The sequence below is a fragment of the Dasypus novemcinctus genome, chromosome 16 (genome assembly GCF_030445035.2).
Source record: "Dasypus novemcinctus isolate mDasNov1 chromosome 16, mDasNov1.1.hap2, whole genome shotgun sequence".
Classification (NCBI taxonomy): Eukaryota; Metazoa; Chordata; class Mammalia; order Cingulata; family Dasypodidae; genus Dasypus; species Dasypus novemcinctus.
In genome coordinates, this window is record NC_080688.1 from 13,024,457 (window position 1) to 13,168,635 (window position 144,179).

The window sequence follows — 144,179 nt, forward strand, 5'->3', positions numbered from 1 at the left end:
AGTCTTTAACGTTAATAATGGGTGGAACTACCCAAATAAGGAAAGTTGTCCTGAAGAATCAGATGGCCTTACATCTTCTGACAGCCACACAGTGCAGAATGTGTGCTTTACTACATGCAGATTTTTGTGTCTATATTGCTCACCATCAGAATTCTGTTATTGAATTTGCAAGAAATGGATGGAGAAGTACAGGCTATTCAGGCTTTATCCAGAGACTCTTTACACCAATGGTGGACTTTTTAACCCCCACTTGGCAGTGGATGAGTGTTGTGTCAGCTGGAATAGTGAGCACACTGGTAGTTTGCTGCTGTTTCCTATATTGTTGTTGTAGTCTCTGGGCACAGGGAGACACATTAGGGCAAAGAAGAAATACCCTTTAATATGCAGGCTATTTAATTAGGAAAAAAAGAAAATAAAATGTTAAATGGCCCACATAATGGATGACTGGGGACTTCTGGCCATACATATCTGGTTGGGAGTGAATCAGCACTCTGATAAATGTAGGAGTCAGCACTGTCATATACTGTAGTAGTCAGCACTTTCATGCAAGTTATGTAAGCCTCACATGTATACCTATGTAACCAACTGGATGTAAAAAAGGTATGAAAATTGATGGTCTGGTTGCTGCACAAAACTGAATGGAAAGGAAGGTGGTATTGAGCACTCTACTGGCAGCTCCACGTGCTTTCTTTCAATTTGCTACTGGACCAAAGTGCCCCTCATGGCTGAGCAACTCAGACACAACAGCATTGTAGTTTACACTCTCTCCCATTCAATTCTGTAGGTTATGGCAGGATATATAATGAACTGTAGCTGTCATTGCAATGTCATTCAGGACAATTCCAAGTCCTGAAAATGCCCCCATATTACACTTCTTTTTCCCTCTCCCTGACTTCAGGACCTCCAGAGGCCTCTATTTCCAGATCAATGATATAATTTCTTACTTTGCTAGAATCACAGTAAATCTATAGTAGAATACCAGTAAGTCTATTTAGGTCCATACTTTATTCCCCAATCATGAGGATTCTGGGATGATGATGCCCACTCTCCTTCTAATTTAGAGGGAGCTTCAATCCCATATGGCTGATGAATGGGACTTATCATTTGCAGTTGTAGAGTCTCTCAGGTCCTTGGTGTGGTAGTTGTCCATCCTCACTTCTTTTTTAGTTGTCCTGGGTGAGTGCATCTGTCCTGCTATTACCATCTCAAATGGAACAGGGGCTGTAACCTGAGCAGCTCAACTTAACCAGTTTAAGGTTGCAGACAGTTTCTTAGTTCATGGTTAAAAAGATCTGTTGTTGCTTTTTATTTGCTCCTTTTCAAAGGCTATTCATTCTTTCTATAAGACCTACAATAGTACGGTTATAAGACAGATGGAAATTGCATAGCCCAAAAACTGCATGAAGTAACCAGTAAATGGAGTTTCTTTAATAGTAGCTTGCTGGTTGCAAGAGTTCCAGAGCAGTGCCTGTGGTAGTGAAAGCATACCTTGCCCATTCCAAGAGGGGGAAGGGACTGATGTAGTCCACTTGCCATCATGCTACTGGAATCTGTGTTTAGTCAATATGCTCTATTTGGTGAGGTAATTGTATCAGGTGATGGGGTGAACATGATGGACACTCATGGGTGATGTCCACAATCAGCTGGTGAGTAACAGGTAGCTGTAATTGCTGCCATGAAGTCTGGTAAGCATGCTATCTGTTTTTCCTGTGGAGCTACTCTGCTGCTTCTTGGGTTCCAACAGCACAGCTTTGTATCTTCAAGAGGGCGTCTGCAACAACATTCCTGAAAGGGATGTTAGAGGAGAGGGCAGGGATGTTATAGACAATTACATGACATTGATGGCATTGGTATCAGGTGTTCTTCCACAAATTTTTCCAGAGAGGACACCCTGTGACAGTTCATTGTTCCTATCTTGTTTCTAGTATTTCTATTTTACCCCTGGAGAGGGATGGTAGATTTCAGAGTGATCAGAGACTATTGGGTTAAGCCCTCTATTTGCTATGGCCCATGGCATGTACACAAGTGCTTTTTCAAGGGACTACATCATAAATTGACCCCCTTCCACAATTGGAACCAACACCCAAGGAGAATTTGCTTAGAATGTTTTCATTGCTACAAACTGCACCCAAAGTTATTATTGGTGGGTGCTACATCCAATTCACAGGGTAAGTTAGGGTCCAACCCACCTTTACTGCTTGAACCTGTGCTATTACTTTCTTACTTTTTAAAAGTTTGCTGGGGGCCCTCCATTCTCATGTATAACCTTTTCTGATTAACATAAATATATTTGAGCTAAATGAGTGATAAAGGGTTTCCATTAACCCCAACAACCCAAAAAGGCCATTAATTGTTTTGGAGTTTAAGTACATAATAAAGTTAAAGTACAAAAACTGCTTTGATAAAATAGACTCTCAGCTTTGAATATTAACATAAGCAGTTATTTAATTTTTGGTCACTTCACTAGAGCTCTTTAAGAATTTTTATTTGTTAATTTAATGTTACCATCTGGAGGTATGAAAGTATACACTGAACAAAGAGACAAACACAAAAGAGTTAAGATTCAACCATAGAAACAAAGTTTACGAATTTATCTTATAATTCTTATTCCTTTGGTATGGTTGTTTCCAAGCTTCCCATTATTTCACATCTTTGATTTTTCTGATTTAAGATTGTTGAAGGGGCCTGAAGGGGATTCACACAGTCTTAACTCACAAATTTTTTTTGTTTATCCTTCCACAACTCAAAGAAGATTTGAACCTATGGGAAACTTTTTGCCCATCTTTCTTGCTTTTAATAAAACAAGTGTAATTGCAGTATAGTGTTAAAATTCAAAGACCCATATTTTTGGCCAAATTTCTCTGTCATTTAATCTATACTTAGGTTAAGATTCATTACCAAAAAATAATTTATTTATGTTTCTATAACCCAGATACCCAAAATTTAGACCAATTTTTCAGGATGCATCCTAGTGGTGAGCACTCACTTGGGAACCTATGCCTCATTATTCAAGGTGACTAAAGAAAAAGGGAGGACAGAAGGGAGGGAGGGAGAAGGAGGGAGAGAGAAACAGTCAAAAGGCACAAAGGCAGTGGGTTTCCCCTTTAAGGGAGTGAGGAAGAGGGACTCAAACCCATGAAACCACTCCCACTACCACCAAACATTCACTGCCTTAGAGAAGATAAACCAAATGCTAACACAGAATTAGCCAAAGCCAAACAGTGAACTTCCCTTTAAGGGAGTGAAGGAGTGGGACTCAAATCCATGAAGCATCTCCCACCATAACCAAACCTTCACTATTTTAGTAAAGGTAAACCTAATGCTAACTTGCATTTAGCCAAAGCAAAAGAGAATGACAAAACTAAATGAAATGCTAATTCGAAGTCAGGCAGAAGAAAAAAAAAAAAACAGGTGTAATAAATAAAACAATGAATTCAACTGCCAGGGGAAGGAACAACTAGTTCCCTTTCCTAACCTCATGAGTCAATTCCATCTGGAAAGGGCTGGAAAGGGAATCCACCCTAGGTAACTACTGAGTCCTCAGGGAAATCTGCGTGTCCACTCATCTTGAAGTTGCTGTGGGCCATGGTGTAAATCGTTGACCATGGGGTGCGGGGGTGCCCAGAGATGTACTTGCCAAATGCAATGGCTGTGTCATGATGATGGGAGGGAGTGTTGCTGGGGGGGGGGAGAGGTGGGGTGGGGGTGGTAGGGTTCAACGGGACCTCATACACATATATTTTTAATGTAATATTATTACAAAGTCAATAAAAAAAAAAAAAAAGATGCCCTGGTATAGATAATCCCTTCCACAGTCCACCTTGAAAGCATTCTCTGGTTACCGTTTTTATTTATTTATTTTAGTCCCAGTGAAATTGCCAATTTGTTAAGTCCCAAATCTGGGCCTGTGGGATAACCAGAGATATAGAGGGAAAAAATAACACCACCTTTTACATGCGTGTTAGGCAGAACTTACATTTACTATGTTTGCAGACAGGAGTCAAGGTGAGTCTAAAGCAACTCATACCTGATGCCCCATGCTGTGGTTTTACACTTGTTTATATACCCAAGTTACTACTCAGGATATGCTTTGAATATGCATAGGCTATTATGCATATGGATGGACAAACATAACTACTTATAAAGTTGTATATTTAGTATGTTCATCAAATCATGCTAGCACATAGATTGCATGACCAAAAAAGGGGTGGATAACTTCACCCCTGGGTGAAAATTTTACTATGTTAATTAAACAAGTTAGAATAAAGGGTTTCTTCTGTGCAGGTCTGGCCAACTGGTTGAAGCTGGTTTTCATACTTCATTGCTTCAAAAGGATATTCTCATCCACAAGAAGTGGAATTTGTCAAAAAAAGCATGTTGAAATCTCATTACCTTCTAATTTAATATTTCCTTTGTATCCTAGCAACAGGGAAAGAAACAAGTTAATTGCAGACATTCCAGTCATTCTACATCTATCAAGAGCACTAAAGAAGTAAAATAAAAAGCTAGTTCTTTAAGAAGATTAATAAAATTGACAAATCCTTGGCTAGACTAATAAAAAAATGCAAATACATAAAATAAGAAATGAAAAAGGGGATATCACCATTGACTTCACAGTCATAAGAGGATACTTTGAAAAATTGTATGTAGAGAAAACATAAAGGGGTTCTTTTGGATTTCCTGTATTGAGACATAATATTTGAAATATTGAATTATTTGGAATTTGTCAGTTATATATGTATGGTTGTATTGGATAAGTTTATAAACAGCCAAAATATTCCATTCATATAAGGATGGGCACAAACTGATAAACTCTTCAATGTGTTCTCTTGCATCAACATGTTCTGTTTTACAGCTTAGAAAAAGTTTAGATTTTATTCATTATTCAAATTCCCTGTTAATTTGAAGTGTCATACCTCACAAATATTTCCGAAATATATGAATTGTTTTTCCATTAGGCCCACAGAACTATATATAAAAACATATCATTGATTATTATAAATATGCACTCTCACAAAAGTTTAACAAAACAATCCATTTTCCTCTTATGCAGAGAAGCATCTAGGAAACATACTGATTACTTGATTTCTCTTCTCTAGTTCTTGGAATATAGACAAGAATTTTTTTTTTCTTTTATATACATATACTTTTTAAATATATATATATATATATATATATATATATATACTTAGATTACATAAATGAATACATTAAAAAATATATAGGGGATTAACTTATGCCCCAAACCTGCTCCTTCCACAATTTCACACAAAAACAACATTCTTCATTAGTGTGGTAAATTTGTTACAATTGATGAGCACATGTTGGAGCATTGGCATTAAATATGGAATATAGTTTACATTGTAATTTACACTCTCTCCTGTCCAGCTATGTATGTTATGACAAGATATTCAATGGCCTGCATCCATCATTGCAGTGTCATTCAGGACAATTCCTAAGTCCTAAAAATTCCCCCATATTGCAACCATTTTTCTCTCTCTTTCCACTCAGAACCCCCAATGGACCCTACATCCACATCAGTGATAAACATTCTTCCATTGATAGAATCTCAAGAAGTCTATATTAGTGAAACAATAAATCAATCTAGTCCCTTCTTCATTACCCAAACTTGAGACTGGGATGGTGATGTGCACTCCACCTCTAATTTGGAGAGGGCTTAAATCCCATGAGGCAGATGGATGGGATTACCTTGCTTGCAGTTGCAGACTCTCTCTCTTCCTTGGGATGGTTGTTGCCCATCATCATCTCACTTTTAGTTGCCCTGGGTAAGAACAATGAACTGGAGAGTAGGTTTTACAACTCTGTTGAGATTCAGGGCCCAACTGGCATATGGAATGCCTAAAGGTTTAAATTTCTTGGACATAAACCTATCAATTCTAATATTAACTATAGGTTCAAATAGAAGAAGCAGAAGAACCAGGTGTGGGGAAACCACAATTGAGTCCAACTCTGTCACACTGGGGAACACATACTCCAAAATATGACCCTGTGGCAGGCCACCTAGCCCTTGAGCTGCCTGTACAGACTATAATGTCTGGAAGTCTCCAGAACCATCAAGAACTCTGCTGTTTGAACAATATTCACTTTTGTAGTCAATGAGAATCTACTGAGATGTGCATAAGTGTAGCATCTGGAATGACCTCTTGACTCACTTTGAAGTCCCTTAGCCATATAAACTTATTTGTCTTTACGATTTCCCCCTTTTGGTCAAGGTCTTTTTCCAGTTGTGTTACTAGTTGGTGCTTGGTAATAATCCCTTGGTGCCAGAGAGGCTCATCCCTGGGAATCATATTCCATGCCAGGGGGAAGGTAATGCATTCATATACCAGTTTGTCTTAGAGAGTGAACACATTTGAGCAACAAAGAGTGTCTCAAGGGGTGACTCTCAGGGACCCCATAATATTAGGCTAAGTTTAAATTTCAAAAGCAAAGTTTCACAAGTACATTCATCAATATCAAGAGCCCATCAATGTTCCATCCTCTTTCACTAGTCTCTGCACCTGTACACAGGGAACTTTGCTGTCCCATTAAAGAATGTGACAGAACTCCCCAGGATGGGAATTGTATATTCTTTCAGCTATTGTGTGGATCTCCATTCACTGTGACAGTTTTTAATACTATGTTGAAGAGGATCTTTAACTTTGTACCAATGGCTGATGAGAGGGTCAGCTGCAGGTTATAGTTTGAACTGGAAAACTCAAAACAAAAGGTTCATATTTAGACAAAATATTGAGCTGGAAGATGACACTACCAGCTCTTATCTTATGTTTACCCATTTTTTTTCTCTACTTTGAAGAAAGAGAAGAATGTTCATTGGAAGCTTTATTGTGAATCGAATCTCAAGTAAGTTTGGAAATGTGGGTAAATGGCCCTTTTTGCAAGGCACATTACTGCCTTCCAATTAGAAAGGTATAATTCTCAATAGTACATTTATGTCACCTCTGTTTAAATAAATACAGCTACTGCATGTTGTTCAGGATATTGTGCTAGCATTGAATGTTAGGAAAGGAAAGCTCAAGTTTTCTTAGAAAGAAATGGAATGAGGTTTTAAAGTCGTTAGCAATTGCTGAGTCCAGGAAATTTTCAGGGTTGTTAGATTTTCAAAAACATGCTTATCCCAACAAACAAGGTTGCTTTGCATGTTGATAGATATGTTACAAAAATGGGAAAGTGGTGTTGTATCTAGAAAAGATATCTTAATCTGGAATGACACATAAGGAATTTAGACTTTCAAATAAGGTAGGGTGAAAGACTAGAGATTGTCAAATGGGGTCAGGTGGTGACTGACCAAAAATATGTGATCATGTTGGATTGTAATCCTAAAAGCATTGTGCCCTTGCATTGTTATTAAAGTAGATATTCAAATATGCATTACAGCCTGATTTTGACAAATGCTCTGCTTTGCCACCTCTATTACCCACTTTTTGAACAAAAAGTCTTATAAAGAACATTCATGTCCAGTGCTGAAAACATTCGAGATGTCATGGGAAGTTGTATTTCCTCTTTGAACAAGAAATTCATTCCTTTAGGCAAATGATTTCCAGTTTCTTACCTTACTTACTTCATTGAACCTTGAGTTTCATAACCTTAAAGTATGTAAATAAGGTTGGCTGTTTAAAAATTCACATAAATGAAGAACCCATGTCAAGTATAATCATGGGACCTTTGCACACCCAGTGGAGTATATTCAGGGACTTTACTCCTTAGTCATCAATTACAGCATTTATTTTGTCAGTTTGAACTTCCTCAGGAATAATTTCTAATATATAATTGCTAGTTTCTTTTAATGAATCCATTTTATTGATACATATTAATAAAATACAATTCATTCAAAGTGTACAAGGTATTGGCTATAATAACATAGTAGTACATTCATCATTTCAGTCATTATTAGTGTGTTTTTATTTCAATAATAATTCTAATAAACAAAAACCAGACAAACAAGAAAATTCCTCACAGCTCAATCTCCCTGATTCCCCCACTGTACATAGCTGCTGTTTCTGGCTACTCTATCCAAACCTTATAGTCAATGGCTTTCCGTATAATCACAATGTTGTTTAATCATGATCTCAAAATTTTAAAACAATTTCATTACTTAAAAAAGAAGGACTCCACACCCCATACCATTCCGTCCTCAAACATACATAACCACTAATTTACATTCATCCTTATAAATTGATTTATATTAACACTATATATAAATGGAATTATACAATATATAGTACCCTGTGTCTGTTCTTATTCATGTAGTATAATGATTTTTTGTCTGATATTAATATTTTGTACTATTAACTTATAATTGTTCATCTTCAAAAAAATGGTCTTAAGCAAATTCTACCCATACTCATATTTCACATAATATATTTATATTTCACATAATATATTTAATTCAAAATAGGACAATCATAAAGTATTTGTCTTTTTGTGTCAGTCTTGATACATCCAACATAATGTCCTCCAGGTTCATCATATGTTTCACAACTCATATCTTCTTAGCACTGCATAATATTCCGTCATGTGTATACTCCACAATTAGTTTATCCCTTCAATAGTTAGTGGACACCTGGGCTGTTTCCAACCTTGGCTATCATGAACAAAACTGCTATGAACATCATTGTGCAAATATCTGTTCATGTTACTGCTCTCAATTCTTCTGGGTATATACCAGGTGCACCAGTTAATATTATTGATGAATTCCAAAAAGAAATACTGGATTATGTTTGTAAACTGATCTTTTACTCTATGCATATTAAATTATATTGGATTCATAGGTTTACTTGATTAAGTAATTATGTAAACCTCTTGTGCCAGTAGAGTTTTGGTTTTGGTGAGTGGGTAGTTGCAGATAAAAGACATGGCAAAGGACAGAGTTGAGTGTTCTTAATGTTGTTTTGATATTGGAGCTTGATGCTGAACTGGAACCCTGGGAAGAGAAGAACCCTAAGCCCAGAGAGAATATCTGGGATGAGAGAAACCCATGAAGCCTGAACCCTGTCAGTCATCGGCAGCCATCTTGCTCCAACATGTGGAAATAGAATTTGGTAAGGAAAGTAACATATGCTTTATGTCCTACCCCAAATAAATACCCTTTATAAAAACCAACTGATTTCTTATATTTTGCATCAGCATCCTTTTGGCTAATACACTTGGTAATGATATTGCTGCATCTCATGGCAAGTCTATATTCAGTTTTCTTAGGAACTGCCAAACAGTCCTCCACAATGGTTGCACCATTCTATATTCTCACTGGCAGTCAATAAGCATTTCTATCTCTCCACATCCTCTCCAACATTCACAGTTTTCTGACTTTTTAATAGCGTCCAGCCTCATAGATGTAAAGTGATATCTCATTGTATTAATAGTTTTGAATTGCATTTCCCTAATCACTAGTAATGTTGAGCAATTTTAATGCATTTTTTGCCATTTGTATTTCTTCTTTGGATGGTTGTCTTTTCATGTCTTTTTCCCATTTTTTAAAATTAAATACTTTGTTTTTTTATTGTTGAGTAGTAATTCCTCCTTATATATCATGGATATTAAACCCTTATCAGATATGTGACTTTAAACATTTTCTCCCATTTAGTTTGCTGCCTATTCACCCTTTTGACCAGGTCCCTTGAGGTACAAAAGTGTTAAAGTTTGAAGATGTACCATTTCCAGCTTCATTGCACTGTGGCCAGAGAAATTACTTTGTATTATTTTAATCTTTCTGAATTCATTGAGAGTTGTTCTGTGGCCTAGCATATGGCCTATCTTAGAGAATGATCCAGGTACCCTCAAGAAGAAAGTATATCCCAATGTATTTGGGTATAATGTTCTGTATGTGTCAATTAGACCCAGATCCTCTAATGTATTACTCAAAGTCCTTGTTTCTTTATTGATTTTCTGTTGAGATATTCTAGTGTTAATAATGTTGTATTAAAGTCACCCACTATAATTGTAGAGGCATCTATTTCTCCATTTAGGTTTTTTGAAGTGTTTGTCTCATGCATTTTGAGGTGCCTTAATTAGGTGCATAAAGGTTTATGATTGTTCTTTCTTCTTCAAAGATTACCCCCTTTAAAAATATATAGTGTCTGTCTTGGTCTCTTAAAATAATTTTGAATTTAAAGTCAATTTTTCCCAACAGTAGTATAGCTTCTCCCACCATGTTTTGGTGGTTTGCTTGTAAATATTTTTTTCAGCCATTCACTTTCAACTTCCTTGAATCCCAGGGTTTAAGGTGGGCTTTACATAGACAGCATATAGAAAGATCATATTTCCTTAATCATTCTGCCAATATGTGTCTCTTGACTGGTGAGTTTAATCCATTAACATTCAGTGTTATTACTGTCAGGAAATTACTTACATTAGAACATATTTTCTTTTGGTTTATGTATGTCATATATTATTTTTATTCTCTTTTTGTTTACTTTTTATTTTTTCTTCCACTTCCTTACACTTCTCTTTCTCTCCTGCTTTTTTTTCCCAACTGTAATTACTCCCTTTAGTATTTCTTGAAGGGCAAGTTTCTTATTGGATTATACTCTAAATATCCATGGATATTTTGAATTCTCCATTATTTTTGAATGTCAGTTTTGCTGAAAAGAAAATTCTTGGCTGAAATATTTTTCTTTTAGCAGCTTACCTATGTCATACCATTGCCTTCTTGATTCCATGGTTTCAGATGAGAGATCAGCACTTAATCTTATTGAGCTTCCCTTGTATGTGATGGTTCTCTTTTTTCTTGCTGCATTCAGTATTCTATCTTTGTCTTAAGCATTGGACAATATGACATGAATATGTCTTGAAGTAGGCCTGTTGAGATTTATTCTCTTTGTGATGCACTGCCCTTCCTGCACATGTACATACATCTCTCTCAATAGAGTTGGGAAATTTTCAGCTATTATTTACTCCAACACTCCTTCTGCCCCCTTTCCATTCTCTTTCTTACTCCAGGGTGCCTATAATATGTATGTTTGAGCATTTTGTGCTGTTGTTTAGATCCCTAATTCCCTACTGGATTTTTTCTATCTTTTTATGTATCTGTTGGTATATCTCTCTGATCTCAGATGTACTGTCTTCCACATTGCTAATTCTTTCCTCTGTTCAAATATGCTGTAATGTGCTTCCAACATATTTTTGATTTCTTGAATTATGCCTTTTTTCACCATCGTATCCCATACCTTTTTGCATGTTTACAATTTCTTCAGTATGTTCTTCCAGTATGATCTTAATATCCTTAATCTCTTCCTTCCCTTCATTATGTTGGTTCATGTTATTTGTTTGGAGAGCTCTGATTAGTTATTACATGTTCTGCATCTTCCCCTGGTTTTTAATTTGTTCATTGGACAGGGCCATGTCTTCCTGTTTCTTAGTATGGTTTATAATATTTTTTGGTGTTCAGGAATCTCTTCATCTTGATGGGTTTATTTAACTGAAAGTTTCTTCTACTGTAGGGTTTTATTTAGTTGCTGTTTTTAAGTGCATGGTAAATTTTCTCTTTGACACTCTTTTCCTCTTCTGCTATTTCCTTGCTATTCCCTTGGTAGAAAAAGATTGGAGTTAGAGAAAGGGAAAGAGGCAAGGAGAGAAAGGATAAAAGAAATAAGAATAGTAAAAGGTAGAAGAACCATATAAGACCTAGAAAAATGAATAACTCATGTAAGAAATACAGAGGAATAAGGTTAAAAAAGCACAGTACAAACAATAAAATGAAAAACCAAATAGAGAAAAATGTCTAGAATGAATTAATAGCAAGAATGATAAGAAGATAGTGAAGGAGAAATGAAAAGACAGTAAGACAAAAAGTAAAAAATAAAACAGAATAGAGGAGATAGAAATAAAAACAAGGAAAACTGAAGACATAACAAAGAGAGAAAAATGGAAAAACAAAAACAGAAAGCAGACTACAGGAAGATGAAGGAAGGAAAATAATTAGCACAGGAAAAAAGGGAGGGGAAAACACAGGAAACAAGAAACAAGACAGCAGCACCTAATTTAAAAATTTGGTGGGGTGCAGAAAGATGAAAAAATTAAAGATAAAAAAGAACAAACAATAAACACTCAAGCAAGCAATCAAACAAAAACATAGGAAAAACAGCTTTTTACCTTATGCCCCATGGATCTTCTCAGGATGCCGCTGTTCATCAGTTACCCTGCCACATGCCCTCTGCAGGTGTCAAATGAAGTTTTAGCAAGGAAACTAAGTTAAAATTTTTAAAAAAGAACATTGAAAAGGAACAATAATATCTGTTTCCCCTGTCCTTAAGTATTACCTGTGTACTTGATAACCTGGTGAATCACTACTCTAAGAGAGCCAGGATTTGAACCAGGGACTTTATATATATTCAAAGCAGAGACTCATCCAATAAACTAAACTTTCTCATTGGGTATGTTAGCTAGAGAGTTATCTATTGACTTTTGCTAGGGCAGGTTTGACTGCATGTGTGGAGATTCCTGCTGATTAAGAGCCTGTATGTCTCTGCCCCCATTCTATTCTTAATGCTTTCTCTCCCAGGGTAGCAGAAAGCAATAGCCTTTGTGATTGGATCCCCCCCTCATCTCTCCTTGCCAGGTTGAGTTCCCTTCAGAAATTCAAATGGGGCCCTGGTATGTGAACTCACCACAGATGACTCTCAACTCTCTTCCAGACTTTCTCCTCCTCCCAGGGATCCCTAAATAGTTACCTAGAAGGTTATTAAACATGTTTCAGTGCCTGCCTCCCTTAGGGGAGATGAAATATTGATAGGTTTCAATACGAGAATAGTGACTTGCCTAACTCCACCGTCTCCCAGTCCAAGTTCCACTCTCTAAGGTAAACTAGGTAAATCAGGCTGCCTAAGCAGATTCACCTTTCCTTTCTTCCCAGGGCTACCTCTTGCCAGCTGGTATGCTCCTTACAGTTCAAAGGGAATCCGGGTAACCAAACACACAGAAGGAAAACCTCTCTTCACCCTTTGCCAGAACGCTCTTACTCTCAGAGAATGATCCTGCCCACTTGGAAGCTGGAGGGAGTCTGGTGGTTAACAGGGGCTTTTCCTCTTGAGTGTGGGACTTAGCTTCCTGTCACTTTCAGTCACAGGGCAAGAAACTCATGGTTTTCCTTGGGGTTTTACCTCTTTGTCAATTTCCCTCCAGATCAGTGCCCTGAGCCTCCTTCTCTGTGTGATCCCAAAACATCTCAGTCAGGCAAGATATCGCCCCTTCTCAGCCATTTTTTGAGAGAGAGCTAGTGAGTGCCAAATTAAACCAATGTCATCTCACTAGATCTTCCCTCTTTAATTTCAATGGCGTATTTATGAAACGTTAAAGAAGCATCAAATTTGAGTTACAAAACTACTCCAATTTCAAGATACTTCTAGCTGTCTTATAATTATATGCAAATCATGGATTAATATAAATATCAATAAATGTAAAGATTTCAACTGCTTCCTATATCTAAAATCTACTATAAAATAAACATGTCTGCTGTTAGCACAAAAGTATCTAATGGTAGTATTTCATAACACATGTAGAAAATTTATAGAGAAGATATGTTGTAAAGACAGACTAGAATCCCATAAAACATGGAAGATTGTTGAGAAAACTAGAAAAAACTTTTCTCATGTTAAAATTGTGTCTACGGTAAAATGTGACAAGGAATTTGGAGTGATTGGGACTTTGCAAAAATTAACAGAAGTAGAATAAAAAATATAGAAATATTGTTTTCACTTTTGCAATTTCATAAATTTTGATTTCAAAAGAATAGGTGAAAATCCACTGAGAAACACTAAGAAACTCTTAGAATGATGGTTACACACTATTAGCTTTTTAGTAACCCAACCTTAATTCCTAATATATCACTGAGTTGGTGCATATGTTACTAAACTCTTCTCCTAATTTATTAAATTTGATTGTTGGAGATTTGGGCCTGAAGGGTTTCAGGAATGAAAGAAAGAGAAAAAGGAGAGTGAAAGAAAGAGAAAGAAAGAACGAGAGAGCTGGGATCAGAGGGTCTGCAAGTCTAGACTCATCAGACAACTTTATTGTTCACAAGGGGCTCTATATATACCCCAGTCCACGTGAGTACAAGCAGCAACACGCAGTTCACCATCAGCATTTCTCTTAGTCTAAGGAATTAAAAAAATCTTATCTCAAGGTACAAAGTCTAAGTGTTCTATTTACTACAAAATGTTATCTGCTCATCTTTTCTTTCAGCCTTTAACAGCTTCATCCTGTTTGCTGGGAACTCTTAATCACCTCATCCCTTAGGTTGCAAGCATAACTGTGGAAACAGCATGTCTCTCCTTGCAAGACCACTGTGCCTCAGTTTCCAACATTTGATAATTGCCAATCTTTCATTATTACTATTAATGATGCTATAATAAGCGTGGTCACATGTGGATAGCATATTTCTCTCTCTGTGTCATTCAGTTGCTGGCAGAAATCTTTTTACCACTCTGATAATTGCTGATATGTTTATGCCAAAAATCACACACCCCACACATACACATACACCTCTGGTTATTAGAATCCATGCAAAGGATATCATTTCCCTATTCTGTCAGGATTCTAACACTATTTTCCAAGGGATACAGGGACCTACAAGAGGATTTATTCTTGCTGACAATCCACAAAATAATGTTAAGTTGTGATGGCATTACCTTATGGCTTGGTGTCAAAAGAGGAGCACTGTGTGGGGCAGACAGCTGAAAAATAAGTTTGGGAAATTCTACAGGAATTGTAACTGATTTAATTGCTAGTTTCATTAGAAAGCAGATCACTGAGATCAACACCAGTTATCTCCGTTTTTATACATACCTGCATAGTTTCTATACATATGTCAGTACACACCTCAACCTGCCTTTAGTTCATTTTATGAAGTAGAAAGATAGGTTTACACACTTGTAAATAATAGGTAGATCTCACCTTCAGGTAAACCCTATGCATTGTGGCCCTGGCAGATGTGAGTGGAAAATCTTTAAATTGACAGAGCTTCCTAATGCCCTTGATCACTGACTTTTTATGTAGAGAAAAATAGCCTACTGACTTCACAATGGTGGGTGTTCATACAATTCTACAAATCCATGGGATGAAAAAATTGGATATACCAAAAAAAAAGAATTCTGGAAAAATACTTGAGTATATACTTACAGAAGTACAAATGCAGCTCATCTGTCCAAGCACTGATAATTATTCTAGATATGACTTTTCTTTCACTTCATACATTTTCACTATTAATGTCATCATCTATGGGTTTTAACAGAAAGTTTTACATGCCAAAACTGGATCCCAGTTAACATAGCTTTGTCTTAGGAATAGAAATATTAGTAAAGAGCAACACAACCTCATTACCATGGAATCCATCAGTCCTACTTGATACCACCTCAAACAGAAGCAACTAACTCAATGGGATGGTAGACTGTAATAGACTGCATGGAGGTCAACCAACATGCCTTGTCTAAGGCAATACCAAGATGGACCTAAGTGCTGTCTTCATGATACTACACTTATATTGAGTTAAAATCTCATTTATCAGGATTTATCTTCATTAGCTAGAATAAGGGAGATGGGGGAACAAGTGGAAGAAGTAGGAATGACTATTCATATTGCATTTTCAGTGAATGACTTGGGAAAAATTTCCTTCTTATCCCTACAGTTTTGAATTTCTGTGGCTATGATTACTCTTTTCTGTTTCTACAGTTTCCAGTAAATTTTCCAGTGGTTCTGAAGTTGTGATTGTTGCCTAGCCACTATTTTGGGCTTTCCTATGTTGATGGATAAGGAGACAGAAAATATGGTAATAATCCTGGACCAGCTGTAGTTTGACCAGTGGCGAGGGAAACTAATACAGGTATTTAATGATAAAGGTAATGAAGATCAATGAGGTTCATAGTATCAACTACACCAGTAAGAATGTTAATTCTTTTCTTAATTCCCATGTTAAGTCATTGGTAGAGATTGTCACTGGATAAACTCTGGAAGATAAGGTAACATATTAGTCTTTACTGGAGAAAGAGCACATTTAAGCAATGCATGAAGGACATTTACAGCAACTCTCATGATGTATCTAATACCCTCTAAGCCTATCAACTAAACTATTCATGGGTCAATCAGATCTTCTTTACAGGCTCCATACACTTAAGCCTAAATTTTTCATATTAAATATTTGCTTTTCTCTTTTCACCTTCTGCCCATAGGTTTCAACAGTTCCAATGCTGATTGTGGATTCTTAAGCAGCATGTGCATCAGCAGAGTTTGCCTATAGGGTCAGGTGTTAAATGCCTTACAAAGAACTTCATTTAAGGAGAGATAAGTCCCTATAAATAAATACTTTTCATATGATTAATGTGGATTTAGTAGAGGAATTTGATTTGTTCCTCATGAGTTCACCTGTGAGTTCATCACATAGACATGACCTAGAAAACACATTCCTATATTGAAAATTATTCTTTCCATATATCACTCATCCCACCCCTCCTTCCTACTCACTAGATTACATTCAATGTAAACAACCTGAGTATTTTTTGCTGGAACAAAGCCTTATTCTGTGAGAAACCAAACAACACTAACTGGCAATATAATGAACACTACTACTTGGTCATTAATTCTCACACATATTCCAATGATTTGGCACTTGAATCTCAAGTTTTATCCAAACTACTTAGGGTTATGGCATGCTTTGACTCACATATATTCATGCCAGATTCCACTAGAATTTTGGAATAAACTCAAATTTACCAAGACCTAAGATGTAGTAGAAAAAGAGAGTACAAATGGGAATTGTCATTGCAGCAGTTTGATATTATTGATGAATTCCAAATAGAAATACTGGATTATGTTTGCACACTGGTCTTATCCTCTGGGCATATGAGATTATATTGGATTCAGAGGTTAACTTGATTACATAATTGAGTAAACCCCTTGTGTCAGTAGGGAATTGAGTCCCCACTCTTTGGTAGGTGTGGACTCACAGATAAAAAACATGGCAAAGGACAGAGTTGTGTACATTATGGCCTGGTATCTGTAAGCTCCTACCCCAAATAAATACCCTTTATAAAAACCAACCAATTTCTGGTATTTTGCATTAGTACCACTTTGGCTGACTAATACAGAATTTGATACCAAAGACTGGGGAAGTGCTTTAGCAATTACCAAAATGCTGGAACAGTTTTTAAAATGGGTAAGGGGTAATTTTTGGAGAAATTGTGAGATGCTTGGAAGAAAAGACCTACAGTGCTTTGAAAAGACTGCTGATAGCAAAATGGATGCTAAAGAGACTTTTTATGATGTCTTAGAAGTAAATGATGGAACTATTACTGGAAACTGGAGGGAAGGTGACCCATGTTTTAAAGTTGCAGAAAATGTAGAAAGATTAACTTTTGGTGTTTTATGGAAGACAAAATTTGAAAATGTTGAACCTGGGCCTTTAGCTGAAGAACTTCCCAAAGTAAACCTAGAGAATGTGGCTTGGCCTCTGCTTGACGCTTATTGCAAAATGCTAGATGAGAGAGATATACTGAGGACTGAACTGTCAGGCACAAAGAAAACAGAAACTAATTTTGGAAATTCCAAGACTCTGGAAATCAAGCTCCCAGAAGAGAGTAGCCCATTGGAAGACTTAACAAAATTTGGAAATTGTAAATCAGAATTGAAGATAAAGTTATCTTGGAAAGACTTGAGGAAAGTTTACTTTCTGATGGTTTGGACCCCTGCTTCCTGCACACTAAACCAACAGACTTTACAACAGAACTGTATGAACAAAACCACTGTCAGCTTGAACTAAAAGGGATGGAAATGAAAGACTGAAAGAGAAACAGCTTTAAGAGGAAAATCATGGAAGCTGCGATCAGGAATTAAGACATCACTTTGGACTAAGAGAGGAACCCCACCCATGTGTACAGAGAGGGTGAGTTTGCCCTGGGCGTTAAAGAGGGTGGATGCTCTTGCCTGAAGTTCTGTGAGAGTTTTGCTGCCCCAAGGTACAGAGAGGGTGGAGCACATTCCCCAAGGATTAGGGTGGTTAAGGTCAGCATCCCACATGTATGAGGAGGGTGACCTGTCCCCCAAAGGTTAGGGAAAGCCAGGTGGTCAACTCTAGGCTCTGAGAGGGTTGAGCCTGTATGCCAAAGGTTAGGGAAGGCCAGGTTGTCAACTCATTCCTCTGAGAGTGTTGACCCTCTACACCAAATGTTAGGGGGAATGTTGTCTTCACATCACTGTCCTAGGGGTTTAAGACTCTAACCTAAAGTTTGGGTAGGGTGTGGCAATCACCCCAACACTCTTGGAGGAAGAGGTCTGGAGCTTGGTGGACACCAAGATGCTTGATGATGGTGGAACCAAGAAAATGGTTTTCGAGCAAGCTGGTGGAAAGGGTGGTTCCCCATAAGGCCCCAAGTTGAAAAACCATCCTTTTAAGAATGACTCCCAGTCTTTGAAATTGAACGGAGTATTCCCTGCAGATCTACTGAACTATAGAGGACCCGTGGCTCATGTTTCTCCACCAATTTCTCCTTATTGTAATGAAAATGTTTATCCTTTGTCCATTTGTGTATTGGAAGTAGGTGAATTGTTTTATAATTTTCAGAGGTCTATAGCGGACAGGAATTTACCCCATCACACACTGAGTTTCTTTAAATTGATTTTGATATGATTTAGTATTTGCACTGTTACTGATTTAAAGTTTTTTAAATTTAATATTGTAATGTCTTTTTGAAATTCAGAGGATGGAGTGTAGCAGTTTGATATTATTGATGAATTATAAAAAGAAATATTGGATTATGTTTGTAAACTGATCTTTTCCTCTGGGCATATTAGATCATCTTCTGTTAGTAGGGCATTGAGTACCTGCCACTGGTGGGTTGAGACTAACAGATAAATGCATGGCAAATGACAGAGTTGACGGTTTTTTATGTTGGAGTTTTGCTGTTAGAGTTTGAAGCCTTAAGCTGGAGCCCAAGGAAGTAAGTCCACAGAGGAAAGAGAAGCAAGCGCCAGGAAGGGAGGAACCCAGGAAGCCTGAACTCTCACAGACGTTGACATCCATCTTGCTCCAACACATAAAAATAGACTTTAGTGAGAGAAGTAAATTATGCTTTGTGGCCTGGTATCTGTAAGCTCCTACCATGAATAAATACTCTTTATAACAACCAATCAATTTCTGGTATTTTGCATCAGCACCACTGTGACTAATACAAATGTTAAAGAAAAAGAAAAATGTCAGAATAAGGTTAAAAGAGGAGATGGTTAAGATGGACACAGCTAAAATCACACAAAATATTTACTCATGAGTTGATGTGTCCTCGCGTGGCAGCTTCAGGACTGCCTCTAGCTCACAGAAGAAATGTTGGACTTCTCTTGAGCTGCATCTGAGAAAATGCATGGTATGTGTGGTTTGGATTAGGGAATTGAGTGCACCCCCAAAACCACAGCACAATGGTTATCTGCAGGCAAACGTCAGAATTTATAATGACCACATGCCACAATGGATTACAAATAGTTGCATATTATAGTCCAACAGGGTGAGAAAAATGTATAAACTACATCTAAGCATATTAGATAAACAGACCTGAATCACACAGCCAATGTAGAAAATATTCGATATCCCTGGGAGGAATTTGGTTAACGTATTTGTCACAGTTGTAGAGATAAGGGAAATGTTCACAAGGGAGAGCTGGCTGAGGAAGAAGTACATGAGCTGTGGAGTGGGGGACCCAGAGAGAGAGAGGAGAGGCAATACAGTATTTACTGTGATGATAACAACAGAAAAGGGAGATGGTGGAGATAAAAAACCTAATGTGTCTCATTCATGGAAAGATTCCAAGGACAGTGAAACACACCACAGATGTTTTATTTTCTCATGTTTTGCATGCAACCAGCAGAAGAAAGCTAGAAATGTGTCTTTGTTTCTCAGAGTCAAACATTTGTCTATTAATTGTCTCTGCAATACAATCAGCTGCCACAATTCTGTGCAACATCTATCTAGTAACTGGGAGGGAAAGGGACTTTAATTAAAATTTGGCATTATTATTACACAAAATGACACAATCTAATAAGATAAAAATTAAAGGATTATTTTCTGCCTTCATGTATAGGGGCACAAAATTGAAATATTAAGTTGTTTGGAATTTAGTCATTAGATACATGAAGATATACTTAATGAATTTGTATTTTGGGGTACTTTCAAAAACAATGCTTAATCAGCCATTCACATGAAGATGAGCCAAAACTTGGTAAAATTCTCAATGTGTCTCTTATGTGAACATATTCTGCTCTCTATTAAATAAATAGGTACTTGAAACAATGCTGAGGGATGGACACACCTGTCTGTCCTCCCCCATTGGGAGCCTCCCATGTTCTCAAGAGACACCCAACCCTCAGGCTTCCCAGGATGGGAGTATAGCACCTTCCTACTCATTGCATGTGTCTCCACCCACTAATATAACACATTATATAACACTCCATAGAAGACTGCTCCAGATGAACCCTGTGCCAGATACTCCCCATTAAACAACTTAAGCCAGTAATCCTTCTTTATTATATTTTCTAAAAAGTTTTCTCAACATTATAGTTTCAACCACATACCTGACAATCTCCTGTGTTCACCTATTCTCCCTCCCCCTTCCCCCCAATTCGTTGGACCATCTGATCCATCCTCCCAACCCTATCCCCCCTCAAGCCTGTAAAGCCCAACCCAATAGTATCCATATGCCCCCATCTTATAGCTTCACTACAGAACTACTTACCTCCACTTTATCATAGATTGCCTGTGTGGGCATTGGATCACAGCCTTCCTCCCCTCCCCCCCCCCATATTTCCTGTAAACCTATATTCCAGTCTCTAGCTCTCTGAGACAGCTTGATTTGCTTAATTCATATTAGAGAGTTCATGTGGTATTTGTCTTTCAGTGCCTGCTTTGCTTCACTTAACATAGGACCTCAAGATTGATACATGTTATCCCATGCATTAGTATTGTATTCCTTCTTACAGATGGGTAGTATTTCAATGTAAGTATGTACTACATTGTGTTTATCCATTCATCTGTTGATGGGTATTTCGATTGATTCCAACTTTTGACAAACATTGCTATTCTGTCACTTTTAATGAACCTATTATTAGCACTGGGGTTGGTGTATGCTCAGGAGACTAGAATCTGTGGACTGTCCATGTGCCTAACGGGAGCTGGACCATGAGCCTCAGCAGACTTCCAAAACTTACTCTCCAGCAGATTGGACTTACCCAAGTCAGCCAACAGGGAGGTGAGGATAGTCAACCACCATGCCAGGGAACCGAGAGAGTCTAAAATTGCAAGCTGGAGAATCCCATCCATCAGCCTTGTGGGATCTAAGCCCCCTCTCAATTTGGAGGTGGAGTGGGCACCACCATCCCAGGCTCCTCAGGATGGAGGAATAAAATATGGATTAGAGTGGACTTACTGGTATTCTACTATAGAATTATTGTGACTCTAGCAATGGAAGAAGTTATCTTTGATATTGAGACAAAGGCCATGGGAGTTACTGAGGACAGGGAGAGGAAAGACAAAATGTGATATGGGGACATTTTTGGGACTTGGAGTTGTCCTGAATGATATTTCAGGGACAGATGCAGGACGTTATATATCCTGCCATAACCTACTGATTGGTCTGGGAGGGAGTGTAAACTGCAATGTAAAATACAATCCATGCAGTGTAGCAGTGCTCCAAACTATATTCATCAAATGCAATGAATGTGCCACACTGAGGAAAGAGGTTGTTGATGTGGGAGGAGTAGGAGGTGGGGAGTTGGGGTACATGGAGACCTCTTATATTTTTAATGTAGCATTTTGGGTGATGTATGTATTTTTTAAAAGAAAAAAAGAAACTATTCCTTGAAAAAAATACATTTTCTTGCTATACTAATTCCTTGTGAATTTGAAGATTTCTCCACACACATTTCACAAGCATTTGAATGTTTGCAATAACTGTAGTTTTTTAACTATTCAATTTTATTGATAGATACCAATAAATTATATCTATTCAAACTCTACAGTCAATGATATTCAGTGTAATCCCATATTTGTGCATTCATCACTGCAATCATTCTTACATGAATTTCATTATTCCAATAATAATAATAAACAAAAAACTCATTACCTCTCTCTCTTTGCTTCCCCTGTCATCCATAGCTACTATTCTTTTTCCTTCTTTCAAGAATATTTGTATTTTTATTTTGTAAAAACAATCATATATGCAATGTCACCCTTATTCATGATTTACATGAGGTTTTACTCTTATAAAGTCACATTTACAGTTTTTAGCTTTCCATCTAGTAATATATATAATCTTAGACTTTCCCTGTCAACCACTGTCATACCCATATGATAGATCTGCTAGTTACAAACACCACAATATGCTTTCACCATTTCTATTCATTTCCAAAGATTTGTAAACAAAGTTCTTACCAATTTTATTCAGATTAACCTTCCACTTTCCATTCTCTACCCTCCTTCTATTTCCTGGTGGCTTATATTCTAAATATTAACTACATGAGTTTACACCATGTATTTATTTCATAATAGCATCATCCTACATTATTTGTTGTGCTGTATCTGATGTGCTTCAACCAGCAGAATGTCCTTCAGTTCATCCATGTTGTCATATGTTTCATGACTTCATTTCTTCTTACTGATTCAAAATATTCCATTGGGTGTATACAGTGCAATTTATTTATCCATTCATGAGTTGACTGACACCTGAGATGTTTCCATCTTTTGGCAATCATAAATAATGCTGCTATGAACATTGATGTGAAGATTTCTGTTTGCCTCTGCTTTCAGTTCTTCTGTGTATATCTGTAGTAATGATATAGCCAGGTAACATGGTACATTTATGTTCAATTTCCTTATGACTGTCAAACAGTCATCCATCATGACTGTATATTGTACTGACCCACCAACAGCTAATAAATGTTCTCACTTCTCCACATCCTCTCCAGCATTCAGTTTTCCTTTTTAATAACAGAGAGTCTAATAGGTGTGAAATGATATCTTATTGTAGTTTTGATTTGCATTCCCCTAATCATTAGTGAAAAACATTTTTTCATGAGTTTCTTTGCCATTTATATTTCTTCTTTGAACAATTTTCTTTCCAAGTCTTTTGTCCATTTTATTGTTGGGTTTTATGATCTTTTTGTATATCATGCAAATTAAACTTTTATCAGATATGTGACAGGTAAAAAGGCTTCCTTTTTACCCTTTTGAAAAATTTCATTGAGGTGCAAAAATGTTTAATTTTTTAGGAGGTCCCATTTATATATTTTTTTCTTATTTTTAACCTATGTGAAATTTATTCTTCTATTTCCTATTCTATTTAAGTTTTTTGACATTTGATTTAACAACCAACCCAATGACTAAAAAAACAATGATCGTAGTTCAACCCAGGGTCCCTTTCTTAAACTTTACATAGATTTGAAGAATCTGACACAAACGACCCAACAGATGTTCATGATTTGATTCAATCACAGATTATTGAAACCAGACTTGTTTTAAACCAAAGATCTGTTTTAATAATTAGATACAGAAAAATGATATGGTACATCTTGAGCACACAGCTACTGGTGGCCAATTGATTTGTGGAGTAGTGGCATCAAGAAGTGGAATCAGAATGGTAGGACTTGGATAGATTAAGTTTGGCTCAAGTCCTGAATTTGAACTTCTCATGTGGTCAGAAGTAGGACACTTAACCAGTTCCTCATTGTCTTTACCTATAAATTTAAATAGAGTCCACAGTAAAAGTTGTCTAACCCCAAGTGTCTTGGGGACAATGAACAGAGTTTGAATGAAGATTGTATAACAAAGAGCTTTGCCAATTTCACAAGACCACACAAATACTGATTAATAACATGCCTTTGTGCTCTACTCTGTCCAAAATCTTAGTTTTTGTTTTGTTTTATTATAATTATATATTTTTTTTATTTTTTAAAAAGCCTTAGATTACATAAATATTACATTAAAAATATAGGGGAGTCCCATATGCTCCCAAACCCATCCCAAACTTGCCCAAATTAACAAAATTCTTCATTAGCATGGTACTTTTGTTACAATTGATGAACACATATTGAAGTATTGCTACTAATCCTGGACTACAGCCCTCATCATGGTTTATACTCTGCCACAAACAATTCTGTAAGTTATGATAAAATATAACATGGTCTGCATTAACAGTTGGAATATCAAGCAGGACAAATCCAACATCCCAGAAATGTCCCACATTACACCCATTCCTCCCTCTCCTATCCTCTAAAACCTCTAGGGACCACTCCTCCCAAGTCAATAATGAAAGTTCTTCCTTTGCTAGAACAACAATAATCTACAGTAGAACTATAATAATTTCATTACAATCCATTGCTCATTCCCCAATATTGAGGATTTGAGGATGATGATGCCCACTCTGGTTCTAATTGATAGGGGGCATAGAGCCCATGGGTCTTTCTGTGGAGTGTCTTTCTTGCTTTCTTTTGTTCCTTGTGCTTTAGGGGTAAGTTTTAATAAACTACAGTGTACCACAAGATTTGATGGTTTGCTACATTTTATTCTAAGAGTTTTATGTTGTTGTTTTTTTTTCTTATATTTGGGTCCTTGATCCATTTTGAGTTAATTTTTATATAATGTATGAGATAGGGGTCTTCTTTTTTTCTTTTGGCTATAGATATCTAGTTCTTCTTGTACCACTTCTTGAATAGGCTGGTGGGGCTCAGGTGGGAGGGCTTAAAATACCTTGTCAAAAATCTTTTGACTGTAGATGTGAGGGTATATTGCTGAGTCCTCATTTTGGTTCCGTTGGTGAATGTGCTGGTCTTTATACCTGTACCATAATGTTTTTACCAACGTACCTAAGTAATGTGCTTTAAGCCTTAAAGTGAGAGTCCTCCAACTTTCTTCTTCATTTTTAGGAGCTTTATGTCTATTCAGGGCCACTTACTATTCAAAATTAATTTTATAACTGATTTTACTATTGTGCAAAAAAGTATGTTGCCATTTTATTAGGATTGCATTAACACTGTAAATCAGTTTTGGTAGAATTGCCATCTAAACAATATTTAGTCTTTCAAACCATGAAAATGGAATATCCATCAATTTATTGATGTATTCTGCAGTTTTAGCAATGTTTTGTAGTTTTTGGAATACAAGTTCTTTATGTCCTAGGTTAAGTTTATTCCTAAATATTTGACTGTTTTGTTATTATAAATGTAATTTTTTTATTTCTTCATCAGATTGCACATCAGTAGTGTATAGAAATGTTATGATTATTTTCTATAAATCTTTTTTTAAATTTTGTTGATATTCTTTTTTAATTTTTTAAACACACTTTGATTATATAAATGTTACATAAAAAATATTGGGGGAAGCGGACTTGGCCCAATGGATAGGGCATCTGCCTACCACATGGGAAGTCCGTGGTTCAAACCCCGGGCCTCCTTGATCCATGTGGAGCTGGCCCATGCACAGTGCTGATGTGCACAAGGAGTGCCATGCCATGAAGGAGTGTCCCCTGCATAGGGGAGCCCCACGTGCAAGGAGTGTGCCCCTGTAAAGACAGCCACCCAGTGCAAAAGAAAGTGCAGCCTGCCCAAGAATGATGTCACACACACACAGAGCTGACACAACAAGATGATGCAACAAAAAGAAACACAGATTCCTGGTGCCGCTGATAAGGATAGAAGTGGTCACAGAAGAACACACAGTGAATGGACACAGAGAGCAGACAACTGGGGGGGGAGGGGAGAAATAAATAAAAAATAAATCTAAAAAATATATATTAGGGATTCCCATATGTTCCGCTTCCCACACCTTCCATATTTTCCCATATTAAGAACTTCTTTCATTGTGGTATATTCATTGCAATTGAGGAACACATTTTGAAGCATTGCCATTAATCATGGATTATAGTTTATATTGTAGTTTACATTCACTCCCATTCAATCTTGTAGGTTATGGCAACATATATAATGGCCTATATCTGTCTTTACAATGTCATTCAGGAAAATTCCCATATCCCCAAAATGCCCCCATATTACAATGGTTTTTCCCTCTCCCTGCCTCCAGAACTTACAGTGGCCACTTCCTCCAGCTCAATGATATAAGTTCTTCCATTGCTAGAATCAAAATGTCTATAGTAAAATAACAGTAAGATTACTTTAGTCCATACTTTATCCCCCAATCCTGAGGATTCTGGGGTGGTGATGCCCATTCCACCTCTAATTGAAAGGGGGCTTCAATCTCATAGGGCAGATGGATGAGGCTCCTTTGCTTGTAGTTGTAGACTCTCTTGGTTCATTGGTATGGTGTTCATCCATCATTACCTCCTTCTTTGTTGTCATTGGTGAGACAATTGAACTGGAGGGTATGTGTTGCAACTCCATTGAGATTCAGGCCCAGGTGGCACATGGATAGTGCAAAGATTTAAGTCTCTTGGAAATGCATCTACCAAATCTATTACTAATTGTAAGTTCCAATGCAAGGGCAGAAGAGCCGTGTATAGGGAATCCACAACTGGATCCAACTTTGTCACACTGGGAGCAAAAATTCCAAACTTGGCACAACTGAAAAACTCCTGAGCTTTCTGCCATGACCTCAGTGTCTGGATATCTCTGAAGCCCTCAGGAGCCCCACTATTTGTGATAGTATCTACTTTGGCAGTCAATAAGATTCTGCTGAGGTATGCATAAGTGTAACCTTTGGAATGATCTCTCAACTCACTTTGATGTCTGTTAGCCATATAAACTCATTTGTCTTTACCTTTTCTCCCTTTTGGTCAAGGTCTTTTTCCTGTTGCTTTGCTAGTTCATGCTTGGTACTAAGCCCTTGGTGCCAGGGAGGCTCATCCCTGGGAGTCATTTTCCAAACTTGGAGGGTGGAAGGTAATGTATACATATGCTTAATTTGCCTTAGAAAGAGACCACCTTTGCATAAAAAGGAGTCTCTCAAGAGGTAATGCTTAGGTACCCTATAATACTGGGCAAAGTTTCAATTTCAAGAGTATAAGTTCATAATCCCAGTCTTCAATATCAAGAGCCCATCAATGGACCATCCTCCTTCACTAGACATTGCCCCTGTACATGGGAGATTCTTCTCTCCCATTGGAGAATGTCTCAGTGCTCCTCAGGATGGAAATCTGATATTCTTTTTGTTATTGTGTGAATCTCCACCACTATGGAAATACTCTATGAATATTTGAACAAATTTACATGCCTTATGTGTATTCCCAAGTGAGCTCTTTCTCATGTATATTCCATCACTGACTCCCCACACCAGTGATCATCTCTTGTGAGAGTTGTAACAAGTCTGTGATCTAAAACTCCTTGAAAAATCAAGCCAATAAAATAGCAAGTAAAATTAATAAGAAAATGAAATAATAATGATAATTTTAGATATAATGAATAAAATATGAAAATATTTTAAAATAAAATAAAAAAGTTGGTATAATAAAAAAATCAAATATTTTTTTTTTTACTTTTTGCCTTTCATCACAGTAAGAACTGTTGTCCTATATTTACAGTGATATTTTCTTCTGTTTTTCATCCAGATAGGAAGAGAAAAGGAGTAATAATAATGATAATAGTAAAGGGTAAGAGAAGAACTACACAGGACCTAGGAAATTGATAAATTAACACAAGTAAGAAGTACTGATAAATAAGATTAGAAAAATGTAATAGAAACCATGACATAAACAGAATAGAGAAAAACATGTAGAATGAATTAAAAGATCAGAATGATGAGAACAGGGGAATAGAAAAAGGGAGAAAGGAATAAAGGGGAAAAAAAAGAGAACAGAGTAAAAGGAGAAAGAAAATGGAAAGAAGAAAAATTATAGGCCAAAAAAGAAAAGGTGGAATGAAAGTACATCAACAGAAAACAGAAGATATATTACTATATACTTGTTCTTTATGTATTTTTATGTATTTAAGTTATACTTCAATAGACTAAAAAAAAAAAAAGCAGAAGTAGCTAAAATCAATAAATGAAAGAAAAATGAAGAAAACATAAATAAAGGGGAAACACAACAAATAAGACACAAGAGAGCAGTGACTCATTTTTTAAAAAGGAGAAAGAAGAAAAAAAGATCAAAAAACAAAAATAATCACAGAAAAATGACTTTTTCACTTAGAACACTGAGGATCTTCTCAGACTGCTGGTGTTCATCAATTAATCACCCTGCTTGCCCTCTGCAGGTTTTTGACCCAGGTTTAGTGAGCAAAATTAGGAAAACTTAAAAAGGAATCTTTAAAACAAACAAACAGGAGATCCAAGAGAATCTCCTACAAAGAGAATGTCTGTATGTTCCCTCTCATACAGTTTCAACTGGATGCCTGATAACCCAGTAGATGACTTCTCAAGGAAGAGCCAGGAATCAAAGCAGTGACCTCAAATAAGCTAATAAAGAATTATTCCACTCAATTAACCTGTCCCCTTAGGATAGTTTAACCTTTCAGAAGGCTATCCACCCCTTTTCCCTCCAGCAAGTTATCTTCCCTGCAGTCTGCCTGAGTCGTACTGATGAGCTGCCTGTCTCTTCCTCCTCTCTGATGTAATTCCTCTCTTTACCTCGGCAGTAGGACATGATATGAGGAGATCTTCTTTCCTCTACCTGTTGAGTTGGGATCTCTTCTGATATTCAAGGGGGCACAGCTGGCTAATCTCACCATAAAGATAGACTATCTACCCTTTCTGACCCCTCTTCCTCCCAGGGAATCTGCCTTCATACTCAGTAAGTATGAGCCAGCAGCGACACAAAGGATATCTGACCAGAGGACAGGATATATGTGCCATTTCCAACTACAGAAGCAAGCAATCCATGATTTTTCCCTGTCTTCCCTATCTGTCCAGTACCCTCCTAGATGACTCAGAGCATCTTCCTGAGCTATATATATCCAAAGGAGCTGGCAGGAAGGAAAATGTTTGCTCTCCATTCCTTTGCTGGAGTTTTCCCCTTGCTTAATATATCCGAGGTGGAAAGGGGAACCCTTCCCAATGATGGGGAGGTTTGCTAACTCACAGCTTGTTGTCTTGGCTTCTTTGTCTCTCTCTTCCTCACTTCTTGGGAGTTGTGAAACAGTGTCCTCATTTGCTGTACCCCAAATCATGTCCCCAAGGCAACCTCTGGCTCTTTTCTTTGCTGTTTTAGTGAGGGTTGAACCTTATCTGCCTAAACTTGATGGCCATTTTCCCACAATCCCCTGTATTAATCTTGTATTCCACCACTTTGCTAACTTATCTATTAGTTCTAACAATTTTTTGTGTAGTTTTCAGGAGATTCTATATGTAGGATCATATCATTGGTGAATAGTGAAAGTTTTTCATCTTCCTTTCCTATTTCGGTGACTTTCATTTCTTTATCTAACCTAATAGTTTCAGCTAGAACCTCTAGTACAATATTGAGTGACATTGGTGACAGTGGGCATCCTTGTACTATTCCTGATCTCAGCAGGAAAGTTTTCAGTCTTTCACCATTGGCTACAATACTAGCTGTACGTTTTTCATATATGCACTTTTTAATATTGAGAAAGTTTCCTTCTATTCCTATCTTTTGGAGTGTTTTTAACAAGAAAGATGCTGTAATTTGTCAAATTCTTTTGACATCAATTGAGAAGATAATGTGATTTTTCTTACTCAGTTTATCAATGTTTATTACACAAACTTATTTTCTTGTGTTGACACCCTTGCATATCTGGGATAAAATTCTCTTCAATATGTTTTTCAATTATTTTCAAGTGCTTTTGGATGCTGTTTGCAAGTTTTTCATTGAATATTTATGTGTTTATATTTCTTAGATATATTTGACTATTTTTTTTCAAGGTATATTTATCTGGTTTTGGTATTAGGGTGATGATGTTTTCATAGGGTGATGTTGGTGACATTCTTTGCTTTTCAATATTTTGGAAGAGCTTGAGCAGTAATGGTATTAAATCATCTTCACATGATTGGTACAGTTCACCTGTGATGGCATCTAGTCCCAGGCTTTTTGTGTTTGAGAGTTTATATATGACTGTTTCAATCTCTTCTTTTGTGATTGATTTGTTTTAAGCATAGTATTTCTTCTAGGGTCAGTGTAGGTGGTTCGTATGTTTTTAGGAATTTGTCCATGTCCTCTATACTGTCAAGGTTTTTGGCAAATGTTTATTCATAATATCCTTTTAAAACTCTATTATTTTTGTGGGGTCGGCTGTAATGTTCCCCATCTCATTTCAGATTTTGTTTATTTGTGTCTTCTCTCTTTTTTTTTCTTTGTCAGTGTAGCTAAGGGTTTATTGATTCTTGCTCTTCTCCAAGAACAATTTTTTGTTCTGTTGATTCCCCCTATTGCATTTTTTTTCTTGGCTTTATTTATTTATGCTATGATCTCTACAATTTCTTTCTTTTGGCTTGCTTTGGGATTAATTCCCTGGTTGTTTTCTAATACTTCCAGATGTGCAGTTAGATCAGTAGTTATAGCTCCTTCTGTTTTTTGTTGTTGTTTTTTTTTAATTTAAGCATTTAGGACTATAAATTTCCTTTTCAGCACTGCCTTTGCAGTATTCCATAAGTTTTGGTATGTTGTGTTTTCATTTTCCTTTGTCTCAAGATATTTGCTGAATTATCTTGCAATTTATTCTTCTACCTGCTGATTGTTTAAGAATATGTTGTTTAATCTCTCTATTTTTTTGAGTTTTCCCTTTTTTCCCACCCATTATTGATTTCCAGCTTCATTCCATTATGAACAGAGTGTGTTACATAATTTCAATCTTTTTAAAATTTTGGACTTGTGATACAACAAATGTTCTGTCTTGGAGAAGGATCCATAAGCACTTGAAAAGAAAATATATCCTGCTGCTTTGGGGAGCAATGCTCTGTAGGTGTCAGGGCTAGTTCATTTTCCATATTATTCACGTTCTCTGTTTCTTATTTATCCTCTCTTAAGATGTTCTATCCAATACTGAGAGTGGTGTCTTAAAGTCTCCAACTCTTATTGTAGAGAAAATTATTTCTCCCTTCAGGTTTGTCATTGTGTATCTCTGGTATCTTGGGGCACTCAGGTTAGGTGCATAAATATTTTGTATAGTATTTTTATTTTTCTTGGTGAATTGTGCCTTTTATCAATTAATAATGACTTTCTTTAACCCTTATCAGAGTTTTGCATTTGAAATCTATTTTGTCCAATATTAGAATCACTATTCAAGCTCTTTTTGGTTACTATTTATATGGATTATCTTTTTCAAACCATTCACTTTTAACCTGGTTGTGTCCTTATGTTTGAGGTGGGTCTCTTGTAGACAACATATAGATGGCTTATATTTTATTTATCCATTCTATCAGTTTTTGTCTTTTAATTTGGAAATTCCAATCTTTAATATTCAATGCAATTACTGTAACAACATTGCTTACATCTTCCTTTTTGTCTTTCAGCTCTCCTGTTGTCATTTCATTCTGTTGTTTGTTTTCTGACACTTAGTTAACCATTCCTAATAATTTTCACTTCTATGTGTTTCTCCAAATCTGTTGCCCTTGTTTTGTCCTTCCAGGATGCAACACTCCTTTTAGTGTCTCTTGTAATTCTGTTCTTTTGGTAATATTCTATCAGTTTTTGTTCATGTGAAGACTTTGAACTCACTCTGTTTTGAAGGACAATTTTGCCAGATAGAGATTTCTTGGCTGGCAGTTGTTCTTTTCCTTACATTAAATTTATCATATCATTTTCTTCTCACATCTATGATTTCTCATGAGATGTAGGCATGAAATCTTATAAAGTTTCCCTTGTATATTATGCTTTGCTTTTCTCCTGTGGCTTTCCAAGTCCTCTCTTTTTTTTTTTTTTAATTTTTTTATTTTTTATTGACTTTGTAATAATATTACATTAAAAATATATATGTGAGGTCCCATTCAACCCCACCCCCCCACCCCCCCTCTCCCCCCCCCCCAACAACACTCGTTCCCATCATCATGACACATCCATTGGATTTGGTAAGTACATCTTTGGGCACCTCTGCACCTCATATACATTGGTTCACATCATGGCCCATACTCTCCTCTATTCCATCAAGTGGGCCCTGTGAGGATTTACAGTGTCCGGTGATTACCTCTGAAGCACCATCCAGGGCAGCTCCATGTCCCGAAGACGCCTCCACCTCTCATCTCTTCCTGCCTTTCCCCATACCCTTTGTCCATTATGTCCACTTTTCCCAATCCAATGCCACCTCTTCTATGTGGACATTGGATTGGTTGTGTCCATTGCACCTCTATGTCAAGAGGAGGCTCAGATTCCACCTGGATGCTGGATGCAATCCTCCCATTTTCAGTTGTAATCACTCTAGGCTCCATGGTGTGGTGGTTGTCCTTCTTCAACTCCATCTTAGCTGAGTGTGGTAAGTCCAATAAATCAGATTGTAGGTGCTGGAGTCTGTTGAGGCTCAGGATCTGGCTATCACATTGTCAGTCCAGAGATTCAAATCCCCTAAATATATCTTAAACCCCAACATTAACTGCACCTCCAGCACATTAGCATGAAAGTCTTATGAAGGGAGATCCCATCTGAGTCCAGATTCATCACACATAAACACCATTTCCAAAGAGGGGCCATCTGCCCTGGTAGTTAACCCCATCGGCCATGACCATAACTCCCATGGGTCTCTTCCAAGTCCTCTCTTTATCTCTGATAATTGCCATTCTGAAAAGTATTTGCCTCAAGTAGGTCAATTCAGATTTATTTGTTTTACATCCATTGTTCTTCTTGGATATTAATATATATGTCTTTCATAAGCTGGTAAATTTTAATTCATTATTTCCTCAAATATTCTTCTGCTCCTTTGCATTTTCTTCTCCTTCTAGACACCAATAATGGAAAAGTTTATATCTTTCTCATTCAATTCCCTGAGAGTCTGTTCCATTTTTTCCCACTCTTTTCTGTTTCTGTTCTTCTGTCCTTCCAGTTCAGATCTTCTATCTTCAAAATCACTTACACTGTCTTTGAGCAATTCAAATCTGCTTCTGTGCCTCTACTGTATTTTTAATCTCATCCATAGTGTCATTCATTCCCATAAGGTTTGTTACTTTTCTTTGCCAGCTTTTAAAATGTTCTTCATGCTCACACAGTGCCATCTAAATATCTATAATTTCTTTAGTCACATTTTCTTTTAATACTTTTAATTGATTTAGAAGAATTGTGTGATGATCACTGATTAATTATCTTAAATCCTGTATCACTACAGAATACTTTGTTTGTTTCTTTGGCTGGGCCCCCTTTTCCTTGTTTCTTATTATAGGTTGTAATATTTTGCTGATGTTTAGGCATCTGAATATGTTACTGAATTTAATCTGATGGCCAGTTTCTCTCTTGACTGTTGTTTTTCTGTTGTTTTCACAGCACTTCTTTGATATTTGGTTCAACTTATTCTAGGTCTTTAAAATTGCTCACTTTAAGTTTAGAAAATTGTGTCAGGAGCTCACTAATGTGGCACAATTTTTTTCCCAAGGTGTGAGGATGTAGAAAGAACCAAAATGTTTTTGTCCAAGGAATTTCCAGAATGGTCAGCAGATGATGATCAGAAGCACTCCTTTCTATGGAGGCATTTCACTTGACATTCCTCTCTGGCATTGGTTCTCCAGAGTAGAGATTCAGAGTTGCTCTGCTGGCCAAATTCCCTGAAGAAATACCCTGATTCCGCCTCTCTTTTCCTTTGAAGCAGCTGACAGCAGAAACATGTCTGTTTCCCTCTCTCTTAGCTGCAGTTTGCCAGACAATTTACCCTGGCTAAATATCATGAGGGTGTGGGAATGATGCCCTTCTCAGCAGCTGTGGGCATAGCCCCCTTTAATAGTTTTGGCATCATTGTCTCTCTGTCCCTTACACTTCTGTGCATTATGTGGCATTGTCCTTTTCTGCTGACCCACAAAAAGTACCTTAGACATCTTTTGGCTCTTTTTCCATTGTTTTTATTAAAGCATCAAGACCTGCCCATTAGTGTGATGATATCTTCCCACAATCTCCTTAATTGTACAGTTTTTGCTTAAAAAAAAAACAAACACAGCAGTATTTTTTATGAAGTAGAATTGCTCACTCCCAGACATTCTAATAAATAATACATTTTGCTTCTGCACATGAAATCATCTAGGAAACCTAATGGTTTCTTTGTTTCCCTTTTCTAATTTTTAGACTACTCGAAATGTATGTCTAATGTTTGGAAAAGAAAATTTCCATACTTTCATGGAAAATAGCTGTTTCCCTGGTTTTGTACCATAGCTTATCTAGAAGGTCAGCAGCAGGCTGCTGTGTGTAAGAGTCATGTGTGTAAGAGTCATGGTAGGGCACAATGTAAATGTGACTGGCAGCTTATACCAATATCCTTATTTTAGGGTCATATACCTCAAACTATTGTTTATATATATTTTCTATCTCATATAATGAGAAGAAAATAATTTTTCTGTTTATTTTAAAATCTCAAAGTCAGCTTACATATGCTTGCCAGTTGGTCATTTCAGGTAAAATTCCACATGTTTTCTAACATACCTACATGACTACCAGTTTGAAAAGTGCATTGTTTAATTTCTAAATATTAAATTTGACAACATCTGTTTAAATGAACTCAGTCACTTCAATATGATGTTCAGCATATTGGACTAAGAAGGAAATGAAGTCTGACATGTTGAAAGTACCTGCTTGTTCTAGGCAATGTTCAGCATTGTCAGACTTTAAAATGCATGTATCCTATGTAACTTAGCAATTCAATAGGTTCATAAGTTTCATAAAAGGAGATATGATGACTATACTGAAAAATGTGGTCCACATCTTGAATGTCATTAAAGGAGTTTGATCATTTGGTAAAGTATGGCAAGAAACAAGAGATCTTTAGTGGAACAATTTTCCCACTTTGATCATCATCTGTCTTTTCTAATTAGCTGTGACACTAGAGGGTGTATGATCTTAGTGAATCTTTTGTCTTCTAATTAGTGCTTTCTTCCATTCTGTAACAAAGTCCTTCTTTAGTGGGCATAAGGTGTGAGATTAAATTTATCCCCAAAATCACGTTGCAAGTAGAAGAACCCCTCTCCTGCATGTATGAGGAGAGTATTCTTGACAAATGGAAACATATGAAGGCCATTGATTGAAGGCATTCCCTAATAGTCATGTTATACATTTTATCAGCTTTTGTAACTGTATTGTTTCAATAATGGCTGGGGAAGATTAATACAAACTACATTGTCATGTGATAACTTGGAAGACATTTATTTTTTATTTTTTATTTTTCCCCCCCTCCCCTGGTTGTCTGTTCTCGGTGTCTATTTGCTGCGTCTTGTTTCTTTGTCCGCTTCTGTTGTCGTCAGCGGCACGGGAAGTGTGGGCGGTGCCATTCCTGGGCAGGCTGCTCTTTCTTTTCACGCTGGGCGGCTTAACTTGGAAGACATTTAAATCTGCATGAATATCTAGTCATTATAAAGCTTGGCTCTTAGTTGAACATTAATTCTCTTTTAATTCAATAATACATTTATAAAACTTTGCAGGAAGTTCAAATTTGAGCTAAAACCATAAAATATGTATGGGTTAATATGAATATATATATAAAGAAGTTTTTCAACATCTTTCTACATGCAAAATTTGAATAAGGATCAAATAGTTTATAAAGTAAATTAGAATGTATTTTTATTGATTTGAAAATCTCAAATACTATACATTTCTAATGCATATAGAAAAAATAAAAATGAAAATGTCATTGTAGAAAGTTAAAATCCAGAAAAAAGGTATTTGAGAAACTTGTGAAACTTAATTTTTAACTTTATACCTAGTGTCTACAATGAAGAGAAGTATGTGAGATACTCAGAGAAACTGGGGTATAAAAAAATGAATATAGGTAGAATAATAATATAAAAGTGTTTTCAGACTTTTACTTTTATACATTATGATTATGTAAGCCATTGCTGGTAAACTACTGAGAAACACTAGGGAATACTTAGAGTAATTATTATACATCATGAGATTGGTATTCTCTCAGCATTTATATCTTAATATACCACTGAGTTACAACATATGTTAGCAAGTTAGCAAGCCTGTCTTCTATTTTAGGTATTTCTGTAATTGTAAAAAATATTTATTATCAATAATGCCATGTTAAGCATGATCATACCTGAGTGTCATGCTATACTCTTGGAGTCATATAGTTGCTGGTAGCCTTTACTTTTTACTCCTTGTATTTGATGACTTTTATTTGCAAAGACAGCAACCTACACAGTTGCTGGTACTTGGATGACATATAAAGAAATGTTAGTTCCCTTTTAGGCAAAGAACCAGATCAGTTATTCAAATGAGGTAATGAGATTCAAGGGGATATATTAATTCTCAGAATCTGTCACTTAACATTTAGTCTGGGTAAAGATAGAGTGCAATAAATGAGCACTATCTGGGACAGCCAGAGGGAAATGGGTGGGGAAATTCTAGACATTTTTCCTGAGTCAATCACAGATTTCATTAAAGCAGAAGACTAAGATAAGCATCATAGTGTAAAGAAGGATCCTTCATTCATTTTCTAGACTTATCTCTGTTCACAAAAAACTTCCCCACCAGTACATTGTTTGATGGAGAGTCAAATCAATAACATAAATTATACATTCCTCAATCATCTCCTAGGGGGAGGGGAGCTTAGTTAGAGGACTATAGAGCTGTAAGTGATGATATTTATAATCTGTACTGACAACTGATGTTTCTGTAAAACACTCATCAGTTCCCCATAAAAGCAGGAATGCCTGAGGTCAGAAGTGGAATCCTGGCCCAAGCCCTTTGCACAGTAAAACCAATTTAAAATGCACCCAAATTGAGATAGATCTACTTAGCCATTGAAATAGACTTACATTTATTCCTTGATTGTGCCATAAGTCTCACTGAGGTAGTAAGAACCAGTAGGAAGCCCTTGAGATTAATCACTATTGATAGCAAAAAAAAACATCCTGTAACTTAGGATGAATTGTAATGACTAACACCACCAATGGAAAATTAAGGATAAAAAATTTACTTTTAACCATCTCCTCATTTTCTGCACCTGTGCAGCCCCTAATGAAAAAGATGGATTATGATGTAGGAGAGTGAACTACCGTGGATGGAACCAAGATGCAGCCCTACATCTTGTTCAGGTGCTTTGCTGCATGCGCTTTCTTTATAGGAATGTGCATTTTATCCTTTGGGATAAGCCAGTTTATATGATGAGTATCTTCTTTTTAAAACTCATTACTAAATATGGTCCAGAGCGTTCTCTTTTATGTGTACCAAGGTCATGTTTGCTCTTCTGCATTCTGTCACAGTAGCATCCATAAGAACATTGAATTTTCTAGCCTCTCCACAGAAACACCATGGTGCACACTACAGTGATGCCTCCTTAACTAGTCCTGATCAACAAATTGTCAAACCCTCTGAATGCCCTGGTAAGATAAATTGCAAAAAGTAACTATTACAGACCTGTGTGGTGGCCTTCCTGAGCCAACTGGCTGACCTGGCTCCCCTTCCCATTCCCAAAGGGCTGGCAAGCTCCCCTGAGGAGGCTGGAATGGGAGGCCTGGGCCAGCCAGTGGGAAATGATGCCAAATTTCTGTGCTGCCCCCATCTGCACCTGGAAGAGCATGCAGTCTGATCTGACCTTCTTCAGATTCTTGTGAGACCCAGCAAGATGCCAGATGTGAGTGGAGAATAGTAGTAGAGCAGACTTAGAAGATAAAACACCTGATCAGGTAAGTAAGTATTAGTGGTATGTAAAAAACACTTTCAGACCTCTATGATGTGTAGAACTAGTCCTTATGGGACAGTTCTTTGAAATAATTTTATACCAACAAAATGTGATCTTATCAGTCATTTTAACAATCCACATAGTAGACACAGACAATGAATAAAATAATTGAGTGAATATGAAATCAGGACACTGAAAGAGAAAAATTAATGAGCTCAGAAACAGGAACAAAAATAAAGGGTCAAACAACAGCTGTACTCAGAACCCCAATGAAGAAGTGGGTGAAGAATAGGGTGAAGACATTTTACCTTTAACCAGTGAAAAGAAAACAAAGAATGCCTAAAATCTTTATTTGTAATTTTGATTTTTATGGGAAAACCAAACATACCTCTGGATGGACATGGGACTAACGAACTTTCTGAAGATCTCTTTACTCCTGATAACTTTCAAGCGCTGCTGGAGTCCCAAAAAAATTCTGGTGAGGAGGTTCTGAGAATAGGCTTTGAGACAATAGCTGTTAACAATTTGTTCTGTTTGAAAACACAGAAACAGATCCTATAGATATGCAAGAACTGCATTTGGAAGAAACCTTCAGAGAAGTGAGAGACACACTTCTTTTCTACTATCACTGATGATGTGTTGGTGATCATAGCAGGGGAAGAGCACCTGGCCATGTTTGTGAGGATCATTGATGAATCTCATCATCTGAGAAAGGAGGTTGTGGATGTCCTGCACTATGAAGTTGATCCAGAAATTATGGTCATGAAATTTCACATTACATTAACTGAGAAGTAGGGATTAAACATGGATTATTGTGTTGGCAGGCTTATCTTGTGCCCACTGGATTTTCTTCCAAAATGAAAGTTGTTGCTTCTAGACTTCTCGAGAAATATCCCCAAGGTGTCTACAAACTCAGCTCTTTTTGTGCCTTAAATATGTGGTTGGCAAAAGTAGTGCCTGTGATGAGAGGATCTGTTGCATTGGGAATAATTAGGAAAGTGTCATCTTTTTTTAATTACCACAATTATTTTAGAACTTGGCAATGTAATTTCTGTCTTTTTTCAGAGCAATGAAGAAAGTGGAAATGAATTGAAGGAAACTTGCCACTCTCAGTGGACTGGCAGGCATGATACTTTTGAAATTTTAGTTGACTTCCTACAAGCACTTGTTTTATGTTTAGATGGTATAAAGAGTGATGCAAATGTTAGAAGGAATAACTGTATAGCTGGCCAAACCAACATTTGTACTCTGTAGTGAATTAAAAGATTTTGATTTCATTGTTACCATTGTTTGCTGGGGTTCAGAAGTGGGAAGAATCTTGTCCAGCAAGACACAGATTCATGAAGAAAGCACATGTATACATGGCTGTTGTATGCTTAAAGAAGAAGCTTCCTTTATTAATTTTTTCTCCCAGTATATATTTCTCCTATTTATAACCTTGATGCAGAACTTACAATGGATCTTAACTCCTAAATCTATTTTCCTGGTTAATCATAAGTGCATCTAACCTAGTACAGCTGTTTGATTAAATGTTTCATTGCATGTTTCAAGCAGACTATGTTCCAAATGTTACAATTGCTTTCATCCCCTAGTATACTCAACACATTTTCCTGGATACTACGTGACTTACAAGGCCCCTCAGCCAGACTTGATGGCAATGGCTGCATTCAGCTATCACAATCAAAACTTTTAGGACAGTTGCATTCAGTTACCCAACCTGAACTTCCATCAAGGCCTCATCCCATTTCCCCCTTTTTTGTTTGTTAGATGAGTTAGAAACATAAAGACTATTATCTTTTGATCTTTTCTTTACAAGTTTATATCATAGATAAAGAATGGCTGCAACCACTAATATAATGAAATCAGATTGTATCCAATTGTGTATATTAAGATGTGGAAGCCAACTGGAAGAGGAGAAGCCTTGCAACACAGACATAATCACATTCATATATCTTTGACTACTTTCATGGTGGTTATGAGACAGAAGTGTTTGTAATAAAGTAAGCTCTTGTGACACATTATGAGAGAAAGCTATATTAAGTTTATGCTGGAGAGCCTGCCAGGTTTCTTTCAATAAATCTTGTGAAAGAGAGGTTATAAAAATATGAGAAATATTATAATCACATGACAACTTAATTTACCAAGCTAAAGCTTCTTGTCATCTCATCCACATAACAGCTGCTTCTAAAGCATCTAATTTAGACATTATTTCACAGTCTATATTTGCTTGAATTAAAAGTTCACTTGTTACATAGTCCATAAATTAATCTAATTCTTCAGCAGTTTGAATTGAAGTAGTTAGAGCAACAGCCGTAGTAGTGGCTAGTGCAGCAATGGCTACAATGAAAATTATTGCAGCTATTAAGGTGCCAAGAAAGTATTTGACTCATAATTTTTCAAAAGCTTCAGCAAGAAGAGAAAGTCCAGCTTATCTGGAATCATGGTTATCTTCAGCTTGAAGGTGGGAGGTTGGAGACCCTTCTCAGAGAGGTCCATGATACAGCTTTACATTCTAGTCTGGTAGCCACTGAATTCCTGTAGGAATGGAAACACAAGCATACCCCCATCCCCAAATAATGAGAGAGGTGGGACATTCAGGGCCCAAGTTAGGATCTTTAACCAGTAGATGTGAATGAGGATGTGAGGGGCTAAAAAAAATGCTTTTCTATGGCAGAATGGGAATGAACATCATGATTTTGAAAATTAATAATGTAAGATTTTTCGTAACTGATCCCATGGGGGGAGATCCATATTTCCCCTTTTTTGTTTTTTTAAGATATGTTTTTAAAAGATGGTATGAACATTCTGCAATAGCTTGTCCCTGTGAATTATGAAGAATGCCAGTAGTATGTTGACTATTCCAATCCTGTAAGAAATGTTGAAGAGCCTGTGAGGTATAAGCAGGACCATTATCAGTTTTCAAAGTGTGGGGATAACCCATGATGGAGAAAGCTTTAAGAAGATGTGAATGCACATGGGAGGGGCATTCTCCAGTGGGTAAGAAGTAAATAAATAATGTGAGAATGAATCAATAGTAACATGAACATACTTTATTCAACCAAGAGAAGGGTAGTGATTCATATCCATCTGTTATAGTTTGTTAGGTTGTAAGCCACATGAGTTAACATCTCTTGCAGGTTGCGGTGAAGTCACAGCTTGGCAATCAGCACAGCTGTGGACAATTTGTTTAGCTTGAGCAAGGAACAAATGAAACTGTTCCATGATAGCTCTGGCATTCTGGTGAAAGAAATCATGAGATAAATGAGCCTGTCAAAAGTTAGTGTGGAAGTCATGACTAAGCAGTCAGCTTAAGCATTACCCTCTGTTAATGGTCCTGGTAATGAAGTGTGAGAATAGATGTGAATAATATAAACAGGGTTAATTTGAGCATCTAAATGAGACTGAATGGTAAGTAAAAGCATGTGTAAAATTTTGTCATCCAAAGGTTTAATAGATGCTATTTGAGTAGTGTGAACCAAACAGAGAGTATAAGCAGAGTCTAAAAATATCTAGAGGCTGTGAAGAAAGATATTTTAAGGATGTGATGATCACTGCAAGTTCAGTCTTTTGAGTGGATGAATAATCCTGCAAAGTAAATGATTGTCAGCCTCCAGGCATTTTCCAGGTAATAGCAGTTTTACCAGTTTTTCCAGCTCTGTGGACAAGCTCTCAAGTGAGAGTATGAGGAATAGGCTGATGAGAAATAACAGTAGGGAGAGTAAAAGGTAAATTACGTATATGTTGCACAAATTCATCAGCAGGAAGGGAGAAGTTAACATTCCCATAGAAATCTATTAAAGAAATTTGAAAATCATGAGAATGCTGTAGCAATGCATCTGTGAGCTGGTAAAGGGAATGAATAATGATGAAGTTTCCTTTCTACTTATCTGGAAGCAATGATTTTGTCCCTTTATGATAAAAAAAAGCAACAAGTTAAACATATGGAGTAAGTGATTTCTTTAGGGAAGGGGATAAATAAACCCACTCAAGAATACAAAGTGCTGGACTCAATTGGCCTATCAATCCTGTTGGGGAATGTGGTGTAAAAAGACAAAAAATGTATCACTGTTAGGTCTCAAAACAGGGCCTTTATGGATAACCAGAGGTGGCATGAAGAAAACTTCAACACCAGAGGTAGGCAAACTCACATTTATTATATCTGCAGAGGTAAGGAGCCAAGGTCAATCTAAAGTGACTCAGACTCAACACTGTGCTGCAGTTTCACTCTTGTTTAAATACCCAAATTACTACTTAGCATTTACTTTGATTATGCACTGGTTTTTATGCATATGGATGAACACACATAGCTGGTTATATAATTGTATGATTAGTATGTTCAGGAAATCACACTTGCACATACATTGCATGATCCAGAAAGGGATGGATAACTCCACCCTTGGGTGGGAATTTTACTATGTTAATTAAGCAAGTTGAAGGAGGACAGCAAGGGCCTGCTTTTGCACAGGTCTGGCCAACTGGTTGAAGCTGGTTTTCATACTTCATTGTTTCAGCAGGATGTTCCTGACCACCAAAAGGGGAATTTGGCCCAAAGAGAGGGTTGCATTTCATTATGTTCTGATTTACATACAATGCCTTTCTTTATATCCCAGCAACAGGGAGAGAAACAAGTTACTTTTAGGTATTCAGTCATCCTATATCCATCAATTCCCTCCTTCTAGTTTTTTGTGATATTCTTATCACAGGGGAAATGGACAAAGCTCAGATCTTCTGCAACTACTTCCTGCTAATATTATGGGCATTGAGTTCCTAGAAAATTACAGTAAGAGGGTGGTCTGAGGAGGAAAAGTTAGTTTGCTGGAGTCTGCAACTGCTTTTATTTAAAGTATTGCATGTATGGTATGAGTACAGCTGCAATTGTCAAAAGAATAAGGATAATAATTAACAAAGGGGACCAGCCACCTGGTGAAGCTGGATGGGTTCCAGGAGGAGAAATTATTTTCCTGTATTATGAGATTATTGGCTTTGTTTTTTTGTTTTGTTTTGTTTTTTTTTTTGTTTTTTTTAATGCTCTCACTTCTTTGGAGAGGTTGGTGACTAAGTACAGGGATGTGGCTGCAGTACCAATGAATGCTGTGATTCCTAAAATGGTAAATGAGGGGACTAATTGGCTTTTAAAAAATTATTTGTGGTGTTAAATGTTTTGGGGTTTGCTTTTACAAAAGCCTGTTGAATTTTATTTAAGTAGGCTGTTCTGGCTATTGCTTTAAAGGTGTAAATTAACTGAAACATTTCACCATAAACTGGTTTAGGCATTACTTGATATTGATTGTGCAAATTTACACAGTACCAACACTTGGTTCTAATTGTAGAGGTTTTGGATGATTTGCAAAATATGTGTGTAGGATGATTAATATCTTCCCTCAGGGTTAGTTACTGGCAGGTTCCTGTAGTAGAAAGAAGAAGATTAGTATTTGGTGGAGTTTTTTCTTCTTGAACAGGGTCTGCAGGTTCTCAACTGGCTCCATCTCATATTTTGCTTCACTCTGTGGTGTGATCTCCAGCTCAGGACCTCCTTTATCTGTTGGCTCTGATAAGTAGTAGGGTTTTGCTCTGGTATGATAGATCCAGGACTTGATTCCCTGTAACTCAAGAGAAGAATGAGAGGTTAATAGTACTGTGTAAGGTCCCTCCCATTTGGGTTTATGCTGATCTTCAGGATGTTTGCTTTTCAAACTTTTAAAAGAACCTGATCCCCAATTGAGAAGAAGTGGAGAGGCTGGTCAGTGGGGTATTTTAGGTGCATATTTGCATATGCATGCATAGTGGTAAGGAGCTCTCCCAGCTGCAAAGCCCACTTATGGAGGGCTCCCTCTAAGGTCACTGGTGAATTGGATTTTTCCCTTGGGTTACTTAGAAAGGGCCTTCCATACATAAGTTCAAAAGGACTTAATTTAAGTCCTCTTCTAGGGACCACCCTAACATGAAGGAGAGCTAGGTTAAGTGCTTCTGTCCATTTCAACTGTGTTCCTTGACAAATTTTACTTAAGATTTTCTTCAAAGTATAGTTCATTCTTTCCACCTTTCCTGATGACTCAGATCTCCAGGCTGCATGTAGGTTCCACTTATTCCAAGACACTGATTGACACCCTGTACCACAGCTGAAATAAAAGCAGGTCCATTATCTGACTGAATTGTTTGGGGCAGTCCAAACCTCAAGATGATTTCCTGGAGGAGGAATTTAGTCACCATGGAATGCTGTTCTGTGTGGCAGGGAAAGGCTTCCACCCACCCTGAAAAGGTATCAACAAATACCAAAAGATACTTAAAATTTCCTATGGTTTTTGGCATTACTGTGAAGTCTACCTGCCAATCTTCCCCTGGGGCAAGCCCTCCACTTTGTGTCCCAAAAGAAGTCCCTGATGTTCCTTTTGGGTTATTTTTCTGGCAAGAAAGACACTGGTCAGAGTCTTTTTGCACAGCTTGAGTAAGGTGAGGTCCCACCACCAGTTGGTGAAGAAGGCTCAGTAGTGCTTGTTGTCCCAAATGTGTGATTTGGTGATAATTAGAGACTAGAGAACATACTACGTTCTCAGGCAGATAGAATTGTCCTTGGAAGTTTTTCAGCCACTTACCCCTTTTTCTGGTTTTTCTGAATTTTCTTGAAAACCCCATTCTCTTGTATGGTCAAGGTCTGTAGGAGTATAACCAGACAGAAAACTTCCTCTATATGTTGAGGAATCTGAGGAATCTGTGGTTTAATGAGTGCAGGTACTTGATTAGGAGGGTAGCCTTCTCTTGCATCCTCTTTTGCTGCTTGTTCTGCTTGCCGTTCATAGGTCTTACATGGGAGTCTTCCTTATGATGTCTCTGGCAGTGCATTACAGCTACTTCTGCAGGTAGTTTTACTGCTTTTAAAAGTTCAGTTATGAATAGATATTTCTTCAGTACTTGATGGGAGTAGAGAAGCTGGATTTAAGGTTGCACAAACTTTTAATTCAACTTCTGCATTGTCTAGGAGTGCTGCTTGATATTTCCCAAGCCTCCCTTGGGTTAGCCAAAGATTTCTTTTTCCTTCAAGCAGTGTGAGTATTTGATGGGGGTTTTGAATGGTAAGGGGCTGTTCTAAAGTAAATTTTTCAGCTTCCTGTAGTAAGACACAGGTTGCAGTAACAGCGCTTACACATGCCGGCCAGCTTTTTGCAGTATTGTTTAGTAATTTTGAGAAGTATGCTACCAGATGATGCTAACCTCTCAATTTCTGGGTGAATACTCCAAGGTCTACAGCTTGTTTTTCATGGACAAATAAATTAAAAGGTTTTCTGAGATCTGGTAATTCCAGAGCAGGGGCACTCATTAGCTCCCTCTTCAGTTGGTGAAAGGCTTGTTTACATTCAGAGGCCACTTGAGTGGCTCTGTGTCCCCACCAACCAAAGCTGTGGGCAGTTTTTGTTGGACCTCCTATAATTTAGTGATTGATTTTTGCTTTGGAGCACCTTTCCACAGCCCAGCAAGAATACAGATTCCAATGAGGATCAGCTTCAGGGACTGCCTCATTTGGGGAGCTGTAAATAAGGTTTTGAGGTGCCACCTGCTGCAATGCCTTGGCTTCTTGTTGCACTTTTTCAAGGACCAAAAGTCTTTCCTCGGGGGTGAGGAGGACGTTTATAAGGGCTTGTATATAAGCCACATTTTGTGTGGCAAAAAAATGGAAACAAACAGGGTTGTTACTTTCTCAGGATCTACATGATAAGCTGGAGTGTTATTTTTCCAATAAAATAAATCAGAGGTGGTGAAACAAGTGTGGATGTCAGGGTTGTCCTTGATCATCAATTCCATTTGGAACTCGACAGAGCAGGAACTGACCTACAGTCTCCTTTGGGTAGGGGGGGCTACCCTGGCTGAAAACAGCTCCACTCTGAGTACGGGAGGAAGATTGAAGGAAAGGCCCTTGTGGGAGGCAAAGGGGGCCTGATACCTCTAAGGGAAGAGTGGGTTTTGGCAGTGGCCCTGGTGAGAGGAGGAGGCAGAGGTGGTCTAGAATAATGAGGGGGTGAGGTACTTAAGTCAATGGGTTCATCAGTGGGTTCTAAGAGAGGGGACCCCAGGACCTCAAGTGTTTTTGTAACCAGGGCTGAAGCGGGCCCACACAACATTAACCCACAACTCCTTCTGGTTTTCTTATCTTTCCACAACTCCAAAAAAACTTGAACATATGGGATTTCTGTCCATTTCTCTTGCTGTTTACAAAACAAATCCAATTGCAGCACAGTATTAAAATTCAAAGACCCATTTTCTGGCCAAATTTCTCTGTCATCTAATCTATATGTAGGCCAAGCTTCATTACAAAGGTAATTACTTTTTTTGTACCCCAGATCCCCCAAATTTAGACCAATTTTTCAGCATGCATCCTAGTGGGGAGCACTCAGGTACCAGTGCCTCATTCCCCATGGTGGTAGAAATAGAGAGAGAGAACAGTCAAAACTAAAGGCACAAAAGGCAGCAGGCTTCCCCTTAATGGGAATGAGAGAGTGGGACTCAAACCCATGAAACCTCTCCCACTACCACCAAACCTTCACTACCTTAGCAAAGGTAAACCAAATGCTAACTCACGGTTAGCCAAAGCCAAACAGCAGGTTTCCCCTTTAAGGGAGTGAGGTAGTGAGACTCAAACCCACCAAAACCTCTCCCACTGTAACCAAACCTCCACTGCCTTAGTGAAGGCAAACCAAATGCTAACTTGCAGTTAGCTAAAAGAAAAAGAGTAATGAATAAAGGAACAAACTCATCTGCCAGGGGAAGGAGATGACCTGGTCTTCCATCCTAACCACACAAACCTTGGTTCCTTTGGCAGCTGGAAAGGGGCTCTGTCCTGGGGAACCCCTGAGTCCTCAGGAAGCTCCTGAGTGGCTGCTGGAGTCAGCGATGCCTCGGCACAGACAACCACTTCCACAGGTCACCTTGGAAGCATTCTCTGGTTATTATTTTTATTTATTTATTTAGCCCCTTCATGGTTGCCAATTTGTTAGGCCTCAAAGCAGGGCCTTTATGGATAACCAGAGATGGCATGAAGAAAACTTCAACACAAGAGTTAGGCAAACTCACATTTACTACAACTGCAGAGATAAGGAGCCAAGGTCAGTCTAAAGTGACTCAGACCTGACTCCCCACGCTGCAGTTTCACTCTTGTTTAAATACCCAAGTTACTACTTAGCATTTGCTTTGATTATGCATTAGTTTTTATGCATATGGATGAACACACATAGCTGGAATTTTACTATGTTAATTAAGCAAGTTGAAGTGAGGATAGCAGAGGACCTGCTTCTGTGCAGGTCTGGCCAACTGGTTGAAGCTGGTTTTCATACTGCATTGCTTCAACAGGATATTCTTGACCACCAAAAGCAGAATTTGGCCCAAAGAGAGGGTTGCATTTCATTACCTTCTGATTTATATACAATTCTTTTCTTTGTACCCTAGCAACAGGGAGAGAAACAAGTTACTTTCAGGTATTCAGTCATCCTACACCCATCATTAGGAAGTCAAGGTTAAGATGATGTAAATACCTTTGTGAGATGATGTGTGACACTAAGTCCAATTCAGCTTTGGTTTCATCAGTTAGCACATGTTTGGGAGTCAGATTTGTATCTCCTTTAAGGGTGTTAAACAGATGTTGTAGTTGATACATAGGAATGCCTAATGTGGGTCTTATCCAGTTTATGACTCCTAAAATATGCTGCAAATTATTCAAAGAAAGATCAGAAAGAATGGCTAACTTAAAGGCTAATGGCCATACATATGTGTTGGCTAAAATATAACCTAAATACTGCCATGATTCAACTCTCTGAATTTTCTCTTGAGCAATAAGTAAGCCATTAACTTGGATGATGTGAAGGACTTTATGTAAAATAACTTGTAAGCTTTTTTCTGTATCAGCTGTGAGTAAAATATCCATATAATGATTGAGAATAGCTTTTGGATATTTTTCATGAATAGGCTGTAAAATTTGATGAAGTAGATATTGACAAATGGTAGGACTCCTAACCATACCTTGAGGATGCACAGTCCATTGATCTCTCTGCATGGGAGAAGCATTATTAATAGCTGGTGAGGAAAAAACAGACTGAAGATGATCTTGCACAGCTAAGGGAATAGTAAAGAAACAATCTTTCAAGTCAGTAATAATGAAAGGCCAATTATTGGGGATCAAACCTGGGTTAGGGTGACCTGGTTGTAAGACTCCCATGGATTGAATAATTTTGTTAATTTGTCTAAGACATGAATAAGTCTCCATTTTACAGATTTCTTTGGAATAACAAAAATAGGAGTGTTCCAAGGACTGTAGGACACTTTTAGGCAAGCAAGGGCTAATTGTTCTTTCACCAGTTGATGTGCATGATAAAGTTTCTCCTCTGATAAAGGCCACTGATAGACTCATACAGGTATGTTAGAGATCCATTTAGGGCGCAAAGGATTTAATCAGTCAGTGACCATCATCAAAAATGTGGAATGTTGATTTTAGCATTCCACTGGAATAATAAGTCTCTTCCCCACAAATTAATAAGGATGGGGACAACATAACATTGAAAATGAGCTTGCTGTTCCTCTGGCCCAGGCACCTGTACCAGCATAGAACTATGCTCTGAAGTTGTTGAGCCTCCTATTCCTTGCAAAGGAAAGCAGCAGGATTCTTAGGCCAGGCAGATGGCCAAAAGTATTCTGAAGTAACTGATACATCAGCTCCTATGTCAACCAGCCCAGGAAACTATTCCATTTATGGATATTGTTAGCATAGGTGTATTCTGCTGTAGGATTTAGTCCAGAATTGTTGAACAGTGGTACTGCCATAGCCACCAGACCTATCTTTAGACTCTGATTTGATAGGAGGCATTTAAAACAAGTGACATTGGTATTAATAGGAGTGGCAAGAATTTTTGCTTTATGGATCTCAGTACCCACATTTTGACAAGCCTTCAGATAATCTGCTATGGCAACTGCAGTGGATTTGATAGGTAAAAGAACCTGTTGACAATCAGCTTTAGAATTCTCATAAGCCAATTGCATAAGCATTGTATCATCAGCCTGGGTATTGAATATATGCCTATCAATAGTCTCTTTAAGTTGATCTGTGAAATTCATATAAGGTTCATGGGCAACCTATCTAATGGAGGCAAAAGATCTCTGAGGACATTTACTTTCTGGTACAGACTTCCATGCCTTTTGAGCAATTTCAGAACATTGAGTGAACAACCTCTGATCTGCTTGAGCTTGAGCCTGAGGATTGGTAAATTGGCCTATAACAAGAAAAGCTTCAAGAGTAACAAGAATTTGGTGATTAAGATGTTAATTATCCTGCTGTTCAGTTCATTCACGATATTCAGTTACCCAAATGCTGTCTTGAGTTGGTGTAGTGAGAGTACAGACTAACATTTTCCAATCTACTGGTATCATACCATGAGCATTTGCCAAGACTCCAAGAAGTCCCTCAGTATAGGGGAAGTGCATTCCATTGTCTTTCATACTCCTTTTTAGTTCTTTAAAAACATTATAAATAAGGGGCTCATGAACAGACTGTTGTCAAGGATTTAATACCACAGGATATAAACTGGCTGATATATCCCCCTCCTTTAAGGCTTCTTTTAAACATTTTTGCACTTGGGGAACAAAATTATGGTCACATATAGAGATATCTCTCTCAAGTACATAGGCTTTAGGAAGTATTTCTTTGGAAGCATCAGAGGCTGAAGTTACCAGTAAAGGCTCATATGGTTCAGGATCAGAAGCCAATTATACTGGCTCAAGGGCAGATTTAATTAAACCCCAGAGAACCAAATGTTCAAACATAACCTGTCCTCCCGCTTCATGATGATAGTTCAGTTTCTCATCCACCTTTTTCCAGTCTCATAAATATAAACTCCCCTCATTGGGAAACCAATGACAATGATCAAAGAGACACTGGAAAAAAGACACAAGTTGCTTCTGTGCCACCTTAGTTCTGGCAGCTTTGGATAGCTATTGTAAAACCTTAAGAAATTTTGATTGTTCCTTAGATAATTGTGCTCCCATAGTTACAATGAGTCATGGACATGAATTGTCTTGCTTCCCTTACCAGGAATGTATGACCGGTCAGTATATCTCCTTGTCCTCATCACTGCATCAGGTCCCTGTTTGGGAGACACTTATTGGGGTTCAGAAGTGGGAAGAGTCTTGGCCAGCAAGATTCAGATGCATGAAGAAAGCACACACATACACTGCAGTTATATGCTTAAAGAAGTTTCTTTATTAGTTTTTTCTGCCAGTATATATTTCTCCTGTTTATAACCTTGATGCAGAATTATCAATGAATCATAACTCCTGAATCTATTTTCCTGATTAATCAGAAGCATGTATAACCTAGTACAGTCCATGATTAAATGTCTCATTGTATGTTTCAAGCAGTCTATGTTCTGAATGTTACCATTGCTTTCATCCTCTTGTGTACTCAACAAATTTTCCTGGGTACTACATGACTTACAAGGCCCTTCAGCCAGACTTGATGGCAACAGCTGCATTCAGCTATCACTCTCAAGGCTTTTAGGACAGCTTCACTCAACTATCCAAGCTGAACTTCCATCAAGGCCTCACAGAGGCAGCCTGGTTTGCCAAAAATGTTGTTCTTAAGAATGTCCTCTTATAAAGTCCTTTGGAAAAATCTGCAGGGGCAAACCTCTGATGTCTTCTTTGCAACCAGCAACTTTAATGCAGTGCTGCATTCACTCAGTGAAGTGTTGGAAAATACTGAAGTTTATCATGAAATTTGGTTTAAAGAAGCCACAATTTTGGCAACCAAACTTGATATTCAAATGAAAGTCCAGGCAAATTCTACAGGCTCAGCCATGTAACCTGGAATCTCAACTAATTTCTGAGAATCACTATAAAGAAAACTTAAGTGTTGCAACAGTGGATATTATTATTCAGGAACTTAAACATAGATTTTTTTCTTTATCAAATGAACCTAAAGGAGCAAGTTACAGTTTGAATGCCTTTTCCCACATCATGTTGTTGCTCTCTACATTCCTTTGTTAAGCCTATACCTTCATAGGCTCTGTAGCAGGTATGTGTTGAATACCTCTGTTTCATGGTAAGAGCAAAATCAAGAGTCCATGGATACTGATAATGGATGTGTCTCTTCTATTTCCATGACTATATTCACTGCCTCATCATGGCTTATAAACAAAACCTGGAAAGCCTTCAAATATAAGCATTTTGTGGGTTATCTGGGAATAACAAAAAATACTGCTGTTATTTTTGGTGAAGAAAATCAATTTTGTACAGTTTATTTCATTCTAAATGAACTGTTAATTTTGCTTGAATGAATGAAAGAAAAATAACCACCATAAAAACTTGAGGTCCTGTCATGTTGGTGGAGCTATTAAGGCCATAGAATTCTACAGCATCCTGAATAATTCCTATAAGGTAAAGGACACATTGTGTCTCATTGAAACCCTATCTATAGTATAATGAGTAGTGTTCTGTGGCCTTCTTTGGATTTTAAAGGTGGAATATGCAACAGCTAAAAAAAAAAATAGTCAAAAACTCCTCTATCAGGGAAGTGGACTTGGTCCAGTGATTAGGGCATCCATTTACCACATGGAAGATCCATGGTTCAAACCCTGGGCCTCCTTGACCCATGTGGAGCTGGCCCATGCACAGTGCTGATGCATGCAAGGAGTGCCATGCCACGCAGGGGTGTTCTGTTGCTGCTGCCATCCTGGCCCTTATTTGAAAAGAAGGGGGAAATGCGGTCACCCCTCGGGCTGAAGTGTGGTTTGCTGGCCTGGCGGGGGAGCAGCCGCGGCAGGCCAAGCCGCTGCCCCCATAATAGGGTGGCTGGTCGGACTCACCGCCACCCCTGAAGGGAGCTCGGCATGGGCGCAGAGTGCCCTCGGGTCTCCCCTTCTCGGCAGCCATGCTTCCGCGGCCGCCCCTCCTCCCGGATGGCGCCACACAATGCCTGTGGGGCGGCACCCTTCTTCTTCTTTCTCCCTGCGCAGGCGCAGGGTGGAAAATTCCAGTCCGCCCTTTTCCCCTCCCCCAACAGCAGCAACAGCCAGGCGTGGGCGGAGAAATCCAGTCTACCCTTTTCCCCTCCCCCGACAGCAGCAACAGCCAGGTGTGGGCAGAAAAATCCAGTCTGCCCTTTTCCCTCCCCCCCGACAGCAGCAACAACCAGGCGTGGGCGGGAAACTCCAGTCTGCCCTCCACCCCAGCAACAGCAGCCACCAATCCCTAAACCCTGCCCCTTCCCCCAGCAACAGCGACAGCCAATCCCTAACCACCACCCCTCCCCCGTCCGGTACCGCCCACTGACCTTTCGCCGGCAACCAATCAGAACAGGGCGTGGCTTCAACCAATCAGCCTTCCCCAGCCCCTATAAAACTGTTGCCTCTCCCTCAATAAAGGGGACTTGCGTGTTTACCTTGTCTCCGCGGTAGTTCTTCTGCCGTGCGCCCTCCAGTCCTGAGAGCCCCCGACAAGGGCCTGGCCTCCCTTGTCCCCAGTTTGTCGCCTGCTTCTCCGGGCAACCCCTTCGTCGCCAGCTTCGCCGGGTGACCCCGTCAGCCGAACCGCGCAACCCCTGTGAGACCGATCCCTCGTCTGCTGCCGGACCGACCCCTCGTCCCAAGTGGGACCCACCCCTCGTCCCGAGCGGGACCGACCCCTCGTCCAGAGCTGGACCGACCCCTCGTCCGCAGCCAGACCCCACCTCTACCGACCGAGCAAGCCGCTGCACTTTCTTATTTTCTATCTCATTTAGTTCTGCTCCAGTCTTCTTCTTTTTTTTTTTTCTTTCTACTTCCTTTGGTGTTAGTTTGTTGTTCTTTTTCTAATTACTCCAGACAGGCAGTTACACCTTTGATTTTAGCTTTTTTGTTTTATTGATATATGCATTTATGACTAGAAATTTCTCTCTTATTACACATTTTGCTGCACTCCATAGGTTTTAATATGTTGTGTTGTCATTTTCATTCATTTCAAGGTAGTTACTAAATTATTTTGAAATTTCTTCCTTGATCTTCTGTTAGTTTAAGAGTGTGTTGTTTAACTTCCATATCTTTGTACCTAATCTGGTTCTTTGGCCTGTACCTTCAATCCATTGTGGTGAGAGAAATTACTTTGTATAATATCAGTTTTTCTGAGTTCATTGAGAATTTTTCTGTGGCCTATCATGTGGTCTAATTTGTAGAATGATCCATGGGCACATGAGAAGAATGTATATCACACTGTATTTGTGTGTAGTGTTCCTTATATGTCTATTAGGTCCAGATCCTCTAATGTCTTATTCAAAGATGTCTTTTCTGTTTTGATTCTCTGTCTAGATTTCTGCCTAATGGTGATAGTGGTGTATTAAATTTCCCTATTATACTTGTAGAAGCACCTATTTATCCACTTAGTTTTTCCAGTGCTAGCCTCATGTATTCTGAGGCACAATGGTTAGGGGCATAATTGTTTATCATTGTTCTTTCTTCTTGAAAGACTAGACCTTTTACTAAAATATAGGGTCTGTCTTTGTCTCTTACAGTAACTTTTTATTTAAAGTCTATTTTGTCATATTAATATAGCTACTCCCACCATTTTTTGGTAATCATTTCCTTGCAAGATTTATACCCAGCCATTCTCTTTCAGCCTCCTTGAATTCCTGGATCTAATGTGGGTTTCTTATCCATCTTCAAATCTGTGTCTCTTGACTGGTGAGTTTAATTCATTAACATTCATTGGTATTACTCTCAAGAAATTACTTAATCATATTTTCTTTGGGTTTATGTACATCATATGTTGTTTTCATTTCTTCTTATTCTTTAGTTTTTCTTACACATTCTTCCAGTTCTCTCTCTCCTGTCTTTCCTTTCAACTTGCAGAACTCCCCTTAGTATTTCTTAAAGGGCATGTTTCTTATTAGTATACTTTCTTAATTTCTGTTTTTTTCTGTGAATATTTTGAGCTCTCCATTATTTTTTAATATATTTTTATTTATCTTTAAAAGATACATGGATCACATAAAATGTTACATTAAAAAGTATAGGGGGTTTCCCCTCTCCCCACTCCCCACACCCCTCACTTTTCTCACATCAAAACATTAGTATTGTACATTCATCAGTTGATGAATATATTTTGGAACACCGCTACACAGCATTAATTACAGTTTACATTGTAGTTTACACTCTCTCCCAAGTCCATTCTGTGGGTTATGGCAAGGTATATAATGTACCTCATCTGTCCTTGCAATATCATTCAGGACAACTCCATGTCCTGAAAATGCCCCCTTGTAACACCTTAGTTTCCCTCCCCTGCCTTTATCAACTCCTGTGGACATTGCCTCCATATCAATGATATAATTTCTTCCATTGCTAGAGTCATAATATTTATATAATAGAATACGGTAAGTCCACTCTAATCCATATTTTATTCCTTTTTCTTGAGGACCCTGTTGTGATGCTGCTCTCACCACATCTCAGTTGAAAGGGGGTTTTGGTCCCACATGGCTGGTGGATGGGACTCTCATGCCCACAGCTGTAGACACTCTCAGTTCCTTGGTGTGGTAGTTGTCCATTCTCACCATCCTGGAGCTGACTTGGGAAGTCCAATGAACTGGAAAGTAGGTGTTGCAACTCCACTGAGGATAAGGGACATTTCTAGTTGTATCACTTTCCAGTGTTTGGTAATAATCCTTTGGCTCCAGGGAAGCTCATCCTCAGGAGTCTTGTTCCATGCTGGGGGGAAGGTAATGCATTTATATGATGAGTTTTGCTTAGAAAGTGTCAAACATTTGTGAGAGACAAAGATGGACACTATATATTAGTAAAAGGGGTAATCTTTCAAGAAGAGAGTACAATCATAAACATCTATGCTCCCAATGAAGGTACCTCAAAATACATGAGGCAAACATTGTGAGGAAGTGGTGAAATAGATGCCTTTATGATTTTAGTGGGGGATTTTAATCCACCATTATCCCCCTTTGACAGAAAATCTTGACAGAGATCTTAACAGTGGTCAAAGAAGGAAATCTCAGAAGAAATCAGTAACTACTTTGAAACTAATGAAAATAACAACACATCATATCAAAATTTATGCGATGCAGGGAAAGCTGTCCCCATCATTTTTGAATGCCAAGTTTGCCAGATAGAGAATTCTTGGCTGGAGGTTTTTTGTTTTTGTTTTTGTTTTCTTTTAGTACTTTTACTCTCTCATACCACTGCCTTATTGCCTCCATAGTTTCAGAAGAGAAACCCTACTTAATTGTATTAAGCTTCCCTTGTATATGCTGTTTCTCTTTTCTCTTGTTGCCTTCAGTATTTTCTCTTTTTCTTGAGCATTGGACATTTTGACAAGTATATGTCTTTCTTTAGGCCTTTTGGGTTTTATACTGTTTGGGATGCAATGTGCTTCCTGGACCTGTACATCCCTATCCATCAATAGGCTTGGGAAGTTTTCAACAATTATTTCCTCCAACACTCTATCTTTCCCCTTTCCCTTCTCTTCTTCCTCTTGAATGCCTATAAGGTGTATGTTTGTGCATTTTGTGTTGTCAAATTCCTAAGCCCCTCTATTATTTTTATATCTTTTTATCTCTTCTACTATCTGTTTGATAGTCATGTGGCCTGTGAGTGTATTGGCTTGTGCATCTACTCAAACTTATCTAATTCTATATCAAAATATGCCTAGTTCTGGAAAGCCAATTAAGCGATATAGACTCTATAGACTTTATATTCAGAAAGGATAGAGAGTGAATGTGTTTTTGAGCTTACATACTGACAGAATGTGGGTGGTATGTTAATTCAGGCTTACCTGGTATCCAAACAAACCCCTAAACCCTAAGAAACTGATACCTGATATAACAAAGAAAGTCTTTTTGTTGCCAAAACCTCTCCTGGCCCCATCCCTTGTGTCTCTTGTATAAAAGTAACCTAAAGGCCCTACTCTGGGCTCAGTTTTTTGGACAGAAATCCACCAGGCCCAGCTGGTCATAATAAATCTTCCTTCTCAGAGAATTCTCTTGTCCTGACCTTCAATACTGCAAACACTGACTTCTATCTGCTGCCACTATAATACCAAATGCATTGTCTTCGAAAACACTAATTCTTTCCTTAGCTTGTTCTAATCTGCCATATTGTACTTCCAGTGTGTTTTTGACTTCTTGGGTTATTCCATTCATCACCATCATATATGTTATCTTTTCTATGTATGTTTACAGTTTCTTCAGTATGTTTTCCCAGTGTCTTCTTAATATCTTAGTCTCTTCCTTCACTTCATTAGGTTGGTCAATGATATTTATTTGAACAGCTTTGATTACTTGTTCAATATTCTATATCTCTTCCTCGTTTTTAGTTTGCTCATTGGACTGGACCATTTCTTCCTATTTCTTGTTATGGTTTGTAAATTTTTGTTGCTGTCTGGTCATCTTTTTATCTTGATGGATTTGTTCAGTAGATTAGCTTCTCTCTGTACTCTAGGGTTTTATTTAGCTAATGTTTGTGTGTGTGTGTTAAGTTTTCTGTTTGACACTTTGTTCTTTTTGTTCTATTTCCTTGCTGATTTCTGTGTCCCCTTGAAAGAAAAAGATTAGGTCCAGTGAAATTGAAAGAGGTAAGAAATGGTAAAGGATGATAGTAATAATAGTAAAATTTAGAAGAGGAACTACATAAGACTTAGAAAAATGAATATTTAGCTCATATAAGCAGTGTAGAGTTATAGGAGTACTTACAATGAAATGGGAAAGCAAATAGAAAAAAATATATAGAATGAATTAAAAGGCCAGAAAGTTAAGGAGAGAGGCCATGAGAAAAGTAAGCACAGGGAAGTGGACTTGGTCCATTGGATAGGGCATCTGTCTACCACATGGGAGGTCCATGGTTCAAACCCCAGGCCTCCTTGACCCATGTGGAGCTGGCCCATGTGCAGTGCTGATGCATGCAAGGAGTGCCGTGCTGCGCAGGGGTGTCCACCACATAGGGGAGCCCCATGTGCAAGGAGTGCACCCTGTAAGGAGAGCTGCCCAGCATGAAAGAGAGAGCAGCCTGCCCAGGATGGCACCGCACACACACAGAGTTGGTGCAGCAAGATGACACAACAAAAAGAAACACAGATTCCCTTGCCGCTGACAACAACAGAAGTGAACAAAAAGAAGAATGCACAGCAAATGGACACAGAGAACAGACAACTGGGGGTGGGGGGGGAAGGGAAGAGAAATAAATAAAAACTTTAAAAAAGGAAAAAAAAGAAAAGTAAGCACAAAAAGAAAATAAGTTAATAAAAGCAAGAAGAGTAGATGAGATTGAAATAGAAACCAGAGAGGAGCAGGGCAAGAAGGCATCTGAGTGATTGCACCCTGTCATCTCTCCTGCTAAAAAACAGCTGAATGGGGACAATATCTTGCCCGAGTGAGAAGTTTTAGGAACCTACAAAGCAGGAGGTATCTGGACATTGATCTGGAGAGACTGTGACATACAAGGAAAAACTACTTGTTTCTGACACTAAAGCTGGAAGCTGTGGGAAGGCAAAACTCTTCCCCTAGGGCTGAAAGCTGCAGCACTCCCTGAACACTGCCAGTCACATGGTGGCTTTCCTGAGCCCTGTGGTCCCACAACACATGATCCCTGAACCCATGTTCCCTGAGCCTTGCATTCCACGAATGTTGCATTCCCCATAACCCACATTCCCCAAACCTGTGTACCTCAACCCCACATTCTGCAAGACCATACTCCCAAACCCAGAACTCCCCAAGCAGTGGCATTCTTGTAGCCCTCTGGTCTTGGACAAATTCTGAGAGTGGGAGAGTTTTGGTGAGGGGTGTAGAGGGGCCTGAGGAATTCAGGTTCAATTTTCTGGTACCCTCCTTTTTTTGAGCTTGTAGGAACATACCAGCAGGCTTGGGGAGAGGCTAGGAAGAAAGGAGAGGTGAATCTGCTGAGAGAGCCATATTTACCTAAAGGTCTTCTGGTAGGGAAATTTGGTCTGGGAGAAGGTGAAGTCAGAAAATTATCTAGCAGCCCCATAGCATATTTAAGGGAGGGGGACAGTAGGACATGCTTAGCAGCCTTCCAGTAGCATATCTAGAATTCCTGGCAAGGTGTGGGTGCTCTCTCTCAAGAAATTAAGAGTCACTATTATCTGTGGTGAGTTGGTTCACTAGGGTCCCCTTTGAATCTCTGAGCGGGGCACTCACACAACTTTCCTGCTGCACTGAGAGAGAGGAAAGTGAGGAAGGGAGAAAGGAGGAAGGTCAGATACCTAAGTAGTTTAGTCAATTGCAAAGAGGATTCCTTGCTTGAGGTGTTGTCTGGTCTTTTTTGTTAGTTTGTTGTCTTTAATTTCCTTCCTCTTTATCCCCCTACAGCACCCCCCCCCCCTTTTTTTTCTTGCTTGCCTTTTTTATCCTTCTCTTTTTCCTTTTTTTTCTTTTTTCTTTTATTTCTATTAGGTGCTGCAGGCAGTGTTTCTTATTTACTATGCTTCCATATCCTCAAATCCTCTTTTCTATGTGTACTGATTTTGGCTACCAATGCTATCCCCTTTCCTTTATATCTTTATACCATCCATCATGTATTGTTTCTCTTACATTCCAACTCTCTATTTAGCCCTCAATTTTTCTGATATTTTATTTCTAACACCTCTATTCAGTTTTCTATATTTTATTCAATCTTTATTTTATTGGCCTTTCTTTTCTCTTTCCCTCTCTCCTGACCACATTGGCCTTTAATTTATATTATATTCTTCCCTATATTCAGTTTACCATCTCAGCGTGGGTAATCCACTTTTTTACTGTTATACCTCTACACAGCTTATATGAGTTTAATACCCACTCTCCTAGATCTCACATGGTTCTAATGCTAATATTTACTATCAATACTACTATTATACTTTTTCATTTCTTACCCCCTTTGCTTTCCCTGGCCCTAATGCTTTCCTTCAAGGGAACATAGACAACAACAAGAAATAGAGTAAGAACAAAGCGTCAAAGAGAAGAGTTAAAATACATGCAAAAACAACAACTAAATAAACCCTGAGATTAGAAGAAGCAAATCAACTGAATAAATAAATCAAGATAAAATGATGGCAAGACAGCAACAAAAGTTTATAAACCATACCAATAATCAGGAAAACATGGCCCAATCCAATGAAAAAACTAAAAGGAAGAGAACATTGAACAACTAATCAAAGCTCTCAAAACATATATCATGGACCAATTTAATGAAGTGAAGGAAGAGATTAAGGATATTAATAAAACACTTGGAGAGCATACAGAAGATCTTGTAAATGTATGCAGAAAGATCGTGGATATAGTAGTGATGAAGTGCACAATCTAAGAAATCAAAAATACACTCTCAACAAATAACAGCAGATTTGAAGAGGCAAAGGAAAGAAGTAGTGATGTGGAAGACATTGCATCTGAAATAAAATAGGTGGTAGAATTGATCAATAAAAAGATAGAAAAAATCCAGCAGGGACTTAGGGAAATGAATGACAACACAAAATGCACAAACATATTCATTATAGGCATCCCAGAAGGAGAAGAGTAGGGAAAGAACACAGAAGGGGTGTTAGAAGAAATCATGGTTGAAAACTTCCCAAACCTAGTGAGGGAGATGGATGTACATGTCCAGGAAGCACAACACACCCCAAAGAGCATAAATCCCAACAGGTCTACCCCAAGACATATTTTTGTCAAATTATCCAATGCACAAGACAAAGAGAAAATGCTAAAAGCAGCAAGAGGAAAGAGAACCATCACATACAAGGGAGGCTTCAAAAGATTAAGTGCTAATTTCTCATCTGAAACCATGGAGGCAGGAAAGCTGTGGTATGACATAGTCAAAGTACTAAAAAAAAAAAATTTCTAACCAAGAATACTCAATCCAGCAAAGCCAGCATTCAAAAATGATGGAGAATTCAAAACATTCACAGATAAACAGAAACTAAGAGAGTATGCCAACAAGAAACCTGTCCTCCATGAAATACTAAAGGGAGTATGGCAGGAGGAAAGAAAAAAAAAGGAGAGACAGAGCTGGAGGAGCGTGTAACAACAACTAAAAATACAAAAAGTGGGAATGTATACCCAAATCCTGGAGAGGCCTGATGTTCTGAAATAGAGGGAATTGTATCTCTTGAGAGAATTGGTGTCTCTCAATGGGGGAAGACAGTCTAGTATGTCATGCCCTCAGCATTGTTGCAAGTATCTGTGAATCTGGTCCTTCAAGCAGTGAAGATTTGTTGTCACTGTGGGCCCTGAGGGGAAGGGGAGAGAGGAACAGATGTAAGCAGGATAAATGGGGGGGCAATGGAAATGTTCCATGTGATTGTGCAATGATGGATATAAGACATTGTTGTAAAACAAAAATGTATAAAAGTCTATGGGATAAAATGTAAGCCATAATGTAAAAGATAAGGTAACTAAATATTTAGAAAATTGTACAATCTAAAATATAAACCATAATGTAAATCCAAATGAAACCACGTTTGTTAGATATGATTCAATATCTGTACATCAGCTACAGCAAATATAACATGAACATGTAAAAAGATCATTGCTGGGGAAGGGGAAGACAGTTTAATGTTGGATATATGCGAGGCCCCTTATATTGTATATGTGACTTTACTGTGATCTAAAACTTTTTTTAAGGCAAAATTAAAAATTAGAGGAAAAAGAAGGATGTAGACACTGAGGAAGAAACTAAAGAAATTGCCTTGCCACTGTACATACAGGGCAGCACCTATTACAGTGATGAAAGTCAAAATGTCAAAAACAAAGTTTTATGATATTTTTTCCTTTTTTAATACCCCAATTTATTTTTAATTTATTTTAGTTTTTCTAAATTAGTATGTATTCTATTTCTAATCTTTAAATCTATCACTACAATTTCATTTTCCTATTAAGTTTGGCAATGTGTTAGACTTCATTTTGAAGAAGTGTTGGACCACAGAGGGGTTCAACTATGGCAAGGAGGAATGCTTGTGTTGTATTATTGATTGTGGACACTTGACTGGGAGGGAGTTCTCTAGGGCATGTATATATGGTATATAAAAATGTGTGAATATAGTTTGAAAATTTTCATGGTAGTTACATGAACTGTACATTTGTACAGTTAAAAATGATGACTGAGGAAGTGCTGAGTTCTTAGTCAGAGGAGCTCTGTCACATTCCCCAATGGAACAGCAACAATCTCCCTAGTACAAGGGCAAAACTAGTGATGAAGAATGTTCCAATGATGAGCCATTGATATGAATGACTATGCTTATAAGTCTGTGTGCCTGAAATTTGAAATAGGTCTAGAGCTGTTACCTCCTGATAGCCTTAGTGTTGCTCAAATATGGCCACTCACTAAGCCAAACTCGGTATGTAAATGCATTACCTTCCCTCCAGCATGAGACATGACTCCCAATGATGAGCCTCCCTGGTGCCAATGGATTACTTCCAATCACTAACTGGTAATGCAACTAGAAAAATACCTTGAATAAAAGGGGGAAAAGTTAAAGTCAAATGAGTTTATATGGCTAAGAGACTTCGAAAAAGAGTCAGGAGGTCATCAGAGCAGTCACACTTATGCATGCCTCAGCAGGATCCCAGAGACAGTGAAAGTAGATACAACCCCAGGTACTGGTGCTCCTGAAGGCTATGGAGACACACAGGTTCTATGGTCATGGCAGTTGGCTCTGGAGTTCAGTGCCTTATCAGTGGGCTCTACGTGGGAATTTGTGTTCCTGAGTGTGATAGTTTTGGACTCAGATGTGACCTTTCTACAAATACTTCTTCTGTCACTTTTACTGAATCTGTGGTTGGCACTGGGATTGGTATATACCCAGCAGACTTGAATCTCTGGACTGGCCACACGTGCCAGTTGCAACCTGAGCCTGAGCAGAGTTGCAACACCTACTGAGTAAACTACTTGTTTACACTTAAAAAGGAGGTGAAGATGGTCAACCACCACACCAGGGAACCAGGAATGCCTACAACCTCAAGCAGGAGAATTGCACCCACCAACCATATGGGATCCAAGTCCTCTCTTGATATGGGGGGGGGGGGGGGAAGTGGACATCACCATTCCATTGTCCACAGGATGGAGGAATAAGATATGGATTAGAGTAAATTTACTGGTATTCTACTATCAGAATATTTTTACTAGCAATGGAAGAAACTGTAGCATTGATCTGGAGAAAGTGGCCATGGCAGTTGCTAAGGGCAGGGAGAGGGAAGAAGAGATAAGATATGGGGGCATTTTTAGAACTTGGAGTTGTCCTAAATGATATTACAGGGACAGATGATGAACATTATATATCCTGCTGTAACCCACAGAATGAACTGGGGGAGGGTGTAACTGCAATGTAAGCTATATTCCATGTGGTGCAGCAGCGCTCCAAAATGTATTCACCAATGTAATGAATGTGCTACAATGATGAAAGAGTTTGTTGATGTGGGAGGAGTGGGGAAAGGGGGTATGTGGGAACCTCATATTTTTTAATGTAACATTTTTTGTGATCTATGTTTCTTTAAATAAAAGACAATTTATTAATTTAAAAAAGAAATAGAAACCACGTGGTGGGACGTAAGAACAACTGAAAGCAAAAGATGCAAAGATAAGGGATGGAAAAGAGATACTTGGTAGACACAATTGGTATAGACAGGAAAGGGTAAATCAAGGAAGAGGAAACACAGCAAACAAGAAATAAGCCAGCAGCACCTAATTTTTAAAAATGGGGGAAGAAAGAGGAAAGAAAAACAAAAGAAAAACAAACACATAAGCAAGCAGTCAATCATAAACTAAGGAAAATTAGTCTTCACTCTTAGGCTCTTTGCATTTTCTCAGGCTGCAGTTGTTCATTAATCAATTACCCTGCAGCATTCCCTTTGAAGATATTCAAGCAGGTTTTAGCAAGTAAACTAAACCATTTTTTTAAAGTAATCATTTTTTAGGGAAAAAATAGGAGACTGGAGAGAAGCTAATACAAAAACAGTGTCTATGTTCTCCCTGTGCTTAAGTATCAGTGGGATATCTGATATTCTAGTGGATCATTGCTCTAAGCAGAGCCGGGACTCAAACTAGGGATCTCTTTTATTCACAGCAGAACCCCCCCTCCCCTTAGCTAAACTATTTACTGGATCAATTAGTTCTTTGGAATTTTAGCCAGTCACTTTCCCTTGGGCAGGTCTGGCTCTTTGTAGTTGGATAGATTCCAGCTGATTAGAAATCTGTCCCTGCCCCCTTTCTATTCTTACTACTTTCTCTCCGAGTGCATCAGAATGCAATCCCTACTCACCTCTCCCAGTCAGGTTGAGTTTCCTTTTGAAAGTCAAATGGAACCCTGGTGAAAGAACTCTTTACAAAAAAGTGACTCTCAACCATTTTCCAGATCACACCCTCCTCCCATGCGACCTTAAATAGTCTCTTAGAAGCTTACTAAGTGCTTCCTACTGCCTGTCTCCTTTAAGAGGTTGAAATTTTGATAATTTTCTGCATAGGACTAGTCAATCGCTGTACTCTATCTTCTCCCAGACCAAGTTCCTCTCTCTCAGGTCAGCTAAATAATTCAGTCTGCCTCATCAGATTCACCTCCCCCCTCTTCCCAATGCAACATCAAGCCAGCTGGCATGCTTCTCAAAGCTCAAAGGGGGTCCAGGCAACCAAATACACAGAAAGGAAACACCTCTTCACCATTTTCCAGAACCCTCTCATCTTGGAAAATGCTCAGAATATGCTCCCTCTCACTGGGTTTCTGTCAGGACTCAGAGCTCACAGTGGCTTTTTGCCATAGGCTGGGGTTTAGCTATCCCCCAGTTTCCAGCTTCAGGTGATAGAAATTCAGGGTTTTACAATGAGTAATAAATCTTTGTCCAGCTATCCCCTGATCAATGCCCTGAAGCCTCCTGCCCTGTGCATTCCCAAACAGCTCACTAGGGCAGGATCTTTCCCCCACTCAGCTGTTGTGTGTGTATGTGTGTGTGTGTGTGTGTGTGTGAGAGAGAGAGAGAGAGAGAGAGAGAAAGAGAGAGAGAGAGAGAGAAATGGCAAGTGCACACTTAAACTGAGACCATCCTGGTCCTCCCAGAATAGTTTCTTAAGACTTAAATATTCCACATAATTATGTTGGAATTAGAAAATCCTCTCATCTGCAAATATTAAGATAGAAGTCATTCATATTTTATATCAAAGAGGGAAACATCTGGAGACTACTGATTGCATTAATATGGCTTATGCATGAATTCAAACTTATCTAACTCTGTATCCAAGTTTGCCTAGTTTCTGGAAAGTCAATTAAGTGATACAGACTCTACAGGCCTTGAATATTCATAAAGAATATAGGCTGAATATGTATTCAAACATATCCAGATGGAATGTGGGTGATATGTTAATTCAAGCGTAACTGGAATGTGGGCAATATGTTAATTCAAGCTTAGCTGGTGTTCAAACAAAACCCTAACCCCTAAAAAACTAACAAAGAAAGTTTTTGTGACCCCTAAACCTCTCCTGGCTCCACACTGTGTGTCTCTTGTAGAAAAATAACCAAAAGCCCCTACTCTGGACTTGGCTTTTTGGACAGGAGTCTGCTGGGCCCAGCCAGTCATAATAAATCCCCCTTCTCAGAGAATTTCTGTGTCCTCGCCTTCAATACATGATCACTGAATCCTCTCTGCTTCAACTACATTACCTGGGGGCTTGTCTGGGATGACTATGAAGGCCAGAGATGGCAACAGTTGATTGCACCTCTTGGACACTTCTAAGGAAGCTGGGTGGGCCCAGGTGAACCCCAGCCCAGGGCACACCTGGGCCCCTTTTAGCCCAAAAAGAGGTTGTAGGTTACACCAGAGCCCTCCTGGAAAAAAAAAAAACAGAGGCACTGAAGGGTCTAAAGGAATTCCTGAGAATGAAAAAGGAGCTCCACATGCTAGATGGGTAAGACCCTTGGGGGCATAGTGCAAGAAAAACCTAACTGTGAATGTCAGATGGGGGACTGATCAACTCCCAAGAGTACCCTAATGCCCCCAAAAGTTTAGGGGGAAGCCATCTTCTCCATGTCTGAAAAGGGAAAAAATAATAAAAGCCTGATGTTGGTTTTAGCTGACTGGGGGTTGGCATTTGGTTTGCCTTCAATAAGATAGTGAAGATTTGGTTACAGTGGGAGAGGCATTGATGGGTTTAAATCCCACTCCCTACCTCCCTCTAAGAGAAAGGTGTGCCTTTATTTTCTCTCTCTCTCTCTCTCTCTCTCTCTCTCTCTCTCTCCCCTTCCCCCCACCTCTTTCCACCACCATAGGAAATGACACATCAGCATCCCTGTGCTTTCCACTGGAATGCATCCTGAAGCATTGGTCTAAATTGAAAGAACTTGGTTACAGAAAAATGAATTGATTTTTGTGATAAAACTTAGTCTGAATATGAATTGAGTGATGAAGTTTAGCCAGAGATGTCTTTTAATTTTAATGCTGGATTGTAATTGAGCTTGTTTTGTAAATAGCAAGGGTAGGGACTGATTTCCTATGGACTTGGTTATTTTAGGACTCTGCTGGGGACCATTGGCGTTAACTTGTAGAAAACTGATAGCAATGTCAAGTGATTCCTGTGAGGGAACAATGCCAAGGAGTCTATTTCACAGCAATGCAAATGAAAATAAAGATGCAACTAATTTTTCCCTGGTAGAAAAAAATAACCCCGAATTAGAAATATAACTTCAAACATCAGTCAAAATCTTAGGATTTTAAACTGCTTGCATCTATTAACAACTTCTTTTCAGCATTCCTTTGGCTGACTTTTTAAAAATCGCCCTTATTGAAATTCTCCTTTGAACTCATCATAACGTCTTGCAGAACAGAATGCCATCTTAACAAGTGCACATTTCATATTTGCATGTCATGTATTTTACATTTTAAAAATTAAATTTTAACAAAAATCACCTCAGTGAGGCTTTATCTGACGTCCTCTAAAAATAGAACTCCTCCAGTACTTCATTGCCCTTCCCCCTCCCACCCCCCCCCAGATTTCTTTTTTCTTCACATTTTAAAAACATTGCTTATGCTGATTGTCTTTCTCACTAGGAAGTCAGCTCCACGATGACAGGGCCTTTGTCTGTTTACTGCTGCATCCCCAGGGGACTCTCAGCAGAGACTCATTGAATGAATGCTGCATGGTCTCAGAGGGAACTGCACAGGCACCAAGGGTCCAGTCAGGGCTGTTGGGGAGCAGAAGGATTGGGGGAGCTTTCCAGTCAGTGCTAAAGCTCATTTGGTGCTTTTCTCTCTCTTGTAAACTGCTGGCCAACACAGCCTGATCCTTCCCACCAGGAAGCCCCCGACCTCGCCATTGCTCTCTGGCCCCCACTCTCTCCAGTGGCTCTGACCCCTGACGAGGAAGCAGGGCGGACACTGAAGGACAAAAGGCAGCACGCCCCAAGGCAGCACGTGATTAGAAAGACGATAGCCATCCCTCGCCACTTCCTTGGTGGCAAGCGTTTATCCAGGTGCTTTCCAAGCATCAACCATCTTGCCGAGTTTCCGGAATGCGCTGTGACTGTTGGAGGTATACTGGGGAAAAAAAGAACAATTTCCTAACAGGGAAATGAATCTGGACCGCAGAGGTAGGAGCACCAAATCCTAACCAGTAGACCACCACGGAGGGACGCACAAGTAGGCGGCACTAAAGTTTATACTAAGTTGATAACGTGTGACGCACAGCTTGCGTGCGCGCAGGATTGGACGCGACTCACGCAGACGTTAGTTGGCCGCACGAACGACGCCTCCCTCTTGGCCCCTGACCGAGAGCGCAGCGGCCTGATACCGACAAAGGGGGTAACGATAGGGCTTTCCAGAGCAGAAAAAAAGAGCGCTCGCTGGGAGGATCATGGGGTCTCTTGGTATTAGAGGCGCGCATCCCGGAATCTGAGGCGAGCACCCCAGCATCTGAGGCGCAAACCCTGGGATCTGAAGATGGAACCTCAGCGTCTGAGGCGGGAAGGCGCGCACCCCGGCGTCTGAGGTGCGCGCTTTTCCCACTGGCTTCCTGCGCTTCCAGGGCTCTGCCGCCTGCGCAGTTGTAACTAAGCCGCCGGGGGTCTACGCGGTCGCTACAGGTGGGTAGATCAGAGATCCCTTCAGCCGGAGGGGGGTGTGCGTCAAGCACGGTGCATTGCTTCCGCAGCCGGCTTGCTCTGCCTCCACGCCAGCCAGGGAAGGGAAGTCAGCGTGCTGATGGCAGCCCTTGACGGCGGTTGGCAGCGTTGGCACAAACAGCAGGCGCCTGTAGGAGACCACCGCTCCCCTGAGTAAGGATGACCGAGTGGTCTAAGGCGCCAGAAATAAGATGTATGTCTTGCCCGCAGGCTTTCTGGTCCCCTAATGGGGCGTGGGTTGGAATCCCACTTCTGACATAGTGATCTCTTCTCTGTCGCCAAGAGACCCCATGATCCTCCCAGCGAGCGCTCTTATTTTCTGCTCTGGAAAGCCCTATCGTTGCCGCTTTGTTGGTATCCGGCCGCTGCGCTCTCTGTCAGGGGCCAAGAGGGAGGCAGCGTTCTTGGGGCCAGCTAACGTCTGCGCGAGTCGCGTCCAATCCTGCGCGCGCACAAGCTGTGCGTCACATGTTACCAACTTAGTATAAACTTTAGTGCCGCCTACTTGTGCGTCCCTCCGTGGTGGTCTACTGGTTAGGATTTGGTGCTCCTACCTCTGCGGTCCAGATTCGTTTCCCGGTTAGGAAATTGTTCTTCTTTTTTCAGTATACCTCCAACAGTCAGAGTGCATTCCGGAAAGTCTTCTTTTGGGGCGAGGGCAACTGCGGGACAAGAGCATTACTGTGGCTTGTGTCAGCGTTGTGCATTACCTTTACTATCTTTTTAAGAACTGAAGAAGCCACGGGGCAGCACTGCATGATCCCGAGAAGATCTCCCGGGGCGGTCACACGTGCCTGGTGTTAGCATCTCCCTGGTGTCCAGCAGGCCTTGAACGCGCTCCTGAGGCGGGTGCGCAGCGGGGTCTCAGCTCCTCCCCACTGCAGGGCAGTTGCTGCTGTTCCGAGTAGGTGATCCCTGCTGCCATCTACCTTCTCATTCTGAACATTTACAAAGGTTCAAGACCCCACACCTCACATCCCCCACTCCTCCTACATCAACAACCTCTTTCATCAGTGTGGCACATTCATTGCATGTGGTGAATATTTGGAGCACTGCTGCACCACATGGATAATAGTTTACATTGTAGTTTACACTCATCCCCAGTACATTTAGTGGGTTATGGCAGGATTTACAATGTCCAGCATCTGTCCCTGCAACATCATTTAGGACAACTTCAAATTCCGAAAAAGCCCGCACATCTCCACATCTCATCTCTTCTTCCCTCTCCCTGCCCTCAGCAACTCCCATGGCCACTGTCTCCACATCCATGACACAATTCCATTTCTAGAGTCACAGTGGTTCTGTAGTAGAATACCAGTAAGCCCCAGCGCGCGCCCTGGCTGCTAGCTGTCTCCCAGTCATGCAACCCCAACTTCTCAGCTGACCCTCCTCCCCACCCCTCAACTACAGCAGAGAAACTTCTTAGCAGTCCTTCTTTTCTATTCTCTTGCTATCCTTCTACCAGTTGGCCTGCTTTGCAGCTTTGGAATATCTATATTTTAAATGTTGTATTATGAAAAATTTTCAAGCATATTCATGAGTAGAGAGAATACTATAATGGAGCCTTGTGTAGCTATCACATAGCTTTGACATTTATGAACATTCTGCCACCTTTTCTTTCTTCTAGCTCCTCTCTCACCAATCTGTTCATGCTGAGTGTTTAAAGCAAACCCAATATACACACCATTTAAAAATTGTTTAAATGGACAAGCTCTCGCCATGCTGTTCTGTGTGCCTGCTGTCATCCTGCACTGTGGCTAAGTGCTGTCTGGTATTTCAGATGGCAAACACCCCAGTTTAGGTATCCAGTCCTCAGGGATGAGCAGCTGGATTGCCTGCTACCGTCCACTACCACAGAGAGGCTGTGATGACCTTACTTGTACCTGCCCCGGGATCCTCTGGACTCATACTCGAGTATAAAGGCCCAGCACACCTTTCTTTGAGAAATGGCTCCACGCTTCTCTCCAGAAAGTCCACTTTAGTCTAGTGCTGCCAATAAAACTTCTGTGATGATGACAATATTCTATATTGGTGCTGCTCAATATGCCACAGAAGCTTGTGACTACTGAGTATTTTATTTTCTTATTTTTAAAATTAAACTGTCTGTTTTTTAAAGACATAAATCACAAAAAAATCTACTGTATTGAAATGTGGCTGGTGTAACTGCCGAAGAGGATTCCTAATTTTATTTCATTTTACTTTCTTATTTTTTATTAACACATTTTTATTAAAGTTAATAGATCAAATAGAACATTACATTAAAAAAAATAAGAGGTTCCCATATAACCTACTCCCACTCCCCCACCCCCAACCTTTTTGTAAATTGTATTTTTTTTTAAAATACATACCTCACATTATAAAAAACATAAGAGTTTCCCATATACCCCATTCCCCACCCTACTCCTCCCACACCAACAACCTCCCCCATCATTGTGGCACACTCATCACACTCGGTGAACACATTTTGGAGCACTGTTGCATCACGTGGATAATAGTTTACCCTGTAGTTCACATTCTCCCCCAGTACATTCACTGGGTTATGGCAGGATATATACTGTCCAGCATTTGACCCTGCAGTATCATTTAGGACAACTCCAAGTCCCCAAAATGCCCCCTCATCATATCTCTTCTTCCCTCTCCCTGCCTCAGCAATTACTATGGCCACTTTCTCCACATCAATGATATAATTTCTTCTATTACTAGTCACGATAGCTCTATAGTAGAATACCAGGAAGTCCACTTTAATCCATATTTTATTCCTCCATTCTATGAACCCTGGGATGGTGATGTCCACTCCACCTCTATATCAAGAGGGGGCTTAGATTCCACATGGCTGATGGATGCATTTTAATTAATCACATTGAATCTGAAATAGCTGCATGTGGAGGAAATTCCACCCAGCCTTCAAGCTTCAGTTTGAAAACCTCCCTGACTGCCCAAGAGTACTGAGAAGGCACTTCAGATATGTAGGACTGATTAATGAATAAGTGAATAAATAAATAAGGTAGGAAGGATGAACACCTAAATTGTTATTTTCTATAAGTGGTAGGATTGTGAAAGATTTTAATTTTCCGGGCTATAATTTCCTGCATATTCTGAATTTTCTACAATGGCTAAATAAAATTTATTAGTAAAAAATATATATAGTTTGTTTGAAAAACTGCTTCCACCTCAAGCAAACATGAACACAAAATAGATCCTACTATAAATGTAAAAATAAAACTAAAACTTTTAGAAGACTATCTTCAAGAAATAGGGCTTGGCAAAGAGTTGTTGGGCATGACACCAAGAGCATGATCTATAAAAGACAAAACAAATCAATAACTTAGACTTCATCAAGATTAAAAACTTCTTTTCTGCAGAAGACTCTGTTAAGAGGATCAAAAGACAAGCTACTGACTGGGAGAAAATATAGGCAAACCATGTATTGGACAAAGGACTTACATCTAAAATATATAAAGATCTCTGAATACTTAAGAGTAAAAAACAATCAATTCTCAAATGGACAGAATATGATATCTGGATGTCAAACACGTGAAAAGAAGCTCAACGTCATTACTCATGAGGAAATTCAAATTAAAACCAGAAAGAGATGTCATTACAGACCTATCAGAATGGTTAAAATAAAATAGTAATAACATCAAATAGTGGTTAGTATTTGAAAAACCGAACCACTCCTACATTGCTGGTGGAAATGTTAAATGGTACAGCCCTTTTGGAGAACAGTTGCCAGTTTCTTTCAAATTTAACCATCTAATTTCCATAAAATCCAGCAATCATACTCTTGGGCATTTATCCCAGAGAAATGAAAAGTTCTGTTCACGCAAAAACCTGTATATGAGTGTTCTTAGCAGCACACTATTTGTAATAGCCATAAACTGGAAATAACCCAAATATCCTTTAACAAGTGAATGGTTAAATAAACAGTGGTGCATCCATACAATGTACTACTACACAGCTATAAAAAGGAATGGGTTATTGATACATGCCTCAACTTGGATGGCTCTCAGGCATTATGCTGAGTGTGAAAATCAACCTCAAAAGGCCACATACTGTATGACACTCTTTACCTAACATAAAATGGCAGCTTACAGAAATGCAAAACAGATTAGTGGTTGCCAGGGACAGTGGGCTTCACTATATAAGGGTAGCATGAGGGACATCTTTGAGATTATGGAATAATTCTGTATCTTGATTGTGATGGTGGTTACACAAATTTATCATCCGTGTGAGAAAGTGACAGAATTATCCACATACTTTATATTGATGTGAATTTCTTGGTTCTGATACTGTATGATGGTTACATAAGACATAATCATTGGGGGAAACTGAGTGAATGATACACAGGATTATCTGTACTATCTTTACAACTTCTTATGAATCTATAATTATTTCAGAAGAAAAAAGAAAAAAGAAAGTCTGCCCCTTACATAATGGGTGGCATTAACCTCACCCCTGGCATCCCAGGGTTCCTGTTTTAGTCCTGACACTCACCGTCCTCTGTCATTTTTTACATGTACCTGGACATATGGCCAAATATGTCCCTAAGCCTTTCTCCAGTATCACTGAGGGCAAGACTTGCACCTGATTGACTGAATTTCAGGGCAGTTGTCTGGCTATTTGTTTAATACATGTGAACCTTATGCAAGCAGTGTGGAAGAGTGGGGCCCTTATGAGACTGTGGCAGCCAGTGGCCCCTGTGGGCTGGGTTACAAGTGAGGAAAGAGACAGATAACTGCACTTTATAGGGCGGTAGTTGGGGTTTGAATGGGGCAGTGCTGCACTGGCCATCTGCCATGTGGCATGAGCATCCCTGCGCATTTCTTCTGGGTATGCCTGAAATGGAAGGGTTGATTGTTCTTTGCATTCAAAGTTGTCTTTCAGCAGGCAACCTTGAAGGGAAGGTTCACCTAATCCCTAAACAAAGAGCAGGCTTAATGTTCCTCAGCTGTAATGAAAGACAACTTCATGCAGAATGTCCATCTGAACCTCTCTGTGCTGCCACCTATGGACTTAGGGGCATGGGATGCTCATGCTGATTGCCACATTATGAGTAATAAAGTCTTTTGCCTCTGATGCAGGGACCTCATGTCTTCTGCCCACATCCACAAAACTGTTAGCAGGCAAGCTTGTTCGTTTGCAAGTAGGATGAAATTCCAGACCCTGACAGAATGCGGTTCCTGGATAGTTGTGTTTTTTTGTCTAGCCTTCAGGATTTGAAGAGAATGACATTGACTCAGCTGTTTTTATGTTTTTGTTTTTTGTTTTTAATTTTTAAATTTTAAAAGATGCTTTAGATTACATAAATGTTACATCAAAAATATAAGGGATTCCCATATTCCCCACTCCCTCCCCCATACTTTCCCACATCAACATCCCTCATTAGTGTGGCACATTTGTTGCAATTGATGAACATATATTTTTGAGGCATTGCTACTAACCATGGATAACAGTTTATAGTTTACACTCTGTCCTCCACAATTTTGTAAGTTGTGACAAAATATACAATGACCTGTATCCATCACTGCAATATCATGCAGGACAACTCCAGTGTCCTGAAAATGTTCCCATATGACACTTATTCTTCCCTCTCCCTCCACTCAGAACCTCTGGTGGTCACTGCTTTTATATCAATGATAAAAGTTCTTCCATTAGTATAATAATATAGAACAAGTCTATAGTAGAATCTATAGTAGAATAATAATAAGTCTTGAGCATTTGGGAATGGTGATGCTCACTCTGCTTCTAATTGAGAGGGACTTCCTAAAGACTCCTTGTTACCCCATGGTAATAAACTGTCCACTCAACTTAGAGCCCATTGGCCCCTTCCTGTGGCCCTTGGGTGATTTCTCACTTCCCAAGAAATCCCACAGGGACAAAATTCAGGTCAGATAAATGCCGAAAATGGATGCCTCTAGAACTCCTCTATCTATCTGCCCTGCCATCTCTGTATCTGTCTCCTGAAACATCTCATCAGTATTTACTCTATTTGTCTGCTTCTTTAACCTCAGGGTGGTCAGGTAAGAAAGATACAGGGAAAAAGTTAGGGCAGCTATGTGGCCTTGGCCTTGTGCATTCTGAGGGCTTTTATTCAATATATCCATTGCTGAATGTCTCCCAAGTGAATTGTTGATGGTTTAAGGAACATAGAAAATAATACGACAGAGCCATTGTGCATACAAGAAGTAAGAGGATTTTTTTTTGAGATACCAGAACTAGGGATTGTGCCCTGAATCTCCTGTGTGTGAAGCAAATGGTCAATCCCCAAGCCACATAAGCTCCCCTAAGTTGGTTTTATCGTTTGTTTACGTTTTGTTTGTTAGTTGTTTGTTTTTTTTTTTTTTTTAGGAAACACTGGAAACTGAACTGGGGACTTTCCATGTGGTAAGTAGGCACTCACCACTTGAACCACATCTGCTCCTGGTAACTTTGTTTTTTTAAAGAAATTTTATTGAGGTATATTCACATAGCATCAACCCACGGTGTCCATTCAATGGCTTTCGGTATAATTACAGAAGTGTGTGTTCATCACCATAATCAATATTATAGCATTTTCATTACTCCAACAAGAAAAACTCCCCATGCCTTAGCTGTCACCTCTCAATCCCTCTATCTCAGGCAAGTTGTTTTAACCTTTGAGAATCAGTTTTCCTCCCCTGGAGAATGGAGTCTTTACTACTAGAATACATACATCTAGGCTGTTGTGATAACATGCAACAGCATCCAGTGCCTTGCTACACACAAGTGTATAGTTGCCTCCCTCAAAGTACCTAAATCCACAACTTCTCTTAAAGTTCACACTCAAGTGAGGTGGAGGAGGAGAGGAAAGCTAGGGTTAGATTAAGATGAAAGGAATAACAGAGGAGTGGAGGACCCAGATAAGGCTCTTGGAAGCCAAAGTCCTTCCTCTTTAGGCCTCAGCACTCAACTCAGTAGCTATTTGCATGCCTCCTAGAAGGTAAATAAGGCACTGAGTGACCACCTTAAATCTCGAATGCTTTATTGCTTTAATGACTACATCACACATTGTGGTTATTGTTAAGACTGCCTGCAGGGCCGAGGGCTAGAATTTAATAGCCATTTAGCCAAACAGTAGAGTCACTCCTTTACTTGGACTTATTTTCCTTTTTCCTTCTTCTGGTCTGGTGTCTTTGGGCAAAGGTGGAGATACAGCTACTGTTAGGTAAAACAAAAGGGCCCCCTATATGGGCTCTTGCCTGGGAAAACCCTCTGGTGAAGTTTTATATTATTTATGAATTCCAAAAAGTGATATTGATTGTATTTGTAAATGGATCTGTTCCTCTGGGCGTGATACCCTTTTGAGTGTATTAAATTCAGAGGTTTCACTTTTATTTTATTAAATAAAGATTAGGACTTTGATTCTGCCACCCATTAGGGCAACTCAGTTTTGTCCCCTCCCCCTCTGTGGGCTACATAAACAGAAAGTCACTCAAGGAGAACCCAGAATAAGATACACACAGAAGGGGAAGTGGATGTGGCTCAATGGATAGAGCTTCCACCTACCATATAGGAGGTCCAGGGTTCAATATGCAGGGCTTGTTGGCCCATGTGGTAAGCTTGCCCATGTGGAGTGTTGACATGCAAGGAGTGTTGCCCCACAGAGGGGTGCCCCCCACACAAGGACTGGCCCCTGTGCAAGGAATGCAGCCCCACGTAGGAGGGCAGACTGCCCAGGAGTAGTACTGCCCACACAGAGAGCTGACACAGCAAGATGATGCAACAAAAAAGAGACACAGAGAAAAACAATATGAGATGCAGCAAACTAGGGAGTTGAGGTGGAGCAAGTGAATGATCATCTTTCTCCCACTCTGGAAGGTCCCAGGATGGGTTCCCAGAGCTGCCTAATGAGAATATCACAGACAAAGAAGAACACACAATGAATGGACAGACAGCAGACAACAGAGGAGGGTAAGGGGGGAGAAATAAGGAAAAAAAAGAGATACACACAGAAGAAGAGAGAGAGAGAGCAACACAGACATGGAGGTAGAATGAACTTTGATCCTGCAGTGCCAAGATGAGCCTGATAGTCTACAGCTGACCTTGTGAAGGGACCAGAGCAGCTCATCCTAGAAAGAAATGAGCCCTCCAGACTGCAGTTTAGATGAGAAGAAGCTAGGCCCATGGAGTCTTAGGGGAAAGAGGAAAGTTGAACCCTCACTGATGTGACCTGCCATCTTATTTTGTGGCAGCAGAGTTTGGTGAGGAACTAACCTTGAGCTGGACTCTTTAGGCCTTGTGACTGTAAGCTTCCACACCAAATAAATACCCTTTATAACAGCCAAAAGAGTTGTGGTACTTTGCATTGGCACCCCTCTTGGCTAACACGCCCTCTTTAGAAGGGTTTGCCTAGGAAAAGGAATACACCCTACTGGGTTGGTGATAAGCAACACCTGCTAATAAACTGGTTTTGGTCCAGTAGAGATAACTCATCAGATGGGACAAGCAGACAATACTAATCAGCTTATATCTACTCCCCACTTTGTAAGACTCTCCCACGTAAAAAGGAAAATTAATGTCAGTTAGTCAGAACATCTCCTCACTAGCCTCCGTGTTCCCACTCCTTCAGAAGAGCTCCCTTCTGCTTTCTGAATGGGATGCTGCTCTGTGCATGAATTGTTCAATACAGAAATGAGACCTTCAACTGCATGAAGAGTTTTTATTTTATGATAAGGTAGGAGGTTTTTAGACTTTTCCCAGTAGGCCAAGTCCTGTGTACCCCAATGCTGCCTACAACTCAGTTTTTGGGTGGGGCCCTTCCGGGTCTCTGGGGCCCTTTGAGGAAGCCAAGTCCACAGCCTTCTGGATGCTCTGGGCGACCCTGAGGCCTGACTTGATGGCTGTGTCAATCCAGCCGTGGGGCAGGGATGTGAACTCACCAGCGAAGTGGATCCGCCCTTGTGGCTGGCAGAGTTCCCGAGCATAGTCCACGTATTGGTAGGGGGTGAAGGAGACAAAGGCGCCCATGGAATAGGGGTCCTGGCTCCAGTCCTTGACCTCGGAGTAGGGGCACAGGGCCCGGAGCTCCTCCTTGGGCCGGTTGTGGATGGCAGCCAGGTCATCCAGGACGACATCCACCACTCGGGCAGAATCCATGGCAGTGAAGAATGAGGCATCATCGTCCAAGGTGTAAGAGGCCAAGAGGACCCCTGTGCCATTAGGGAAAATATGACTGGGGTATACGATGAAGCGGGAAGGCTGGTCTGTGGTGGAGATGCCACCGAAGATGCCATCATGCTCCCAGAAGCGCTGTGTGCAGGCCAGGACCACCTTGGTAGCACTGTAGTAGTGGACGATGCGCAGTGCATCTTCTTTGCTTGGGGAGAGGGGTGGCTGGAAGCGGAGCAGCCGGGCAGCCTTGGCCGTGGTTGCCACGATGACGTAGTCTGCAGTCAGTTGCACTCTGGGCAACAGAGGGTTGGGAGTCTGGTACGTGACACGGACGTGGTCACCGGAAGTTTCCACCTCTTTGGCTAGCGAGTTGAGCTGGACCGTCCCAGGTAAGAGTGAATTATGTAGAGCAAGGGGGAGCTGGTCAAAGCCTCCGGTAATTTCATCAAAGCTGAGGATGAATAGGCAAGAAAGAGGGAAGTGAGCTGATGGACAAGGCCATTGGGGTTGGACACAGGCTGAGTCCTTGAGGGGACTTGCTTCGGCCCAGGGCTAGAGAGATGAGCAGTTGGAAGAAGGAGTACAAACCAGGCCAGGTGGCATTAGCTAACAGGAGCTAGTGCAAGAGGCACACCTTTGGGCTGACAAATCAGATAAAGGCCTTCCCTCTGGGCAGGTCCAGCCTCATGCTGGGTATAAGGTTTGGAGGATGCACAGTGCTTTGGCCCCCAGCCACTCCTCTCTTGCCCCTTTGGGTGGCCATCTCCACACAGTGCTGCAAAGCCCCATGTCATGGACAGGATTCTCAGTCACAGGGCTGACAAAGACCCAAGACCCTTGCAGTCACTCTCAGCCCTGTCTACAGAATGCCCTTGGGGAGAACCTAGCACAGCTTCTCTATACATGCAGGCATAATGCCACTAAGATTCCCCATTCAGGATCTAAGCCCCTTCTCAATATAGAGGTGGAGTGGACATCACCATCCCAGGGTCCACAGGATGGAGGAATAAGACATGGATTAAAGTGGACTTACTGGTATTCTACTATAGAACTATTGTGACTAGATATGGAAGAAACAGTAACATCGATGTGGAGAAAGTTGCCATGGGAGTTACTGAGGGCAGGGAGAGGGAAGAAGAGATGAGATGTGTGAGCATTTTCAGGACTTGGCGTTGTCCTAAATGGTATTGCAGGGACAGATGCTGGACATGATATATCCTGCCATAAGAGAGTACTGGGATAGAATGTAAACGACAATGTGAACTATAATCCATGTGGTACAGCAGTGCTCCAAAATGTACTCACCATACTCACCAAATGGAATAGATGTACTGCAATGATGAAGGAGGTTGTTGATGTGGGAGGAGTGGGGGGGGGGCGGTGTGGGGTATGTGGCAACCTCATATTTTTTAATGTAACATTTTTTTGTGATCTATGTATCTTCAAAAAATACAATAAAAATAAACAAATGCTAAAAATAAATAAAAACTATTCCCCATTCAGGAGTGGAAGTGTCTCAAGAGGTTGAGCACCTGCTTCCCACATGGGAAATCCCAGTTTTAGTTTCCTGTGCCCCCTAAAAAAACAAACAAACAAAAAAAAGAAACTAAAAAAATGCTAGGGGAGCCGATGTGGCCAATAGTTGACTCAGGGGAGCTGATGTGTCTCAGCAGTTGCCTCAGGGGAGCCAGTGTGGCTCAGTTTGTTGATTCAGGGGAGATGGTGTGGCTCAATAGTTGACTCAGGGAAGTCAATGTGGCTCAGTAATTGAGTGCCATCTTCCCACTTACGAGGTTCGGGGTTAGGCCCTAGCCCTGGTCTGTCTAGGGATTCCCCTTCCCTTCCATCCTTCCTTCAAGCAGGCCTTGGCTTGAATTTAAACTGACTTGCCCAGACTACCTAAGTTGGGGGGTTGGTGGAAAGGATGCTAAGGGGAAAGAAGAGGTCTGGAAGCTCAAATATCTGAGTCCACTTGGCTCTTCGGCACCCATATCCTGCCCTCCTGTCAATGTCCACAGACCAGTTTGTCTGAGTGGGTCTCACAAAACCAGAGAGCACATGCTCCATTTTATTTTACCTTTCCAGCCCCAGAGTGCATGGCTAGCTGCCAATAGGCTGGTGACTGTGGGTCCACAGCCAGCATCCCTAGTGCATCTTTCTGCGCTGAAAGACTCAAGCTTAAGCTGTGGCCACCGTCCTACAACTTCTGTAACCTCCTGGTATGATTGCCCCTTAGCCAGTGGTTCTTAAAGTGGGGTTCCCAGACCAGTGGTATGTGCATCACCTGGGAAGCTGCTAGTGCTGTGATGTCTCAGGCCCAGTCCAGATCTCCAGAGTAAGAAACTCCGAGGGTGGGACCCCCAGCACTTGAAAACACTTGCCTTCATCCCCCGTTCCCCCATCTGTGTCTTTGGAGATCCTCACCTGCTCTAACAAGTTCTTCCACCACTCTACTGGTTAGTAACCGCCCCCCCCACCATGCCCATTCTCCCATCCCCCACCCCAATCCCTACCTTTGGTTGTGGAAGGAGATGACGCTATACAGGCTCTCCATGAAGGACTTGCAGTAGCCGACATTGGCGTTCATCAGGTCCCCGATCATCTGCACGGCCCCGCGGCTCAGGTTCCCCACCTTGATCAGGAACTCCTGCAGCCATGTGCAGGGAGAGATAGAGGAGGGTCAGGGCGTTTGCAGAGCTGATGACTGGTGACCACAAGGACCAAAAAGGATCAGAATGGAATGGCAGGACAAGGGCACACTCAGCCATACACAGGGCTCTGAGAACTGTGCTCAGAGCTGTTATCATGGCTGTGGAGGCCATGGCCATTGGAGGCTCTGAGCAGGGAGAGGGAGGAAGAGGGGTAATTTGGAGACATTTTCAGGACTCAGGAATTGTCCTGAATCACACTGAAATAACAGATACATGCCACTGTACATCTTGTAATAAATGTGTGGGAGAGAGTATAAACTGCATGTAAACTACAATTATGGCTTACTGGCAATGCTCTAAGATGTATTCATCAGGTGTGACACACGGACCACACTAACAAAGGATGTTGTTATTGTGGGAAAATGTGGAGGGGCAGGAACAGTGCATATGGGCATCCCCTGTATTTTTTGGGTAACATTTATGTAATCTAAATTTCTTTTAAAAATAAAAATTAAAAAAGTATATTAAAAAATAAAAAATTTAAACAATTTTTTAAAATGCCCTCCTTGTTGAGAAAAGGACTCCTGATGCTTAATGTATGTAGACATTTTAATTAATTTGACTGTAAGAGTATGGAAATGGATGGAGTTGATGGCAACACATTATAGAGAGTAGAACTAATACAGCGGGCTTATAAATGGGATTGTGGCTGTAAAGGGTAGTTCAGGGATATAAATGTCAATTGAAAGAAAGCAAGAGAATAATCTAGGGACTGAATAACACAGTGAACCCAGGGGTGGATGAGAATCGTGGCTGATGGTACAAATACAAGAATGTTCTTCTATAAACTAGAACAAAATACATCACTATTGCAGGGTGGTAGGAATGTGAAGAAGCATGGGAAAATACAATTAATGTAATATTAATAGTTAATAGCAATATTGTAATATTCTTGCATCAATGCCAAAGACATATTGTGTTGATAATGGGGGGATATGGAAAAAATATGCCAAATGTGTTCTATGGACCGTAGTTAGTGATGATAGTGTTATGATAGTAACTCATAATCTGTAACAAAAGTTCCACTACAATACGGTCTGCTGGTGGAGGGGTCTTGGCTGGGAATTCCACACACATGTGTATGCCTGTTTTGTAAGTTCACAACCTCCCTAATAAAGATATATTTTTTAAAATGCCGTCCTCATTCCTACCACCAGGGAAAATGGCTCCCCATGTGCAGACATTACTCTGAGTATCAACACAGATCCACATCTGTAATCCTCAAATACACTTCCAAGAGGTGACTTCTTACTCCTATTCACAGATTAGGAACTATGGCTCCATCCTCAGGCCTCATGTCCCCCTGCTAACGCTGGGCCCAGCCTGGCTGGCCTCTCAGACCTGATCTGTCTCCCACAGAGCCAAGAGGTGCTGGGTTCCAGTGATTCCCATTCCCCTGCCCTGCCTTGCCCTCCCCTTCCCTGCACTGTCCTGGCCACCCCCTCAACAGGTGAATGAGGTTCTGCCTCCCTGGCCTGTCTTGCCAAGGATCAGGCCCTGCACATCCATCTAGGGCAGGGCCAGCTGGCATTAGCCTGAGCAAAACGCCTCCCTCAGACATGCTTCTTTCAACAAGTCAGATGACAGCAGCCTCCACCCCAGGAAGGCAACAGCAGATTGGAGAGATGCCGGCATGTGCCAGGAATCTTCTCTAGCTCACCATCATCCCCAGTGCCTGAATCTCTTCTTTCTTGTTGCCTCCTTCCCTTCTGTGGCACTGAACACACAAAGGAAAAGTGGCCAGACTAGATGTGATAAGAGAACACTGACCTACAACCTCTGCAGCCCACAATCGCCAGCTCCCCTAATTTTGTCATACCCATCTCTGGTTTCTCTAGAGAAAGTAAATATGTCCCCCTGACCAACTACACAGGATGCTCAGCTTCCAGTGAGCCCTCCTCTGACTTCCCCACACCAACACCCTCCAATCAGAGCATCCCTGGAATCTTTCTTTTATTCATGCACTTGACAGGCACCTTAAAAAAAAAAAAAAGGGATCCAAGATTGGTTCTTGGAGGCTGCTAGAGGACAATCTGTTACCACAAGGTTTATTAGAAAAAGAACAGCAAAAACAGAACAAAGGGTACTGAACTGCAAACCAAGCCAAAGCTGCCGCATCTTCATCTTCCATACCCAGCCCTTCCCCATAGGTGTCTAACTGATTTCTCTTGGTGCCCCGAGGAAAGATGATTTAGTCCAGGCTCTGTAAATATTAAGTCTTCTAGGGAAACCTGCCATCCGCTAGAGCATTTTAAACCTTGGAACTGAACTGAATTAAGAGCTATAATTAAAGATTTCCCCAAAGAAGAGGAACAAATATTCATGAGAGAATTTAGAATTCTTTTGGATGCCCAGGATACAGTATTACCTGACCTTTATCAGTTTGTGCACATGTTGGTCAGAATTTAGATGCCAAATACTGGATGGCAAAAGCTGGTTGGACCTGGAAAGGGAACTACAAGATTTCTCTTTCCATGATAAATATGAAAGTCAAATAAGCCCGCAAAACAGGGCAAAGTTTTTACAAGATTACATTGTCAGGGCAAAGAAAATCTTGAAAGTCTCCTCCCCAAATTAAAATGGAAAAGTTTTAGACATATTAAATAAAGAAGTTCAATTTTGTCCCATCTTCCAAGAACAAATATTCTGATAAGAATGTAAAGTGGAGTAAGATGAGAAGGCCAGGTCTTTTACAGAAACCAGTGAGCTTTGTATTTCTGTGTTTCTGTTTTTATGTCTGACTTATTGACACGATAAGCTTTTTATTTATGCTTGTTAGTATGTTTGATGTATATTTCCTTATCTCTGGATAGTAATACCAAATTAACACTTAAAAATCCTTAAAAGAGCTCTATTCAAATTATTTTAAGATAAATAGATGTGTATAAGTAAATTAATATTTATAAGACCCAGAAATTAAGGAAACTGAATTTCTAATACTTGCAATATAAAAAAGAGTATTCATAAAACTAAATCTAAATGTTTTAAAAAGTCAGGCATGATAATCTAGGTAAACCTTTGGCAAACAGGACTAGTTTATTATTGTTAATTAAATAAAAACAACTACGTCTTCTGAGGTATCAATGTTAAGTACAGTATAAGCAATTTTACATGGTAATAAGTTGGAGTCTATTTAGGTATGTTCTTCCTAAGTTTATATAGGTTTGCTGATGAAATAACCTAGCACTGATTCTACTAGGAGTTTAAAATAAGAAAAATGTAAATCTGTTTTAAACAAATTCAGTTATTATTCTGGCAAGCTTTATTTCAAGAGTTATTGTATTTTGTAGGATGCTGACTTAAAGGCAATTTCTAAGGTCATTTTTGTAGTTTAAGTATGTAAGGAATACAGAATGAGTTTTGTTAAGGAACAAGAGTAGTTTTATCCTAAAGTAAACTAGCCAGATGTTGCAGAATGAGAAATAGGTAAGTTTAGGACAAAATACAAATGTATTTAAAAAGTTGTAGAGGATGTGGAGAAATGCATTTTATTTGTCATGTTCAATGGTAAGATTTGATAGACTTATTTATAAGATTTTTTTAAAGGACTTTCATATAAAACAGTATATTCATGGTAAAATTAGAATTTGTTTTTCTCTCTGCTAAAATGGTGAATTTTTTTTGATGATTGGCTGCTTTTAGTGAGAGGTTATAAAAGCTTTTTCTTAACTATCTGAGGAACATGCCTAGAAGGCAAAGATTCGATATCATATCAGAATATCCTCACTGATATTCGCACTGACTTTATCATTCTTTATTGTTTAAGAGGATGTTTTCTCACTTTTAAAATAACTAAGTTTTTATTTCCTTTTTAAAAAACTATCATTTTACCTCTTATATTTAATTTTAAAATCTTTTATTTTCACTTTGGTTAAGTTGGTAAACAACTATTGTTTATCAGTGACTTATGATCTTACTAAGGATCCTCCTGGCAACTTAATATTTGCATTCTCAAAATCAAACACTAAGGAATATCCTTTGAAGACATGCCTGAATTTCCTTATCTTATTCTCAGTCTATTCTCTTATTCATTCTATACCCCTTCCAATGCTCAACCTGTACCCCCCAAAATATCCTATCTTTACCATGATTTCTTTTTATCTCATATGTACCCTATTTTTGCACTATTTTTGTACTCCCACCTTGAACACAATTTCTTTGCTATCTAGGATACCACCATAGAGCAAAGGAAACCAATCAGAATAAAGTCTGGGTCTGTGCCCACCCTCCACTTTGTCCCCAAACAGGTATTCCTGTAATAGCCATATCCCTTTCACTTGCAGTCTTGGCACTGACAGGAAACATTAGATACACCCAACCACATAGATCCCCTTTTTGGAATGACTGTGTTGGGCCTTAAGAGCCCCAGACTGGTATTACAATGTGACCTCTTAACCCATTCCACAAGATCAACCAAACCCTCATGCCAAGGCCAGATAAAGATAACACAAGAAAAGAAATTACAGATCAATATCACTAATGGCTATAGATGCAAAAATCCTCAAAAAAATACTAGCAAATTCAATGCACTTTAAAAGAGTCATGCACCATAATCAAGTGGAATTTATCCCAGATATGCAAGAGAGGTTCAACATAAGAAAATCAGTTAATGTAATACACCACATTAATAGAATAAAAGAAAAAACCAACAACCCACATACATGGTCAACTCAATTTTGAGGTAGAAAAGTCATTCGACAAAATCCAGCACCCCTTCTTGTACTATAAAATTAGGAATAGAAGTAAACTTGCTCAACATGATAAAGGGGATATATGGAAAAAAAAAAAAAAACAACTACAAAACACTGCTAAGATTATATTTAATGGTGAAAGACTGAGAACTTTTACTCTAAGACCAGGAGCAAGACAAGGATGCTCACTGTCACCACTTTTATTCAACATTGTACTGGAAGTTCTAACTAGAACAATTAAGCAGGAAAAAGAAGTAAAGCACATCTGTATTGGAAAGGAAGAAGTAAAACTGCCCTGTTTGCAGATGGCATGATTCTACATTCAGAAAATTCTGAAAAACTTCACAACAAAGTAACTAGGGTTAATAAACAAATTCAGCAAAGTGGTGGGGTACAAGATCAACATGTAAAAATCAATGGTGTTTCTAAAAACTATTAATGAACAATTGGAAGAATAAATCAAGAAAAAATTCCATTTACAATAGCAACTAAAAGAATCAAATATCAAGGAATAAATCTAACCAAAGATGTAAAGAACTTGTATACAGAAATCTGAAATGCATTGCTAAAATAAATTGAAGAAGACCTAAATAAATGGAAAGACATATCATGTTCATGGATTGGAAGTCTAAATATTGTTAAGATGGCAATTCTACCCAAAGCAATATACAGATTTGAACCAATCCCACTAAAGCCTTCTTTATAGAAATGGAAATGACAATCATCATATTTATATGGTTGGGTAAGGAGCTCCAAATAGACAAAGCCATCCTGAAAAAGAAGAACAAAGTTGGAGGATGAACACTTTCCAATCATGAAACTTATTACAAAGCCAGAGTAATTTAAAAAGCCTGGTACTGGCAGAAGGATAGACTGACCCTGGTATCAAATTGAGAGTTCAGAAATCAATCCTTTCATTTATGGCCAACTGAATTTTGACAAGGGAGCAAAGACCACTCAATTGTTAAAGAATAGTATCTTTAACAAATGGTGCTAGGAAAACTGGATCTCCATTCATTTGCAAAAGAATGAAAGTGGACTCCTACCACATACATATAGAAAAGTCAACTCAAAATTGATCAAATACTTAAAAATAAGAGCTAGGACTATAAAACTCCTAGACGAAAATGTAGGAAAATATCTTCAGGACCTTGTGTTACTCAATGGTTCCTTAGACTTTACATCTGAAGAACAAATAACAAAAGAAAAAATAGATAGATAAGACCTCAACAAAATTTAAAACTTTTGCATCTCCATGGACTTTATCAAGAAAGTAAAATGACAACTTATACAATGGAAAAAATGTTTGGAAACCACATATCCAATAAGTGTTCAATATCTAGAATATATAAAGAAATCATTTAATTTATCAACAAAGAAAAACAACACAATTAAAAACTGGGTAAATAGTTGAATAGACATTTTTCCAAAGAAGATATACAAATGGCCATAAAGCACACAAGAAGATCCTCAACATTATTAGCCATTAGAGAAATGCAAATCAAAACCACAACAACATACCATTTTATCCCCTCTAGAAGCTATCATTAAAAAACAGAAAAATGCAAGTGTTGAAGAATGTGGAGATAAAGGAACAGTCATTCAATCCTGGTGGGAAGACAGTTTGGCAGTTTCTCAGAAAGTTAAGTATATAATTACCATATGACCTGGCAATCCCACTTCTAGGTATATACCCAAAATAATTGAAAGCAGTGATTTAAACACAAATGTAAACATTTTCACACCAATGTTCATAGAGGCATTATTCACATCTGCCAAAATACATATGTAATCCAACAGTCCATCAACTGATGAATGGATAAACAAAATGTGGTAAATGCCCACAATGGAATATTATCCAGCCATAAAAAGGAATAACATTCTGATACATATGACAATGTGGAAGAACCTTGAAGACATCAAGTTGAGTGAAATGTCAGACAAAAAGGACAAATATGTAAGGTCACACTAGTATGACAAAATTAGAATAAGTAAACAAAGAATCAGCACCTAGAATACCTATTACAAGGGCACTGATTGGGAGAGGGTACGGAATAAGGAGTTAAGGCTAAAATGTACAGAATTTCTAATTTGGGATGATCGAAAAGTTTTGGTCATGGATGGTGGTGGTAGCACAACATTGTGAATGCAATCAATAACACTGGATTATATATTTGTGTGTAGTTAAAAGGGGGAATGTTGGGTTTATATAGGTTACTAGAATCTAATTTTTTTTTCAAATCCAAGGAACGCACAACACAAATAGTGAATACTAAGTTATACCGTGGACTACAGTTAACAGTACAATTATAAAAATGTGCTTTTGTCAATTGTAACAAATGTACCACACCAATGCAAGATGTTAATAATAGCATGGTATATGGGAACCCTGTATGTCATGCATGATTTTTCTCTAAATCCACCTCTTCTCTAATAAAGAAAAAAAAGAAAAAAAAAACTGTTCCTGACCTCATAGAGCTTACTCTCTATCAGGGGATACAGACCATATACAAGTTAAACAAGAAAAATACACATTGTGAAAGGTTTTGTGGAGGGAGACAAAGCAGGGAAGGGCAGACAAGAAGGGACTGCCAGAATAGATAGAGGGAAAGCCTCAACTCAAAGGGGACATGCGAGTGACTCCAGGCAGAGGGAAGATGTCCCGAAGAAAGGGTGTGCTTGGTGTACTTAAGAAATAGCAGCTAAAAACTCATTCTCCACCCAATGATATAACACACTTTGACAAAATGAGCACTCACCTACTCCCTAGAAGCCTGCCCCTATGCCAGATGCCCCCTCTTAAGCACCTTATACAGGTAATCTGTCCTTATATTTTCTAAAGAGTTTTCTCAACATGATAGTTTCAAGCACATACTTGACAATCTCCCATGTTCAACTGTTCCCCCGAGCCCTCCCCCCAATTCCTTGGGCCATCTGACCCATCCTTCCAACCTTAACCCACCTCAAGCCCACAAAGCCCCACCCAGAGGTATCCCTATGCCCTCATCGTATCCCTTCACTGTACAAATACTTACCTTCAGCTTTGTACTGGGGGAGAGTGTAAACTACAATGTAAACCACTATCCATGTGGTGCAGCAGGCTCCAAAATGTATTCACCAAATGCAGTGAATGTGCCACACTGATGAAAGAGCTTGTTGATGTGGGAAGGAGTGACATGGTGAAGGTTGGGGGGTATATGGGAACCTCTTATATTTTTAATGTAACATTTTTTGTGGTATATGTATTTTCAAAAAAATACAACTTAAAAATTATGGAGATAAGGGGTGGAGAGTGGGGTATATGGGAACCTCCTATTTTTTTAATGTAATGTTTTGTTTGATCTATTAACTTAAAAAAAAAGATAATGAAAAAATAAAATAAAATAAAAAGAAATAGCAGGGGCCTATGTGACTGCCACAGGTGAAGGGCAGAGAGGAAGGATGCGGCTTTCACTCTTGGGAATCCCTGACCAATGGGAGGGTGACTCTGGGCAAAGGTTCCCTCTGACTGAGGTCTGGGACCACCTCAAGCTGAACATCTCTAACTTCTGCCTCAAGCCTGGGGAGGGGACTGAGCCCTCCTTGATGGGGTGTGGGCTGCAGGAAGGGGGGGTTCCAGGGGAACTGACCTTGGTGGAGAAGGAGTCATATTTTGCCAGCAGCTGGCTGCAGGTGGTACCTTGATTCAGCTCTTCCTCCACCTGGACATGGAGAAAAGAAGGAAGGAGAGATGCTGGGGACTAGTGCCCCATCAGACCTGAATGCCCTACGCATGCCCTTTGCACCATCCTCATCCACTCCCTTCAAATTGTGCAAGCACATGACACTTGCTTTCCAGACCTTCTGCATCTATGACCATGTGTCTCAACTAGATGAGTTCAGGTGGGGAAAACCTAACCTCCGGTTCTGGACAGATGATGAGGTTTGTGTAGTTGGGGGCCAGGATGCAGCCATTATACTAGGTTCTGGAGGAGGGAAGTCTACCTCCCTGTTCCTGTGTGGGCTAGGAGACTAATATTTCTTTAGTCTTAACCAGGTCTTCGTGAATGGTATAGGGATGGCTGGGGTGCCTGGTTGTGATAGTTTGGGACTGTATGTAGCCCAGAAAAACATATCCTGTGGGTGTAAAGCCATTGTAAGTGGGGCTTTTGATGAGGCTGTTAAGGTGTGGCCCACCTCATTCAGGATGGGTCTTCATCCTGTTTTTGGAGGCCTTTACAAGAGGATAAATACAGAGAGAAAGCCACAGCAGCGATGAAACCCAGGGAGAAGGGAGAGACCAGCAGGTGCCGCCATGTGCCCTGCTGCCTGGAAGAGGAGCCAAGGATTGCCGGCAGCTGAGCTTCAGGAAGAAAGCATCACCTTGATGAGGACTTGATGTGGATATTTCCTGGTCTTGAACTGTAAGCTTATAAATTTCCCTTGCTTAAGTCAAACTTATTTCACAGCAGGTGCTTTGCATAACCTAGGAAATGAAAATGTTGGGGCCCCTGAGCTGCTGAGTAAGGCTCCAGTTGAGCTGTCCAAGGGCTGGGCGTGTCCCTGCAGAGCCTCTGCACTGTCTTGGCAAACCCAGGCCATGGGCAGGGCCTCCCAGGAGTGCACTCCTGTGAAAGAGCCTGGCTGCCTCTGCAGGGAAGTCAAGGGGTTTTCAAAGCGGAGGGAATCCCAGCTCAACAGAGAAAGGTGAGCAGCTACCACAGGCAGAGTCTGGCATTGCTCTTCCTCTCTAGCACTCATCTGACTTGATGATTCTTATCGCCCCAGCCCTCACCACATTTCCAGGACTGTGACTTTCCCATGCTCACTCATTTCATCCCCACCACCAACCTGTGGTCATTCTATAGAAACCAGGCAGGATCAATGGCCTAGTGTAGGTTCAACTGTGTCCCCCCAAAAGAAGTGTCCAAGTCCCACCCCTGGATCCTGAAGAGGTTATTTAGTTAAGATGAAGTAAACCCGGGTAAGGGTGGGCCTTAAACCAATGTGAGTGGTGTCCTTATAAGAAAAAGAAATTTGGGCACGGACAGAGAGAAGATAGCCATATGATGGAAGGCAAGGTAGAGTTAGACCTCAAGCCCCTGGGAGATCCCTGCAGACTTCAGCATCAGCACGGCCCGTGGACACACTGATTTTGGAGTCTGGTTTCCAGAACTTACAATATGTTTCTGTGGTTTTGAGTCACCCCACCCTGTAGTGCTTTGTTATAGCGGCCCTGACAAACGTGGCCACACGCAGAAGCTGCTGGGGCAGACTTTGAGGAGTTTGGCTTCTAGCGTACCCACCCAACACCTCGATTGGCAAGGACAGTTTTAATGGAGGCTCTTTTGCTTCCTGCACAAGTTCAGTGTCGGTGCTGGGATGTGGAGATGCTGGGGTGTTGGAGCCTGCTGAGCACAGGTCTGAGTTGGGTGTGAAAGAGGGAAGGAGGACAAAGATCAGAGCAGTAGACACCCCTATGGCTGGGCCTAGGGTCTGGGCAAATGAGAGAGAAATTAGAGGAGGCGGCCACCCAGGAGTGCCCGGGGCTCACTCACGGGGAAGGGTCAGGGGCCTGCCACGCATGAGGGCTGCCTGCGCCCGCCTCCACTCACCTTCTGCAGAGACTTGATGAACAGCTGCTCCGCCGTCTTTCCCTCCTCATCCGCCTTGAGGCGGTAGCCTAGCAGGTGGGGACGGGCCTCCACCTCCCTCACCTGCCGTCGCACCCCATTGACCAGCACCCAGGTCTGCGGATTGTGCATGATGAACTTATTGAGTTTCAGCCCCAGCTTCCTGATGAACTCATGGGACAGCCTGTGGGGTGAGTCAGAGAGGGCTGAGCCAGGACTGGGAAGCTGCTGGCCTCCTTCCTGCTGGCGGAGCATGCCGCCTGCCCCTTCCTTGCCCTCAAGGATTTCCTGCCCCCCCCCCCCCCCCAGACCTCGATGCACAGGTGGGTTGCTCCTGAGCAGCAGGGCCCCTGGCTCCTGGGCAGTGCTCTCTGGTCTCTCCACACCCGCCAGCCCCTCCCTGCTGACTGCAGTTCCTCGGCCTCCAGCTCTGGCCGTCTGTTGGCTGCGCCACTTGGACACCACAGGCATCTTCCTCCGGCCTCTAACAGGTCCTCTTCTTGACCGGCTCTGCTCTGAAGGGCAGGGTCTCCCATACAGGAAGCCGCCCCAAGCCGATGCCCAAGTGTCCCTCCTGGAACCCCAGCCTCCCAAGGGGGCGCCCAGGCCTTCCTTCCCAGGAGGGCACCTTGCTGCTCCTGCCATCACAAACACTGCCCTCTGCCTCTTCAATCCCAGTTACCTTCCGCAACCGTGCCCTTCTAGAGAGGCAGAGCAGAATCAGGTACGTTCTTAGTTAAATATCCTGCCATAACCCACTGAATGGACTCGAAGAGTGTAAACTACAATGTAAAGTATAATCCATGTGGTGCAGCAGTGCTCCAAAATGTATTCACCAAATACACTGAATGTGCCACAATGACGAAAGAGCTTGTTGCTGTGGGAGGAGTGCGGTGGAGTGGAACCTCTTATATTTTTTTAATGCAACATTTTGTATGATCTATGTATCTTTTAAAAAAAAGCCAATTAAATTTTTTGAAAATTAAAAAACCACAACAGAACTGGTGCTAATGAGTGTAGACTACAATGTAAAATGTAGTCCATTTGGTGCAGCAGTGTTCCAAAATGTATTCATCAAATGCAATTAATGTGCCACTCTGTTGAAAGAGGTTGTTGATGTGGAAGGAGTTGGGGGGTGAGATGTGGGGTACATGGAGACCTCATATATTTTTTTTCTGTTTTTAAAAGATTTTTTTTAAATTTTAAAAGATACGTAAATCATAAAAAATGTATTTTAGTGTAACATTTTTTGTGATCTACGTATCTTTTTAAAAAAAGACAATTAAAAAATAAACTTAAAAAAGAAGAAAAATAATAAGAGGATCCCATATACCCTACTCCCCACAACCCCTACTCCTTCCAAATCACCAAATTCTTCCTTATATTTTTTAATGTACCATTTTGTGTGATCTATATATCTTTACAAAAAAGATAATAATAACAACTTACCTGTGGTTGGCAGGGATCCTCATGGGACCCAGGTCCACATACAACTGGGCTCCAGGCACTCTGTGGGTCTCGATTCTGCCACCTACACGCCCTGAGGCCTCCAGGACAGTCACCTAGAAAGATGGCCCTTGCTTGGCTTCACCAAACCCAAACACACCCCTCCCATACCTTCCCCTTGCTCCCAGGCAGGTCACCCAGCTGTTACAGCCCTTGCTTGCCTCTCTCAGACTCTCTCTCTGGTTATGGGGTTTAGAACTAGTATTTGCTGGAAAACAGACATAGTTCAACAGATAGAGCATCTGCCTACCATATAGGAGGTCCAGGGTTCAAACCCAGGGCTTCCTGGTCCATGTAGTAAGCTGGCCCATTTGCAGTGCTGCCACATGCAAGGAGTGCCATGCCATGCAGGGGTGTCCCCTGCATAGGGGATCTCCGTGCACAAGGAGTGCACACCGCAAAGAGAGACACTCCACATGAAAAAAGCACAGCCCACCCAGAAGTGGCACTGCACACTTGGAGAGCTGATGCACCAAGATGACACAACAAAAAGAGACACAGATTCCCAGTGCCGCCGAGAAAGCAAGCAGACATAGAACACACAGTGAATGGACACAAGAGAGCAGACAATGGGGAGGAAAGGGGAGAGAAATAAATAAAACAAATCCATAAAAAAAAAAAAAAAAAATGAATCCAGTAGTTGGGCCAACCAGCGCTCCTCGCCCTGCCCTTGCTCCAGCTTCAGGAGGCCATCCCACCTGCTTGTCCCCCACCACCCAGAGGCCTCTGGATGCTGCGGTGTACCTGGTGCCCTGCATCCTGCAGGGTCTTGGCAGCAACCAGCCCAGCCATGCCCGCCCCGATCACCACGATGTGTTTACTCTCTGCTGTCTGCCACAGCCCATCCCTGGCCAGCTGCACCATCTCTTCATACTGGGGGTCCTCAAAGCATTTCAAAAGTTGGCTGCTGAACGCCCATGCACCAGGGGTCACCACAGACAGGAGCACAAGTGCCAGCCATCCTGGGTGCATGGTGGTGGAGGCAGCAGTCAGGTGAGTGGCCAGGAGAGCAGAGGAGCCGAGACTGGTCTCAACACTCACTCCAAGAGCAGATTATATCCCTGCACCTGTGATGCAATTGTGTATCACTGCCCTCCCCCTTCCTCCTTCTGCCGTGGCACCTCAGGCACAGGGATTGCCCCACACCTCTCTCTGCTGCCTGCCTTTGCCCTTTTGCAGATTCCCTTCAGGGGGCCAGGACCTCTGCCCAGTGGGGAGACTGCCCATTTTTCCCCCTCTTAGAGTCTATAGAATATACTTCTCTCTGGTTATTGCTGTGAGAATACTCTGACTCATCCGGAGCTGTGGATGGACATGAGTGAGAATGGAGCAAACAATGGCCTTATTTGATAATACCAACAAGACCTGAGATACAGGAGATAGATCCTTTCCAAGCCCCCAAGAGCCCCTGGCTCTTCTGTTTTTCGCCGTATGGATTCGTGGGAGCTCATCTGCCTTGTTTCTCAGAAATCCTCACCTGACTGAGGTTGAAGGATATTCCAGATGGAGAGACTGCATTTCCAACAGCTGCTTATGGACATTTGCTTGTTGTCTCTTGACCTGGCTCCAAGGAAGGACATGCTCTACCTCGTAGGGCCTCACAACCTTCCCTGTGGGGCCCTAGGAAAGGCAGCATTTTCGTTTTCCTTGATTTCTTGTTGCTGTTCCTTTCCAAGCTAATACCCCTGAGCTCATTTCCCTCTGGGAAACACTAGAGGGGCCAGCTAAGGCCTGAATCACCCCCACTCACCTTTAGGAAATATGTACTCATTTTTATGTGTGAGTGCTTTGAGCTCTCTTCTCACTTTGAATAGGAAGAGCTGTGCATGAAAGAGGTGTGCCAGATTCAGCGCATTAGGGCAAAGGGTTCCCCTCCAGCTGGTGGGAAAAGTAGAGCCTATTATCTTTGAGCTGAAGGAAGTGTCAGGAGAGTCCCATACAATCCCTTTACTTCATGGAGAAGAAACAAGACCCAGAAAGAAGACTATTGTGGCTGTGGGGCTCCGTAGCACAGGCACTTACTGTTTGCAAAGCCAAGTGGACACGAGACCCAAAGTTCTGAGTACCCCCCATCCCTGAGCTAATCAACCATCAGCCTTGAAGTGTGCTGGATCCTGTCTCTGAGTGGGGGGAGCTGTTGAGGAGACCAGATAACTGCCCACACTTAGCATGGTCACAACTCCACTGGGGCCACATCATGACTGTGTTCTGGATGAATGAGTAAGTGAACAACTGAAGAATAGATATGGAAACCACCTGGCCTAGATTTTCAACTTCAAGAAATCTCATTCCTTGTCCTCTCCAAAATCAAGTTGTCAAATGATACGTCTCCATTTTTGGTTTAGAAAGAAGGGACACCCTTGTCCCAGGGAAACAGCAGTGGGGGAGGTGGGAGGGAGGCTTAGAGAAAGAGAAAAACTACTCTGGCTACCTCGGAATACTTACAGGGGCTCCATATTGTTCTTGGGTCCCAACAGATGGGTTGTATTTCTACTCCAGGAGGTGGGACATTCTTTGAGGTCTGCTTGAGAGATGCAGAGAAGGTCAGCAGACTCTGTCCTGCCCTTAAACTTCCCTACTCTTACTCCATTAATTATAGACCCTTTCCTGCTCTGCCTCTGGACCACTCTAGCCTGGGCTGATGGGGTCTAGCAGGGAAGAGGTGCTAGACGGGGAGGCTTGTATCCCAGGGACAGTGAGGCAGAACCCAGTAGTATGGTCCTCTTCCCCACCTGCCCAAGCTGCCTTTCCTTCTCCCCCTCTACCTGGGCTGCGAAGGCCCTTGCATGTGCAGTTTCTTTGTTAGACACCTTGCAGTGTTTTTTGAGACCTTTCTTCCCTCTGAGTCTCCATATCCAGGGTTTCCAGTCTGATCAGTTCTGCCTGCTGAGGGCCTCTCTCACTAGCCTCCTGCCCTTCCTTGCCAAGGCTTTCTCCCCTAACCTGGTCAGAATGTACTCTCTTCGGTTCTTGGCCTCTGCCTTTGGCCACTCCCTGTAAGCCCCTTGTATCCCTTGGCTACCTACATTGCAATGGTCCCAGTGCAAGTTGAGTTATGGCAGCCCCTTGCTTTAAACTCCGTCTCCCTGGGAGACTTTGCCCTCCTTTTTCCAAAAGCTCTATTTTTAACTGATTTTACATTTATCTGTTCTGCTCACCTCACCTGGGAGCTCTATGTTATCAGGGCACTTATTTCTTCATCTTCCCCTCTAGGATGCCTAGCAGAGTGACTAAGATGCAGTGGTGCTCCATGAGTGCTTGACCAAAGAATGAACTAATGAGGTGTTGAGGCTGCACCATGGACAGCAGTGAGGCTGGCTCCTAACACGATCCCCCCCACCAGGGAATGGTTCATCCATCCTCCACTGCTCCTAACTCATGGCAGTCAGCCTATTCTCCCCTCCATCTCTACTAAGTCATGGCTCCCCTCAAATAGTCCCACTTCCCTCCTGTATCCTGTGCTTCAGTCGGTCCAGGAGGGACAGTTCTCCATCTGGGCCTCAACTGGGGTGTGAGCTGGCACTTTCTGTCTTTCGACTCCCCGGGGCATTTCTGTACTCAGCATTCTTTTCCAGCCTGTCCAGGAAGGAGAGTTCTCCATTTGAGGCTCAACTGGGGTGTGAGCTGGCCCTTCCTGCCTTTCGGCGCTCCAGGGCATTTCTGTATTCGGCATTCTTTTCCAGCCTCCAGGACAAGGAGCCCCTGACTTTCTTTCCCCTCTCTAATCCAATTCTGGGCCCTGTTCTGTCCCTTTATCCCTCCCTCTTGGCAAGGGAAGAGTTGGGGGTTGCCACCCATGGGTGATGGGGGACAGCAGAGGCCAGGCATGTGGGCTGGTCTGGAGAGAAGGGGGTTTGTCATGGGTTAGATTGTGTCCCCTAATTTGGTGATAATTTACAGAACTGTGTGGGACTGAGTGTGGACTATTGTGTGAGCTGTAGTCCACACTTAGTGGTAGTGACCCAGGACATGCTCATGGGCTGTGGCAGGTGTGCCACACTAGTGAGGGATGTCTATGGGGATGGGAGCGGGGTATATGGGAATCCCCTGTATATTTGGTATAACATTTATGTAATGTAAGCATTTTTAAAAATATTTTTAAAAACTATTTTATATTTTAAAAAATATATTTTAAAATATTTTAAAATATTTTAAAAAATAATCATGGCAATTATCAATCTGTCAATCAATCAATCAAAAGGCAACACACACACACACACAATTGTGTCCCCTAAAAAGATGTTCAAGTCCTAACCCCAGGTCTTGTGCTTGTCACCTTATTTGGATAAAGGGTCTTTGGACATGTGTTTAGCTTAGATGAGACCAAACTGGATTCAGGTGAGCCCTAATCCCATAGGACTGGTGTGTTTATAAAGAGAGAAAATTTAGACATAGGGTCAGCTGGAGGGGAGAAGGCCATGGGACAACAGAAGTTGCAGCTGGAAACTGTGGACCACCACAGAGTACTGGCAAAACACCGGACACTAAGCAGAGGGTAGAAAGGACTCTCACCTACACTTTTGAGACACACCTTGGTTTTGGACTTTTGGCCTCCAAAATGGTGAGACAAGACATTTCTGTTGTTTTAAATGCATAAAATGTGAGATGCTATCACATTTTATTGAAGCATCTCTGGGAAACTAGGACAGGGGTGGAGTTTGATGAGAATAGGAAGTAGAAGTTGGTGATGAGAAGTAAATGTATCTACTCCTGGCACATCAGTCACATTTCCTGAAACCCAGAGTCATGAAAGGTTGCCTCAGTGTTCAGCAATGCACATCAGAGATGTCATGGTCTTGTTTCAGGGTGCCTTTTAAATCTCCTCCCAAAGGGGGATTAGAGACCCAACTCCACCATCCCTCTCATCCACCCAGTGAACAGATGAGTCAGATCTTCCAAGGGGCAGAAGTCTTTGAAAATAAGGCATGGTGTCAGCCAGGGGTGAAAGAGTAACCCAGGCTGCCCTTTTATTCTGCTGGACCTTATTCATTCATCATTCATCATTCATCCATTAAGGAATATTTATTTAACTGCCCAAGTGTATTGAGCACTATTCCATTAGGATCCATTGCAGAACAAAACACACAGAAATTTCACAAGCACTTTTTACACCTCTGCAAGGGGATATCCAATTGGCAAAAAAAAAAAAACAAAACAACCCAAAACACATGAATGTGCATCATCTTTAGTCATCAAGGAAATGCAAATTAAAGCTGCAATGAGATTCTGCTTCACTCCCATCGAATGACTAAAACTAAGAAAACTGACTGTAGGAAGTACTGACAAGCATGTAGAGTAACTGGAACTCTCATACACCGTTGGTGGATATACATCCTGGTACAATCACTTTGGAAATTTGTCAGTGTCTACTAACACTACACATACATAGAACCCATAGTCCAGAAATTCCACTCCTGGGCCTAAATCCAACAGAAATCAGTGTATATATTTCCCAAAAACAGGAATAAGAATGTCCATCAAGGTCCCAAACCCAAAATCTCATGGATAAACAAACTGAAGTATGCTCACACAGTACTACCCAGCAGTGAAAAAAGAATAAACTATGGATACACACCACAAACCTTGATAAATCTCACAGATGTAATGTTGAGTGAAAGAAACCAGACAAATGAGTATATGCTAGATCATTCCATTTACATGATGTTTAAAAACAGGGGAAAAAAATCAGTGGGGTTTAAAGTCATATGAGGGATTGCTTCCTGGGTATGTTGACTGGAAAGGAGCACAAGATAACTTTCTGGGCTGGTGAAAATTTGATATCTTCATCAGGGTGGTGGTCCCACAAGTGTATAAATACATAAAATTTCATTAAGTGGTACACTTAAGATGCTTGCATTGTGCTATACAGGGACACCTCATTTTATTGTGTTTCACTTTATGGCACTTTGTAGCTATTGTGTTTTTTTGCAAATTAAAGGTTTGTGGCAATTCTGGCTGAGCAAGTCTATTGGTGCCATTTATCCAATATGTTTATCCTAATATCCATTAGGTCTTTGTGTCATATTTTGATTATTCACTCACTACTTAAAACTTTTTCATTATTATTGTGTCTGTTATGGTGACTTTTGATCAGTGATCTTTGATGTTCCTATTGTAATTGTTTTGGGATGCCATGAGCCACACCCATGTAAGACAGGGAACTAAATTGATAAATGTTGTGTGTTCTGACCGCTCTACTGACCGGCAGTTTCTCCATCTCTGCCCTTCTCCTTGGGCCTCCCTATTCCCCCAGAGACACAACGAAGCTGAAATTAGGCCACTTGATAACCCTAACAATGGCCTCTAAAAGCTCTAGTGAAAGGAAGCATCAAACATCTCACTTTAAATCAAAAGCTAGAAATAATTAGGCTTAGTGAGGAAGGTGTGTTGAAAGCCAAGGCAGGACAAATCTAGGTCTCTTGCAAGAAACAGCCAAATTGTGAACACCTGAACAATAAGAAAGCAAAACAGCTTTATTTCTGATATGAAGAAAATTTTAGCAGTCTGGATAGAAGATCAAACCAGACACAAAGTCCTAACTTTCTTCAATTCTGTGAAGAGAGGTGGGACAGCTGCAGGAAAAAAGTTTCACCCCAGCAGAGAATGGTTCACGAGATTTGAGGAAAGAGCCATCTCACAACATAAAAATGCAAGATGAAGCAGAAAATGCCAATATAGAAGCTACAGTAAGTTATTCAGAAGATCAAGCCAAGACTGATGAAAGTGGCAACTCTAAACAACAGATTTTCAATGTAGATGAAACAGCTTTACATTGAAAGAAGATGCCATCTTGGACTTTCATAGCTAGGGAAAAGAAGTCAATGCCCGGCTTTAAAGATTCAAAGGATAGGCTGATCTCTTGTTAAGGGCTAATGCAGCCGATATGCTCATTCACCAGTCCAAAAAACCCTAGGGCCCTTAAATGATCTAAATCAATGAAGGATATTCCATGTTCATGTTGGTAGACTAATTATCATTAAGATGTTAATTCTTCCCAAACTGATCTACAGATTCAGTGCAATCCTGATAAAAATTCTAATATCTTTCTTCATAGAATTGGAAAAGCCAATTATCAAATTAATCTGGAAGGTTAAGGGTCCCAAATAGCTAAAAATATATTAAAAATGGAGAACATAGTTGGAGGACTCTCATTTCCAGACTTTAAAGCATATAATCTAGCTATAGCGGTAAAAACAACATGGTACTGTCATAAAGATAGATTGACCAGAATCAAATCAAGAGTTCAGAGATAGACCTTCATAGCTATGGTTGAGCGATTTTTTACAAAGTTGTCAAACCAACTTAGCTGGGTCAGAACACCCTATTTGACAAATTGTGCTTAAAAAACTGGATATCCATATCTACAGGAAAGAAAGAGGACCCTTTTCTCACACCTTATATGAAAATTAATGCAAAATGGATCAAGGACCTAAATATAAAAACCATAACCATAAAACTCCTAGAAGAAAATATAGGGAAACATTTTCAAAATGTTTCAAAAGAGGGAGTAACAAAAGAAACAAGACAAAATGGAAGTAGCCCATTTTTTAAAAATAGGCAAAAGAATTGAATAAACATTTTTCTGAAGTGGAAATACAAATGGTCAAAAGACACATGAAAAGATGTTCAACATCACTAGCTATTAGGGAGATGTAGATTAAAACTACAATGAGATACCTCACACCATAGAGAAAGGCCATTATTAAAAAAAAATTTAAAAAGCAACCAGAAAACTACAAGTACTAGAGAGGGCATGGAGAAATAAGAACACTCCTTCACTTTTGGTAGGAATGTAAAATGGTGCAGCTTCTGTGGAAAATAGAAAGAAAGAAAAGCAAAGATGCAAACAGATATTTGCACACATTATTCACAATTGTGGAGGCATTATTCATAATTACTAAAAGATGGAAACAACCTCCATATCTGTCAATAATGAATAGATAAACAAGATGTGGTATATATTCATACAATGTAATAGTATTCAACTGTAAGAAGAGATTAATTAGGGAAACACATGACAACATGGAGGAACCTTGAAGATATTACGTTGAGTGAATAAGTCAAACATAAATGTATGAATATTGTATGGCCTCACTGATATGAACTAAATAAAATGAGTGGACTTCTGGAGTTTAACTATGAAATGTAGGTTTGTGGGAGATGGTATGTGTGTTGAGAAAGGAGAGATGATGCTGGATATATGTAGAATATTTAACAAGGTCAAATGTAAATATGCAGTAAAGGATGGACTTGATGGTAACATATTATAATGAGTATAACAAACACTGTTGATTTATGGATGTGATAGTGGCCTAAACAAGTAGTCTAAGGATGTTAATGTTAGTTGGAGGATAGCTGGAAGATAATATAGGTATGTCCAACAATTATTTTGGTGTTAATGGGGATTGTGATTAATAATATAAATATAGGAATGTTCTTCTACTACAAGGTGTTAAGAAGGTTCTGATGCATGGGAAAATATAACTAATGTAATTTACAGAATATAGTTAACAACAACATTGCAATATTTTGGAGCAATAGCAAAAAAAGTTCTATATTAATGTTTAAGGTAACAAAGAAGAATATGTGGTTTGGGTTTGTGAAATATAATATGATTAAGCATTTTTCCCTCTTCTAAGTCTTCTAAGGATGATGATGGGGTTCAGGGGTTGCTGTGTCACAGATCTTGGTCTTCTAATTGGTCCCTCTCTCACTCCCCTTATTTCTTCAAGAATGGGACTACTGTCTCCAGGACCTCATTGCCAGCAAGGAGGGGGAATATTGCCACTCCTGTCCAGATGCCACCCCGTCAGGTTGCCTCGGGCAAGGAGGGAAGGAGAGAGGGAGGGAGGGAGAGGGAAGGAGGAGAGTCAAAGGGAGGAAGGAAGGAACAAATGAAGGAAGGGAGAAGGAGAGAAAGAAGGAAGCAAGGAAGGGGAAAGAAGGATGGAAGGGAGGATGAAAGCAGAAAGGAAGGAAGGAGGCAAGGAGGTACTCTTCAAACCTGGAGACCCTGGAGAAATTACAGAGTAGACCATGATAAATGTTTATCAAATGACTGAAAAAAATAACAGGGCAAAACTCCTGTCTTTCAGAAGTTCATATTTACATTCCGTAAATAGGTCCTGGACAAGAACGTGACCATTCATTCAAGCATTTATTTCCTCATTTCCTCCAGTCTTTATTCCTGTATACAGATCCCTGATGTTACAGGAATGAATTAAATAGATGGACGTCAAAAACACAGAAAGTTTATGGTAGACAAGATCAGAAAGCAAAGGCTACCCCTTGTTGGTTAGGGGTATGTGTTAAGGAGAAGGACAAAGCCATGCAGGGCCCAGGCTGGGCCAGAGGTGGTGGCAATGTCACCTGTTGACTCCTGGAAGCCTAGAGTGAGCATGCCCATAAGCCAGCTCAGGTCTGTGGCCCCCGTGTGTGCATTATCCTGACCTTCTAGGATGCAGGATGCCCAGGCCTGTGGGGAGCCCCAGGCTACCCATTGCCCCACCTTCCTGCCCCTACTGCTGAGAGCAAGGGTGCTCTGCATACTTACCTCACATGCACACCCTAGCTTGTCCACACACTTCTCCCTAGCCTTCAGAAGGCCTTTAATCTTCTCCATGCTGATGGGGCCAGCCTCATTTAGGCCAGCCCTCTGCCCACTTTCCCAGCACCCAGCCTTCCCCTTCATTTCCATCAGAGGTAGAGATGAGTTCAGAGTTCCCCAAAGTTCCACTCAGTTCTGGAACCTGTTATTCTCCTTCTCTCTCAACCTCAAGCACCCTGGACTCTGGCCCATCACTGAGGAGCCCAGGCAGGCTCCAGCCATTCTCTCTGCCTGGAATGGTCTCCCCATAGGTATCCCTGAGCCTTCACCTCCATTGAGCCTTTGCTCAGGGGGTGCCTTCCCAGGAATGTCATCACTGACTACACACCTTTCCTGACCCCTCAGCCCCTCTCTTGCTTTATTTTTCTCTGAAGAACTTATCCACTCTCATATACTGTTCTGCCAAATAAAGGTAAACGAGAACGGAGGTCTATGTTTTACCATTTGTTAAATGCGAAGGACTATTTAAGTCAAAATAGTATGCAGGAATAGTTGCTGATAACTGATTTATAAGACATGGGCTGTGAGCAACAAAAAGGGGTCCAGCCATTTGTGGAAATTCACAAGCTACCAGATAGTTAATAGGAAGGTTTTATTTCTTGATTTTTTAAATATAGTTTTTATTTTTTAATTGTCCTTTTTTAAAAATAAATAGATCACAAAAATGTTATATTAAAAATATAAGAGATTCCCATATACCCCACACCCCCTCCCCAAGTGGGATCTAAGCTGCCTTTCAATTTAGAGGTGGAATGGACATCAACATTCCAGGGCCCACAGGATGGAGGAATGAAATACAGATTAGAGTGAACTTACTGGTATTCTATTATAGAACTATTGTGACTCGAGCAATGGAAGAAATTGTATCATCGATGTGGAGACAGTGGTCATGGTAGTGGCAGTTGCTGAGGGCAGGGGGAGGGAAGAAGAGATGTGATGTGGGGGCATTTTCAGGACTTGGAGATGTCCTGAATGATATTGCAGGGACAGATGCTGGACATTATAGTTAATAGGATATTAAGCAGTGATACATGCATTTACAAACTCATCAAACTGGGTGGCACACCAAGCTCTGGCTCATGGTTTGGGGAACCCCAAAAGGCAGGTGATACCAGAGCCCTGTTTGGAAACAATACCTGGGGTACTTGTCCAGCCTGCTTCCTCAGGGACAGCCACTGGGCGATGGCCCACACTCTTCCTACTCTCAGGTGAAGCCAACAGCACCTGAGAGCCAAGTTCCACCCTGGGGTTATCCCAAGGACAGCGTTATTCCCAGGATGGGACCGCAAAGCCTGGATGCAGCCTCCCTGTTTTATACCAACGCTGAAGATTACTTATCTGTCCAAATCAGGAGCCAAAGCACATTCCAGAGTTTGCCTGTCAGCTCTAATGGAAGCAGCCAGTTTCCTTAAGAATGTTCAAGCCTTGTCTTGGTGCTTGCTTGCCCCAGAACAAGGGACTTTGATTTTGGCTCTAGTAATGGGATCATGGCCCAATTACTCAGCCTTTGATGCTGACAGTGTGCTGACCCAGGAAATGTCAGTTGCTAGTTGTCAGAGTTTGAAGTATGAACAAACCTCACTAAAATTTTCCCCAATACATAGACTCTTTGTCTGTCTCCCTACTATGGAAAACTACACAAAGACACTTTTGGCCACCACTGCATCCCAGTGCTTGACACACAGTAAGAGCAATGCAGGACATAATATATCCTGACATAACCCACTGAATGTACTGGGGGGAGAGTGTAAGCTACAATGTAAACTATAATCCATGTGGTGCAGCAGTGCTCCAAAACGTATTCAACAAATGCAATGAATGTGTCACAATGATGAAAGAGGCTGTTGATGTGGGAGGAGTGGGGGATGGTAGAGTAGGGGGTATATAGGAACCTTTTTTTATTTTTTAAGGTAACATTTTGTATGATCTATGTATCTTTAAAAAATACAAATAAAAATAAGAAAATAAAAAACAAAACAAAACAAAAAAATATAAACAACTATGTTAAAAATATAAAAGATAAATAAAAATGTACAAGTTAACACACACACACACACACACACATATATAAGAAACATGTATTGAATGGAGAGCCCTAAAGAGTCATGAATTCAAGGGGCAGAGTGGCTTTTCTTGGCAGGGCCCTCAGCCCAGTGGGGGCTGAGTCAGGGGCTTTCTGCCCATCTGGGACCTTGCCATTTCTGAAGTGCTTTCCTGCTTGGCCCATCTTGGCCCACCCATACTGATCAGGCTTCAGGGTCCCCTCCTCTGGGACCAGGGTTCTAAATGACTCTGGCTCTTGCTCAGCAGCCATCTGGCACAGGTGTGGGTGGTGGGGAGAGGAGGTGGTGGGTGAGAAGGGGTGGGATCTTCTTCCATGTTGCATGATGGGAAGGAGAGGGGAGTCGGCATGTTGCCAGGGCATCTGTGCACTGTATGTGCAAGGAGAGCAGGCATATCTTGGCAAGGCTGTGTGGTGTCTGCATCCACTAAGGATGTGGCTGTGGCTGTGGGTGTCTTCTATTTACCCCTTCCTGGACTTGCTCATGTGTCTGCATGTAGGTCCTGGTGGACACTCACCGTATTTGCCCGAATGTGCCCAGAGCCACCAAACTCATCCCATGGTCCTCCACAGAGAGCTCCCAGGCAAATGAGGAGAAAAGTCCTTCTCTTGCTGTCTCTCTTTCACATAGGACATGACAATTTTAAAACAATAATACTGGGAAGTGGATTTGGCTCAGCTGATAGAACATCCACCTACCAAAGGGAGATCCAGGGTTCAAACCTCAGGCATCCTGATGCATGTGGTGAGCTGGCCCATGTGCAGTGCTGATGCATACAAGGAGTGCTGTGCCATACAGGGGTATCCCCCACATAGGGGGGCCCCATGCACAAGGAGTATACTCTGTAAGGAGAGCCACCTTGTATGGAAAAAAGCTCAGCCTGCCCAGGAGCGGTGCCACACAATCAGAGAACTGATGTAGTGAGATGACACAACAGAAAGAGACACAGGTTACCAGTGCCACTCATAAGAATGCAAGCAGACACAGAAGAACACACAGCAAATGGACACAGAGAGCAGACAATGGGGGTGGGGGAAAGGGAGAGAAATAAATCAAAAATAAATCTTAAAAAAAATAAAAAAACAGTAACGGTATACAGGTGTGATGATATTTAAAGATTGATATACAAAAATAAAAACATGGAAAATTAATAAGCTAGGTGATTATTCAATTGATAAATTTGTTGAGAAACCACATGGCTTATTTACAGGCTCTTGGACAAAGTAAATTAGATCAGTGTTTTTGAAACACTAATATTTTTGTCAGCTGTGAAATCTTTTAGAAGGATCATGATCCCCTTTTTAAAACTGAAATAAAATGGAGTACAATTGAAGAGAAAAAATAGTGTACATCACCCTTAGTAAGACTAAATATTTATTTTATATTTTATTTTCTGAAACTTTTGTTTCAGAAAAATATTTGGGCAAAATTGCATATGTAGTTAGATCAATAGATAACATTCTGGGTACTGTTAAATACTTAAGAGATATTTCTTAAATATTTCTGGTTCTTGCTAAAAATGTTTGAAAGCTCTTCATGATCTTATATTTCTCAAACCTCATAGTATGCCAAGTATTCATTTATTATTTTATTATTAGTTTTTTGAGGTACCAGGGTCCAGTGATTTAATCTGGGACCTTGTATTTGGGAAGCCAGAGTTCAACCACTGAGCTACATTGACTCCCTTAAATTGTTTTTGTTTTTGTTTTTTTTTAAATTTGCTTTGCTTGTTTGTTTTTTCTAGGAAGCACTGGGAACCAAACCCAGGACCTCCCATGAGGGAAGCAGGTGCTCAACTGCTTGAGCCACATCCAATCCCCACATAGATTCTATGGGAATATGTATTATGCCTATTTCAAGCACTTCTGGATTTTGCGACCAATTGGATGGAACTTTTCTGATTTCTGCATCTGAGAGGAAGGTCTTTGTCTATTCTCAGTACCTTGAGTGTCCCTTGTTACACATTCATCACTTCACAAGGCCATCAGTTGTCAGTTTCTCCATTTACCTCATCACACTGCTGGTGATTGTGGAGGAAGCTTACATTCATTGTTGAATCTCCAGCACCCTTCCTGGCACCTGACTTGGAAGATGCAAGTGAAATATGTTTGATAGATTAGTGAAGAGAAGGCTATACATTTGAAGCTTTGATAGCTCAAAAATTTGGGCCAAGAGACAAGCAGCAAGATGGCAGCAGAGCAAGGAGCTCCTAATGTCAGCTTGTCCTACCAGGCAGTTAGTAATAACCCAGAGCTATCTAATGCACCTGTCTGAGGGCTCCAGGAGGCCAAAAGAGCTTCCTGTAACATCCTTAAAAGAATGGAAGCAGGAAACTGCCCATCTGAACAGAAGATTCATAAGTAGAGCACTCCACACCCCAGAGGTTGGTACCCATCATCGTTGCCTCAGGAGCTAGTCCATGGCTGGAATTGGAAGATCCACTTCCCAAAAATGGGGAAGGAAGAGACATTAGGCACCAACTTCAGCTACTGATGAGTAATTTCACCAGGCTAAAGTATAATCCTAAGAACAGCTAAAGTTGGAATCTGTCAGAGTCAAAAAAAGGACGGTAGCTGCTATCTTAAATCCACCCCTGGCACAAAGGGAAGTGCAATGGACTGAAAATCCCAGTGCTAGTAGGGGCCAGATTCTTTTCATTCAGATCAGATTGCCTCTCTGGCATAAGCCCCGTCCTCACATCTGGCAGGAAGGAAGCTGGAGGACCTGTACCAGCCTTTCTGGAAAATACAGGGCATGCTGTAGAGGTTGTTGATCATCCTAGTTTGGTGGTGCAAGCCACCCTGGGAGCTATTCTGTGGCTGGAATTGGAAGCTCCATTTCCTAAGAACAGGGAAGGGAGAGATGGTTGGCCACTGACATTAGCTATTGATTAGTAAATTCAGCTGGCTGAAGTAAAACCCTAAGAACAGCTAAAGTTTGAACCTGTCTAAATTATAATGAGGCTGGTAACTGCCATTTTGACTCCACCCACAAGATAAGGGGAAGCCAGGCTGACCAAAAATCACAGTGATGGTAGAGACCCATTTCTTTCATCCAGGTTGGTCTTCAGCCCAAACCTAAGCCTCAGCCCTACCTCAGGCAGGGAGGAGGCTGGCAAGTCCTGGACCAACCTCTTTGGGTAACTGCAAGAACATTTGGCTGACACAGACTGAATATTCAGAAGTTTACTGGGGCAACTGTAGTCATTTTGGACCTGCACAGCATAAACTGCAGCCCACAAATGCAGTTCCATCCCCACCCCAGACAGGGAAGAAAGGGGTGTGAAACTTCATCAGTCTTTCTGGGCCACTACAGTCTAGGCCTGCATGACTTGGATTATTTCACACAGCTGTGAATCTGTCCCTATGTGAGTGAAGCAAAAGACTCACTCCTCAAAGATGGTGCTGAAGTGCTCAAGTAAACAACCTTGAGCCTGCCTAAACTGCCGCTGTCCTCAGTAACAAGACCTCTGGAGCCAATCAGCCTTATCAAATTAACATAACCAATCCAGTTCTTACACACCATCCAACCTCCCCTCACTCACTCATATATACCACTGCATTTTTTTCAATAAACCAGACTTGTGCCATGAGCCTCTGTCCCCGGAGTGTTCACTGTGTGTGATTCCTTGGCTCCAGCACACTCATCCGGGGTTGGCTACACCGAGGGGAGAAGAATGGTAACAACAACAATTGGCGCCCAATGTGGGGCAGCCTAATCACCTGCTTCCCAGTCCATGCAGCTCTTTTCAACCCCAGCCAACGTTTCTCAGCAAGACCAGACATCTTCTTGTAATCAGTGAGTGAGCTCCAGATGGGGAAACTTTTCTCGTCAGAGAAAGCACCTCAAGCCCACACCCTACATGCTCTTTTAGCCAGCAAATGCGTTAAGATCTCTGAAAAAGAATTAAGTCAGTACTGTGACATAGTTGTCCATTTTAACCCATGGCTTTCCACCACTGCAATATGGGATCCTGCCACTTGGGCTAAATTGCTCAGGTGAGTCAGATCCACTGAGGCCCATGAAGGCAAAACCTTCCCTCTTAGTCTCATACCCGCTCTTTTAGCTTTTCATGGCTGCCTTACAGGCGCCCCGTTAGACACTGGTTGAAACTGCCGAAGCCTAACTCTCTCACTGCCACACCTTCTACACCTCCTCTTTCAGCTCCACTTATTGTGACTGTCCCTAACCACCACCCATTCACTCCTCCTCACTTTTTCTGGTAAATTACCACAATGACAGTTCCCCTTCCTTTTGGGCTCACCTTCATAAAGCCATTCAAGAAAATGGTCTTAATAGCCCCTATGCTCAGATGTTATTAAACAGCATTTCTCATGCTTTGAAACATAAGGGACAATAGACCATTCCAAAGTTTCAGGCTGATTGTCCCACCCCATACTTTGAACAATGTTTAACCATAACTAAACTAATAACAATGTTTCCAAGCACAAGCTTGCATGTTACAGGCAACATGGATTCCAGAAGAAATCTTAAAAAGTAAAATCTAAGATGTGATATAACAGAGAACTCAAAGACAGCTATACCAAGAAAGTAAGAATTATGGGTTAATTGTAAACTGTATGTTTCTGTTATTGTGTTGTAATTGTTCTGTGTTTGTCTGTTCATTCAATGTCAGTGTATATTTTGATACCTCTGGATGGTAATATAAATTAATAAAAATTTATAAAAGAGCTCTATTCAAATGTCCAAAAATTAAATAAGTGCTTATAATAATACATAAATTTAAATGTTAATAGATATCTATAATAATAAAAATTGTAAGTCCTAATTAACAAAATTACTGTAAGTCCTTTTCATAAAAAGTTGTTCTTGCCTAGATTGAAATGAATAGTTTATTTTTCTTCACAGTATAATATGAAGGATGTAAAACTTAAAAGAATATTAAAAGGGTTGAAAGTTTGTGAGAATGCTGACTGAAATTCAATAAGTTTTTTCTAAAAAGTGTGTTCTGTCCTAAAGTAGGATGGCTAATTTTCATAAACTCTTGGAACTTAAATGCATGTGGCAAGTTATAAAAAGTATTGTGGTAACTTTAAGTAAAGAAATGTGTTCTGTAAAGGTAAAATTTGTCTTAAAATAATATAATTATAATCTGTATGGTTATAAATAATTATAAAAGGTTTAATGAAGCATTATTTAAATTAAAGTGTTTAAATGGCTAATTTCAAAAGGTCATTATTAGGTAGCAGACTTGGCCCAGTGGATAGGGCATCCGTCTATCACATGGGAGGTCCATGGTTCAAACCCCGGGCCTCCTTGATGTGTGTGGAACTGGCCCATGTGCAGTGCTGATGCGCACAAGGAGGGCCATGCCACGCAGGGGAGCCCCATGCTCATGGAGTGCACCCTGTAAGGAGAGCCGCCCAGTGCCAAAGAAAGTGCAGCCTGCCCAGGAATGGCACCACACACACAGAGAATTGGCGCAGCAAGATGACGCAACAAAAAGAGACAGATTCCTGTGCTGCTGACAACAGAAGCGGACAAAGATGAACATGCAACAACAAAAAATGGACACAGAAAAGGTCATTATTAAACAAACCTAAATTAATAATAATAACAATAATAATAATAAAAGGTAATTTTATAACAGGAAAGCTTGGAGGCAGCCAGCCTCCCCTGCCAACTTGCTTCTAGGGAACTATTTCTAATATTGCATGCTACTAAGTATTTAAAGTGAAAAAAAGTTAATTATTTTAACAAGCTTGTTTAGTGTTAATGGTATTATATGTTGTAAGAAGTTTGCCTGTTAACTTAGTATGTGGGCTATATAGAATGTGTTTTTATTATTAAGGAAACAAGAAATGATTTTGTCCTAAGATAAAATGATTGGTTATTAAGAAAGAATAAAATATAGAACAAAACCTGACTGAATACTGAAACTGCAGAAGGTTCGTGGAAAAGGAATTTTTATGGTTAAAGTTAAATAAGATTTGATGGGTCTATCTATAAAATTTTAAAAGCTTTAGTATCAAGTACTATACTGATACAAAGTTAAAATTTTGTTCTTTCTCAAAGCCTCTCAAATCATTAATCTGTTTTGGTAAAAGTTTCCTGAATAATCAGTATACAAAGAAAGTCTGTTTTATCAAAATAGCTTCTTGTGCTTTAAAATAGTTTCTTGTGCTTCTTGTGCTCATCATTTCCTTGGTGTTCCAAGAAAGAAAAGTTTTATCTCTTTTAAAAGAACATAATGTTCAATACTGCTTTCTCAAAATCAAATCCTGAAAAGTAGCCTTTTATTCCAAACTAATTATAAAAGGTTTGGTCTTTTACCTTGAAAGAAAAATTAAAGTAATAATTGAGTTCATTTAATATGTTATAAGTCAAATAGAAGGTGTTTTAAAGTGTTATAAAATTAACAAGTTTTTTCTTTCCTTTAACCCTCTGTTAATTAAAGTTGTATGAGTAAAAAGTTTCTGTAAATGCTTAAGAGTGTATAAAGTTACCAATATTTCAGCATAATATTAAAGAAAAGTACAATGTGGTTATTTATGGTTTCAATTATTATAAAAGAGTATGTGTCACAGAAACAATCTCTTATCATAGATTAAAATAACAACACTGTAGTATGCAGCAATCCCAAACACTGCTAGTTTGTTGCAAAAAGTTAATGTCCAGCTGTATTGCTATCACTTTGTTTTAAAACTTGCTAAGACTTTCTTTAGTGTCTTCTTAGACAAATCAAGCCAGCTGCATTCCTCTATCTGTAAAAAACCAAACAATAAACTTTTGCAGTGCTTTTCAGGGCTATGTGCATAGCCCAACCATCTTGTACAGTATTTATTGATAGTAATAGTAATAAAAAAGCAGCATACATTATTTCTCAAAAAGAACAGGTTTGGCAAACTCCTTATTCATCTGTTCAACGCACAGAGCTTTCAGTCATCATTAAAGTTTTACAAATGTTTTGAGAGCCCTTGAACATTATCTCTGACTCTAAATATGTATGTCTTACTGTCAAGCATATTGAAACAGCTCATATCTTTGCTAGTGATGAGTTATCTCAACTTTTCGCTAACTTGCAACATCTCATTAGGTTAAGACAGCATCCTATTTACATTACTCATATACGCTCTCATACCTCTTTGCCTGGTCCTATGACAGCAAATAATCCTCGAGCTGATTTATTAGTAGAGTGTTTACAAAGTGCTCATGATTACCATGCTTTAACTCACATTAATGCTAAAGGCCTGTGAAATAAATATCAAAAGTTAACAAGACTACAGGTGCAAGAAATTATTTGTACTTGTCCTACTTGTGGACCACTAACAGCAGTGCCTTTCCAGGCTGGAACTAATCCCAGAAGCCTGACTCCTAATCAATTATGTCAGATGGATGTTATTCACATACCATCCTTTAGTAAACTACAATATGTTCATGTTTATATTGACACTTATTCTCAATTTATGTGGGCTATTGCTCAAAGTGGAGAATGGTTTCATCATGTTCACTCACACCTCTCTTTTTGCTGTAATGGGATGCCCTCTGAAAATTAAAACTGATAATACACCTTCTTACATTAGTAATCCTTTAAATCTTTCTGTTTAAGATATAGTATTGAACATGTTACCAACATTCCTTATAATCCTACAGATCAAGCCATAGTTAAATGCAGCCATCATACCCTAAAAACTATGCTTTTAAAACAAAAAGGGGGAGATGATGGTATTATAACACAAAAAGATCAATTGGCAAAAGCTTTATTTACTTTAAATTTTCTTAATGTTTATAATTCATTGACACCTGCAGAATGTCATTTTGGAAAATGTCAAACATCTACAGTGGACGCAGGAAATGAAGATCAACCAAATATTCTGAAAAGATATTTTAAGCAATGAATGGAAAAAAGGCCAGATTAAAGTATGGGGGCGAGGCTATGCTCTTATCATTTCAGAAAATGGAGAACAAATTTAGTTACCTGTGAAGAAGATTAAACCCTGGAATGAAGAGATGGGGTCTCCTGCAACTTCTGATGATGGTGATCATAAGTGATGAGGAAGCTGCCGGTAATTACACTTATTGGGCCTATATACCTAAGCCCCCATTACTTAAGTGTTAACCTGGAAAGATCCATTCTTTCATATATATCTGAATAAGACCCATATATTCCCTGGACCAATTGATGATCGATTGCCAATTAAACCCCATGAGGAAGGACAAAGAATCTATAATCTTGTATTACCGTTTAATTATCGACCCTTATGCATTAGTAACCATCCTTCCTGTATGCATATTATTGTGACTTTATTTCCCTCTTACAATTTAATCATGACCAAAAGTCCTACTTATGATTGTCCACAAAAAGACAGTAGAGATAAAGAAGGATGGCAAGAGTGCCATATAAGAAGAGGATCTGTTGTTTTTAATGATTCCTATGGAATAGTGTGGGAAAGTGCCCCTATGGGGAGTTCCATTAAAGATAATGACAGATTTATTTGGCATGGTCTAAATAGTAAAGGGCAACAAAAAATAATTTTTACTAAAAATAATAATATTTAGAAACAAAAATAGAAATGGATCCCTTCTCCATGATGTAACATTACATCTATACATAAAAGAACTTATAGAAAATTTTTCTAAGAATAACTCCTACTATAGAATAGATTGGGGATAATAGTAAAAATAGTCAATATCTGCATTTAGATCAAATTCATCATCTTCAGGTGTGTGTAAGAAATCCTTGTGTGTTTATAGTCAGAAAATTAACTATAACCAAAAATGCTCTATTTTACAAAAGTGAGGCCTTACATCCTAGTAGCCATTACCCCGCAACTAACATACTATGGAGAAGGTGAACTAAAAATTTTACTATCCCCATCTGTGTCAACAAGAGCTGCCTTCCTCCCTATATTAGTAGGATTAAGTCTCACTGCCTCAGTTGCAGCCGCTGCAAACACTGGGGGCCCTAGGCCATAACTTTATCACCCCCCAAAACTTTGAAAGTCAGTTGCAATTGTTAATAGAAACCACAACAGATTCTCTCTATTCCTTGCAACGCCAGTTAACTTCTCTTGCCCAAGTTACCCTACAAAATCGAAAAGCTTTAGATTTACTCACAGCTGAAAAAGGAGGAACCTGTCTTTTCCTCTGAGAAAAGTGCTACTATTATGTTAATAAGTCTGGAATCATAGAATAAATATTGATAAATTAAATAATCTTCGTGATGAATTAATCAAGCAACAACGAAGTCAAAATACCTTCCTTGATTAAGTTTCCTCTCCTCTCATGGCATGGATTGCTCCCATACTCAGTCCCCTCATTCTAATCATGTTTCTTCTTCTTATAGCACCCTGTATCATTAAATTCCTCCAAAAGAAGCTGCAAAACATCCCAAACTAACCTTTTTTCAGTTACAGCTCACTCCCTATCAGCAGCTCCCACAAGCAGACCCCAAATGCAAGACCACTATGTGAAGAGCATCCCCTTCCACCACCAGCATTCATTCTACCCTGCACTCTCTCCCCTCATACACCCACTCCCCATTTCCCCTCACAAGTTGTGTACTTCCCAACCTTCATAACAGGCTGTAATAAGTGCTCCACAACTTCACCAAAAACAATATAATGCATATGTAGCGAGCCTATCAACGTGATTGGAGAGCAGTATTAACACAACGACTAGCAGTCTGTAACAGGTTGATCACCTGCTGGAAGAAGCAACCTAAGACAGGCACGGCCATTTAACTTGTCCATTAGCCAATGACAGGTAAGGTTCTCCTTAGATGGTAACAACCTAAGTCCGGCACATTCACCCTTGATATTCACATCAGTGCACTTGGCTGGTAGTCAATGACAGATAAGATCACCTGCAGGAGAAATCAACCTAAGATTCTCTTTAGATGGTGACAACCTAAGACAGGCACAGTCACCCTGACATCTACCCAATCACAAGTTCCAATGCCGCTACCTTACGCCTTTTAAAAAAATAAAAATGGGGGAATTGTGAGTGAAACAAAAGACTCACTCCTCAAAGATGGCACTGAAGTGCTCAAGTAAACAACCACTGAGCCTGCCTAAACTGCCCCTGTCCTCAGTAACAAGGCCTCTGGAGCCAATCAGCCTTATCAAATTAACATAACCAATCCAGTTCTTACACACCATCCAACCTCCCCTCACTCACCCATATATACCACTGCACTTTTTCAATAAACCAGACCTGTGCCACGAGTCTGTGTCCCCGGAGTGTTCACTGTGTGTGATTCCTTGGCTCCAGCGCACTCATCCGGGTTGGCTACACCGATGAGAGAACGGTAACAACAACATCCCTACCCCTGGCAAAGGAGAAAACTGGTAGACATGTCATTGGTCTCTGGGACAATAAGGGCAGTTTGAGGCTCTACAGCTTATAGCAACAACTACATCCTTGGCTCATACTGCACAACCCACAAGTGAGAAAGGGCAGAGAGCCCTAAATTAAAGAGGAAAACTGCACCCAGAATAAATACTCTAGTAAACCAGATGCCAAGACATCATCAAAAAATTCTAGTCCACACCAAGAAACAGGAAAGTATGCTCTAGTTAAAGGAACAAGATGACATAAAGGAGCTGTGACAACTAATCATAGATGTTCAAATAAATCTACTTTTAAATTCAAAGAGATGGCTAAACAGATTAAGGATATTAAGAAGACACTGGATTAGCACAAAGAAGAATTTGAAAGCATACATAGAAAAGCAGCAGATCTTATGGGAATGAAAGACACAATAAGTTAAATTAAAAATACACTGGATCATATAATAGCAGATTTGAGGAGGCAGAAGAAAGGATTTGCGAGCTTAAAGAAATGGCCTCTGAGTGAACATACAAAAAAAAAAAAAGATGAAGAATGGAAAAAATTAAACAAGGTCTCACGGAGCTAAATGTCAACAAGTGATATGCAAACATACATGGCCTGGGTGTCCCAGAAGGAGAAGAGAAGGGAAAAGGGGCAGAAGGAATATTTGAAGAAATAATGGTAGAAAATTACCCAACTCTATTGAACGGCATAGATATCCATGTCCAAGAAGCACAATATACTCCCATCCAAAAAATCTGAATAGACCAACTCCAAAACACATACTAATCAGAATGTCAAATGCCAAAGAGAAAGACAGAATTCTGAGAGTAGCAAGAAAAAAGCAAGGAATAGCGTATAAGGGATACCCAATAAGCTTAAGTGCTGATTTCCCATCAGAAACCATGTAGGCAAGAAGACAGTGAGTGGTGTGATATATTTAAGATACTGCAAGAGGAAAACTTCCAGTCAAGAATCTTATATCCAGCAAGACTGACTTTCAGAAATGAGGGCAAGTTTAAAATATTCACAGATAAACAGAAACAGAGAGAGTTTGTAATGAAGAGACCTGTTTTGCAGGAAATACTAAAGGGTGTGCTAGTCTGAAAAGAAAAAAAAACAGGAGAGAGAGGCCTGGAAGAGAATCTAGAAATGAAGATTATATCAGTAAAAGTAAGTAAAAGTGTCAAAAGAATGGTGAAAATAAAATATGGCAGATGATCTCAAATATTCAGGAATTTAACCAAAGATGTAAATCACTTGTTTTCAGAAAATTACAGCTCATTGTTAAAAGAAATTTTAAAAGGCCTAAATAACTGGAAGAACATTCCATGCTCACAGATTGGAAGACTTAATATCGTTAAGATGTCATTTCTACTCAAATTGATATACAGATTCAGGGCAATCCCAATAAAACTTCCACCAGCATTATTTAAAGAAATTGAAAACATGATTATCAAAACTTTTTGGAAGGGTAAGGTGTCCTGAATAGCCAGAAATATCTTAAAAAGGAAAAGCAAATTTGGAGGACTCTCACTTCTAGACTTTAAATCATGTTACCTAGCTAGAGTGCTAAAAACAGTGTGGTACTGGCATAAAGACAGACACACAGACCTATGAATTAATGGTTCAGAAACAGCCCTTCACATCTATGGTCAAGTGATTTTTGACTAGTCTGTCAAACCTACTCAGCTCAGGCAGAACTGTCCATTCTACAAACGGTGCTGAGAGAACTGAATAATCATAGCCAAAAGAAGGGTAAAGGACCCTATCTCACACCTTATACAAAAATTAATTCAAAATGGATCAAAAGCTTAAATATAAAAGCAAGAACCATAACACTTCCATAAGAAAATTTAGGAAAATATCTTCAAGACCTGGTGGTAGATGGTGGATTCTTAAAGGAGACAAGAGAAGTACTGAGATGGACTCCTGATGTTTAATGTATGTAGAAGTTTTAATTAACTTTATTGTCAAAGTGAATAATAGCTGGTTTTTAAATGAGAATGTGGCTACAAAGTATAGTCTAGGGATGTAAATGTCAATTGAAAGAAAGCTAGAGGATAATCTAGGGACTGACTAACAAAGTAAACCCAGACATGGATGAGAATCACGGTTGATGATATAGATATGAGAGTGTCCTTTGTGAGCTAGAGCAAATGTTCATCATAATTGCAGAGTGGTGGTAATGTGGAGAAGCATGGGAAAAACACAACTGAAGTGACCTATAGACTGTGCTTTGCAGTAATAAAGTAATATTCATGCATCTATGCCAAATACGTACTGTGTTGATAATGGGGGAGTATGGAAAAAGTGTGTCAAATATATGTTGTGGACCTGGTAATAATCTGATGATATTATCTCATAACCAGTAGTAAATGTTAAACCATGGTATGATGTGTTCATAAAAGGGTGTTGTATGGGAATTCTACACGTGTTTGGTTGTTTCGTAAATTTACAACTTCTGTCGTAAAAATATAATTAAAAATAATAGGGTGGGTTGGGGCAAATATACACCAAATGTAAGATAAGGATTATCATTACTAAAAATTTTTTAGCAATTTTTATTGTCCTTTTTAAAAAGATAAATAGAGCACACCAAATATTGCATTAAAAAACATAAGAGATTCCATTCCACTCTCCCCTGCACTGATCCTCCCATATCAACATCCCCTTTCACCAGTAAAGCACATCCATTGCATTTAGTGAATACATCCTGGAGTGCTGCCATGCTGCATGGACTATAATTTACATTGTAGGTCACACTTTCTCCAGTCCATCCAGTGGGTTATGGCAGGAAAAGCAATGTCCTGAATTAGTCCCTGAAATATCATTCAGGGCAACTCCAAGTCCCCAAAATGCACCATATCTACAACTCTTCCTTCCTCTCCCTGCCCTCAGCATCACCCATGGCCATGGTCTCCACATCAATGATACAATTTCTTCCATTGCTAGAGTCACAACAATTCTATAGTAGAATACCAGCAAGACTACTCCACTCTATATTATATTCTCCATCATGTGGACCCTGGGATAGTGATGTCCACTCCACCTCTAAATTGAGATGGGTCTTAGATCCCATATGGCTGATGGATGTGATTCTCCTGCTTGCAGTTGTAGACACTCTTGGTTCCTGGTGTGATGCTTGACCATTCTCACTCCATGTCAGCTGACCTGGGTAAGTCTAATGAACTGAAAATTAGGTGTTGCAACTCTGCTGAGGCTCAGGACCCAGCTGGCACACAGCCAGTCAAGAGATTCAAGTCTCCTGAGCATACACAAACCCCAGCACCAATCAAAGGTGGCCAAAAGTGACAGAAGAGGCATGTATAGAGAGGTCACATCTGAGTCCAACTCCATGACAATCAAGAGCACAAATTCCAAAGTAGGGCCCACTGGCAAGGAAATGAACTCCAGAGCCGTCTGCTATGACTCTAGAACTTATGTGTCTCCATAGTCCTCAGGAGCACTAGTAGCTGGGGTTATAGCTACTTAGGCTGTCTCTGAGATCCTGCTGAGATTTGTGTAAGCATGATGCCTGTGGTGACCTTGAGACTCATTTTGAAGACTCTAAGCCATATAAGCTCATTTGTCTTTACCATTTCCCCCTTTTATTCACGGTCTTTTTCTAGTTGCATCACCAGCTGGAGATGATAGTAATCCCTCAGTGCCAGGGAGGCTCATCCCCAGGAGTCATTTCCCATGCTGGGGGGAAGGTAATGCATTTACATGCTGAGTTTATGTTAGAGTTGACAGTAGTAAAATTTTGACAACATTCTTCCGTAATTTGTAACAAATGCCTTACAAGAATGCATGCACTGATGTATGGGACCCCTGTATGATATACATGTTTGCTTTGTATGTTCACAACTTTTATTTTACATTTATTGTTTATGTATGTTCATGTATAAATGATAAAGTAATAATAATAAGAGGTTGGGTTGGGAGAAAAATACACCAAATTAAAGATATTTTGGCTAGTAGTAATATTTTTTTATTGACTTTGTAATAATATTACATTAAAAATATATATATGAGCTCCCATTCAACCCCACACCCCCACCCCACTTCCCCCCCCCCCCCAGCAACACTCATTCCCATCATCATGACACATCCATTGCATTTGGTAAGTACATCTTTGGGCACCTCTGCACCTCATGGTCAATGGTCCACATCATGGCCCATACTCTCCCCCATTCCATCCCGTGGGCCCTGTGAGGATTTACAATGTCTGGTGATTGCCCCTGAAGCACCATCCAGGGCAGCTCCATGTCCCAAAGATGCCTCCACCTCTCATCTCTTCCTGCCTTTCCCCATACCCATCAGCCACCATGTCCACTTTTCCCAATCCAATGCCACCTCTTCTATGTGGATATTGGATTGGTTGTGTCCATTGCACCTCTATGTCAAGAGGAGGCTCAGATTCCACATGGATGCTGGATGCAATCCTCCCACTTTCAGTTGTAATCACTCTAGGCTCCATGGTGTGGTGGTTGTCCTTCTTCAACTCCATCTTAGCTGAGTGTGGTAAGTCCAATAAATCAGATTGTAGGTGCTGGAGTCTGTTGAGGCTCAGGACCTGGCTATCACATTGTCAGTCCAGAGATTCAAATCCCCTAAATATATCTTAAACCCCAACACTAACTGCACCTCCAGCACATTTGCATGAAAGTCTTATGAAGAGAGATCCCATCTGAGTCCAGATTCATCACACATAAACACCATTCCCAAAGAGGGGCCATCTGACCTGGTAGTTAACCCCATTGGCCATGACCATAACTCCCATGGGTCTCTTTAGCCCTCAAAGGAACCAATATCTGGGGGTTGTATCTGCTTTATCTGTCTCTCAGACTCTGCTCAGTTGTGCATAAGGGCAATCCTTCTGACAGCCTCCAGACTCTTTTTTAGAGACTCGTAGCCATATAAACTCATTTCTCCTTTCCATTTCCCCCTTACATTAGGTCAAACAGCATTTTGAAGTCATGTTATTTTATGTAGACAGGGATATTCTGCTGATCCGCATTGAACCTTCCGTATAAGGTCATTTTCCAGTTGCATCATCAGTTGGTAGTTGATAGTGGTCCCTCGGTGCCAGGGAGGCTCATCCCCGGGTGTCATGTCCCACGCTGGGGGGAAGGCATTGCATTTAGATGCTGAGTTTCGCTTCGAGACTGGCCACATTTGAGTAACATGAAGGCTGACAGGAGGAAATTCCCAGGCACAATGCTGCTCTAGGCCTTGTTCTTATTTTAGGCTTATCAGCTCACAAGCATAGTCATTAGCGTCAGGGGCTCACTGTTGAACCCTCACTCCCTCCCGGTCCCTGCCGCTGCACCTGGGAGACTGTCACTACTCCCCTAGGGACCATGACAGAGCACCACTGGCCAGGAACCCAGTACCCACCCTGCTGTGGTTTTTAATTGTTTCCACTATGAGTATATCCAAACATTACCATGCACCCTGGACATATGTTCTGTACAGCTCCCTGTCAGCCATATATCACCTGTCAATGGTATCCTATACCAGTATCCCTCCATTGCCATTGTTGAACCACTCTGTGATCCAGAACTCCCCGAAATTTGAAGCCCAATATAATGTCAGGGTCCCTTACTAGGGAATGGCATATAGCGATGGGTTTAAAGGTTAGATAGAGAATACGTGTTGACTTGGAAAAAATTCTACATCCTATCTTTTTTTTTTCCCCTAATTATTGAGCTTCTCCTCACAGGAGCCCTAGACCACAGCAATGCATGTATATAATATACAGCACTCCCATACATCCACCACAAAACCTTTTCCCTTCCACAGCAATACCCTTACACCCTATTCACATCATATTTACTTAATGTGATGTACAGCGTCTAAGACAATAGCTTTGTAACAAGGTGACATCTGTGCTTACATTGTGGTGCATACTTTAGGATACACATTTTTTTACATTCTTAGTTATCCTATGTTTTACATTATGGTTTACATTATCAGTCTGTCATCTCCTATATGTTATGGTGTAATATTACATGTTTTATATCCATCCTTGTGTACTCTCATGAAACTCCTCTCTTACCCCCCATTTACCTTGGTTCCACACATTTAACGTCCATTTTCCCTTCCACCTTGGTGCCCACAGTGACAGCCAGCCTCCGTTTCCCAAGGAGCCACTTCCAGAGATAGATGGAATAGTGTTCAGGGCCTAACTTGCTCAACTGCCCCAATGCCCTGGGAGCCACCCTTTCTCTCGAGGGATACAGTTCCCTCTATTTGATGGCATTAGTCCTCCCCAGGATGTGGGTCCACCCCCACTCTCACTACTTGGGTTTCTACCCCATGGTGTCACCACTCTGGAAGAATGAGCGTTTAGACATTGCCCAGGAGCCCGTCCTGCATCAGACCCTCCCCTCTGAGCGTTCTAAACAGGTAACCCTCTATATTATATTTTGATATGATTTTCTCGGCATTTTACTCTCCACCAACACCTGACCCTCTCCTGTGTTCGTATGCTACCCCTCCCTCTCCCCACTTTTGGGCAATGTTACCCATCCGCCCCTCCCCAGCCACCCTCAAACCCGCAAAGCCCCAACCAGAGGCAACCCCTTGCCCCCTTCTATCTCTTCTTTGTGTTCATACTTACCACCATCTCATCTTAAATTCCACCCTGCAGACATCGGCTCACATCCTTCCTCCACTCTCCGATTTCTTGTAAGCCTATCGTTCAGTCTCTTGCTATCTAGGGCAGCTTGTTTATTTCATATCATTGAGGTCATGTAGTATTTGTCCTTCAATGTCTGGGTTGCTTCACTGAACATAAGGTTCTCAAGATTCATCCATGTTATCACATGTGTTTGTAGTGTGTTTGTTCTTACAGCCGAGTAGTATTCCATTGTGTGTATATACCACATTTTACTGATCCACTCATCTGTTGATGGGCATTTGGGTGGATTCCAACTTTTGGCGATAGTGAACAGTGCTGCTATGAACATTGGTGTACATATATCGGTTTGTGTCCTTGTTTTCAGTTCTGCTGGGTATATACCCAGCAGTGGTATTGCTGGGTCATATGGCAAATCTATGGCTAGTTTTTTGAGAAACCGCCATACTGTCCTCCAGAATGGTTGGATCCTTCTGCATTCCCACCAGCAGTGGATGAGTGTTCCCCTTCCTTCACATCCTCTCCAGCACTTGTATTCTTCTGTTTTTTTCATAGCTGCCAATCTTATGGGTGTAAGATGGTATCTCATTGTAGTTTTGATTTGCATTTCCCTGATAGCTAGAGATTTGGAACATTTTTTCATGTGCTTTCTTGCCATTTGTATTTCTTCTTCGGAGAAGTGTCTGTTTAAGTCTTTTTCCCATTTTTTAAATGGGTTGTTTATCTTTTTATTTTCAAGATATAGGAGTTCTTTATATATGCAAGTTATAAGTTTCTTATCAGATATATGGTTGCCAAATATTTTCTCCCACTGTGTGGGCTCCCTTTTTACTTTCTTGACAAACTCCTTTGAGGTGCAGAAGGCTTTAATTTTGAGGAAGTCCCATTTATCTATTAGTTCTTTTGCTGCTCGTGCTTTTGGTGAGATATTCATAAATCCATTTCCTATTACAAGGTCCTGTAGATGTTTCCCTACACTGCTTTCTAAGGTTTTTATGGTCTTGGCTCTTATATTTAGGTCTTTGATCCATCTTGAGTTGATCTTTGTATAAGCTGGGAGATGGTAATCCTCTTTCATTCTTCTACATATGGCTATCCAGTTCCCCAGACACCATTTGTTGAATAGGCCACTCTCTCCCAGTTGAGAGGGTTTGGTGGCTTTATCGAATATTATGTGGCTGTATATGTGAGGTTCTATATCAGAACTTTCAATTCGATTCCATTGGTCTGTGTGTCTCTCCTTATGCCAATACCATGCTGTTTTCACCAACGTAGCTTTGTAGTATGTTTTGAAGTCAGATAATGTGATTCCTCCAATTTCATTTTTCTTTTTCAGTATGTCTTTGGCTATTCGGGGTCTCTTTCCTTTCCAAATAAATTTCATAGTTAGTTTTTCTAGTTCCTTAAAGAAGGCTGTGTTGATTTTTATTGGGATTGCATTGAATGTGTAGATCAGTTTTGGTAGGATAGACATCTTAATAATGTTCAGTCTTCCTATCCATGAACAAGGAATAGTCTTCCATTTATTTAGGTCTTCTTTGATTTCCTTGAACAATCTTGTATAGTTCTCGGTGTATAAGTTCTTTATCTCTTTAGTTAAATTTATTCCTAAGTATTTGATTTTTTTATTTACTATTGTGAATGGTATTTGTTTCTTGATTTCCTCCTGATCTTGCTCATTATTGGTGTACAGAAATGCTACTGATTTTTGCGCATTGATCTTATAACCTGCGACTTTACTAAACTCATTTATGAGTTCTAGAATCTTTGTTGTAGATCTCTCAGGGTTTTCTATGTATAGGATCATGTCATCTGCAAATAATGAAATTTTGACTTCTTCCTTTCCAATTTGAATGCCTTTTATTTCTGGTTCTTGCCTCAGTGCTCGAGCAAGTACTTCTAAGACAATGTTAAATAGGAGCGGAGACAGTGGGCATCCTTGTCTTGTTCCTGAGTTTAGAGGGAAGGAGCCTAGGATTTCTCCATTGTAAACAATGTTGGCTTTAGGTTTTTCGTATATACTCTTTATCATGTTCAAAAAATTTCCTTGTATTCCAATCTTTTTGAGTGTTTTTATCAAGAAAGGGTGCTGTATTTTGTCAAATGCTTTTTCTGCATCAATAGATATAATCATGTGATTTTTTTCCTTCAATCTGTTTATATGGTGTATTACATTGATTGATTTTCTTATGTTGAACCATCCTTGCATACCTGGGATGAATCCCACTTGGTCGTGGTGTATAATTCGTTTAATGTGTTGTTGAATACGATTAGCAAGTATTTTGTTAAGTATTTTTGTGTCTAGGTTCATTAGAGAAATTGGTCTGTAATTTTCCTTTCTTGTGATGTCTTTGTTTGGCTTTGGTACTAGGGTAATGTTGGCATCATAGAAGGAGTTGGGTAATGTTCTTTCTGTTTCGATTTTTTGGAATAGTTTCAGCAGGATTGGTGTCAGTTCTTTCCGGAATGTTTTGTAGAATTCACCTGTGAAGCCATCTGGCCCTGGGCTCTTCTTAGTTGGGAGATTTTTAATAACTGATTCTATCTCTCTGCTTGTGATTGGTTTGTTAAGATCATCAATTTCTTCTTTTGTCAATTTGGGCTGCTTATGTGTTTCTAGGAATTTGTCCATTTCCTCTAGATTGTCATTTTTGTTGGAATATAGTTTTTCAAAGTATCCTCTTATGATAGTCTGTATTTCTGTCGGGTCAGTGGTGATATTGCCTTTCTCATTTCTTATTTTGTGTATTTGCATCTTCTCTCTTTTTTTCTTTGTTAGTCTCGCTAAAGGTTTGTCAATTCTGTTGATCTTCTCAAAAAACCAGCTCTTGGTCTTGTTTATCTTTTCAAGTGCTTTGTTATTTTCTATTTCATTTAGTTCTGCTCTTTGTTATTTCCTTCCTTTTTCTTCCTGTTGAGTTACTTTGTTGTTGTTTTTCTAATTCCTTCAAATGTGCAGTTAGCTCTTCAATTTTTGCTCTTTCTTCTTTTTTGATATATGAATTTATGCCTATAAATTTTCCTCTCAGTACTGCTTTTGCTGCATCCCATAAATTTTGGTATGTTGTGTTATCATTATCATTTGATTCAAGGTAGTCATTGATTTCTTTTGAGATTTCCTCTTTGACCCACTGTTTTTCTAAGAGTGTGCTGTTTAATTTCCAAATCGTGGTGTGAAATCTGGGCTTCTGTCCCTTGCAAATTTCCAGCCTGACTCCCCTGTGGTCAGAGATATTGTTTTGTATGATTTCAATCTTTCTGAATTCATTAAGCCTTTCTTTGTGGCCTAGCATATGATCTATCTTGGAGAATGATCCATGTGCGCTAGAGAAAAATGTATATCCTGCTGTGTTTGGGTGTAGCGATCTATATATGTCTATTAGATCCAGCTCCTCTAATATACTGTTCAGATGTTTTGTTTCTTTGGTGATTCTCTTTTGAGATGTTCTGTCCAGAGTTGATAGTGGTGTATTAAAATCCCCCACTATAATTGTAGATGTATCTATTGTTTCACTTAGTTTTTTCCAGCGTTTGCCTCACGTATTTAGAGGCACCCTTGTTTGGGGCATAAATATTTATGATTGTTCGATCTTCTTGACAGATTTTCCCTTTCACTAAAATGTAGTATCCTTCTTTGTCTCTCACAATTGTTTCACATTTAAAGTCTATTTTGTCTGATATTAATATAGCTACTCCTGCCTTTTTTTGGTTATTGTTAGCTTGTATGATTGTTTTCCAGCCATTCACTTTCAATCTCCATGCGTCTCTGGGTCTAAGATATGTCTCTTGTAGACAGCATACGGATGGGTCATATTTCCTTATCCAATGTCCCAGTCTGAATCTTTTGAGAGGTGAGTTTAATCCATTGACATTCAGTAGTAGTAATATTTTGAAGACACTCTAATCATTAATTAAAAATGTTTCACAATTGTGCAAGGTATTGGTGGTAGGATAAGGTATGAGAATCCTGTGTGATGTTGTATGTGTTTGTTTTATAAGTTCACAACTATTACTATACATTTATTGTTTATGTATGTTTATTTCTGAGTGATATAGTTCAATAAATTTTTGAAAATTACACACACACAAATTTGGACCAAGTTTTGGGGACATTGGAATTGTTCTGCTTGACATTGCAATGATGGATACATGCCATTATACATTTTGTCAAGACTTATAAAATTGTGAGGGGCAGAGTGTAAACTATAAAGTAAATATAGTCCATGGTTAGTAGCAATGCTTCAATATATGTTCATCAATTTTAACAAAAGTACCACAGTAATGAAGGATGTTGTTAATGATGGGACTTATGGGAATCCCCTATATTTTTTATGTAACCTTTATGTAATCTAAAACTTCTTTGTTTTTAAATGAAATGTTTGGCCGAACTCCAAGTGAGTGTGGGACAGTTCTACCCATCCTGCAATGCAGGAACTCAGAGCAAGGAAAATCCCCATGGCTGAAATGCTCAGGAAGGCTTTAGGTCAGGGAGAAACAGGGTTCTCCACCTCCCTCTCTGTTTTGTTTCCTGGTTGAGCCCTGGAGCCATGTCTACTTCCTCTTCCTCCTGTCTGTTATTGCTCTCATCCTTCTGCCACCTCCAATTCTGTTCCTTAATTTTCAGAATTTGGAAGTGGATGACTAAGCTCTTATAGCAACAATTACAAAGTCACAGGCCTGTAAAATGCTGATTGGCTGTTTGTGTATTCCTTTTCTATTATTGTGTAATGTATCATCACAAATTTAAATTTAAGGGCTTCAACTCTCACATGTTTATTATCTCACCCTTTCAGAAGGTCAAAAGTCTGGGCTGCATTTTCTGGAGTCTTACCAGGTTGTAATTTAGGTCTGTCTTACAAAGTTAAAGACTTAAATTACTCAGGTATGATAAAATTGTGAACAGAGATGGGAGAGGAATGGTTTTGAAACAAGTTACATGGTTTTTCTTTGCCTACTGACAGTTTCCAGAGAACCACACAGCACACAACACATGTCCATATAGGAAAGCACCAAGATCAGCCACCAGGGTAAAGAAAGCATGTGGGAGTGTGAAGGTTTCTTATGGTAGTTCCTGTAGGAAGCATGCCAATATATGGCAGGCACACACCAGCACTGCTGCATTTGAAAATGGCACCCCTCAACTGGGGTAGGAGCAGCAGAGCTACAAGGAGAATTTGGCCACCTGGGGATGCCTATGGATGTTAAAGTCTCAGTTTACAGAAGGTAGAAAAAGTGGTGAATACAAGGTGTCAGCTAGAACTGTAGTCTCTGCAGAGGCTTGAAGTAAGCTCTGATTCTTGCTGACTGTTGGCTGTAGCCACTCTCAGATCCTAGAGGCTACCATTGGTCTTTGCCACATGGGCTCTCCACAACGGGGCAGCTTACTTCCTTAGCACCATCAAGGGGTGCATCTCACTCCAGTCTGCTAAGGTGAACTCTTACATGGTCCGGAGAGTGGTTTCCCATCACCTTTACCAGATTCTATTAGTTACAAGCCAGTCAACACTCCCATCTTCCCTCAAGGGAAGGAGAACCAGGAGGAAGGAATTTTGGCTGGTTGCCCTATGGTCAGTCCACCACAGCTGGTATATCTCTACTACATATGATGGACTTGATATGGTTAGCACTCAACTGCATGAAAATTAGGCCGAAGTGACAAGCAGCCTCATGATTTCACATAGACTGAGACATTTTCAGTTTTCTCCTTCTGCCTTTGTTAGAACACCAGTAAATACAATTAAAGCCTTTGGGGAACAAAGGCATGTTTTTTCCATGGAAGCAAGTTACTTCATTGACCACTGAGTCATGCTGTCTCCATAGCTATATGTGCAGATCATAAATCTAGCAAGGTGATGTGTACACTCAGGTGGAACAAGGATTAGGTAGAACAGGACAACCTGGGCAACAAGATTTATGGGTATGTTTTCTCAACAATATAATAGAACATTGAAATTTTGAACTTTGATTTATAATCATAGATTTTGATCCATTGTGTTACACAGGTTAAGGTAATGGGAATAGTTAGCTAGGCTAATTGCTGGTTCTCATGACTGCTTGGGGTATATAAAGAAGCCCCTGAGATTAATAAACTTGTCTGATGAGCTTGAGGCTTCAATGCTTGCAGATCCCCTGATTCCAATCTCTCTTTGTCTTTCATTCCCAATAACCTTCAGGTCTGTGACTCCGACAAATGCTGATAGCATTTTTTTCCTTATGTCAGTACACCTGTCATCACAGAGGCACACAGACATCCAACTAATATACATTGAATTCTGTGAGCCAATTCCATGTTTAAAGCACTCAGGGGCTCTGATCTTTTAGGTGCTCTCACTCTAACACAAAGGGCAAACCTGGGTAGATAGCCTGCTATCAGGAAGCTGGTGCTAAGAATTGTAAATGGAGGCAGTGATGCAGTGGTATGGAGAAGGAAAAGAATTTTAATATTGGGTGTATGATGAAATCAAATGCTTCTTGAAACAAGAGGCAAAATGTCAAGTGGCAGAGATGGGGATAGGAGTAGGAACAAGACATTCTGGTTGGGGATGTTCCGAATGAATCCAGGGCAGGGGGATCGAGAGAGAGCAGGGGATGTTCAAAATGAGTTGAAAACAAAAATAATGTGGGTAGTATATAGGGTGAAGATGCACAACAGAAGGCTAGGGTGACAAATTGTCTTGGTTTGCCCTGACTGCTGCAGTTTTTAGTGCTGGAAGACCCATATTCTGGGAAACCCCTTCCCATGATGCAAAAACATTTCTGATTTTCAGCAGTCGATGTGGAAGACTGGTAAGCTACTACAAAGCCCATGTATCTTATTTTCCAGGCTGCTATGACAAACACAATATACAATGGGAATTTACTGGCTCACTGTTCCAGAGACCAGAAGGCTGGCTTCTTCCTGGGGTTGGCATGTTCTCCTGGAAGCACTCCTTAGGTTCCTTGGTTTTTCGGTCACATGGTCATGTGCACTACTTTCTCTTCTTGGCTCCATTGGCTTCCGGTTTCCAGCTCCTCCCCATGGCTTTTTCTCTCTCTGTTAGAACTTCTACTTATAAAGGACCCCAGGAGTCTGGATTAAGGGCCCTATCCCACTCAGTAAGTTCACATTTTAATTTAAAATAATATCTTTGGTGTAGCTCAGTGGTTGAGCACCTGCTTTGTAAGCACAAGGTCCTGGGTTCAATCCCTACTACTTTTTTTTTCTTTTTAAATATATTTTTTATTTATTTTTAAAAGATACATAGATCACACAAAATATTACATTAAAAAATATAGAGGATTCCCACATGCCCCACTCCCCACACCTCCCACTTTTCTCACTTAAACAACTTTTTTCATTAGTGTGGTACATTCATGGCAATTGATGAATACATTTTGGAGCACTGCTACACAGCATGAATTATAGGTTTTGTTGTAGTTTATACTCTCTCCCAGTCCATTCGGTGGATCATGGCAGAATATAAAATGTCCTGCATCTGTCTCTGCAATATCATTCAGAACAACTCCAAGTTCCACAAATGCCCCCGTATTCACCTCCTTTTCTCTCTCCCTTCCTTCAGCAACTCTCATGGCCACTGTCTCTGCATCAATGATATAATTTCTTCCATTGCTAGGATCATAATAATTCTATAGTAGAATACCAGTAAGCCCACTGTAATCCATATTTTATTCCTCCATCCTGAGAACCCTGGGGTGGTTTTGATCCCACATGACTCATGGACTCTCATGCCCACAGCTGTAGACTCTCTCAGTTCCTTGGTGTTGCGGTTGTCCATCCTCAACTTTCTGTCAGCTGACCTGGGTAAGCCCAATGAACTGGAGAGTAGGTGCTGCAACACTGCTGAGGTTCAGGGCCCAGCTGGCACATGGACAGCCAAGAGATTCAAGTCTCCTGGACATACGCCCAGGAATCCCAGCACCAACCACAGGTTCAATAAAAGGGACAGAAGAGGCAAGTGTAGAGAAGTCATATCTGAGCCCAACTCTGTCACACTTGGGACCACAAACTCTGAAGTAGGGCTCACTGGCAAGGCTCCAGACTCTGGAGCTATCTGTCATGACTGTAGTACCTGTGTCTCCAGATCCCTCAGGAGTCTATTTAGGGTAGTATCTACTTTGGCAGTTTATGAGATCCTGCTGAGACATGTGTGCATAAGTGCAACCCGTCTGATGGCCTTCTGACTCATTTTGAAATCTCTTAACCATATCAACTCATTTGTCTTTACCATTTCCCCTTTTCATTCAAGATCTTGTTGCATCACCAGACCATGTTTGGTAGTAATCCCTCAGTGCCTGGGAGGCTAATCCCCAGGAGTCATGTCCCATGCTAGGGGAAAGTAATGCATTTATATGCTGAATTTAGCTTAGAGATTGGTCATATTTGACCAACATGGAGGCTCTCAGGAGGTAACTCTTAGGTATTCTGCAGCTCTAGGCCTAGTTGAAATTTCAAGGACAACAGGCTCATAAACATAGTCATCAGTATCAAGGGCCTATCATTGGGCCATTCTTCTTTAAAAAATCTTCATCCATTTGTCTAGCCATTTATATGTACAAATACACATGAAGGACTTCATGAGAGTGTAAAATAATTTATTAAAAATAATTGAGAATATGCATTCATATTCTAAAATGAGAATTATATAAGATTTTTACTACACATATATGTAGGAAGGAGCTTCCTACCTCATCAAACTGCCTCACTCCTGACCACTAATTACCCAGCTGAGGAGAGATATAGCTCTCTCCTGAGGAGAGATATAGCTCTTGCTGAATAAGTTAATCAAGTCCTGCAAAAGGGTCTCTTCAAAACTTCCGTTTTGTCAATGTAGTTAAAAGAATGATGACTAAAAGGAAGTAGCATAGTTCTATAGTAGAATATCAGTAAGTCCATTCTAATCCATATTTTATTCTTCCATCCTGTGGACTCTAAGATGGTGATATCCAGTCTATCTCTATATTGAGAGGGAGCTTAGAGTCCACGTGGGTGATGGATGCAAATCTCCTGCTTGCAGTTGTAGGCACTCTTACTTCCCTGATGTGGTGGTTGACCATTTTCACGTCCCTGTTAGCTGACCTAGGTAAGTCCAATGAACCAGAGAGTAGGAAATGTAACTCCACTAAGGCTCAGGGCCCAGCTATCACATGGACAGTCCAGTGATTCAAGTCTCCTGAGAATACACCAACTCTATCGCCAACCACAGGTTCAGTAAAAGTGACAGAAGAGGCATGTGTAGAAAGGTCACATCTGAGTCCAACTCCATCACACTCAGGAACACAAATTCCAAAGTAGGGCCCAATGGCATGGCACTGAACTCCAGAGCCATCTGCCATGACCCTAGAACTCGTGGGTCTCCATAGCCCTCAGGAGAACCAGTACCTGGGATTGTATCTACTTTGGCTGTCTCTGGGGTTCTGCTGAGGTATTTGTAAGTGCAATCCCTCTGATGACCTCCTGACTCTTTTTTGAAGACTCTTAGCCATATAAACTCTTGTGACTAGTAATGGAAGAAATTGTAGCATTGATGTGGAGAAAGAGGCCACAGTAGTTGCTGAGGACAGGGAGAGGGAAGAAGAGATGTGATGTGGGGGCATTTTCAGGACTGGAGTTGTCCTAAATGATATTGCAGGGACAGATGTTGGACATTATATATCCTGCCATAACCCACTGAATGTACTGGGGGATAGTGTAAGCTACAATGTAAACTACTATACATGTGATGCAGCAGTGCTCCAAAATGTATTCACCAAATGCAATGTATGTGCCACTCTGATAAAAGAGGTTGTTGATGTGGGAGGAGTGGGGTGAGGGTTGGAGGGCATATGGGAATCTCTTATATTTTTTAATGTATCATTTTGTGTGATCTATATATCTTAAAAAATACAATTAAAAGAAATGATGGAGGTGGGAGGGTGGGGAGTGGTGTATATGGGAAACCTTTATGCTTTTTAATGTAACATTTTGTGTGATCTATTAACTTTAAAAGGCATAATTTAAAAATTTAAAATTACAAAATTACAAAATTACAAAAGGAAATAGTCTGTAAATGGTCAGCTTCTTATTTCTAATAGACCCAAGTCAGCACAATTTAAAAGGGGTAGCAGATTTAAATATATATATATATCTTCAAGAGATTCCATTTAAAATAGGTTCCACACCCACAGGAATGTAGATTGAGAATGTCTAAACTGGGTTACATATTTCAATCTACCCTACCATACATTAGCCTCCAAAAATAGAGGCTGAAAGAAACAGTATTTTTAGTACCAAATGGGTATGACTTTGATAATCTGCCTTCCACAGGTTCTGCCATTGCCTGTTCCCCTGAGCATTGATGCTGTCAACAATGATTTGCCATTTGCAGTAATAGATCATCTATTGTTTTATCACCAGAGTGATGCAATTTAAGTGCCTTGTAATTGTGGGCATTTAGAGTCCGTCTTTGACTTTGCCTGTGAATAAGCAGTTGTGTTTTGTATAGAGATAGTGCTAGTTTAATTCTTAACACCATAAATATGTGGCCATGCTTTCCAAGAGTTCAGGTAATGAAAATAAGAGCAATTACTATACTAATGCCGGCATGCCACACATCACCAAAAAGGAAGGCTAAATAACCATGTTATTTTAATGATAGGTGGAGGGACACATACACCTGAGTTAGAGAAATGAAAACACAAAACAGGAGATCCTGCATGATAGATTAGGAAAAATTTGGGATTGAGTGTGATGGAGGAGAGAATCAAAGTACATGTGGAGAAGGAAACCCACAAGTCCAGGAAGAGACAGGGTAAGTATTTTTAAATTAATCAAAAGTGTTTTTTTGTAAGTTCAAATCACCTCTGCTCTTTAAAATAATTTTGCTTAGAAAGAGTTGTTTAACTTAGGATTGCATCCAGTGTGCTTCAGGGTGTTTAAAAATGATGGGCATTTTAGACATGAATAACCTATGTGATTGACAAACTGTTGGCCTATAAAACAAATTTGGAGATACAAAATAGATGGACGTTTTTGGAGTGCTGGAGATAAATTGGTCCAAGTCTAAAATCCTGATGTTGTTAATAAGCAAAATCCCAAGTGTTGCATTATCAAACGCCTTTTAATTTTTTATTAGAGAAGTTGTAGGTATACAGAAAGTACATGCAGAAAGTACAGTCCTCATAACCCACCCCACACATACATACAGTTCTTATGATTAACGCTTGGTATTTGCGTGGTACCTAATGCTACAAATGATGAAATATTGTCATAATTACATATTAACTATAGTCCACAGTTTATATTAGAGTTCACTGTGTTATACAATTATATGGTTTTTTAAAATACCTTTACTCTGGTAACATTATTTAGAACTACATTCAAATAAATGTGTCTGTTCTGTTAATTATGTTAACAATGTTGTTCTACCACCCCCACCACCCATTTACAAAACTTTACCATTACCCTAAATAGAAACTGTACCAATTCAATTAAGCATTAGCTTACCATTTTCTATCTCTACTGTGACCACTGGTAAACTGTATTCTAGTTTTAGAATCTATGAACTTGCTTATTCTAATTATTTTTAAAAATAAAATCGTACACTATTTGTCTTTTTGAGTCTGGTTTATTTTACTCAAAGTAATGTCGTCAAGGTTCATCCATATTGTTACATACATGAGAACTTCATTCCATTTTATGACAGATTAATAGTCCATTGTATGTATATATCAGATTTTTTTCATCCACTCACCGGTTGATGGACAATTGCATTGTTTCCATCTTTTGGCAATTTTGAATAATGCCTTTGTGAACATCAGTGTTCAAATATCAGTCTGTTTCCCTGCTTTCAATTCTGTTGGGTATGTGACTTGTAGCAGGATTGGTGGGTCATCTGGTAATTCTATACTTAGCTTCCTGAGAAACTGCCAAACTCTCTTCCACAATGGCTGCTTCACTTTACATCCCCATCAGCAATGACTGTGTGTTCCTATTCCCCCACATTCCATTTTTAAAATAGTAGCCATTCTAGTGGGGGTGACATGGTCTCATTGGGTGGGATTTTGGTTTGCATATTCCTGATGGTTAATGATGGTGGGCATCTTTTCATGTGCTTATTAGCTATTTGCATATCTCCTTTGGAGAGATGTCTACTCAAGTCTTTTGCCCATTTAAAAAATTGGGCTGTGTGATGGTAAGGTTCATGTGTCAACTGAGCCAGGTGATGATGTCTAGTTGTTTGATCAAGCAAGCACTGCCTGATTGTTATTGTGAGGACATTTTGTGTACTTAAGTCATCAGTAATTGATTGCAACTATGGCTGATTAAATCTACAATAAATTTGAGATTGTCTTCAACAACGAGTGAGGTCTCATCCTATCAGCTGAAGGCTTTAAAAAGAGAAGTGATGATTTCAGAAGTCCGAAGAAGGAATTTCCATCTTTTCTTCAGAGAACCAGCTTCTCCTGATGAATTCATTGAAAACATTCATTGGAGTTCCCAGCATGCACCTTGCCCTACAGAATTTCAACTTGTGCTTCCCCACAGTGCATGAGACAGATTTTATAAAACCTCACAATATTTACTGATATTAAATCTGCCAAAGAGAAGTGTATAGTCAAAGTGAATGTTACGTTTGTGTTCCATTTTACCAACACATAAAAGAAAAAAAGGATGTCCTGAAAGTCTGCAGGCAGGTCAGAGAATTATTAGTGGAAACAGAAACAGAAAGAAGAAAAATTTATGACTGTATCACAAGACAGAAAGGAACATGTCATAGTTATTTTTAATCAAATATAGGTAAGATTTTTAAATTAGTCTTATTGTGCTTATGGTATCCTTTTAAAAAGGCTTACATCCATGTCTCTTAAGAATGTACAATAATACAGCCTAAAAATGTAAATATCCAATAAAGAGTTAAAAACTATTTTGCTATATATTTTCACACATATTGTTTGTTTAATTATCCACACTATTATGATTAGTTGCCATTGTTAATTAGCCTTATTGTTTTGTTAAATTAGTACATTTATATAATAGAAAAGTAATGCAAAATGAAATATAATTTGAAATAAAAATCTATTTTCATACTTTTATGTCAAAGTTATAGCACATATGTGTATCATTATTATATACTATGTTATGATTTTATATCTGGTACAGCTGTGTCCCAGTTTGGTTCTCTAGAAAACTGGTCAAGAGGGATGTGGGTAAAATTGGGAACTTTTAGTGTGATGCTAGTGTGATGCTGGGCTCTGCAGGCTCCTGGATGGCTTTGTCCAGGAGGGTTGTGTGATGAAGGAGCAGGAAAGCAGGTCAGAGTGATGCCATGTGAGAAGGACTTGGCTGGCCACTCATTGCTGAGGAGGAGGAGGGTGCTGCAAGCCAAGAAACATGGCAGTTTGTAGAAGCTAGAAAAGGCAAGGAAACTGATCATCCCATAGAGAGTTCAGAAGGCACATGGCCCTGCCAACACCTTGGTTTTAGCACAGCAAGACAGTGTCAGGTTTCTGGTCTACAGAAGGGTAAGATAATATATTTGTGTTGTTTTAAGCAACTTCGTTTGTGTTCATTTGTCACTGCAGCAGTGGGACACTGATACAATACCTCACTTACCCATGTTTCCTAAACTGTGGCAATTTGATATTTATGAATTCCAAAAAGAGATTATGTTTGTAATCTGGTCTGTTCCTCTGGGCATGATAACCCTATGATTGCGTTAGATTCAGCTGAGACATCTGATTAAATTATGTTAAGATTAGGACTTTGATTCAACCATATCATTGGAGTGCAGCTCTGCTTTGAGTCCCTGTCCCCTGGTGGACTGATAAAAATGACTCTCACATGGAAGTAGACACAGGAGAAGAAGAAAACAGGGGAAGAGAGGCAGTTCATTAGGCATGGCAGAGGCCCAGGGAAGAGAGGTGAGCCTGCTAGTCTACAGCTCACCTTGTGAAGAGAACAGAGCAACTGAGCCTGGAAAGAAATGAGCCTATTGGAGAGAGACAACCATTATGCCAGCCTATACCTGAGACTGGAAGGATCTGGGACCACAGAGCCTTAAGACGAAGAGAAAGTCTGAACCTTGAGAGATGTTACCTGCTATTTTGCATCAACACATGGCAACAGACTTTGGGTGAGAAAGCACCTTTTTTGGTACCTTGAGTTTGGCCTCTTTAGAGCCTTGTGACTGTAAGCCTCTACCCAAGAAAATACCCTTTATAAAAGACAGCAGAGTTCTGGTAATTTGCATCAGCACCTGTTAGGCTGACTAATACATAAACCTAGTCTCAGTTCAGAAAGAAAACCCCTTTGCATAAGTTTGCTGTTAAACAAAAGCACCTGCCCTCATTCCTCCTCACTCTGGTGTCCTAAGGAGTGGGAATCCCATGGAGCAAAGACAATCTCATCAGGGTTACCATCCCCACACCCATCCTGACCTTCACATATTTGAAGCTGATAAGAAAGAAGTCAGAGAACTGGTTCCCTGACCATTCCCTTGGCAAATTCTCCATCTTACCCTCAGTTTGGTATCTGATATCTCTCTGATTGGCATCTCAGTTCAAACTGAAACAGAAAGAATCCCATTTAATATCCTGCTTCACTTGCTAATAGTATTTGCTAAATAAAACACAAGCAGACCTCAAATTTTGCCTATATGTCAGATTTGCTATTAGAACATAATTTCTTCCTTATACAAGGTCATTGCTTGATCACTTTTTCCCCCAATGGATTGCTCATTCTGCCATTTTTTATTTACAGTTTGTGTTCATTGCAAATCCACTCCATAACATGAGATGTTACTATGAATCAAAGCATAAATATACAAACACAATATACAATTCAAAACAGATGTATAACATTCAGATATGAAGCAAAAGGTAGTGTTCGTTCACATACACAGTAGCTTGAGATCTGTTGGATCTGCTTGTTCCCATGTAGGTTTCTAAAGATGGAAGAAATGACTGTCTATCAAGCCTATTGTGGCCATATTAGACAATGGAACATCTAAGCATCAGTGTGTGACCATGCAAACAGAACACTTAATGGGGCATCTATTTTTAAGAATGTTTCTGTGCATTGAGGCAGTTGTAAAGAGTTACTTTCCAGAATCAAGCTGACTTTAAGCTTATGGTCAAGTTCTAACTATATAATGTATGAACTGATACAAGAAGTGTTCCAAAGGTGGCTATTCTGATTCATAAAGTTAAAAATAGTATTTACAGAAAGAGTATAAAACTTTTTGAGACTTTAATGCAGGATAGGTTTCAGTCTTCACTTTCCAAATGCTGGGTTTACATTATTTTTTACTCCTTCACAATTACCTTCTAAATTTCAAGACCTGTCAAAATTTTGCTTTCAAAGCAGATCACTTATTAACTTGTAAAAAATATTCAACATTTGAAAAAACAGAAAAGCAGCATTTTGAAATTGGTTGAGGTCAATGCACTTCTCTTTGGAATCAGTTTACCTAAATGAATCTGGTGCTGTTTTTGGATAGGAATGTGATGGGAAATACCTACCACTGTATTTTATAAATGTATAAGCAAGATTTATCCATTATGCTTGCATTGGGGGTAGATTCCAAAACCTCATTGCATTGACACATGTCAATTATTACATAGAAAGTTAAATACAATGTCAAATCCAAAGCCTCAGAAATAAGATTTCTGTTCCCAAGAGAATAGTGATTACTTAAAAATGTAAAACTTTTATTCAAAGTTTATCAGCATTAAATTAGTGTTGGTGAAACAATACATGGATAATTTACAGTAACACCTGGAGATTCCTTCCAATGTACATATAAATAGAATCATGGAAGATTTTATATTACCTAATCATTTCATGGCCCTACATATTTAATGAAAACAGAATTTCCATTCCACACCCACTTGTTTCTCTCTAGATAAGATAAACTCTATTTGTTTCTCAAGGTAGAATTTCTCATGTCACATTTAAGGAAATCATCTCTTCATTTTAGAAATTGTCTCTGTCTTCTACATGAAACTTTGGCAGATTAAATATTGGCATTCAGCATTTAGTCAAATCCTTCAAATGTTCTTCAAACCAGTCAAATTGGGCATTCAACATTTTCTCATCAATAAGGTATGGGATCAGCAGATTCAATGAAGACCTGTTTTCTCCTTGCCACGTTGGACTTTAGATGCCATTTGGTTTGGGTTCAGAAGATGGGGAAGCATAGATGTTTCCTGGCCTGAGTCTCTTGACAGTAGAGATGTAAAAGGGAGAGTGAGACCATGAAGAGGCTGGCCATAGACTGCAGGGCACTGCCACCTTTTGGGTTGGTGGCATTAGTTGGACTTGGGGCAGCGGAGGTAATCTGGGGGGAGTTACATGAAAGTGTTGTGACAGTTGTTTGATTTGAATAAATTTGCATGGGTAAGATCAGCACCAGAAATAGCAGCCCCAGTCCAAGTCTGGCCACCATTGCTCTGCCCATGTCCACTCCATTGGCATGCTGAGCATCTAGCTGGATGCTGGGTGAATGGACAACCATTGGTGTGGGGCAAGTGCAGGCAAGGTGAGCTGATGATCACTTTTTAAAAAAAGGTGTGTTTATTTCTCCCTCTCTTGTTCTTTGCACTCACTTGTATGCTCATCTTCTTTTTTGGGGGAGGTACTGGGAACTGATCGTGGGTCTTCCCATGTGGGGGGAGGCACCCATTCACTTGAGCCACCTCCACTTCCTTTGATGACCACTTTTCAGAAGTTCATAATGTCATTCCACCATCAAAGTTTGTTCTTAGCCCTAGTTTAAAATTGATCTCATCAGAGCATGCTTTCCTATCTTGTTTGAATACATTAAAGCACAAGGTATGCCCCTAAATAATCTCTTGGAAGGTATTTTGTGCAAAAAAAAAAAAAAAAAAAAAGTTTCCTAAAGACTTTGTTGAGGTTTCCTCCATTTTGCACCAAATTGCCCTGCCTTCAGACTGGCAAAGTGAGGAGGACTGAGCTCCAGTCTGCTGTCAAGTGCCAGGTTTTTTCTTGGCATAAAGGCAGAGTACGGAGTTGCCAGTAATAGGTTCTTATGAATTAACATTACCAATAGGGAGTACACATCCCTAATAGAAATACAGCTATCTCTAGCAATCTGTATCAGTCCTAATGGGATTACTTACATGAGTTGTTACCCTTGGGACTAATTACTCTCTTGTGCTGAGAAATTAGTGTAATTGTTGATTTAATACCAAGGGATTCACCACTTTCTGGATTTGTTCAGGCATCATTTCTGCTCCATCTGAAAAACTGATCTCCATGAATTCAGATTATGCAGAATAAGGCATTGAACAAGCACCATAACTGAAGAGTGAAAATAATATCTTCCTAGGTACTGGTGGTAGGAGATAGGGGTGGGAGGATCTGGTTTCCAGTTAGGGAAGTATATTTATGGAGTGAAAAATGCCCAGATCTCTGCATGCCCATCCTGGACTCTTGCCACTTGCTTTCTCTGCTTAGGGACATAGCACTTTATGAAAAAAAAATGCTCCTCAGCTGCTGGGGATGGGGCACACTGGCACAGAGCTGAGAGTTTGCCATAGTAAGTCCTCATTAATCAAGGCCTCTTGGGTTCCTCTCTGGAGGGTTCAAAAGGAAACTTTAAAAAAATGTTTACTTTTATGTAATAATGAACATAGGTAACTGAGAACTTTTAATGGAAAGATCACACTTTCTTAAAGAGCAGGCTAATCAGAAAATCTCAAGAGGACAAAGCACCATGGCTTGCTGGAGCCCTGGTAGCCAATTCACTCAATATATTTAAACACACACACACACTTTTGTACTTTTTATTTTGATAAGAATTTAGATTTGTAGAAGTTACAAAAACAGTGGAAAGCTCCTGCATACCCTTCACCCAGCTTCTCTTAGTCTTCACATTTCACATGACTTAGTACAATGACCCAAACCAGGAAATTAACATTGATACAATACAATTGGCTGCAGTGGCTTGCTCAGTCGGTAGAGGTGGGGTCTGGCTGCGGACGAGGGGTCGGTCCCTCTTGGGATGAGGGATCAGTCCCGCTTGGGACGAGGGGCCGGTCCGGCAGCAGATGAGGGGTCGGTCTCACAGGGGTTGCGCGGTTCGGCTGACGGGGTCGCTCGGCGAAGCCGGCGACGAAGGGGTCGCCTGAAGAAGCAGGCGACGAACTGGGGACAAGGGAGGCCAAGCCCTTGTCGGGGGCTCTCAGGACTGGAGGGCGCATGGCAGAAGAACTACCGCGGAGACGAGGTAAACACGCAAGTCCACTTTATTGAGGGAGAGGCAACAGTTTTATAGGGGCTGGGGAAGGCTGATTGGTCGAAGCCACGCCCTGTTCTGATTGGTTGCCGGCGAAAGGTCAGTGGGCGGTACTGGACGGGGGAGGGGTGGTGCTTAGGGATTGGCTGTTGCTGTTGCTGGGGGAAGTGGCAGGGCTTAGTGATTGGTGGCTGCTGTTGCTGGGGTAGAGGGCAGACTGGAGTTTCCCGCCCATGCCTGGCTGTTGCTGCTGTCGGGGGAGGGGAAAAGGGCAGACTGGATTTTTCCACCCACGCCTGGCTGTTGCTGCTGTTGGGGGAGGGGAAAAGGGCAGACTGGAATTTTCTGCCCTGTGCCTGCGCAGGGAGAAAGAAGAAGAAGGGTGCCGCCCTACAGGTATCATGTGGCGCCATCTGGGAGGAAGGGCGGCCGCGGAAGCATGGCTGCCGAGAAGGGGAGACCCGAGGGCACTCTGCGCCCATGCCGAGCTCCCTTCAGGGGTGGCGGTGAGTCTGACCAGCCATCCTATTATGGGGGCAGCGCTTGGCCTGCCGCGGCTGCTCCCCCGCCAGGCCAGCAAACCACACTTCAGCCCGAGGGGTGACTGCAATTGGCTAAACTGTAGACCTTACTCAAATGCTACACATTTTCTCACTAATGAAGCAGGTTAGTAAGATAAGGAATTAATAGATGGAATTGGAACCCAGCAGAGAGTCCACATGGACATCAGCAACCCCAAGCCCCAAGATGGCTGCTGGAAGGCCCTCTCCCAAGATTCTGCCACTCAGAAGAAGACTTCCTCCAGAACCAGGAGTAGCCTCAGATATTCCCCCAAGGACTTTATCATTGGACCCTCCTGGGAGATGAATGGGGGAAATAAACAATCAAAGTGGTGAACAGCTGGAACTCCTCCTTTGTCATTAGCAAAGGGGTAGAATAATTAGCAGTTTAAAACGCAGTGCTGGGCTTACGTTCTCTCTCTCATGCTCTTTTGCCTATAGACCCGGGCTCCAGCTGCTTCTCCTCCACTTGGATCACCACACAAGTAAAACCTGGGCATTTATAACCTAGAATGGGGAGTTGTAGCTTGTAAATCAGCCCTCTTTATCACTTTTTACCCACTTCCTCTCTACCTGGGAACCATGCTCTGTTATTTTCCCCCATTTCTCTTCCCTCCCTACCTAAATAAATTATTGGCCTAATTAACCTGATGTGCTTTTGAAATTCATTTCTCCAGCATAGTCAAAGAACCTAAACAAAATCTGGGAACACTAGTGTCCTTCTTAAAGCCCAAGATCCAATCCAGGATCCTTCATGGCATTTGATTACCATGTGTTCTCCTTCAAACCATTGACAGTTCCTCAGTCTTTCCTTATCTTTCATGACTTTTTAAGAGTACTGCTGAGTTTGGCTGAATGTTACTCTATTTTTATGTTTGGATGTTTTCCCATTATTAGGTTGAGTTTATGCTTTTTTTTGGTAAGGAGGAGACAGAAGTGATATTGTACCCTTCTCATTGCATCATGATGGGTGGTACATAATGTCATTATGTCTTGTAACTCATGGTGATAATTTATATAATCAATGACATATTTTAAGTTAGATAGTAGGGCCAAAACATGCCATCACAAGCTCAATGTTACAGCACTGGGTGAAGTGCCATCCTTGGTTTTGGAAAGACAAGTCAGCCACTAACAACATGCCATCACATGGACTTGCACCTAGGAGGTGGGTGCTAGGCTGTGTGGGACAGGGGCATATGCCAGCAAAATTGGACTAAAGAGTGTGTCTGGCCTTATGGAAGACACCAACTTTGATTTGTCAGTTTTATGCTCTAAATTGATGTTGCTCAAACATTTTTGTCTGTGACCCAAACATTAATACCACTAACAAGAATGATAAAATAATATAATCAATACAGTCAGGCACTACAGTAAATGTTTTACATTTCACATTTATTGTTAGATACAATGATCATGTTCACATTTTTTAGATGAAAAAAATTGACACCTAATGAGATTAAGAAACTTGTCCAAAGTCACAGGGTAATATGGGGCAGAGCCATATTTCCAGTCCAGACAGCCCACTCTGAGTCCAGCCCTTCACCACACATTATTCTGAACCCACTGGGCATTAGGGCCATAGCAGGTATCCAATTTGTTAAAGGATCCAGCTTATACAAACTCTCTCACACACACAGTGGTCATATTCACACATACATGCAGTCACATAACTGAAAAGCTGTACAAACAATTTATCTCTGGGGCTCAATGCTCTGAAATTTTGTATTGTCTTCTATTGCATCTTAAAAATGGAACATTGCCCATGAGATTATTTAATGACTGTGTAAAGGTGGGAAAACACTGCCTGCAGCCAACTAGCCCTTTAAGAATCTTAGGCACTATACACTCTTCTATGTATCAACTCTGGGGCTAGAAGTCAGAAGAACAGAGGCAATGGGGGTGAGAAAATTGTGCAATGGCATACCACAAACATTTCTGAGAGAATCTATAATTATGATTTAGATTGGAATGTGGAATATGGGTTATTAGTCTTGGTTTTCTCCATGTGAGTTCTAGAATAAGTGATTTAGTGATTTGTCAATACATTTTACTTAGTAAGAAATATGTACTTTGATGGAAAACCACAAAAGGAACATTTAAGATACATTTTAGTGATTACAACTGAAAATGGGAGGATTGCATCCAGCATCCAGGTGGAATCTGAGCCTCCTCTTGACATAGAGGTGCAATGGACACAACCAATCCAATGTCCACATAGAAGAGGTGGCATTGGAATGGGAAAAGTGGACATAGTGGACGAAGGGTATGGGGAAAGGCAGGAAGAGATGAGAGGTGGAGGCGTCTTTGGGACATGGAGCTGCCCTGGATGGTACTTCAGAGGCAATCACCGGACATTGTAAATCCTCACAGGGCCCACTGGATGGAATGGAGGAGAGTATGGGCTATGATGTGAACCAATGTATATGAGGTGCAGAGGTGCCCAAAGATGTACTTACAAAATCCAATGGATGTGTCATGATGATGGGAACGAGTGTTGTTGGGGGGGGGAGAGGGGGGGGGGATGGGGTTGAATGGGACCTCACATATATATTTTTAATGTAATATTATTACAAAGTCAATAAAAAATAAAAAAATTTAAAAAAAAAGATACATTTTAAAAATTTTTTTGAAGAAAATTCCAATCCCTTGTAGTCAAAAGGTTTTATAGCTAATTTGAATATTTCTAGGAGATGACCAACAACAGGAAAAATGTACAGCTTTTGTTTTTTTTATTGATTTTGTAAAAATATTACATTAAAAAAAAATATGAGGACCCATTTAACCCCACCACTCCCTCCCCAGCAACACTCATTCCCATCATCATGACACATCTATTGCATTTGGTAAGGACATCTCTGGGCACCTCTGCACCTCATGGTCAATGTTCCACATCATGGCCCATACTCTCCCCCATTCCATCCAGTGGGCCCTGTGAGGATTTACAATGTCCGGTGATTGCCCCTGAAGCACCATCCAGGGCAACTCCAAGTCCCAAAGACGCCTCCACATCTCGTCTCTTCCTGCCATTCCCTATACCCATTAGCCACCATGTCCACTTTTCCCACTCCAATGCCACCTTTTCTCTGTGGACATTGGATTGGTTGTGTCCATTGCACCTCTATGTCAAGAGGAGGCTCAGATTCCACATGGATACTGGATGCAATCCTCCCACTTTCAGTTGTAGGCACTCTAGGCTCCATGGTGTGGTGGTTGTCCTTCTTCAACTCCATTTTAGCTGAGTGAGATGAGTCCAATAAGTCAGATTGTAGGTGCTGGAGTCTGTTGAGGCTCAGGGACTGGCTATCACATTCTTACAGCTTTTGTGATGCCTGTACAGTACAAACTGACTTAGCAGGCCTGAGGTAATCAAATTCTAAACATTAGATAAAAAGGCCTTGACTAATTTCTGTGAGATTATCTATAAACCCTGGGAATGGTAAATGATTTTCCTAACAGTAGCAGTTTGATATAACTGATGAATTCCAAAAAGAAATATTGGATTATGCTTGTAATCTGATCTGTACCTGGGCATGATTGAGTTATGATTAGGGCATTGAGTTCCCACCCCTTGGTGGGTGGGGACTCACAGATAAAAGGCATGACAAAGAACAGAGTTGAGGGTTTCTGATATTGGAGTTTTGATGCTGAAGACTTAAGCTGGAGACCCAGGAAGTCAGCACACAGAGGAAAGAGAAGCCAGCCCCAGGAAAAAAGAAACCTTGAACCTAGAGAAGAGCAAGCCCCAGAAATATCAGAATCCAGGAACCCAGAACCCTCACAAGATGTTGGCAGCCATCTTATTCCAAATAGACTTTGGTGAGGGAAGTAACTCATGCTTTTTGGGCCGGCATCTGTAAGATCCTACCCCAAGTAAATACCCTTTATAAAAACCAACCAATTTCTGATATTTTGCATCAGCACCCCTTTAGCTGACCAATACACTAACCATCTTAATTTGCTTGAAATTCCATTATATCCATGGGGTTACAAAGAAGAAAAGGAGGCTAAATGAACTAGGCTAACATACCATTGATCCTTTATGGTGCTGACAAAGACTCCTGCCCCTGCCAGAAAGAGAAATCAAAGTAAAGAAACCAGGCTGACACCAGCAAAGTCTGCTGATCTTCACTAGATGACCACAACCCACACCAACATGCTGCTTGCAAATCAATGAACTGGGACTCAATGACACCATGTCAGGACAGTCCACATCCCCCTTGTAGTTCACACAGCTCACTTACCCACCATGTCCCCTCATCCTCCTTCTTCCCATATACCTTTTCTTTGTTTCAAGCAGCCATGTAAGCTGCTTCTCCAGCTCAACCTTTTTTCCCTTTTTTACTGTGTATTATTTATTTAGCAGATTATTTTTTTGAAAATGAATTTTTTTCATTTTCTCTGTTTTAAAGATACATAGATCACACAAAATGGTATCTTAAAAATATATGAAAAACTATATATACCCCACTTCACACACCCCCACTCCTCCCACGTCAGCAACCTATTTCATCAGTGTGGCACATTCATTGCATTTGGTGAATACATTTTGGAGTAGTGCTGCAACAAATGGATTATAGTTTACATTGTAGTTTACACTCTCTCCCAGTCCATCCAGCAATTTAGCAGGATATATAATGTCCAGCATCTGTCCCTGCAATATCATTCAGAACAACTCCAAGTCCCAAAAATGTCCCCATATCACACCTCTTCTTCCCTCTCCCTGCCTTCAGCAACTCCCATGGCCGCTGTTTCCACATCAATGATATAATATTCTTCCATTGCTAGAGTCACAATAGTTCTGTAGTAGAATATCAATAAGTCCACTCTAATCCATATTCTATTCCTCCATCCTTCAGACCTTGGGATACTGATGTCCACTCCACCTCTAACAGCTCAACCTTTGGAACAGAAGCTTTTGACACTGCTTTCCATTAATGCTACTTTAGCTCAATAAACCTGCTCTAGCCCCCTTTTTAAGTCTGTTTATTCTGTTTTTGGCATAAGGGTCTGGTGCCAGAAATGGGGTCCAAAGGTGGATGCCGAGACAATGATTCTGATGCCCCAGAGATGTACTCTGCAAGTGTAGGAATTCTCTGTGTTTCATTCTCTCTGGGTTTGTCACCTGCCTCCCTCAGCTCACCCCTACCCCTCTTGGATCTTTGAATGCCTGCCACATTGTGGTGGAGGTGAAAATCTGTTTGTTGAAGTAACGTCTGGTTGGACCCTCAGTCATGGCCTATGTTTTCGGCCATCAGGTAAGAGAATTCTCTTGTTTCTCTCCTGTTTCTCCACAGTACATTTACATTTCTGTGCTTCTGTATTTCTGTGGTCTATATCTGTTTGTTTAATGTATATTTTCCTACCTTCAGATGATAATAATAAACCAATAAATTAATATTCTTGAGAGAGCTCTGTTCAAATGGCTTAAAGATAAATAAGCATTATATATAAAAATTAACACTCCCAGTGTCTCAGATGTTGAGAAGTTGAGCTTCTGGTGCTTTTTTTTTCTTGGTTTATATTATGGTTTATATTTTAGACTGTACAATTTTCTAAATTTTTATTTGCATTATGGTTTATATTATGGTTTACATTTTAGCCTACAGACATAAATTTTCGGTGAAATTTTTTCTTATTCTTTTTTTATTAAATTGTCTTTATTTTAAGGTACATAGATCACCAAAAAAATGTTATATTTTAAAATATAATAGGTTCCCACATATCCCACACACCCCCACTCCACCCACATCAAAAACCTCTTTCATCATTATGGCACATTTATTGCATTTTTGGTGCTCTTCAAAATCCTTCTACCTTCTCCCTTTGGGTTCTAACTTAGCTTAACTTCCCTTCTATAATGATAAGATTTCCCAAATCCTAATGAAGATTCAGTGGGTCTAGCAAAGAATTCAATCTTACCATTCAAATTTACCAGCCAGGATACTCAAAACATTGCAGATTGATTTACAGGACTGCTGGTAAAAGTCATGCAAAAATTTAGATAAACAAAATTAGTTGGGGAGAAAAGCAAAGGTGCTTTTCAATACACTGCAATCTGAGTATCTTATAATAAAAATAAAGGTAATCTAAAATAAATACTTTGAAAGTTTATTAGTTATATCCTCCTAACTAAAAGTAATTTACTTAAGAAAAAAATTCTCTGGTTGTCTATGTGGGAGGAGTGAGGGGTGTGGGGAGTGGGGTATATGGAAACCTCTTATATTTTTTAATGTAACATTTTGTGTGCTCCATGTATCTTTAAAAAAGATAATAATAATATTTAAAAATAAATACATTATAATGTATGAAAGAGCATTCTCATATTTATTCTTTGATGTC

At 40.1% G+C, this 144,179-nt stretch overlaps 1 protein-coding gene, 1 long non-coding RNA gene and 1 pseudogene across 2 annotated transcripts; 2 read left to right on the plus strand and 1 right to left on the minus strand.

Annotated features, from left to right (window-relative positions):
* Positions 1-37,549: 37,549 nt before the first annotated feature.
* Positions 37,550-50,715, plus strand: LOC139436633 (52 kDa repressor of the inhibitor of the protein kinase pseudogene; annotated as a pseudogene).
* A 15,615-nt stretch (positions 50,716-66,330) lies between these two features.
* LOC139436648 (uncharacterized) lies at positions 66,331-108,611 on the plus strand. Its single transcript, XR_011645913.1, has 3 exons — positions 66,331-66,744; positions 73,132-73,167; positions 103,847-108,611. It is a non-coding gene; the product is annotated as an uncharacterized lncRNA (long non-coding RNA).
* Positions 75,415-91,404, minus strand: LOC101416894 (L-amino-acid oxidase-like). The gene is made up of 6 exons (XM_023585580.2): positions 91,177-91,404; positions 90,376-90,488; positions 88,909-89,110; positions 86,944-87,015; positions 78,426-78,559; positions 75,415-76,363 (listed from the first exon to the last, which is right to left on the minus strand). Exons 1-6 carry the CDS (start codon positions 91,402-91,404, stop codon positions 75,532-75,534), a joined length of 1,581 nt encoding a protein of 526 aa, XP_023441348.1. The 3' UTR covers positions 75,415-75,531.
* Positions 108,612-144,179: the final 35,568 nt, after the last annotated feature.

Bases quoted from the DNA above. Each gene is read 5' to 3' on its own strand.
- LOC101416894 (XM_023585580.2), bottom strand. From the start codon at position 91,404: ATGCACCCAGGATGGCTGGCACTTGTGCTCCTGTCTGTGGTGACCCCT. The intron at 87,016-88,908 runs GTGAGTGGAGGC...CTCCATGTCCAG, and splicing joins TCATCAAGTCTCTGCAGAAG to GTGGAGGAAGAGCTGAATCA. The intron at 76,364-78,425 runs GTAGGGATTGGG...ATTCATCCTCAG, and splicing joins ATCTCCTTCCACAACCAAAG to CTTTGATGAAATTACCGGAG.